The sequence below is a fragment of the Lissotriton vulgaris genome, chromosome 8, assembly GCF_964263255.1.
Source record: "Lissotriton vulgaris chromosome 8, aLisVul1.2, whole genome shotgun sequence".
In the NCBI taxonomy this organism is placed as follows: domain Eukaryota; kingdom Metazoa; phylum Chordata; class Amphibia; order Caudata; family Salamandridae; genus Lissotriton; species Lissotriton vulgaris.
The window spans coordinates 64,631,044-64,775,222 of NC_141696.1; positions in this window are offsets into that span (position 1 = coordinate 64,631,044).

Genomic DNA, 144,179 nt, shown 5'->3' on the forward strand with positions numbered 1-144,179 from the left:
GCCAGGTGGCGGTTTGGGAGCGGGGCAGGGCAGAGGAAGGGGGTTCATCAAAGGCCGGGGAGGTGTTGGCCGGGGGGGGGGTCGCTTCCGAGGTCGGGTCGCGCTGGGGAGGGGTATAAGGTAAATGCACAGGAGTGCGGGGGCGGTCAGAGAGTGCGGGGGGTGTTTCGCAGTGCCAGGGGGACGCGCTGGTGATCGGCGGGGGGCAGAGGGGCCATGGTGCCTTCAAAATGGCTGCCGCTTGCTAGAGCGTACGGGCCTGAGTGGAGACAAGGTGGCGCCGAATATGTTGACATCGCAAACCAGTTTTTAACAGAACAAGACATTACAGTGGCATATCTGCTCATGCAGATATGCGCTCACATGTGCTATATTGCACCCTGCCTTAGGGATCCAAGTTCTGCTGTAGGGGATTTGCATATAGCCCTCGCAGTGTCTCTGGCATGGTGCACAGGGTGCCATGCCATGTTTTCAAACATGGTTTGCACCATGTCAAACAGCCTGCAATGGCAGTCTGTGAGCAATTTGTGTGTGGTGTGTTGTTGTTATGTACAAGCCCATTTAAGAGCACCTGAATAGCTCATGTCAGGAAAGCTCCTGGTCTCCATGTAAAAATGTTCTACCAGAGTAAGTTGGAGACTGAGAGCATACTGGCAGGCTTTATGTTGGTGGTGTTACAGGAAATAATAAAGAAGAAGTTGGAAAACCGTGACCACGTCTTTTTTCAACATGGTCCCTTAGGTTGGCATAAGATATGCTGCAGCCCATAGGGACCCTGTTTAGTACACAGGCCATAGGTACCAAGAAATAATAAAGAAGACGTTGGAAAACCCTGACCCCGTCTTTTTTCAATGGGGTCCCTTAGGTGGGCATAAGATATGCTACAGCCCATGGGGACCCTGTTTAGAACGCAAGCAATAGGTACCAGGTGTTCCATTTATTAGGGATTTACAGGGTACTAAAGTCTATGTCAATTGGGCAACATTTAGACATCACCTTGTTTTAAGGAAAAAGCACTGGCACTGAGGTTTGGTTAGAAGGCATCAATGCACTGTTGTAGTCGAAAACCAGCATCCAGTACTTCTAAAAGGGGGCACAAATTGGGGGGACAACTGCAACAAAAACCCATCATCCTTTAAGTGTCACATTACTTTTGGTTTACAAAATAAAAGGCACATTATGTGGGACAAAGTGTATGCATTTAAGGGGTAAGGGGTTGATGTGGAATGATTGGTAAATATGGCTCCGCCGCAGTGTTTATAATGCTTGTAATGTCTACAGCATTTTGAAGTTGAATATGTCAAACACAGCAAATGCAAGTCACTTTGTACCAGTCTGTGCCTGGGGCAGTTTTGACCACTGACAGTATCTTCAGTGCATACAATGGCTGAAATGAGCATAGTGGATAAAATGACTACATAACAGTGTCCATCGTGGCTCCAGAGTTTAGAGTGCAGTACTAGGCTTGTATGATCAGTGTAGTGTAAACATAGGTGCAATGATTTAACCTGTATCTGGTATTTAAAATCATGTAGCATTCATCATTATTAGCACTGAATACGGTGTGTAGATTGGACAAATGCCTTGATAATATTTTCAAAACAAAGTATGACCAATAATACAGAAGAGCATGCAAGGATTATAGACACACACATACACACAACCACACACACTCACACACAGGAGCTTATTTACAAGACCTTGCACTGCAGGTACATCACTTTTTCCCATTTTAGATGTGATGCACCAGCAGCGCAAGGGGCTTGTAAATAGGCACTATACAGCTTTGGTTTTGTACCACCAAAACTAACAAGGCCCTGCAGTCATGGGGGATTCTATGTACTCTTTTTCTTTATTTTTAATTGAAATCAGACATAATGGATTAGCGTTCATTAGAAATGCCAAATTATACAATAGGTAAGTTGAGGACAAATAAAAAAAAAAAAACACAAATACAAGAAAATCAAATAAGCAAGAAAAGCAAAAGAAAGCATATCTTTCTGATCCTATCATTGCATTGTACTTCCCTACAAGCATGATACAATCTATTCCTTTACACAACCCCTTGTCTATTTCGTTCCTCCATCCAGACAATAAGTGGCTTCCAGACCTTCAAACCTTTTTTCCTAGTTTTTAAACCTTTACATTTATACAAAGCAATTTTTGCAAATATTTTGCAGGGCCGTAGCCCAATAGTATAGGTGCATATTAGGAGCATTCCATCCACCCTGATCAATCGATTGACTCAGATATTTATAGGCACGTCGAGTTTTCTGATAGCTCCAGATAAAATAATGAACTTCCTTATTTTTTTAGCCATTAGTTCTTGGGGGATGGCCCGCATTAAATATAGAATTTTTGCAAAGATCTTCATTTTAATTACATTTATTCTGCCAAATATTATAAGGTGCAGATGCTCTAAACGTTTCAGTTCGCTATTGAATGAGGCCATCACTGGATCTATATTTATTGTCCAAATGTCGCCCATTTTTGCTGTCAGTTTAACTCCTAGGTATACTGCAGACTCCTTTACTCGAGGGTCATCCAATATACAGTTGGGGGAGCAAATAATTTGTGTCTTTGAACTATTTAGTAAATATCCTGATCTCTTCCTGAATTTTTCTGCCAATCTCTCTACTTCTGCGATTGCTTCTTGTGGGGCTGGTGTTAGCAGGGCAATATCATCGGCGCATGCCAATATTTTTGTCTCATAGCTATGAGAGTGTGGACTTGGGGAACGTGCGGACCGGAATAACAGGCGGGGAGGCCGAATATAGTGTGCTATGTCTCTGGTTTTATTCAACAAACTGATGGATGTACAAAGTCACTGTGCAGTTAGGGATGATGGATTGGTGAGATGGCCCGGTTCGATGAGGGGGATCCTGGATCAGGTGTTGCTTCCCGCTTTCTCCTTTCGTCTCCTCGGAATGGCGCTGGGGCTCCACGGAGGCTTGAAGAAAGGGAGAGAAGCGTAAGGGCTTTAGTCCGTGTAACACAGTCGGAATGCTGCCACCTACACCCGGACGTGCGGGGGTATGAAAGAGGACGGTGAGGGAGGGACGGTAACGGGTTTTGGAAAAGGCAAGAAGGAGACGGGAAGGAAAAGAGGTGCCAGGTGCTGGGCGGTGATTGGGCTCTATACAGCGTGCGTGAGACAGGGGTTATTAATATATATACAGTGACTCGGTGCTCGTGAATCCTACGATATTTACAGGGGTCTATATACAATGCTATATACAGGGGCAATGGGTAAGGGTGACGTGTACTCACGTGCCCCGCCGCAACTCTCGTCCGAGTTGCGGCCGCTCTCCAGCTTCCTCCTGAGGACGCCACCAGTCCTCCGTCCAGACGTCCTCGTCCTCCTCTTCGCTTTGCTCTAGCCGTGCTGCGCCGCTCTCTGTCGGGGTTCGTCGCTCTCCGCTGCCTCCTGCCACGAGTCGGTTGCTCCGAACGCCTTTCCTCTCTCCTCGGGGCTTTTTCTATCTTCCGGCTGGTTGACAGCCCGTCCACTTCCGGGGTCAGGGCCGGGTACTTCCGGGTTGAAAGAGGTCGTCCTGCTCCCACTTCCGGGACCGCTGGTGAGGGTTTCCGGTTCTCCGCGTTCAGGGTTCGGCACCTGCAGAGGATGAGAAAGAGAGGGTGTCCTGGGTGACCGGGACGTTAACTGGCCGAGCGAGGGTGACAGGAGTCTCCCGCTCGGACACCTCCGTAAAGAGGTAGGCACGGCTTCCGTTCCACATCCCCTTTCCCTAGCTGTCTTTCTTGTAGGGGGGTTGGGAGGTGGATGTCGGGACAGATAGTCAGCATTGCCCTGTTGTAGTCCTTTCCGGTGTAAGGTTCTAAACCTAAAGGGCTGTAGGGAGAGAAACCACCGGAGGACTCTGTCATTGTGGCCCCGGTTGCGGGCCATCCATTCTAGAGGGGCATGATCGGTGTATAGTATGAATTCACGTCCCTCGAGGTAGTACCTAAGACTTTCTACTGCCCACTTAATGGCTAGGGCCTCTTTCTCTACCACAGCATAATTAACTTCTCGGGAAAAGAGTTTTCTGCTGAGGTATAGGATTGGCCGTTCGACCCCTGTCGGGTCCTTTTGGGAGAGCACCGCCCCCAAGCCTTGATCCGAGGCATCGGTCTGCAATATGAAGGGTTGTGTATAGTCCGGACTGACTAACACTGGCTCCGAAACCAGGGACTGTTTCAGTTGCTCAAAGGAGTGTACTACCGCGGTTGAGGGTTGTCTGAGCGCTTCTTCTGTTTTTGTGGTTTTCCTTAACAAATCGGTTAAAGGTGCTGCGGTTTGTGAGAAATTCGGGATAAACCTTCGATAGTACCCCAGTAATCCAAGGAAGGCACGAAGTTCCTTCCGGGTTTGAGGAAAGGGTATGGTCTGAATGGCCTTGATTTTATTGTTCTGAGGGCGTATGAGTCCTTCCCCCAATAGGTATCCGAGATATTTCACACTCTGGGCTGCAAGGGTGGTCTTGGAGGGGTTGATGGTAAAACCCTTGTTCCCTAAAGAGGCCACTACGGCACGTAAATGATCTAAGTGCTGTTCCCAACTGTCGCTATAAATGACAATATCGTCCAGGTATGCCCCGGCGTATCTCATGTGTGGCTGTAGTACCAGGTTCATGGCTCGTTGAAAGGTGGCCGGGGCACCGTGAAGCCCAAAGGGCATCACCTTGAACTGAAATAATCCCTCAGGGGTGGAAAAGGCCGTTTTGGGTTTATCTGTTTCTTTAAGTGGGATCTGCCAGTAACCTTTGCAGAGGTCAAGGGTGCTTATGTACCTGGCTTTGCCTATGCGTTCCACCATTTCATCTACGCGTGGTAGGGGGTAGGTATCGAAGGCTGATATTTTATTTACTTCTCTGAAGTCTATACAAAATCTGGTGGATCCGTCTGGCTTGGGTACTAGGACAATCGGGGAGTTCCAGCTGCTGCAGGACGGTTCTATGATGCCCATTTTCAGCATTAGATTTGTCTCCTCGTTAATGATGGCTCTACGGGCTTCGGGGATGCGGTAAGGCCTTTGTCTCACGGTTTTTCCCGGTTCCGTATTGATGGCATGTTCAACCACGGTGGAGTGACCGGGAAGGGAGGAGAATACGGTTTGGACCGAGGATAAGGCTCGCCTGAGATCCTGTTTGTTGGCCTCTGGGAGGTCAGGGTCAATGCATCCTTCAAAGGGGGGGGCTATGGCGTTGGACATGACAGGACGGGCTCCCTCCCACTTCTTCAAGAGGTTCACGTGATTGATCTGCGTGATCCCTCGGGTGGGTTCTGTCTCCACTTCATATGTTACAGGAGTCACGGCTCTTAGTATAGGGAAGGGACCCTGCCACTGCCCTAGCAACTTGTGGTCGGAAGAAGGCAATAACAACAATACCAGATCACCAGGATTGAATTTCCGGGCTTTAGTTCCCTTGTCGTATTGACGTTTTTGGGTGTCTTGAGCGGCTACCAGATTCTGTCTCACAATGACCCTTATCTGTTCCAAGTGGGTCTTTAGATTATCCACGTATTCGGGTAGGGGTCGGGTTCTGTCTGGTTCGGCCTCCCAGGCTTCTTTAGCCATATCCAGGAGTGTCCGTGGGGCTCGCCCATACAACAACTCGTAGGGCGAATATCCCGTGCTGCTTTGAGGTTTACATCGGATGGCGAACAGCGCCAGGGGAAGCATCTCCTCCCATTTCTTGCTTTCGAGGCCTAAAAGTTTTTTAAGGGTCGTCTTGAGCGTCGCATTGTATCGCTCTACCAACCCATCTGTTTGGGGGTGGTAGGCAGCTGTTCGTATTTGTTTGATGCCGAGGTGGGAGCAAACCTGGCGCATAAGGGAGGAAACAAAGGGTGTCCCCTGGTCCGTTAAAATCTCACGGGGAAAACCTACTCTCGAGAATATGGATATGAGAGCCTTGGCTATTGTTTGAGTGGTGGGTTGTCTTAAGGGTACAGCCTCAGGGAAGCGGGTGGCATAGTCCACCAGTACCAGAGCATATCTACATCCCGATCTTGAGGGAAGCAAGGGCCCTATAATATCCATGCCCACTCTGGTGAAAGGGACATCTATGATAGGAAGGGGTTGGAGAGGAACCCGGGGAGGACGGTATCGACTGTTCCGTTGACAGACAGGGCATTCTCGACAATACCGTTTGATTTCTCCGTGTACCCCTGGCCAATAAAACTTGTCCAAGATCGTGTGTCCGGTTTTTTCATCACTGAAATGGCCTCCCAGTAAGTGGCTGTGGGCTAGAAATAGTACTTTCTCCCGAAACAACCCGGGGATAACCAGCTGGGTAGGTTGTTGGGGTCCTCCCTTTCTGTACAGAAGTCCGTTCCTCCGGAAAAAGTAAGGACCTACATGTAGGGGATCCTCCGCATCCAGAGCCCGGGCCCAAGCCTCCTGCAACACCGGGTCTTCCTGTTGGGTGGCGCGGAACTCTCTGTTGGTTTCCCAGGGATGGATCTCGACTTGGGCAGGACAGGCCACAGCAAAGCCCTTTCTTTCATTCCTTTTCTGTCTTTTGGTCTTGGATGGTTTGATCGCTGGATGTTCCGGAGGGGGTTCACGGGAAAACGGGGCATCGGCCCACCACTTCTTCAGTGACTCGGTGGTATCTTGTAGGAGATGGGGTAGTCCACTATAGTCGCTCCCCAATATTGCTTGTTCGGGAAGAGTGGGTATGAGGCCCACCGTGAGCAGACTACCCATGTCCGTGGGATGTTGGACACGTACCTGGGTGGTCGGATAGTGTTTGGTGTCGCCATGGACACATTTGATAGCGACTGTACCGGTGACTGGACCGACAGGGTGAGGTAGTTCTTGGGGTCTTATGACGCTTTGCCTGCATCCAGTGTCAGCCAGTGCCATCATTCGGTGTCCTTCAATCCGCACCGGGCATCGAAACGGAGGAGGAGTGTTCTCAGCGGTGAGGCACACATAGTTTCTTGCCATCCCTATCTCCATTGGCTCCTCCTTTTGGGGACAGACGCGGGCAATATGTCCGTACCCACCACAATGGTAACATTGGGGTCCAGGTGGGTGGGGACGCGGCATGACAGGATAAGGTAAGAGGGGAGCAGGCTCGGGTTTCTTGACCACTGGAGGAGGTCTTGGGAGTCGAGCATGGTTCCCTGGAAGCATACGGGGATGATGTTCCTCCTTAGGTCGTTGGGATTCCTGGGCTCTGCTATATGCGCTGGCTATTTCTACCGCACTGGCGAGCGTTAAACGCGCATGTTGGCGTACCCACTTCTGGGTGGCAGGGTGTAGGGAAGCCAGATACTGCTCGAGATATATTTTGGCCAGAATGTCTTCCTTGGTGGCGGTAGCAGGTTTTAACCAGCGATTGGCCAGATCTTGAATCCGGAAGGCCAGAGCCCTAGGGGTTTCTTGGGGTCCTTCTTTTGCCTGTCGTAGCCGAACCCTGTAGGCCTCGTCATCAATCCCCAGTCGTTCCAGGATGCAGGTTTTGATGTCGGCATAAGGTGTTTGTCCCTGAATGTTGGCCTGCTGGTAGGCTGCCTGCAGTTCACCCGTCAAGAGTGGTCCTAAGTAGTGGCCCCACCGATCTTCGGGCCAGGCAGCCGCCTGGGCTAGGCGCTCGAAGTTCGTGAAGAAATATTCAGGATCCTCTCCAGGTACGTATTTCTGTAACACGACTGAGGGTAGGGAAGCGGCTGGTCTTTGTTGCCCCATAACGGTGGTGAGCTTCTCGAGAGCTTGGTCCTGCGCGGTACCCTGGCCCTTCAGCACATCATGCAGCTGACCGCGGTCGTCTTCCGCCGTCTTGAGGAACCGCTCCATCATCTTTCCCAGTTGCTCCTGGCATTCCGCCAGTTGTTTGACTGCGGCCTCCATGCCTCCGGGAGATCCCACTTCTGACACCAAGTGTGGACTTGGGGAACGTGCGGACCGGAATAACAGGCGGGGAGGCCGAATATAGTGTGCTATGTCTCTGGTTTTATTCAACAAACTGATGGATGTACAAAGTCACTGTGCAGTTAGGGATGATGGATTGGTGAGATGGCCCGGTTCGATGAGGGGGATCCTGGATCAGGTGTTGCTTCCCGCTTTCTCCTTTCGTCTCCTCGGAATGGCGCTGGGGCTCCACGGAGGCTTGAAGAAAGGGAGAGAAGCGTAAGGGCTTTAGTCCGTGTAACACAGTCGGAATGCTGCCACCTACACCCGGACGTGCGGGGGTATGAAAGAGGACGGTGAGGGAGGGACGGTAACGGGTTTTGGAAAAGGCAAGAAGGAGACGGGAAGGAAAAGAGGTGCCAGGTGCTGGGCGGTGATTGGGCTCTATACAGCGTGCGTGAGACAGGGGTTATTAATATATATACAGTGACTCGGTGCTCGTGAATCCTACGATATTTACAGGGGTCTATATACAATGCTATATACAGGGGCAATGGGTAAGGGTGACGTGTACTCACGTGCCCCGCCGCAACTCTCGTCCGAGTTGCGGCCGCTCTCCAGCTTCCTCCTGAGGACGCCACCAGTCCTCCGTCCAGACGTCCTCGTCCTCCTCTTCGCTTTGCTCTAGCCGTGCTGCGCCGCTCTCTGTCGGGGTTCGTCGCTCTCCGCTGCCTCCTGCCACGAGTCGGTTGCTCCGAACGCCTTTCCTCTCTCCTCGGGGCTTTTTCTATCTTCCGGCTGGTTGACAGCCCGTCCACTTCCGGGGTCAGGGCCGGGTACTTCCGGGTTGAAAGAGGTCGTCCTGCTCCCACTTCCGGGACCGCTGGTGAGGGTTTCCGGTTCTCCGCGTTCAGGGTTCGGCACCTGCAGAGGATGAGAAAGAGAGGGTGTCCTGGGTGACCGGGACGTTAACTGGCCGAGCGAGGGTGACAGGAGTCTCCCGCTCGGACACCTCCGTAAAGAGGTAGGCACGGCTTCCGTTCCACAGAGAGATTACTGGTTTAATTATAGGGTTCTTTAAAATCAGGGAGATAAAAGGATCTAAATAAAATGCAAAAAGAATTGGGGAGCACAGGCAACCCTGGTGAGTGCCTCATTCTATTTTCAGGTTTTTAGATGTATAACCCATTATCTGAATTTTGGCATACGGTTTATAATACATGGCCTGCATTGCTCGTATGAATCCAGGCCCAAAGCTTCTCTCAATCAGTTTATCCCATAGATAGCTCCAGGCCACCCGATCAAAGGCCTACTCGGCATCTAGGAGGACCACAGCCACCGCTCTTTTGTCTACCTCAGAAATATCTAATAATAATATTGCCCACTGCGTGTGGTCTGTGGTCCCCCGGCCTGGAACAAAGCCGTGCTGCCATGGTGAAATAATTGCAGTAATATTTTTCTGTAATCGGGTGGCCATGATTTTCAAGTATATTTTTGCATCTATATTCATGAGTGATATTGGGTGATATGACGAGGGGAGGTCTGAGGGTTTGTCTTTCTTTAAGAAGACCACAACATCTGTATCCTGCCATGAGCTTGGGGGTATTCCACCATACTGTACATCCAAAAACAGGTCTTGGATAAGAGGCACTATTTGTGCTGATAACATTTTATACAGCGCAATTGGGATTTTATCTGGCCCAGCTGCTTTGCCAGATGCAAGAGAAAATAGTGCCAACTGTACTTCCTCTAGTGTAATTTCCTACTCTAGTTCCTGCATTGTTTCACTACTTATTTTGGGAAGGGATATGCCACAATTATTGATATCTTCTAGATTATCCTGCTCCCCTTGATCCCCTATCGAGAGCTCTGTTTGATAAAGTTTGCTATAGAAATCTTCAAAAATGTTGACAATCTTCTCCGAATCTGTCAATACCCCATTCGAGTCTTTCATTTGTTATATATTTTTTATGACGCTTTTTTGTCTTGATCTCAGCGCTAACAATTTCCCAGTTGTCTCTCCATATTTCTATACCTCCTTGCGATATATCTGAAACTTTTGGGCCACTTTTTCATGAAAATATTGATTGATTTCAGCTTTAGCCAATGCTATCTTAGATAGATGTTGTGATAATATACCTTCCGCTGCTCTATTATTTATTATTTGTACGTGTTCTGATTCCAATTTACCTAAGGTATTAATTAATTGGTCCGTCTGTTTTTTCTGTTCCTTACGGCTATGGGCACCAAACCCTATTATTTCTCCCCCTAGTGCAGCCTTATATGAATCCCATATTAGTGCACGGGAAGCACTAAATCTATTACGGTCAAAGAAAGATTGTGTCCACTGCTGATATATACACAGAATTTGTCATCTAATAATAATTTTCTATCGAATGTCCATGAAGTTTGTCTGCTCAGACCCCGAGCTTCCCTAATTTCCAAGATTAGTGGATTATGGTCTGAGTATAACTGTGAGAGTTTTACTATATCCAGGTTATCTACCCATTGTACAGGTACCAGAAAATCATCTAGACAAACACATTTGTTGTGGGGGGGTGAGTAATATGTATAGCCTGGATCGTTTCGTTGTTTTTCTACCCATATATCCGCATCCCCGTGTGTACTTTTAAATGCAGAGAGTGCTTTGAATACATTGGGTTTCCTCCCTGTGTAGGTATTGCTAATGCTATTCCCATCCATATGTATGTTAAAGTCGCCACATATAATCAGAGACCATGACCAGTGTGCTAGTTCCACCTCTAGCTCCTCCCAAATCCTAGGATCGTCTAGATTTGAGCCGTATATATTGACTATAAAAAATCCCAGGGACACCTCCATTATGGCCCAATGCCCCCATTTATCTGCTTTTGTTCGATAAACTGCTCCTCGCTGATGTTTAATGTATGTGGCCACACTGTGATTGCATACCTGGAGGTCTGGTTTTTACGGCCCGGCGATACGGGAGTCTTGAAGTTGCCCTTTTCGACTTTGTAGCAGCAGCGTTGCAGCTTGTCCGATTGAGCGGCATGCGTGCTCGGACATCGCTCACGCCCCCACGCTGGGCTGCAGCCTCCAGCTGAGGCTGGTTGTGAGCCTCGCAGATTGGAGACGCCGGCGTTGGCTGCGTGGAGGGTGTGCAGAGTCATGCTCCCCATTTAACTCTCCTCCTGCTACTGGATAGGGTTAACCTGGTGCTAGTTGAAGATTGGTCTGTTTTACCAGACCTGGGGTTAGTCAGTACCATATCAAGAATCAGGACATTGTGGTTACTGTCATATCAAGGGACGACCATGAAATCAATCACCCTCTGCCAGGATTTAGTATCCACCAGGATATAATCTAGAATAGATGAACTTCCTGGTCTGTTGTAGGTTTGGTTCTCCGGGGAGTCAGATTTTGTACGCCCATCACAGGCCCTGAGTGAGTCGTTCAATGTAGGGGTGTACATTTGGAGTGCCAGTGCAGTCCAGGCCCTGGTTACCGGGAAGTTCAGGTATGGCCCAATATTGGTCCTCCTCACTGATTTCGCCCCCAATTCGATACTTCAGGGGTTCAAACTGGCAGTTGCAGTCGCCAGCAAGAATCACCAGGGTATTATCAGGAATAGTGTGTAAGAAGGTAGTTAATGTTCCACAGTTGTCAATGCCCGACCATGGGTAACCGGGCGGGAGTAGACAATAATTACGGCGATTCTGATCTTAGCGGGAAAGCTCAGAATGACACATAGTTTGTCTTGAGATGAGGTCTCGACTACCCTAGCCATGCAACCCAGATGCACAGCAATCCAAGTACAAAGTCCCCCTGCGGGGCTTAACCTTCCTCCACTTGTGGCTGCGAGACAAAAGGTCGCATAGCCCAATCTGTGGGTATCCTTCCTTGCCCACATTTCCTGGGACATGTACATGTCATTATTTTGGATAAATGCTCCCCACTCCGGATTATCTAGTTTTGAGGTGAGGCCTGCAATGTTCCAGGATAACACACAAAGCTTGGATGTGTCTTTTGATAAATGGTTTCAATTACTAGGTTCTTCTATAGTGAAACACTCGGCTCTGGGGATATACTATCAATAGTCACATGTTGCTGGCCTATGGGTATATTAGAAGACCCTTCCACTCCCTCTCTTTGGGTACCACCCACTTCAACAACCCTCTTAGTGGCCTGGTATGCATCCTGTCTCGGAGTGACAAGACTCTTGCATGCCTTCCTCCACTCATGGAGGTCCCGCTGATAATCCCACTGAGGGTTTGATTCCAAGATCAGTGAAAATGTTAATTTTAGTCAATCAACTGCTTCTAGTGATGCAAATCTATTTGTAAGTGGGAGATTGAAAAACAATGGGCTTGGTTGATCCTGCCCCAGAATGGTACTGGTGCCTGAGCCCTGCCCCACAGATTGATCATGAAATATTATTATTTGGGGCTGGTCTCGGGGGTAAAAATACCCCAAAGGGAGTGGACGGATACCCCCTTCCTGCCTATGCTGGTTTCGTATTAGAAGGGACCTTACAACCTGAGGGTTTCTGAAGTTGATCACAATGATATCACCAGGGATATCTTTTGGCCTCTGGCCCACCCATCCCACCCCCCGTACAAATAGAATTTCGCCAACATCCTTATACAAGAATCGAAGTTGTTTTGTCAGCCAAAAGACACATTTATATTTAAGGTCATAATATGATTCCCTTTGGCCCCATTAATTTCTGGTACTCCAGTTAGGATCATAACGTACGAGGTTGAGTCTGGGGGGAGATTAATACATGGGAGGGTTGATCTTCCCTCTTCTGCTTCTGTTCGTGTGTCGTGCACCTCTTTAGCTATATGCTTTGCCCCCGAATGCTGCGCATTAACTTCAACCAGAGGCATTTCTGGGCAGTGTCCTTGTTTCTTGCCGCTCTCCCCTCCCCGACTACAATCCCGGCTTTGTGGGCTAAATTTGTCTCTAAGCTTACTGGGAATATTTACATGCTTAGTTTTGTCCTCCTTAGTACTCTGAATTTGAGGTGGCAAACTCTGGTTTCTTACAAGGGCATGGTCTACTCTCTGGTGGGCTTGGCGGGTTTGGGTCACGTGCTGCTGGGGGCGATCTTCCTCACTAAGATTGGCATCTACCTTATCAAAATAGGTTTGCTAACAAGGATGTAAGTTTATCTATCGGGGAGTTTAAGATGTTCAGCTCCTCCTTAATGATGTTTCTTATTTGCAACAGTAGGTCCGGTACAAAATATTACACCCAGAATGGTTTATCTATGCCTTCATTCGCATGTACACCCAACCCTCCCATCCCCAAATCACCATTCACTGCAATGTCCGTCGATCCCTTCTTCTGGTTCCTCCCAGACTTCGTAACAGTTTTTGCATTCCCTCTCTTTCCTGGACCAGAGGGGGTGTCCTCGATAAAGAAGTCCGAGGTAGGCGTTTCATGTACCAAGACGCATGTCCTGAACTGGGACCTAGAGAAGTCGGGGTCTGCAGTTAATGGGGCAGATTGTAAATCAGGGCTAGATGGGAGAGTGGGTAGCTCCGGTGTTATCGATAGCCGTCTTTCGGTCCGTTTGATTTCAGTTGAAACTGACCCTATAGCCCTCTGGAGCATTTATCAATGGAAGTGGGCTGATGGCTGATGGCTGGTTGGGGATTGAATTGTTAGTGTTTGTTTTTCCCTACACAGGTGCGTCTCCCCATTTTGATTGGTTCGCAACAACACGTTTTTCTTAGTCAATTATCATAAGTTGTAATGGAAAGACTGGGGCGGCTAGAATGCGCCACACAGCACAAGGTTCCTACTGAAGATGAAAGAGGGGAGGCAATTGCAGAAGACCTGACTTGAGGCAAAATTTAAAACACTCAATGGAATGTTACTGGTGCAAAAAACCCAACTTGCATTCAGGGTTCCAATGTGGTTACGTTGGCTTAAGATGATTTTCTATGTGTGATTGAGGGGGGCTGGCCCAGTCCAGCCTCTTCCGGGCTCTGACGGGCCCGTCCTTGGGCCGGGCTTCAACTGGGCCTGTCTGCGCGCGTCCTGCACCGCGGGAATGCTGGCTCGAAGATGAAGGCGCCGGGAGGGTGACGTCACCTCCCGCACTGTGCACAGTGTAGAGGCAGCTGGGGGACTGAGCCCCACCCCAGTGATCCTGCGTGCTTCCCTGTAATGCCAGTTCTGGTGCTGGTGTCTGCTCAAGGTTGTCCCCAGAGAGGTAAGAACAGCTTGGGGGCTCACATGCCCTGTCCACAGTCCTGCGCCACAGGAGTGCTGGTGCAAAGATGAAGGTGCCAGGAGGGTGACGCCACCTCCCGCACTGTGCCGAGTGAGGAGGCAGCTGGGGGACTGAGCCCCACCCCAGTGATCCTGCGTGCCTCCCTGGAATGCCGGTTCCAGTGTTGGTGTCTGCTCAAGGATGTCCCCAGAGCTGTAGGAGCAGCTTGGGGGCTCACACGCCCTGCCCACAGTCTTTTTTGGTTAGGCTTAGTAATAGTTTTTAACCTGATTATTGGGGGACAATACATTCGACAAAACTCTGAAGCCCAAAAGATGAATATAATTTTGAAACCACGTCATACATCTCATCGAGAACAAAGATACTTGTCATCAGTGAACATTACAGCAGTTCTTATACCTGAAGGTATAATTTGGGACAAGGTTGATTTCAATATATTTGGCCCAACAGACATTTTTAAAATTCCACATTTATTTAAAATATCATTGAGTGATATCATTACCTCAAGTACATTTTCAGATGATTGGGATTTTGAAACTGTAAATACCATGTTGTCTGATTTTGAAAAATCTGCTGCATTTTCTAATAGTGAAACATTGGAGAGCTCAGCAGATTATGAATCAATGTATTGTTATCAACATTATGGTCATAATGTTCTCCATAAATCTGCTAATCCTAGAAATGTGTTCGTATACCACCAGTGGGAGTATTGTCCAACACCGCCAAAAGGTAGTTCAAAAACATTTTCACAAAAATGTCCATATTTTTCAGGGTTTAATATGTCAGACCCAGCCTCATATTATCATAAGGTTGCACCAATATCAGCACAGAAGAATATGTTAACAAACACCAAACAGATTTATGCTGCACTATAGACTTGAAACCAGTCTGGGGTACTATAGAATGGCAAGGACAGGGAACAGATGCATTATTTAGAGCATGTCTTATCCCTTAACAAATCACGTTTTGGTACGAGATAGTGCAACAGACGTCTTACCTTGAACTAGCTAAGAATAAAGGCATGAACACACCTTGGCTACCAACACCATCACACACCCAGGGTAACGAAACATCACAAACAGGGATTACATTAGGTGACATCATACATTCATTCATTACAACAGAACAGATCCTGAGTGGAAGAAATGGTTGATTTAGCCCAAAGACACCAATAGTTGTCAGGAAAGATTTATGGGTAAAACAGAAGTGTTCACAATCAATAGGCCAGATCCAAGTCATGTACTGAGACAACACCCAGGTGTACTGACGTCATATAGTGTTGGGAAGTACTGCCTTGATTGACTAGAAACCTCAACACTCACATAAGTGAAAAAGTACTTATCTTTACTCACAATGAAACATGGATCGTAGGCATTTTTTACTAGGTCCTAGGAAACCACGTCAGAAACGTTTCATATATGCTGGCATTTATACTGCCTACAATGAAATTTGGAAAATATCCCAATAAAAGGCCGCAGGGAGAATATGGGAAATATACCGTCTTAACTTAGAGAAATGTCTAGGAGTGGTAGACAATGGGTTAACAACTTTGATCTCCAGGATATATTCCCTGGGCAACATTGTATCTTCTGTGATAGACATACTGGAATCAGATTTGGATATATTACAACATTGGCAATCTCAGTTACATTTTATTATGTTGTTAAGCTGGATGCTACAATCTTTGCGTGCAGGCTATGTGCCTTGAGGTTTTATCAACAGTACGTCTCTGTTTTCAGAATACAATCTAACAGATAAACGGATAGAAATGGCAAAAAGGGGAGCAAAATATACATTGCTGCATATTGAAAAACTGGATAGATTACCATTTATGGTGGCAGAATCCCCTTCCACAGAATGGCTAATCCATAGCCACATAAGTCTACCGGTCACTACTTTTCAGTTTCAATATTACCTTGAACAAAAGCAGGCAGGCAGATATGAAAAAAATGGGTAAAGAATGTATTAAGGAACCCTGGGAATTTTCATACAGATTTCGATACCGGAGTAGGGATCGAGAAGTGTTTCTAAGCAGTACAAACTGTGAGAATGCTTAAAGTGGTTTGCTCATATGTCAGGATATTGAGCTGCACAGGGCTTGTAATGATTCGGTAGCAACTTGTCCAGTCATTTGAGGGGTTCCCCATCTGCAGCGATAACTCAAGCATTCAGTCTACTTTTGAATGGGAGTTACTTGATGATGAACAGTCAAGTCTACTGCGGAATACTCCCGGGCATTGCAGATATGTTAACTGTGATCTCCAGGGTTACTTGTTGTATGCAGTATTGTTTCCACCAACACATACAGTCAAGGAGACACCGTTATAGCCTTCACTGAATGTTTCTTTCATATGGTTTGATACTCTAGGCAGTATGAAAGCAATGCTTTTACAGAAGTTTGGCCCGTTAACCTCGGCTCAAGAGTCTTTTGAACGCAAGATCGCACAGTCTTCAGCTGAGATGCAGGAGCTCATCCATACAAATTGCCCTTTACATTTCGTAGAAATGGTAAATTGTATCTTCAACATGTCTGATATGACTCTATTTAAGACCATAGGCTCTGGACTTTTAGGTGCCTTTCAGATGGTACTTGGAGTTATACCGAACCTCATACACTCCGTATTTGGAAGCATCTTTGGAGGACTTCCGCTGATCCTGTTTCTGATAGCAGGTATCCTGATTCTCTTCTATCTGCAACACAATGGACGTACCAGTCACCAAGGAGATGGAAAAAGCCCTCCTGGATCGGAAATACTATGACAAAATGGTACAACATCTAGGCACGCCTCGCCTAAGAGAACTAAGTGCATCTTGGTTCCTGTCATTTCAACCAGTCTGGATGGACTGCATCTTACCTGTCGTCCAATGCCTGCTTTGCAGAGAAGAATGCGTCTTAGACCTTTGTTTGACACTCCCATCATCTGCGAAACAGGACGTAAATGCTCTACTGGACCTGATAATGGCCCATGTTCTGCAGTGTCCACAGCACATTCCAATATTGTTGGCGGCATCCCTTGAGCCACCACAGGGTGTAACTACGCCTGTTGGTATGAACATCGGCTCTTCCACTGGCACACGGGCTTTGGACGGCACACAGGCTGCCCCAGCACTGGCTGCGGACAGCATAGAAGATCATCTGTGCTCAATTGACGTACTATGCGAGGTGTTACAGGGGCCGTCTACTGCGGAAGCAAGCAACAAAAATGTTGCATCTACCAGCCAGGATATATAAACATTTGACTCATTTTGACTCATCGTGTGCTGGGAAAAAATTCACACTTTTTAAACAAGCTTATTTTGGAACTTCTAAACAAAATTATCATTCATATTCCTTTTAATTATTGGGAATAAATGGCTTTCTAATGCTTATCGTGGTTCAGACTATAACTACGGACACTTTTAGAGCAATAGTTTGTAAAATCTTTCAAATTACATTTTTTAAGCTTTTTAGAACATTTTAAGAAGAACAAATATTTTATGAACTTTGAGCATACCTTTATCTAGTTATGCTAGTAGTACGCTATAGGTTACATATGTCGTCCAATCGAAATAGAAGTGGATGTTATATTCCAGTTAGAACACAGGTTTTCCCTAATTCGAAACTCATACATTATGCATCAGGCTTCTTGGAAGCAAAGCAGGACTGACATCAGGATGAACGTCTCCTGTATAATATCCATGTATAGAGGTCAGGGCCGCCGTCATCCTTTAGGCCGAATCCTAAAATCCTGAATCCGGTATTTGTGAAGCGCAAACTACTCACCCCTTCGGGTCACAAGATGCTGGGGCCCTCGTGGAAATTAAGTGAGCTATTGCCCTGAATCACATGGTGCTGAGCTAAGCTGCCACTGGAGCTGGGGATTATACTGTGAGCCATCTGCCCTGAAGTCAGCTTCCTTGGCCGCTGCACCACACCTCTCCCACACAGTAACCCAGCAAGGTAGGACCCCCGGGGGGACCTGTGACTTCCTGGCTGACACACTTACCGGAGATGCTGAGTTTCCTAAATGCAGACACTACAGTTAGCAGTGGTCTAACATCTCTTGCGGAGTGTTCAACTCGAGACCAGGATGGGGTCTCATATTCTCTAATTCTCAGGTAATGGGGTGGACTAGATCCTAGAGGGACTATTGGCATAGCACCTACACAGATGCTAGGTACATTTAGGTACATCTAGTTAGGGAGGCATCATAGGAGTACACACGTTTTATCATGTGTTTTATATACTTGTTAGTATTCATGATTATTGCAAGATGGTAGAGCTTTACCATCCCTTTACTTTCATAGTATTGCTAATCAAATATCTTTGCTACTAACTTATGGTTGTTGCAGCTCATCTATTCTACACTAGACTAGGATAACAACTGTTCAATAATTCTTATTGAAATGCCCAGCCTGTTTATTCTGTGTATTTCTGAGACAAACTAAGTGAGCACGAGTTACTGAGATAAAATTAGTATATTGTATCCGTGATGATGAGGGATCAGGGTTGTCATGTTCTGAGGTTGCCGGAAACTATTCTTTCCCCAATAAGAGGAGATTCTAGTGGCACAGTGAGCTAGCTAATGCAAACATGCTAACATTACCAGTGGGGGTGCCTGGAAACAGTCTGCCACCAAACCCACAGTTTATGTTATCCGAAACGTGCCGATCCTGTATAGATAATATTGAAACTACACGATAGGGGCACCTTTCTGTGCTGAGTGGGTAGGCAGCCTGCGATGATGCGTCATCCGGGCGTTCCGAAATGGTGTCATTGGTGTGAGCCATGCTGGACCGCAGTATTGGCCTGAGCCAGCGGGCAGTGTGTGCCTCCCGTACGTGGCGTCGCCTCACAGTTCACGGAGTTAGTAGCACCTATTGGCCTGAGCGGGTGTGCACCCTGCGATGATGCCCTGTGCACTGATGTGTTCTCTGCCATTGCAAAATCAAGACCCAGAATCATGTGTGGGACCTGGTTCCCTGCGGTGTGTGGCTGTATTATGTGGATGGTGTGATGGTCGCAGCCCAAAGGTTTGGAGATCCAACCGGCACGTGGTGGGCCCTCTTGGAAACAAACCGGTGCCAGAAGATGAGCAGTGAGGCCTGGTCAGGCTGGGGTGAGCAGTCTCCGCTGGGCAGATCGAGGGGCTGGGGTGCAGCAGCCTCTGCGCGCAGGGGCGGGCAAGCAGTGATGGCATTTGCTACTGTATGGACTCTGCCATTCATGTCTCTGACAGCTGTTTCAGATGAGTGACCTGGGGTACTGCTGTGTGTGCCAGCACGTGGTTGGAGACACACCTGTGGCTGCAGGTGAGTAGTGGGGCCTGGGTCCGCAGTGTAGGCACTCTCTTTCTATCTCCATCTCTCTTTCTCTCTTTCTCTCTCCCTCTCTCTCCCTCTCTCCCTCTCTCTTTCTCTCTCCCTCTCTCTTTTTCTCTCCTTCTCTCCCTCTCTTTCTCTCTCCCTCTCTCTTTCTCTCTCCCTCTCTTTTCTCTCTCCCTCTCTCTCTCTCTCTCTCTCCGTCGCTCTCCTTCTCTGTCCTTTGATGGGCACATGACACACTTTCTGATCTGTCTTTCTGTCTTGCAGGCTGTGACTTACGGAATGCCCGGAGAAGACACTCAGTGCCCCTTCATGATTGTTTTTATTTGTTTCATCTGTTATAAAGGTTTTGTTTTGGTTATATGATGTGGATGTGAGTTAAAATTTTTGTGGCTACACCTATCTGTTAGGTGTTGTGATTGTGCGACTTCAGGCGATTAGTTTCGGTCATGGTTTCTTGGGGTAGATGTGCATTCTCCTTGTCAGGAGAGAGGGGGAGTGGTGGGGTCCAGTGTTGGGGTATGTGTTGTTGCCCTCTTGGTGCTCCTCGCTGCATGTTCAGTTGCTCAGGGCGTCTGTTGTTCTTCATGCATGGCTATGGGCTGTGCTCCCTTCCGACTTTTCACCAGGTCGGAACAGGTGTTAATTTCCTGCTGCTAACGCGCCTTGTCACCTGTTTTCTGTTCTTATCACAGATCAGGCAGGTTGTTGAGAATGTTGTGGTGTGGTACTGTCACAGATTTTTGCTCGGGAACGCCTACTCTGCATCTCATTAGCAATGGTTGCCGGGGTCATCCATGGTGATGTTTTTTTGAAGATGCTATCACTGGAAAACTGGTGGTATCAGCAGTATGCACTGGCTTGTGAATGGATTCATCCTGACTTTGGCTGTGCTAAAGTGCCGTTAACTCAGTGATAGCTCCTTGAGAATATACCCCATTATCTTTCTCTCAGTTAGTACTCCTACCAATCCGCATTCCTTTCCGTTTCACTGTCCCTCAGGTCCCTCTCATGCACCATGCCTTTCATATAATATAGTTTAGCATTATATGCCGGCGTGAGTATTGGAAAATCTGAAAATCACCCTCTCCCCCCTAAACCTACTAACCAAGCTACACCCCTGCCACCAAGCAATGTGTTGAATTTATTAAGGTAGAAGAGTACCAACAGTTCACTGTCTGATGGAGAGGTTCTGTTAGACCTGGCATCTTTTGGCGTGTTTCCCCTGACTTTTTGCTTTCTGACCTTCCGTTTTTGAATCAGTTGTTGCTGGTGTAATGGTTCTGTGCACTTTCCTCACTGCCATCCAGTGGTAAAGTGCAAGTGCTCCTGTATAAATGTTTCATGATTGGTGTTTCCATGATTGGCCAACTTAATCTATGTGTCAGTCCCTAGTAAAGTGCACTGTGAGTGCCAGGGCCGATAGATCAAATGCTGTTGGTTGGCTGCAGCAAAGGATTGTGCCACCCACGTAAACAGCATGTAAAGTGTAACTCAGCCCTGCCAACGCAGAGCCTGTGCGCAGCCTGGGGCTGCCATGTCGACTTGGCGAGTGCACCCACTTGCAAGTCCCTAAACCTTTGCTACATGTGGGTCACCCCTCTGGTAGGCCCAAGGTACACCAATGGGCAGGGTGCATTGTATGTGAAAGGCAGGACATGCCCTGGTGTGTGTGGCATGTCCTGGTAGTAAATTACAGCCTACTTCGAATTTCACTATTGCAAGGCTACCTGTTCTCCATAGGCCAGAATGGGCATTACAGCCTATGATCCTAAGTTACCCAGGGAACACGGTAGGGATTCGAGTTGTGTATGATAAAATACATCTTTTAGTGAACTTGGTTTTAACATTCTGTGTTTGAAAATACCGCTTTTAGAAAGTGGGTATTTTCTGACCTAACCATTCAGCCTGCCTCTGCTAGCTTGTGTATTAGCTGTCTGGTTTGTGAGTGACCTGGGCTGGGGGAAAAGGGGTGAGTCAGCAGGGCTGAATAGGCACATCTACACATAGAGTGGTGGGAGGAGTAGTACCTGGGTCTGAATATGGCTGGGCTCGCCTTCCAAAATGCTGGCTCCACCTCCCGTGGTGCATCTGAGCACCACGATTGCCCACACTGACAAAGGAAGAAGGTGCACCCTGGTAGAATGCACCTCCAAACTGGTTTGAACTAGGTCCAGGCCCCTCTGCATTCACAGGCCAAAGGAATTGCTGGTATAAATATTGGGGCCCCGACCCCAAGATTTTGGAACTCACTGGAATCCAGGAACCTGCCAAGACGAAGAGCTGGAAGAGCTGCCAGGAGGAGTACTGCCCCTTTGCAGTGTTGTTGCTTTGTTTGGTTGGCCTGCAGCTGCTGCTTCTCCTTGGGAAGTAAAAGGACTGGACTGAATTTTCTCTACTTATGCTGAGTATCTTCAAGGGCCTAAAACCGAGCTGGCCTCCTGTTAAGAAGTCTCAGGGACTGCAAAGACTTCACCAACCTCTGGGTACTGCTCCTGGAACTGCTGTTTCAGTTGCCACAGAGAAGAGGGAACCGTGACCGACTCTGTCATCTGACTCTGTTGCTGGCCTTGTGTCCTGAAGGCACCGCACGCAGAACCGTCTCACCCTGCACCGCCCGCCTTGGCCACACCGACACCGTCTGCACGATCGCCAGCGAGCCGCTGCCTGCACGCATCTAGAGGCACCACAACCACCATCGCCTCCCTTCACTTTGCTGGCCTGGTCTCACCGACACAGTCACCGCTGGCTTGACGCCCGTGACCGCCTTGAATCGCAAAGCTGTCTGGCTCGCCCAGCACCGATTCCCGACAACTGGCTCTGCCTCTGCATTGCAACTTGCCAGCAACGCACTGAGCACCGTCTCGCCCTGCACCACCCGCCTTGGTCTCACTGACGCCGTCTGGGACGATCATCACAAAACCGCTGCTCGCACCGCATCGAGGTACACCGCACCGTGCACCGCTTCCACTTTGCACCGTAACTGCGACGGACGCCACAACCAGCTCTGTCCCCTGCACCACAACCTGCCAGTACCGCATCGAGCACCATCTCGCCCTGCACCGCAAGCCTTGGTCTCACCGATGCCGTCTGGACTATCGTCACCGAGCTGCTGCTGGCACCGCATCCTGGGAAACCGCACCGCGCACCGCTTCCACTTTGTATCCCAACCGAGACGGATGCCAAGACGGCCTCGCATCTCCGTGTGAGCTGCACTTAGAAAGCTACTGTTAACAAGTCTGTCCTACTGTTGCTGGCCCGTACCGATGTGGTCTACTGGAATTGCGAGACTTTGTTGTTTCCAGCATCGCGGTAGGTTCGGACCAAGCTACCGACTCCTACGAACTGTTTTCAACGTATTTTTGCCATTTAAAGACATCTGTGTGAAGCAACTATTTTCAAAGTACCCTATTGTGGATATTTATCGTATTTGGTCTTGTTTAAGTATATAAAAGTATTGGATATTTTTCGAAACTGGTGTGGTGTCCTTTTGTAATGCTTACATTGTATTTTTGTTGGTTTTGTGCAAATGCTTTACACAATGCCTCTAAGATAAGCCTGACTGCTCGTGCCAAGCTACCAAGGGGGTGAGCAGGGGTTATTTTAGGAGTGTAACTCTCTCATACTGACTAGAGTGGCAGTTTCTGCCTGGCTTTGGTGCAGACCTTAGCCAACCAGAAATCCCATTTCGAACAGGTTCATTTTCTTTTCTTAGAAAGAGTTAGAAGGTGGCTGATGTAGTAAGTTCGGAGATGTGCAGTGTTCGACCACACTCCAACTTTATTTTTTCAAAAGGTCCCATGTCTTTGGAATATGGAGCACCAAAGAAAGCAATACTTTTTGACAACTGTTTTTGATTTGTTTATCAGGCCAACGAATAACTGGGAAGGCCAATGATGGATTGTTAGTGAGTTAAACCTGATTGTGTGGAAAACGACACCAGCAAAACAATCTTTCAAAACACATGACTGAGTAGATGAATAGAGAGGAATTTATTTATGAGTATGGGCGTGGGTTATCAGAATGTTGATTTACATGGAGATACTTTTATTTTATGTAGAACCAATTAAAATCACTTGGAAATTTGTGAAATACATAGATACTTTACACTCGAATAAATACAAATAAATGTAAAGATGTTGTTGTGATAAGCTGCATGCCTCTCTTTTTCGACCCAGGCACTTTGGAGATGACTTGGCACCAGAGCAGCCAGGCCTGTGCGTGAGATGGTCTCTACATGGATTTTGTCACCAATCAGCCACTTCATTAGTGTCAAATCTTTGCATAGCTTGGGGAAAATGTAATTACCCTGGCTACATCAGGCAACTGTTGTGGTAAAAGATGGATTTGAAAAAGCAATAAATAGGCTGGAACACTGAAATTCTCAACTGCATTAACCGTAAACGTCTGCAAGGAGAGATCCGTGCTTCTAATCTGCAAGCATTTACTGTAAGTACGAAAATACGAGGAGTTCACTTCTCTTTACCCCAAAGTAACAATCCTTTCCTTAACTCACGGAGTGAAGTTAATTCCCTTCAACGGGAAAGTACTGGAAAATGAATTGCTATATGGGATACACGTGTCGAGGGATTTAAAAGGTTAAAAAGCTTTCACATTAATTTAATCTATACATTGCATAGAAATTGGCACGGGAAACTATTTCAGTACCAATACAAATCTTAATTCTTTACTGGGAATTTTGCGGAATGTTTAATATATTTGATGCAAAGAGCAAAGTTCTTTCAGCGTGTCGAGGATGTTGGAGATGATAATGTATCCATACACTCTGCTCGGAGCAGACTCAGGCTTGGCAGTTCACTGACTGCAGCGTTTAAACTGTTTATCATAGTGGCAAAATGTCATAGATGCTATCTGACGCTGCAGGACATGAAGCACCTGTGTAAGCACCTTTGTAAGCACCTGTGTGAGCGTGCACGGTTTTTCGTGGAGGTTTCACCTGAGTTAGCTAGTAGGGGGGTAAGCACGATGCACATAGCAAAGGCTTCTTTACAGCTGCAGCTCATATAGTCGGAAGAATATGCTGCAGGCAGCGGTGCAGCCTTCATGTGCATGGTGTGATGCTGTTTGCAGCTAAGCAACGTTTACAGGGTGCATGTGATGCAGTCTGCAGCTGCAAATCTTTTACAAGAAGTAGTTGATGTCATCTGCAGCTAGGCTGCCTTTATAAGACGTAGTTGATGCTGTATTCAGCTACGCACTGTTTACAAGAAGTAGTTGATGTTGTCTGCAGCAATGCATTGTTTGCAAGAAGTAGTTGTTGCTATCTGAAGCTAGGCTGCCTTTACCAGAAGTAGTTGATGCTGTCTGCAGCTACGCACTGTTTACAAGAAGTAGTTGATGCTATCGGCAGCTAGGCTGCTTTACAAGGTGTAGGTGATGCTGTCTGCAGCTAAACACTGTTTACATTAAGTAGTCGATGTCATCTGCAGCTAGGCTGCCTTTATAAGAAGTAGTTGATGCTGTATGCAGCTACGCACTGTTTACAAGAGGTAGTTGATGTTGTCTGCAGCAAAGCGTTGTTTGCAAGAAGTAGTTGTTGCTATCTGAAGCTAGGCTGCCTTTACCAGAAGTAGTTGATGCTGTCTGCAGCTAGGCTGCCTTACAAGAAGTAGTTGATGCTGTCTGCAGCTACACAATGTTTACAAGAAGTAGTTGATGCTATCTGCAGCTAGGCTGCCTTACAAGAAGTAGTTGATGCTGTCTGCAGCTACACAATGTTTACAAGAAGTAGTTGATGCTATCTGCAGCTAGGCTGCCTTACAAGAAGTAGTTGATGCTGTCTGCAGCTACACAATGTTTACAAGAAGTAGTTGATGCTATCTGCAGCTAGGCTGCCTTTACAAGGTGTAAGTGATGCTGTCTACAGCTACGCTGCCTTTACAAGGTGTAAGTGATGCTGTCTACAGCTATGCTGCCTTAACTTTAGAAGGTGTAGGTGATGCTGTCTGCAGCTACGCTGCCTTTACAAGGTGTAGGTGATGCTGTCTGTAGCTATGCACTGAATATGTAGTTGATGCTGTCTGCAGCTACGCACTGTTTGCAAGAAGAAGTTGGATGCTGTCTACAGCTGAGCACAGTTTTAAATAAGTAGTTGATGCTGTCTACAGCGACACACTGTTTTCAAGAAGTAGTTGATGCTGTCTGCAGCTATGCACTACTTGCCTTGCAAGAAGCACTTGATGTCTACAACTATGAATCGTTTACAAGAAGTAGTGTATGCTGTCTGTTGCTACGCACTGTTTACAAGAAGTATACAATCTTTGACAGTGAAACCCTATGAGGACTAGCACCTAACCTACTATCACCAAAATGATATAAGGATGGGAAATATCCCAGAAGTGTGTGCACACACTGTAAGCTCCCACTGCCGGGGTGCAGTCCAAACAACTGGACTTTATACTGTCACCACCTTACAAACAATATCATACAAATATAGAAAACTGTGTCTAGAGTTATTCTTTACATTATCCTTTTTTATTTAGTAGTAATTTAATTAGGCATAAGAAAAATGTGTTCAAGTCGATCAGCCAACGCGTTTCGTTCAAAGAAAAAGGACTTCTTCAGGGCTGTAGAATAAAAAATATATACATATATGTATCAGTGCAAAAAACATTTAAACTTCATAATCTGTACAAAACATACAAACACACAAATATAAATATACTATGACAGGACCAACTTTGTGTAAATACATACTTTTAAAAGACAGATGTGACATAAATACCTATTCCACATAAAATCTACAACAGGAAAAGCATAATATCTAATAATCATAATAACCCACCAGGACAATACTACAGGTGAGAAACATACAAACAATAAATATCCCAGGGCATATCCAAACACAAGGTATGGGACACTATGTTGCTCAGTTTCCCTGAGTCTAAATTGCATACATAGTTTATAGGAGAGGGTCCCCAATCTACCTTGAAGAAATGTATGAGAAAAAATACATGAGAAACAATCTATAAATAGGCAAGAATTCAATTGTAAGTCTACAAAAAAGAAAATTGAAGTCATCCATCAGGAATTAAAAAATGTTAACTTCATTGACGGGTTAAGATGAGAGCAAATAGCTGGTTGAGATAAGAACAAATAATCAGATGATAATAAAAAAAGAATAATGGTAAATCTTACATGAAAATCCTCATACTAAAGGAAACATGTGGGTAAGGGCCGCAGACCATGTACCACGAAAGCACAGGTTAATATATTTAATATTTCTATTATGACGGTAACAAGTAAGATAGACAGCTGCAAGAGGGGGAAAAGAATTTCCAACTGAGCTATACAGGAAGAAGATAATAAGTACCCACCATTGGTGAGGCGCTCCTTGATATGTGATGAGTTCCAGGTTTGCTCCTGCTTATGCTGGACTCTTTATGGGTTGGTACGAGCGGGAGCATGCCTGGGGATGCCGGGCTGTCAACTGGACAGAACATATTATATTCTGGGGCAGGTACATCAATGAAGTTATCATGCTTTGGGATGGACCTGTCACCAAACCTTTGGAATATCATGTATTTTTGGATGATAACCCCTACAACATGTCTTACCATGAAGAACATATTATTAAGCTGAACAACTGCCAATACTGTTACCCCAGATTCATCTATATTTAAACCGCCATCTTGGAATTCAACACAACAAGGGTCCAAGACTCATAGTTCAGTCTGAATTAATCTGTTTGTTTTATTTGTATTTATCAACACATTGATTTATTTAATTTCACAAAGTTTTCATTTTTAGCATCTAGATCACAAAAACAAAATCTTACATTTTATAAAAGAATCAACTCACATATTCTAAATCATTCCGTACAAACAATCACTCACCCTTGTCAAACATTAACACACACCACTCTTACATTCACAGCACCGAATATTTATTTACAATTCATTTCTGGTTTGTCTTTTTACAATTTTACAAAAACCATAGCTACCAATTAAACAATAGTATTAACTACTTTTCATCAATTTGGAGCTTTATTTATATATTTAGCGTTCTTATGGCTCAAGAAAAAATTGGTCTACGCGTTTCGAACTCCTACTTGCTGTGGAGTTCTCATCAGGACCCAAAGGCTTTTAAAATACAAGCCTGACTTTATTTACCCGACGTGAACAATCAATCAAACCCATACAAAATGCTTTGGTGTCGCTACGTGATGCGGAGCACTAGTTTAATTTGTGATGTTCCCTTTAACACGATCAATAGATGCGGGCGCTCGGGGCAGACCTCTGCGCGTCACTTTCAATGCGAACCGAGTTGAACGGCGTCTCCTTCAATCGCAGGGACCATATTGAATTCTTGGACATTGATTTCTATGTGCAGGAAAAGGTCTATGCAAAGCACCATCTACCGAAAGACCAATGCCTGTAACAGCACTTTACACTCTCGGAGTTCACATCCCAAACATGCGGTCAACAATATCCCTTACGGAGAGATGATACATGTAAGACGGTATTGTTGCTCTAATTAAACATTCACTGAAAATATTCAGAAGACAAAACATTGTTTTCTGGCAAGGAGTCACCCTCTAGGAACCTTAGATAAGGCTGAAAACAGGATTGCCAAGGTGACCAGAGAAACCACTTTGACAGTCAATCCACAGAAAAAAAACTAATCTCACCCTGATTTCCTGTAATACGCAATATAACATCCGAAGTGACATTTTGTATAATGTTTTGAGGAAGCACTGGCATCTCCTCATAGACATACCAAGTTTAAAGGAGATTATACCGCCCACGTTTGCGGCTGCCATGGGGACAGCACACTCATTCTAATATGGCACACTTTCCTTGTTTGCCCCAACACATCGGCGTGGTACAAACAAGTAAAGCATGAGGCATCCATAGCACAGCCCTGGGAGGTAATAGATTCAGGGAAATGTAGTTCTGCGGAAATTTGACCAGATAATCTATCAGGCATCAGCCTTCTCTATATTGGTAGAAGCTTTCCATATGTTGGGAGTGTCACCTGAGCAAGCTCTCACTTGTATGTTTCCTTTCCTTCTCATATCCAGTGGGTGGTCTGTGGATGGCTTTTTATGTTGGGAATATTTTAAAGGAAAAATATCATGACGAGTGACTTAAAGCTCTTAGCATTAATATTGTATTTTTCCTTCTCCCTCCAAAAACAAAGGTACATATTTATGAGAGGCTTGCCTCACGATTTCACCACACAAAGTGGTACTATGCCTCTAAGTCATATTTATCAAGCCACACAAAGCCACTTTGCATGACTTTAAATGGCTTTATAAATCTGGAGCAGGTCAACACAGCACTTATCGCTGGGTTGCCTTACTCTGCGCGAGGGAGCTGTTACATGGTTTTTGACCCATTCCCTGATTTACAAGGACTTTTAAACCTGGAATGTGCCAAAAACATATGCCTCGTCAGGAGAGGCATAAAAAGGAGAAAGAACTTTATTTCTACTCATTATTTCCTCTTTCTATGTGTGCTGCATCCTGCAACACATGTAGAAAGAGGAAAACACCTCTGACAATTGTTTTCATTAAGGAAGTTGTCCCTTCATGCACAAAAACAATCCTGTCTGCTACACAGACTCCTTTGGACCACAGTGCCAGCTTTGGCACTGGGTGGCCAAAATGGCGCCAGAGCAAGGGGAAAAGCCAGGAGTATGCAATGAACCGTAAATATGGCACATTCCTGCCCTTTCCCAGTGTTGCAGGGCAGTACATCAAAGTGACTTGCTGAACTGCCCTGTGCCACTATGCCATTAATATGCAGCTAAATCTCTAGGCATTTATTGAATGATTAGTTTTCTCATAACCAGAATACAAAAACTCGGTTCTACCAGGGGCACGTGTTTGCTTCCCAGCTCCTGTCAAAGCATCATACACACTACAGCCAGTCTCGTCACAAACAAGAAAGAAGACAACCACATGATGCCAATCCTTACTCTTGTCCTGATGAAGCAATATCCAGTAGCACATAAAACCTCTTCATCTTAAAAAAAATGCTTATTTAGTCTCATCTATGAAAGATTCAGCAGCCACAAAATCGTGAGAAGCACTCAGAACTTCCCCTCTCCTCTTTTCTACACTTTATTACCTTTCTGTTGCTCATGTATTAAATGTGGTTCTCTTTCCTTCTCTCTCCTCATTAAATTCATGCACGCTAATGTGGTTTTATGATGCCAATTTTTAATGAGTTAGAAATGGATTCTGTTCTTTTTAGCAAGGCATGTATTACTTTTAATGTGGTGAGGACAGAGAGATTCTTACTTTCTTTTCGAAGTGGGAAGGTATTGGGCCATATGAGTAAGAGACCTTTCCATGTTTGAATCAATTTCTGCAAGGATAGAAGTGAAAAGGGTCTCACATTTTTATCATAATTTTACCCCTCTCCTAAATCTAGAGAGGCACAGTTTTTCACGACTGCTAGAAAGCTGACATTGCCAGGGTCATTCTGTATTATGTGGCATTCAGACAGTGCCTGATGGGCTGGTGTGACAGGGCAGTGACTGACTGCTATTTTGGCTGTTTAAGGACGTTTTATGGTCTGCAGGGCCAATGTTAACTGTTTAAGCACAAAACCATGCGTTCTTCCATACCTTGCTGTTAGAAATTAGGTTTCTGGTTGGCAGATGTATGCGCCCTGTCCAAACAGGAACCACAATCCTAGGCAGGGTAAGCCAGATACACACCCTAATTAACTTGGCCTTACCTTCTGGTAGCTTGGCACAGAGCAGTCAGACTTAACTTAAGAGGCAATGTGTAAAGCATTTGTAAAACACTTTGTACAGTAAAACAGTCAAAACACCATGCAAAAAAAATCCACACCAGGGAGGACAAATAGAGCTTAATTTATTGAAAAAGACCAAGACAAATAAAATAATCAATAATTAGAGCCAGAGTTATGAATTTATAAAGAATATCTTGAAATATAGTCCTTAGAAACATACAACACCAACCAGAGCTATATGCTCACTCTAGATTTGGTCAATTTTGAAAAGTCAACCTGAGCACAATGGAGTGCAGTTCAGATACAGGAGTCACGCAAGGCCCACTGCCAACAGTCCCTTTACGGAGGAAATGTAGAGGAGCAAGATGCAAGGTGCTATTGGTGGCGATGCATCGGCATCGATCTGTAGAATTGTAGGCGATGTGTTCGGCCTATTCACGGAGTTGGGGGAATGCGTCATTGTGGAACCCTTGGTGATTAAAGCAAAGCATAGTTGTTGAGCTGCACTGCCTGCAATGAGATGTCCTTGGAGCAGTAGTGCATCTGCATCAAGGGGAATGCACTTGTTCTGACAGTACAAAGTCGATACAGCATGATTTTTAGTGGGCAGCACATGAAAAACCTACTTTCACAGGCCCAGGACTGGATTGGCACAACTTGGCACAGTAGGACGCACAGATGACAGAGTCCAGGTGCTTCTTAGAGAGATGAATGCAGTTTTTGATGTCCCTGAGACTGCACAACAGAAGGTAAACAGACAAACATTTGGGGCCTGAATCACAGAATAAACTTAATACTAAACCCTAAACTTACTACTATTTGGTATTCACAGAATGCACTTACTACTTTCGGGATTCACAGAGAGAACTTACTACTTTCGGGATTCACAGAATAAACTTACTACTTTCGGTATTCACAGAATAGATTTAAGACTACTAACTTTACGTCCGCACTCGGGCCGGAAATTCCGGCCCGGAGTCGGAGTTTCCGTCCCGGAGGTGGAGCTTGCGGCCCAGAGGTGGAGATTTCAGCCATGGCTAAATCTCCACCTCCGAGCCGGAAGCTCCGCCTCCAAGCCGCAAGCTCCACCTCCGGGGCGGAATCTCCGCCTCTGGGCTGCAAGCTCCACCCCCAAGCCGAAAGCTCCGCCTCCGTGCCGGAACTCCGCCTCATTCTGTGAATACCGAAAGTAGTAAGTTCACTCTGTGAATCCCGAAAGTAGTAAGTGCATTTTGTGAATACCAAATAGTAGTAAGTTTAGGATTTAGTCTTAAGTTCATTCTGTGAAGTGGGCCCTTGGAGTCACTCTGGGTTCAAGTCGTGTTGATCCATTTCTTCTCACTCAAGCTGAGAAGGCAGCAGACCGGTCAATCTGTATGTATATGTGTTCCTGTTTGATTACCAACTTTCGAAATTTCTGTGCTTAGTCAAGTGAACAGCAGCCCAGAGCTGCTGTTCCGGAGGAATTCTCATGTAACGATCAAAAAGGCAGTAAATAGCCCCAGACCATACAAAGAGGATTATAGCTCTAGTCAAGAACAGAATTAAAATAATTTTTGAAATTTTGAGCCAGAAACCCTACAAACACACTGTAGCAGCCAATAGTCACTAATACTTAGATACTTTCTTAAAGGATAAAACCACAAACTTTGAGCAACACGTATTTCTGGACTGGGACAGAAAATAGGTCCAACCTTCAAAATAAAAATGTCTCCCAATAGTGAATCAAATAGCTAAAAAAGAGGCCCGTTTTTGCAGATTGGAGCATTTTTTTATTGTATAAAGACACACTGTATAAGTGTTTTGCAGGTGTTGGAAGATGTCCCTCTCTGAATATTCATTCCAAGGAGTTTGCCTTTTTCCTCCCTTTTTTCTGACTAGGGGGCCGATCCACAGAACTAACTTAAGGCAAAATCCTGAACTTACTACTTTTGGTATTCACAGAAGGCATTTAGTAGTAGTAAAGTTAAGATTTTGGATTTTCGCCCCCCACGCAGATGACACCCTCAGCACCGCCGAACACCTGCACTTCCGGATCCACACCGACTACAACACCACCCTGAGAGGAACACTCATCTACAGACCCCCGGACCCTGAGCTCAGTTCAGCGACTCCATCGCTGACCTCGCCAGCACCCACGCACTCGCCTCCACGGACTACATCCTCCTTAGGGACCTGAACTTCCAACTCGAGAACAACGACGAGGCCAACTCCGCCACGCTGACTGGCAACGTCGCCAACCTCGGCCTCAGACAACTCATCACCACACCCACCCACGCCACCGGCCACACGCTGGACCCCATCTTCTCCACAAGCACCCACGCCGCCTTCAACCACACCACCGAACTCCACTAAACCGACCACCGCTGCATCCATTTCACTTTTTAGAAACCAACCACGCACCACCGCACCGAACAGCTGCCTCACCGCTGCTGGAGCAGTCACCGAAGATCAGCTGATCACCACCCTCGCCCAGAACCCACCCACCGACCTCACCAACCCAGACGCCACAGCCCACAACCTCAGACAGTGACTTAACAACTGCGCCAACACCCTCGCCCCACTCAAGAAACCTTCCAACAGCCAGGCAAGCAAGAGAGCCACTGGTTCACCGACAAGCTCCGGACCTCCAAACACGCATACCGGAAACTGGAGAGGAAATGGCTCCACAAACGCACACCGGACATCCACAGAGCCCACAAAGACGCCACCCGCAGACATCACCACCTCATCAGATCAGCCAATAGATTCTCCTTCAAAGACCGCCTGGATAACAACGCACATGATAGCAAAGAGCTCTTCAGCATCTTAAAGGAACTTTCCAACCCCAGCGTCCATGCCAACGACATCCCGCCCTCACAAGAACTGTGCGACTCACTGGCCATCTACTTCCACCGCAAGATCGCTGACGTTCACAACAGCTTCAACACCACGACCGTCCCGACTATGCCAGACTCCACCTCCCCTGCAAACACCACCAGCCCCAACTGCCTGACCTCCTGGTCCTATGTCAACGACGATGAGACATGCAAGGTCATGAACTCCACCTCGAAGACAACAACATCTTGGACCCATCCCAGTCCAGATTCAGACGAAACCACAGCACCGAGACAGCCCTCATCACCGCCATGAAGGACATCTGGCACCAACTAGACAACGGTGAAACATCAGGCCTCATCCTTCTGGACCTGTCAATCGCCTTCGACACGGTCTGCCATCGCACTCTAAAGACACGCCTCCAAGAAGCCGGAATCTAAGAGAAGGCCCTTGACTGGACCACATCCTTCTTCTCCGGCAGAATCAGAGCGTCCGCCTCCCACCCTTCTGATCCAAAGCCACCAACATCATCTGCAGCGTCCCCCAGGGCTCATCCCTCAGCCCGACGCTGTTCAATGTCTACATGGCCCCCCTGCACAAGTGGCCCACCATCACGACCTCAACATCATCTCCTAAGCTTACGACACCCAGCTCATCCTCTCCCTCACCAAGGACACACACAACGGCAAAACAAACCTCCACAAGGGAATGAAGGCCGTCACCGACTGGATGAGGAGCAGCCGTCTGAAACTGAACTCGGACAAGATGGAGGTCCTCATCCTCAGACCCACCGCCTCAGCCTAGGACGACTCCTGGTGGCCGACCACACTGGGAACAGCACCGACACCCACCAACCATGCACTTAACCTAGGATTCATCCTCGACTCTTTCCTCTCCATGTCTAAGCAGGTCAACGCTGTCTCCTCCTCCTGCTACAACACCCTCCGCAGGATCTACAAGTGGATCCCGACCGAAACAAGAAGAACGGTGACACAGGCCTTCGTCAGCAGCAGACTGGACTACGGCAACGCACTCTACGCAGGAATCCCAGCCAAACATCTACGACGACTACAACGCATCCAAAACGCCTCTGCCCGATTGATCGTCAACGTCCCCCGCCGCAGCTGCATTACTCCCTACCTGAGAGACCTACACTGGCTCCCCGTCGACAAGAGGATCACCTTCAAGCTCCTCACCCACGCACACAAAGCACTCCACAACGCCGGACCAGCCTACCTGAACAGCAGACTCAGCTTCTACACCCCCACCCGCCAGCTCCGCCACCCTTGCCCTCGCCGCTGTCCACCGCATCCAACGAACGACCTTAAGACAGACTAAAGACAGACTAAAGACAAACTTAAGACAGACTTAAGACAGCCTTAAGTTAGGATTTTGTCTTAAGTCTGTCTTAAGTTTGTCTTAAGCCAAACTTAAGACAACATCCTAACTTTACTACTACTTAATGCCTTCTGAGAATATCAAAAGTAGTAAGTTTAGGATTTTGTCTTAATTTATTTGTCTTCATTTGGTTAACCAATGCTAAAGTGCATTTGCTCACTCCCCTAATCATGGTAATATAGGTGTGTCCACAATTTCCATATTTCATTTACTTATAAATCCCTAGTAAAGTACACTATATGTGCAGAGGGCCTGCAAATTAAATGCTACTAGTGAGCCTGCAGCACTAAGTGTGCCACACACTTAAGTAAGCCTCTAAACCTATCTCAGGCCTGCCACAGCAGAGTCTCTACATGCCATGCCGACGTAGCTTTCAACACCACTTGCCAAGTCTTAATTCTCTTTTTATTACACTTCAGTCACCCCTAACATTGGCCCTAGGCAGCCCATTCATTTTACTTTTCCTGGTAGGGAAAAACACTAAAATTCATTTTTCAACATACCCCTCTCATACGTTAACATTGGAGATTCATTAATACATTTAATAGGTGTGATTCCTTATTGAGAAGAAATAGAACAGTCATATTTGTTACTTATACTAAACCCTCTCTAATAGTAAAGTTGGATTTATGATAACTTTAAAAATGCCCTTATTAGGAAGTTAGTAGACTGAAAATAATTGCTGGCCCTCACACGGGTTTATTATCTCAAGATTTGAGAACAAACAAACAAGGAAAAATCTTCTGTTTGTCCGGGTTATTTTCTTTAAACCCTTTGAAATTTTCAATAATTTTTATATATTTTTCATGGGTGAGAAAAACACTGTACAAAACACTTACACATATTTACAAAACTATTATACAACTAACATATATACAAAAATGAGACAGTTGACCTTTAACCGTTGATTCGGTACAGTTGTTGATAAATTCACACTGCAACCGAGAGGCTCAAAGTGCAGCTCTGACGTTATCTGTAAAGAGCTTAGATGTGCTTGACAGGCAAGTCACATCCTGAAAGGTCATTGACATCCTGATGGGTCATCCTGGACAAGATGAGAAGGAGGAGCCGCCACTTGTACCAGAATGGGCTACGCCTGTCCCCACACAATGAGCTGCATACCCACCTGTAGTGTGTCTGGGACCAGGGCAGGTATGGGAGGACATGTGTACACTTCAACCCCCTCTTTGATGTCTGCCCCACTTCAAAGGCATAACTGGGCATAAGGAGTGAGCTTCTGACCCCGCTAAATCAGTACACCTCTCGACCAGTGGATACTCTGCCAGGTAGGACTGCTGTGCTGGTGAAGTACTGATACTCTGCTGGACTGCTGCTCTGAAAGAACTGATTCCAGCTGTGTTGACCTACCTTTTGTCTGTTGCTCTCTCTGCCTCGGTGAGAAGGACTTGAACAAAGAGCGGCTCAAGGGACTTGATTGCTTGCCTCCTGTTCTGCAGTCTTAGGGACATCAAAGACCGCCTACAACTCTACATCCGGCACCTGTTCTCTCCCAGTCTTACAAAGGGGTGCCAATCCACTCCTAGCTCCTTTAAAAGGGTCTCCCTGTGCTATTCTGATAAAAGCTCTCCCAACTTTGCGCCACGGGAACCAATACATTTCCTTCTATGCTGATGCAGCTCCTTCATCACTGAAACTTGACAAAGTCTAGTACGTCTCAACAGAACATTCCCTTCATTGCCAAAGCTCGACAACGATGCATTGCCTCCTAGGCTCTTCACAGTTACTGCTCGATGTTGACGCTTGTTCTCTGAGAAGGTACTCTTTTATTGGGGCCTGTGTGTCTTCGGTATACGACCGGTGCTCCATTGCAGTCGACTTGACTTTTTAAATTTGTCCCGATCTAGCGCAACCTCAAGTAACCTCTAAGTGCTATTAACGTTTAGGCACAAGGTTTCAAAATATTGATGATGAGGAGATGGAAAACCCAGCACAGGTCTTGAGGACCAAGGAGGGTTCACTTTTGCCCCAGCACGTAACATGGATGCTTCTGATGTTCAGGATAGAGCTGGGAGCAGTGTTTTTCACCCGGAGCTGGAGGACAGGAAGGGCAAGAGGAAACTTAAACTTTAATTAGCCAAAATGAGAATAGAGAAAAAAAAGTTGAAGCATGAGTTCAAGCTTTAAGGAGCTGGATATGCAAGCCAAACAGGTGGAGTCTGGCAGCATTGGTGGCAGTATAACTGCAGCGTCCCATGGGGATTCAAGTGTCTTCATTCCAAAGGATTTGGTGCTAACTGGTGGGGTATGATATTGGCAAATCGTTGTCAGAGTATGAGGTGGCTCTAAAGGTGCAGAGGGTTCCTGAGGAGTACTTGGGGTTAGCTTGCAGAGGTACATGCCCACAGTGCAGAGACAGAATATCGAAGTCGAAATATTGAATTGCATGAATATCGAGTCAAGAATACCAAGGTACGTTTTTTTGTTGTTTAAAATATCGATTTAGGTTTAATGTAGAATAATTGAATTTGTAATATCGATTACAAATATAATGTAAATAATATCGACTGTTTGTATTTTTTTGTTTTTGTTTAATGTTTATTTTTTTAATTAATTTTGTAGTAGTTATTTTATAATGGTTAATTCTTTTTTTGTGTTCAAATGTTTGTTTTTATTGTACTTTATTTTTTTTATGAGCAGGATGTTGGGTCTATAGGGGAAAAGGGCGAGGAGTAATTTAACAATATTTGTTTAAAATGTTAACAAATTTTTACCTTTTTGTAAAATTTTAGGAGTTGGATATTGAATTTATGGGGGATGAAGGTTGGGAGTAATTTAAAAATATTCATTTGAATTTTTTTATATTTTCAAATTTTATGTAAAAACTAAGGATTGGGATGTTGGGTTTATAGGGGATGGGGGTGGGGGTAATTTAAGAATGTTAAAAATAAATGTTAATTAAAACAATAATGAAATATATACATATTTCAATTGGTCTGATTCTTTCAATTTTAACATTAATGACATGGAGTCCCTTAACACTGTGATTGATTTAGGGAGTTGCAATTTTGATACAGACGTGCCTGTTACCAATACACAATTACTTTCTGACCTTGATATCACCACTGATGCCTCTGCTAGCACTAGTTTTAAACTGACATCTATTTTTACACCCATATTATCTCATGACAGCATAAATACTTTACATGATTGTGTGAGCAAGAATTTGAATGAACATAGACAAAGACAACAGAAACATAAATATAAGTTTTCCTCTAATCTTACTGTAAAACAAAGATTGACCTTAAAGACACTGATGGCAGACGAGAGTATTGTTGTCCGCCCGGCAGACAAAGGGGGAAATATTGTTATTCTTGATAGAGAACAATTTTTGGAAGAAGCCGATAGACAGTTGTCCGGTAATATGATTTATGAATTAGTGAGTTTTGATCGTTATAGTAAGAGCATCACGGCCATCTGGGAACAACTATGCGACAGGAAAGACAGAGACATTCGTACATGGGAGGAGTACTGTTATCTCAAATGTGATCATCCTGTACTCCCAGTCTTGTATCTCCTCCCTAAAATACACAAACATGCCACTAGACTACCTGGGAGACCAATAGTATTGTCTCATGGTAGTGTTTCTAAGGGTGTATCTAAGTACATTGATTACTTTTTGAGAGACGCAGTAGCCAATTTGGATAGCTACGTGTGAGAAACGAAAGACTTCCTCAATAAAAACGAGGGTCTAGTATGGCACACAGATTACATTCTTATGACGTTAGATGTGCAAAGTCTCTATACCATAATTGACCACAGACAAGGTGTGGAGGCATGCAAATACTATCTTACCAGCCGTCTTATCAGATTTCGAGAACACACACGGATGCTTCTCGAAATGATGGAATACTGTTTGAGCAACAATATATTCTTGTTCAATGGCACACTGTATCGACAAGTGAATGGCTCAGCTATGGGTTCATGTTTCTTCCCTAGTGTTGCCAATTTGTTTAGGGGCAGATGGGAAGAGAATATACGTGCGGACCCTGTGTTAAAACAAGACTTTGCAAAAGTGGTGTTGTGGCTACGCTACATAGACGAACTCTTCATAGTATGGAAGGGGTCTGTCGATGAGGCTAATACATTTATTGAAAAACTGAATGAAAACGAGTACAACATTGTCTTGAGTGGTAATATCAGTAAGACTGACATTGAGTACTTGGATGTTAAAGTGGAAATAAGAGCTAACCAAGTACACACTATATCACATCGCAAATCCACGGCGGGGAACAGCATCTTACATACCCTCAGCAGTCATCCGGACAACCTGAAATAGTCGATACCTTACGGAGAACTGCTGAGGGCGAAACGTAACTGCATTACCGAAGATTCATATAAACTTGAGAGTGAGGTGATTATGGATAGGTTCATGGAAAGGGGCTATCCTAACTGGGTGCTTAAGAAAGCTCTTAATGGAGCTAACAAAATTGAGAGATCACAGACACTGAGTGACACAGGCTCGTTGAGAGAACCTGACGAGGACACCACCAGACTGATACTTACATATAGTTCAGATGCTCAGGCTATCAAAAAAATCATTACTAAAAACTGGGACATACTCAAATCCGATAATGTTATCGGCAAAAGAACATTCCAGACAGACCGAGCATTACGTACCAACGCAGCCATAATATCAGAGACATGCTGGTACACAATGACATTACCTCCTACCCTACCACGACAGTGCAGGGCCTCAAGGGTTTTTTCCCTTGTGGCCATTGCAAGGCCTGTGCCAATAGTAGAAGCTGTAGTGAGGTGAACTACAATGGTATATCTAGGAAAATCACTCAGTTTTTAACATGCAGTTCTACATTTGTGGTATATGCCAATGTTTGTACATGCAACAAGGGGTACATTGGCAGCACCACATGCATGGCCAAAAAACTGATTTTAGGACATACCAGGGCCATCTCCAATTTTGACCCCAAGTACCCAGTAGCACGACACTTTAGAAGTAATAATTTTTCTAATCTGAAAGATCCGTTATATCATCCTCGGACAGATTGTAAAGAATCCCAGGCAATAGAGTCTTGTTACTTCGACAGCAAGAATCCAAGTTGATCATTGATTTCTCCAGCAAAGACCCTGGGGGGTTAAATCAAGATGAAGAACTGTCAGTTCATTTAAAACAAGGATTTGCCCGACTTTGATGTTTTTCTCAATTTTCTCTATTCTTCTTTTTCCTGTATTGATATCATAATTATGTGCCCTTGTTGTTTATGAACCCTGAGATGTATAATATGAATAATGTAGCGTATGAGCTTTTTTTTAAAGCTTTTTTTAGCTCTTTTCTAATTAATTCTGCATTTGTTAGTTTGGTTATATATAACCTTGTGCTTGTGTTTATTTATTTTAGGAATTCTAAGAGGGGCCCAAGTCATCTTCATTCACCCAACACAGCAGTTTACTCTCTTCACTTTTTCCGTTCACGAGCACCAAGGGTTTTGTCGGCATAAGCATACCACGTCTAATACCATGGGTAAACAACACACTGTTGGAACTGCTATGATTTAGTGATGGTTAATGTTGTGTCCCATGTCAACTTAGATCTGTATATTTGTTGTTTATACTATACTGGCACTTGTCAATCAGAAGGATATCTTAGTTGATTTGCCCCTTTGGCATTGTCAGGCACTTGTCTGCTATAATGAATCATTTTGAAAGCTATGAGCCTACCAGCCAGTTTAACACTGCTTGGTCGGGGCACTTGCCTAATATTACGGTACTCCTATTTTTGCTCTGAGAGGCACTGGCCCTTTATAATACAGTACACGTGCAGCTACGAGCCCACCAGTGGGTTGAAATTTGAATTTGGTATCTTTATTCAGTTCACCACGGCACACACGCATTTTGCGTGAGATTTCAGTGGGGGAGTATACCTACTGATACTAGTACCACGTGGGTCGCTACTTGGGGCATCTGTTTCCTCGTGGGTACGAACCGGACAGTTGTTATCGATTATCTTGGTGGAAACAGGTATGTTGTTTCTTGTTTTTTCTGGTTGGCATCTTTATCTTATTACCATAAGTTCGGAGCACCTTTCATGCCAATTTACGTTTGTATCTTTAATTTGTGCAACTGTATCACAGATTTATTTCGTACATTACCAGGTGACAACAACTTTTGAAACTTGAAATATTGTTTTCAAATTATGTGAGGCGGTCACTGTATTGATGTATTCAAATGTACTTACTCTGTATTGGGGCATTTACGATCTTATTTCAAACATGCAGACCACATCTTTGTGTTTACTTCCTGTGGGGGATATATACCACTATGTACATGCCTGTTATTCACGTGAGCAAGCCACTGTGAGTGGCAAAACGCGTTGTGAAGTAAACAACTTTTTTCTACTCCTTACTGGTTGTTGTGTTGTTTCCTGAGAGCGTGATTATTTGCAATAAGGAAAGGATTTCAATATATATATATAGATAGAATTGAAATATTAAAAATTTAGGTTTGTTTTTTAGGGCTTATATTTTGGTGTAAAGTGTGTAGAATATTTCATTAATATTTAAATGCAAGAAATAAAATAAATATATGATTGTAGTATTATTTTTAAATGTTTTACATATCATTTTATGTTTGTTTTTTTAGTTTCAATAAAATTAGAATAATTTTTTATTTGGATCATTTTCATTGTGATTTAATATTTATATTTTTTAATTTTTGTGAGTAGGGTTGTCTCAATTTTTTAAAAATATGTTATTTAACAATTGTATTTTTTAGTAGTTTTTTTATGATTAAAAAAATTGAAGAAAGTAAGAACAATTTCGTTAAAGTTGAATTTTTTATTTAAAAAACGTATTTTTTTTTAGAGTTTCTAAATATTTTATATCTTTCATTTTTACAATATCTAGGGGTCTATTAGGATGGCGGTGGAGGCACCACTGTGGTGCTGGCGGAAAATGCTTTTTCTGCACGCTAGCAGCAGTCCTCACTCCCGCCATATTACTATGGCCAAACATAGCCCATTTTCCATCCGCCGCAGTGCAACGCGAACCACTATCAAAGTGCGCCCGCCACCGCGACGGTTGGAGCCAATGGAGACTCACCGCCGTGCAGAATAATGTTCCGTCCACTGTTCAAATCAGGATGCCCCAAACAGCCAGTCACCCCGCAGCGGAGAAACCGCCCAACCAGAGACGGCGGAAGCACGACAGCGGAGCACGAAACTAGATTCCCTGTCCCCTCCACACGGTCCCGACCACAATGAATCCAGCTCTACACGTCTTCCCGGTGCTGTGCTTGATATATTACCAGCAACTCACGGACCGTCGCGGATGACGCCGCAGGTACGCAAACACACGCAAACACACAATCCCGCACACAACCACAACACACAGCTCATGTGCTGATATAGGGTTACTGTCCACTTCAGACACAATGGTGGGGACAGGAACACATCCACAAGTGTACCCACACATGTCCTACCTGTCACCAAGTCACCCTTCCGCATCCAGGTCACCCATTTACCACAATCATGAATTAATGTCCCGGTCACGTCACTGCAGCGGTGAAGATGTTCGAAAACATGCATACAATGTAGTGGGCAGGGCCAGCGCCAGGCTTGGGCAGTGCACACAGCCCACAGGCCACACCTCCACCCTCTACACTCTAGGTCCCCCCAACATGAAAGGACATGTCATGTGCCCCACCTGTGCTCCCCGTTAAAAATTACCAGCCAGGTAAACCCACACCCTGCACCACTTACCAAACAACTAGGGAGACAGACACAGCAGGTGTGGCTGCAGAGGAACACACAGCACAGAAGCACAGGGCCAGGGCAACCCACACTCCACAACATCACCACACTCATGGCAAGAAAACTGAGTCCAAGCCCAAAATGAACATATACACACCGATAATGAACAATCACTCTACTGGACACACAGACTGCCAAGTCACACAGACATACCCCCTACTGACACACAGCCACATACACAGACCATATGCCAGCAGCAATGGAGTACAACATATAGGAAAGCCAAAGCAAGGTGTACACAAATGGAAGGCCACGGAGCCAACCACCAAGCATGTGTACATCACATGTAAGAGAAGGAACATATAACAACACCCTCAGCCCATCAAACAACACATGGCTGGCACAGTGAGTAAAGTCAAACCACAGTCACCTCAGTGCAACAACTCAGGGAGACAGCAAGTCAACCCATGTATAGGCACAGGGATGAAAGGAAGGGTATGAAGTCAAACAGTGAAAAGCCACACATCTGTTTACCGGAGTTTGTCAGCAGCACAACACACAGGGCCCATTGCAACACTCCATGACTGCAAAACACAAGTATGAACCTTCACACATACCCCCTCACACCTGCAACACACAACACCAGTGTCAAACATGCAGAAGGGTGCCAATAATGTCCAGTCAATAAACTGACAAACAATCACACTCCCTGGGGGGGATCCACAACCATTACACATACACTCAAGGAAGCCAGAACCAATATGTGCACAAAAACAACGGCCAAACACATAACTCAATAAAAACACACACAGAACCACAACAAGACCGGACATGACATGTGCAGCAAAACTGGGGAAAGGCAATGGGAGCACAGACACAACAGGAGTACACAACTTCATCAGTCAGGAACAACGCACACACAACATACCACAACACAGACAAAAAGTGCATCCACACAAAACAATCATGGACACAAACTGGGAGAAATAGGCCTACAATGACACACAGACAGACATACCACACCACCCATCAAGTCATCATGGTGTCATTGTGTACTACATGCCTGCACATGCTCAAATGTGAGAGTAGGAAACACCAAGGACGCACCAAACACAACCACAGGAACTAGAATGGACCTAAGTTCATGTGACAGACACACAAGTAAGGCACAACACACTGGCAAAACACATCTGAATGAAACACACCAACAAAACACACACACTGGCATGCAAATAAAACACCACACACAGACCACCTGTCAACTGCAAGATACACCACTGCACACAGCCACATCAGACACACAATAGATGCACATGCCAAGAAATCACATTGCACACACAGCAGGACATCACGGGATGCACACCAGGCAAGGTCAAGGCAACATACACTGACAACACTGCATGCACACCGAGCAGTGTGCACAACAAACATACCTGTTCCACACAGATATGAGTGACACACCATGAACACCCACAACAACAATCAAAACAGAACACATACAACAACACACCCAGGCAGTCAAGCAGTCCTTCAGCAAACATATATACAGCTAACCCAACACCTACTAATGCAAAAGCCTGGGAACCCAAAGTGGATAAAACAGGATCAGGGGAAACAAGCCATAGGCAACGTTGAAGTGTCATATAGTACATGTGACTCAGTAAACCATACCCAAACAGATAATGTTTTATTTAGCAAGAAAACTGACAAGGCAGACAACTGGAGTAACTTCTTTTTATTCAAATATGACACAGATAGGCTCCAAAATTAGACAAGAGCAAGGCAAGTGGCCAGGACAAAGTGCAGTTGAGGTACATGAGATCCTGCACAGGCAAGTGGCAAACAACAGTGAACAACAAGGCCAGTGGCCAGTTCATGGTGCAGAGAATGTCCATAAGAAGCTGCTCAGGTAAGGGGCAAACAGCAGTGAACAACAAGGCCAGTGGCCAGGGCAAAGTACAGTTGAGGTACATGAGATCCTGCACAGGCAAGTGGCAAACAGCAGTGAACAACGAAGCTGGAGAAGCTGCACAGGTAAGGGGTAAACAGCAGTGAACAACAAGGCCAGTGGCTAGGGCAAATTACAGTTGAGGTACATGAGATCCTGCACAAGCAAGTGGCATACAACGGTGAACAACAAAGCCAGTTGCCAATTCAAGGTGCAGAGTATGTCCATAAGAAGCTGCACAGGTAAGGGGGAAATAGCAGTAAACAACAAGGCCAGTGGCCAGGGCAAAGTGCAGTTGAGGGACATGAGATCCTGCACAGGGAATGTGTGTGACTGTACCATGCCATGGTCAGCAACACAGCCAGGGTGGTAACAATGGGCAGTACAGGCACTGCTGTGGGCGAGACGGGTGTGTGAGGGGGACTTCCACTCAAACTTGGCTGTCAGTCTGACTGGGAGGTGGCTGTGTGTCAGGGACAGTTGGAAGGCGGGGCTGGGGAGAGAGTCCCAGCTGAGGCTGAGGCATCAGTGGCCTCGGAAGCTGAAGGGCTGCTTGGACCAGGTGGTGTAATGGCACCGGGAGGTAGAGTCATGCTGCTGTGAGACACAGTCTGGGTGGCAGATTGATGAGGGGTACCTTTCCACTTCTTTGGGATTTGAAATGGCTTCCCTGTCTGAGGATTAATGGAAAGTGGCGTGGACGCAACAGGCACACTCACCACCAAAGCTGCATCAGGTGCAGATGGTGGTCCTCCCTCTGGGGACATGCTGGATCCAGCGGAATGCTTGGCCTGGCCTTGCATATCCCCTCCAACCACTGTTTACCAGGTGAACAACCTACAGTGTCCTCCTTTCCCTGCTTCACAGGGCTTTAGATGGGAGTAGAAGGTGTGGGTCAATCTGCCTTGGAGCTCTTCTTATGTGTACTCTTATCAGGCATCACCTTCTAAGTGGGCACAGAAACTGTCTGCATGTCTCTGCAAGACGCTTATAGGACAGGAGAGTCCTGGGCTGGGGATGCCTCTGAGGCTGTAATGTAGTTCCTATATTCCCAATAGGCTCTGCGCATTGGAATAACATAAACGATAGTCGTAGGACTGAAGTTGACTTGGTCTCTATTGAGTATGTTAGACTTAATTGTGAATGCCAGCTAGCTCAGAGGTCACTAGAATCTTTCTCGAATAAACAAGAAGGGATTAGTTTCTGACAACCGTATAACATGACAACTTTGTTCCCCAAGAATAAGAAATATATCTTCAGAGTCGTGGAAACAATAGATGTATATTTCACTCAGTCAATAGTGCATGCTTCATTTCACCAGGGTTTTTGCAGAGAAATAAAGAGACGGGCGTTTTCAATAAAAAGGTTATTTATTGAGCAGTCTTCTTTCTCATGCAAGAGAAGTTAATTGCTACGATCGTAATACTTGCTATGAAGGAAAGTGTGTACAGTAAAAGGAGTATTATGAAATAATACCGTAAAAGCATTTATATGGTTTCTAAGCCCTAAGATACTTAAAATTGATAAAATACATAAAATGATAAATAATGACTAAGGGCCAGATGTAGGTCAGTCGGTAACGGCCGAAAATCGGCATTTTCGGCCGTTACCGACCGGTATACATGATTTGGCATGTAGGGGCACAATTTTACAGAATCGGTAACTTTACCGATTCGGTAAAGTTACCGATTCTGTAAAATACCGAATCGGTATTTTTACAGATTCGGTAAATCTCAGATGTAGGTGGGACTCTTCTGAGTCCCAAAGGCCCTACAAAATCGGTATTTTACCAAACAATCCTATTGTGTGGTAAAATACCGATTTCAGGTGTGCATGCACATGTGTGCATGCACACCTAGCCATGTGACAGACAGACATGCCCTTAGGGCATGTCAGTGTGCCACATGGCGCACATGCCTATTTGTGGGGTGCCAGAGGGTGTCAAAGTGACACCCCCTGCACCCTTGCAAAATTCGGTATTTACCGATTCTGTAAATACAGAATCGGTATTTTCCATTGATTCCTATGGGCTTTGAAGCCCATAGGAATCAATGGTAAATACCGATTCTGTATTTACAGAATCGGTAAATACCGAATGTGACAGATTCGGTATTTACACATCTGGAAATACCTACATGTCCACCACATTGATTTACCGATTTTCAATTACCGAATCGGTAAAATTTGGTAATTGAAAATCGGTAAATCAATCTTACCTACATCGGGCCCTTGAAGTACTCAACTGGTGCATCTAAAATTCAACTACCCTGGTGTACCTAACCTAAGTCTAGTAAAAGGGAAGAAGTAAGTGAGGTGTAGCTTGAGTTAAATAGTTTGTGCCAAGAATCTATCCAAGAATTCTCTAAGGGTCTAATCAGCTCCGTACCTTGATTATAGAATGAAGGAGGTCTTTGTATCTCTCTCTCAGGACTCGATCTCTCAGTAAACCGCAAGGGTAGCAGGGAAACACTGGAGCTGAATTTCTCGGCAGGAGAAAAGACAGCTTCTCTCTCAGTGCGTCAGCTGGAGGGTGCTTCCTTGGGCACTCGCTACAGCAGGGCGTTGGGCAAGTAGTTAGTTGATCTGCTCCAAACCACTGTGTGTATATTTCTACCTGGAAGGTACCGAGTTTGACATAAGGGTGGACATAATACTCGAAGTTCTTTACACGCTCCAGGAGTTCTGGAACAAATCAATACTGAAGCAGGGGGAAGTCCCGTACTGCTGAAGGCTGGTTGTCTTCAAGAACTCGTTGTACTCTAGGAGCTTAGTGGAAGTAGCCATGCCGTATTTGGATTGCATTGGCTGTGCCTAAATATGGTGATGATTCTTAAACCTATGTAAGGATATGATAAGTTATACCTATATAAGGGCATGAATCGGGAAAATTACACTAGAGCCCTAGATACGTTTACAACAAGGCATGTGACCCTGAGGCCTGCTTTTTGCCTTTGTAGCCCTTGGTTTTGCCTACAGGCTTTTGTCTTTGCGCTTTGGGGTGGCTTCAGTTTTCTGTGGGGATGGTGTCTGTGCCTTGGACCTCTTGGGCTGCTGCTGCTGTGTGCTGCGTGTACCGAATCTTGCCCTTGAGGTCTGTGGTGTGTGGGTCACTATCTTCAGGAGTGGCCACCGGCAGCGGGTGGGACAAAGGAACTGGAGCTGTACTCTGAGATTGTGCCAGTTTAATGGCTCCCGTAACAGAGGGGGATAAAGACTGGACAAACTGTTGTAGCCCACCCACGTCTGAATGAATGCCATCCATGAAAGCAACCACCTGTACCAATTTTTTGTCGTGGTCTACAATTGCATTGAGGAGAGTTGTCAGGCCCACACACAGCTGGTGCAAAAGGTCCACAGATTCAGCACTGATGACAGCAGGGGGGACAGGGGAAGGTGCAGCGGTGTCAGGGGTGAAGGACACGCTTCCCTTCTTACTGGTGTGAACACAGGCAGCACTAGTGGATGTAGGTAAGAGGGTGGGCACTGTATGCTGTGTGGTGGAAGAGGAGGCAGAATCCCCGTTCCCTGTGCCCGCCAACATAGATGCGTCACTGCTGGGGTCCGATGACGTTGAGGTCTGCGTTCCCTTCCGAGGCGCTGGTCACATCTGTGTCACTATGCTCGTGTGCAGCAATTGTGCCTGATGCCTCACCACTGGTGTTTGTTTCCTGTCCTTCCATGCCCACTGGAGATCCTGCATGAGAGAGATGTAGGGTCACTTCATTGGCATCAACAGAACATTTATATGCAAGCAAAGCATCACTAAAGATGATGAAATCTCCCTGTTGCACACCACCCTGTGCAAAAACATTGTGCAATCTCAATTTTTGACTAGATCTTTTGCCTGCCAACAAGCTAACAGGGCACAAGTCAGCCATGTGATGACCACACAGTACAATATTCTTCCTGTGGCTGCATTCAACCAGACACATAAATAGCTCAGAAGTCCCCTCACCATTCTGAGGTCAGGCAATGCACGCATTGATGAAAGCACACTCAGAGTTTGCACACTGCTATGCCCTTTTATGGGATTTCCCACACTGACTCAATGCAGATGAGACCTGAAGCCCACGACTCTCAATGCAATGTCAATGCCCATTACTCAAAGAACATTAGCAAGTACAGGTAGTGCAAATGCATGACAGCTGCACCCAAAACAGAGGCCATTTACAAGACCCTGCATCACACTACCAACATCACATAGCCCAGCACTGGCACAGGCAGTAAACACATGCAGACACACACAGCCAAAGACACCCTTACAAGACTACACCCACCTAGCTTGCTGCTTATGCTCTTTCAAACGTACATCCAGCTCAGACTGTGTCACGGCCAAGATGCGGGCCATCAGTGGTGTCATGCTCCGCCGCGCCAACCTGCCAGTCCGAGGCAGCAGTCCCAGTGTGATCTCCGCCACGTTCTTGCTCAGCTGGCCGATGTCATTCCACCTTTTGTGACAGTAGGTGCGACGTTGGTTAGAGACACCCAGAGCCCGCACCTTGCATGCAATGGCCCTCCACACAGCCTTACGCTGGTAGGCATGGGAGACAAGAGTGCGAAAAATCAGTGACACAGTGTTATGTACCAATATCTCTCAGTACAGGAGCATGATACTAACTCATTACAAACTCACAGAAATGTCCAACAGAGACAATACAGAATCTCTCATAGTACATGAGCATAGGAGAATCACACCAAAATGCAGGCAGGTATGAGGTTGGACACAGTACCTTCCCATCTCATATACTTGTAGGATGCCAGCACAGATTGCTATGTGTAGGCTGCCCCTATCTACTGTCCATTTTAGAGTTGAGCAAGACATATAGTACATGTCAATATATACTAGGGGGTTGACTCACTGTGTCCAACACTGTGCAGCCAAAACTGCCCAATCCCTGTGAATGGCTCACTGTGTCATGCATGTCACATTGAGGGGTATGATTTTACAAACCCACATCCTCCTCACAAGGGTTGTTGTGTACAATCTACAGGGTTGAGATGGCTCATTGATGGAGAGACCTAATAAATACCCACATGTAACACTCGGTACATTCAGTGACGTGTCCTTGCCAGAATGGGCAATGACTGTGCAGGCCGGGTGGGCTCACACTAAGGTCCCAATTGGGGCATCGGAAATGACACATGAAGGGACAAATTGAGAGTGGTAACAGTGCCTACACATGCCAGTCAGCACACATGCTGGTGGGAATGGAGGATGCTGTGCACTATAGTACAGCAATCTGCTTTGTCATAGGTGAATGCCCACCAATAGTGTCACCCTTGGGTAATGAAGTCATGAGCATAGTGCTGAACTGGAGATGATGTACAATTAGGAGTCAGACACAATTCCATCACTACCCTCTGTACGAAAACCACAGCTAAGGTCACTGATGTTCATGTGAAGGACATCAGGGACCCACAAAGCCATTCACACAAGCAATCACTGCCCTGATTCCTGCATTACCAAATTGCTGCATCACTGTATAGCTGACAAGGCAATACATGTCCCTCCAATCTTGATGTGCTGGCAGGGAGACTAGTGACATTGGCTACACACCCCTTTCCCCTGGACACAGCATGCTAGGCACTGCATGACACAACACAACCCCACACTCTCCGGCACATACTGCAGCAGTTTAACTTAATTTGTGCCCCCCACTGCACTCTAACTCCCACTCTGGAAGACTTACTACAACATTTGGAGCACAATATAGCCTTGGATACTGTGTGAGCACCTCGTCCACCAGGACCTCCAGCTCCTTTCTGGTGAAGGGAATGGCACGGATCTTCTCGGTCCTCGAAATCACTGTGGCCAGGAGACAGCAGCAGCAGCAGCAGTTGGTTGTGAGGGGTGTCAGGCAGCAGGCCCTGGAGACAGTAGCAGTTGGTGGTGAAGGGTGGCAGGCTGCAGGCTCTGGAGACCGCAGCAGCAGCAGTTGGTGGTGAGGGGTGGCAGGCACCAGGCCTTGGAGACAGAAGCAGCAGCAGTTGTTGGTGAGGGGTGGCAGGCACCAAGCCCTGGAGACAGCAGCAGCAGCAGTTGGTGGTGAGGGGTGGCAGGCAGCAGGCCCTGGAGACAGCAGCAGCAGTTGGTGGTGAGGGGCAGAATGGAGCAGGCCCTGGAGACAGGAGCACCAGCAGCAGCAGGTGGTGGTGAGGGGTCTCAGGTAAAGCTGTGGAAATGTAAAGCTCTTTCCCACACATATATAGCCCCCTGGGGTCATTTCAGTCGTTCTAGGCTGCTGCAATTGGTGTTCCAGGTCAGCCTTTTTCAAACGCATCACTTGACCAGCTACGCGGTGGCGGAGCAGCCCTACCGCGATTTTCAAAATTGCATTAGGCTACCATGATTGCGGTTCCCATTGGCTGCAATGGCATGGTCCATGGTAGTGACACAATACAGGGGCCAGGCGGGCGTACTGCGGTGGTGCATCATTCAAATGCATCCAATGACCGGCTTCGTGGTGGTGGAGCGTGACTACCGCGATTTTCCAAATTGCATTAGGCTACTGCGATTGTGGGGCCCATTGACTGTAATTGCTTAGTCCATGGCGGTGACTAAGCATGGGCTGAAATTGGTTCCGCCCGCATAATTTGCAGATTTTTGGCAATTTCGCGAATCGCGCAAAATTGCCAAACAATCCGCAATTCGCAAGTTCGTGATTTTTTTTGCTTGTTCGCGCTTTAAAAATACAATCTCACGCACGCTGCATTGACTTACCTTGATTCTGAGTTTGCCGAGTTGTTTTCCTCCCGCAAACAAGATGGCCGCACCCAAAAACGACTGCATGTGTAAGTTCGCGGTAGCAGCGCTGAAAAAAAAACCAGTGAACACACCAAAATAAAAAAAAATCGCTAGTTCGCAAAAATTCGTACATTTTGCGGACCGCGAATTCGGTTTCGCGTGAATTCACGGACCGCAAATTTGCAAATTTCGCCCATACTTAGCGGTGACACAACGCTGGGGCCAGGTGGTAGCTTCCGCGATTTGGGTGCCATACATTGGTATGGTGACCGGGATTTGGGTGGCAGAGCATGCCAACCACCATTTGGGATTGTGCATATGCCTATCACTAACGCGATCGTGTGTTGGGCATTGTTGGTGACACACTGCTGGGTCCTGGCGGTAGCCTCCGCGATTTGGGTGACAAACATTGATATGGGTGACCAGGATTTGGGTGGCAGAGCATGCCAACCGCAATTTAGGAATGTGCATATGCCTATCACTACCGCGATCATGTGTTGGGCATTGTTGGTGGCACACTGCTGGGACCAGGTGGTAGCTTCCGCGATTTGGATGCCATACATTGATATGGGTGACCGCGATTTGGGTGGGAGAGCTCTTTGACAGCACCTATGGATATATCATTCTGCGTCAATGGCCAATGGGCAGCTATCAACAGTGCACAGTGGTCACATGATTAATGGCACATCATTGTGCACACAATGCCAATGGAATATTTACCCCACTTCTGACTACACATGCCATGTTTGTGTATGTGATTTTGGACATTTGGATCTACTCTCTCACATGTCACTTGTGATATTGATGTGCATGTACGGTGTTGTGATGGACTTTCCACTGTGTACACATGTTAATGTGTGAAAGTGCTGGGGAAATCACAGTGATGAATGTCTTAGTGAACAATGTGCAGATTTGACTGTCTAATTTTCTTGGCTCATGCGTATACTTGTCAATAAATGCACAGTCTTGGGTCATTGTGATGTTGATGTCTGCCATGTTCAACTTACGCCTGAAGGTGTGGCAGGTACAGCAGCTAGTTATGAGATAGTAGTGTTGCTGTTTCACACATATGCTTTATGAAATACTCTTAGGCCTGCTCATGCTAGATGTGGCCATATCCCTTTGTGCATTCTCAAAGTCAGATGTTGTTTCAGAGGTACGTGCTGTGTGAAAGAGGACACGTGTAAGAGTAGTGTAGCTGAATGTGTCTCTACATGTAAGCTGGTCTGTAACTCTAATGTGATGACAGTCATTCTTGGTGTAGTGTTAGTCAATAGGTAAGATGTTGTAGACCTCTCATGATGTATTGCATTGACACGTGTCCACTTTCATCTAAACTAGGAGGAGACCAAATCTGTTTATGTCTTAGGTTATGTTATGTTATGCTGTTTTGTAACGCGCTCAATTACTGCCGGAGTATCCTGGCGCTAAGATGAAGAAACAGATTAAACAGCCAACACTACAAAAAAGAGAAAGCTAGAAGGCCAGCTGAAACAGATGGATTTTCAGCGCTTTTTTAAAAGAGCCAAAATTCAAGGTAGCTCGCAGGGATAGAGGAAGCTCATTCCAGGCCGAAGCGGCCTTCACCGCCACTGATTGCCCTCCCAGCTGGGTACGCCGGAAGCGAGGAACCTGCAGCAGATGTTGAGCGGCAGAGCGCAGGGATCGATTGGGAGAGTAGCGAATAAATCGTTTCATCAAGTAGGCGGGTCCTTGCCCATTGATAGCTTTATGAGCCAGTGTCAAAATTTTAAAAATAATCCTTTGAGGAACTGGCAACCAGTGCAGACTCTGCAGGTGATTCCTTACGCTAACCCGGCTGGAAATATTACCCAGCAGTCTGGTGGTCGTGTTTTGGATCACCTGGAGACGCCTGACCATGTAAGCTGGGGAGCCACTCAGCAGAGCGTTGGCATAGTCGAGACACGAGAGAATTAAAGCTCTCGCTACTGACTCTCTTGCTGAGGCAGGAAGATAAGGGAAAAACTTCTGAAGCGCCTTAAGAGTCCCAAAGCAGCCTCCAGTCAGCTTCTTGATATGCCCCTCAAACCGGAGGTCTTCCCCAAACCAGACCCCCAAGTTCTTAGCGAGGACCTTAACTGAACAGGGCATCGGGAAACCAACCAGCCAAAGTGATTCTCTGAAGTTAGGGGGGAATTGACCGTAGAGCAGAATTTCAGTCTTATCCTCATTGCACTTCAGTTGTGCGGAAGCTAACCAATTAAAAACTGAGGATAGACAGGTCTGAATCCGCTCTGTATCTAAGACAGTGCTGGGCCAGGTAAACAGCAGCTGCGTGTCATCGGCATAGGCCATAATTTTGGCCCCCAGTTGTTCGGCTAGCTCTATCAGGGGGGGTCAAATAAACATTAAAAAGCAGAGGGCACAAAGTGGAGCCCTGAGGGACCCCAGTCGTGAGAGGCTTAGCCAAGGATGAAAAAGGAGGGAGCCAGACCTGCTGGGATCTAGACGAGAGAAAGGAGCTCAGCCAATCCAGGGCAAGGCCGGAGACCCCAATATCAGCAAGCAGAGCGAGAAGGTGTTGGTGAGGCACCGTGTCGAACGCGGCAGAGAGGTCTAATAAAATTAGAGCCGCTCTGCCGCCACAGTCCAGACACTCCCTAACCGCTTCAGAGATCTCCACCAGTGCAGACTCCGTGCTGTGAGCAGCACAGAACCCTGATTGAGCAGGGTGAAGAGCCCCAGATGATTCCACAAACTCGTTAAGCTGCCGAAAAGCCAATTTTTTGCCAATTTTTGCCATAACCGGGAGCAGAGAAATTGGCCGGTAATTGGCCAGCACAGCAGGGTCAGCTCCAGTCTTTTTCAGCAAGGGCAGGAGCTTAGCCTGTTTCCACTCAACAGGCACTATGGCTGATTTAAATGAAAGGCCGACGATATGCATCACTTCCTGCACCACCACTTCGGCTACACATGCCAACACCCTTGCCGGACACGGATCAGATGGAGATCCTGATTTCAAGGATTTAATCACGGCCAGCGTGTCAGTAGCTGTGGGAGGAATGAGCTCCACCATCCTGGAAGATGAGCACCCTAGAGGAGGGGAAAGGTGGGGACTGCCATCTGAGAAGTTTCTGGAGCTAAAACTGGACTGAATAGCAGCAATTTTTTGCTCAAAAAACACGGACAAGCTCTCACACCATGCCCCTGAAGCTGGAACCATCCACTGCTCAGCACAGGGGGAAAGAAAGCTATTAACAATCGCAAAGATCTCGCGACTGCTATTGTTAGCCCTTTCGATCCGGTTGGCAAAATATTCGCCCTTAGCTGTTTTAATGCTGGCATAGTATTTTTTCTGCTCCCCCCGTAAAGCAGCCTTAGCTAGAGGGCAATAGGATTGGCGCCAGGCCCGTTCTAGCTTTTTACAGGCCAGCTTATGAATGCGCAGCTCAGTGGAGAACCAAGGTTTAGAAGGGCTGGAGCGAACTCTACCACTGCTCCCCCCTTTAGATGAAGCAGTCACCCCCGCTACCACCCATTCTCTAAAGTTCAACACCGCTTTGGCCAGATCAGTGCCTAACATGGGCCTACACTCATTCAGGGTGGCACCCAAAGTCTCTATGTTAATTTTCTTGGCACAACCGGTTTTGGCCCCCCTATTGGTAGTTTTCTGAGCTGACCACGCAAATCTGATCAGCTGATGATCCGACCACATCAAAGCTTGAGGGGCTTCCACCTGGAGGGGAAAGTTTGAACAAATGACATCCAAAGTGTGACCCCCGAGTGCGTAGGTAAAGAGACCCATTGGGAAAGATGTGCCAGGTCGAAGAAATCACACAGAGCTTTTTATTCCGGGAGATCCGCTACCTCAGCATAAATATTAAAATCACCCAGCAATAAGAAATGCAGGAATCTCAGAGCTCGAGGTACCATAGACTCAAGCAGTGCTGCCAGGAACGATCCTGCCGGTCCTGGAGGCCGATAGATTAACGTACCCCCCAAAGTGAGATGAGGAGAGAGGACCAGGGAAAAGTTCATCACTTCCCCAACTCCTAATTCCTCCGAGGGCTCAACCTGAAGGGTCCAAGAGTCTTTCAGGATGATTGCCAGGCCCCCCCCCTCTTCCCAGAACTCTATCTCTGCTATATATTTTGTAACCTCGGGGGACGGCTAACTCAACATCCGGAGCACTGGCGTTATTAAGCCAGGTTTCGGTCACAAACAGAATGTCGAGAAAGCCGTCAGCGAGGAGCTCAAATATATCCGCAGCGTGCTTGCTCAGTGAACGAGCATTAACCAAAGCCGCCAAGATTGAGTGGGAAGCCTTCGCAGGAGGAGATTGGTCGATCAATGTTTTAATACAGCAAAAGCCACAGGTCGAGCAGGGGTTAAATATAATAGAGATCCCCCCCCCCACTCCTGCACCAGGGCAGCTCGCGGAACGCAGAGAGCACATCTGCTCGCGAGTATAGGAGATAGCAGTATTATAGACGGGTTGAAGCAGTGGGGCAGCGTGTCCTGCGTCTGCCACGGCCGAGGCACGGACATGCGCAGACGGGCTGACCTTTGGCTTACCTTCGGCGCGGATACGTCGCGCCCGCCACGCGTGACCGCTGCGCGTCAGAAAGGGCATGGTGTTCTTATAGGAGCACGTCCCTCCCCCAGCTAGACCGCTGCCACAGGTTCAGCCGGGGAGAGGACTACTAGCAAGATGGCCACCCGCCCTCCACACAAACGGCACAACAGCCGCGGTGGACCGGGGCAGGGAAGGCTCACCTCACCCCACAGAATATATCAGGTAGGTCGGAACACCCCCCAAAAGATTTAAATCGAGTTTTTAGAGGACCGCAGCAAAAGGTACACAGACTCGAGAGGCGAGTCTAAAATGTGCAGAGAAGTGCAAACATATATAGAAATATAGCAATATAACAATTCAATCGGCAAGTGTTTTAAAATATTAAAAGATTGCAAGGGTATGGCCACAAAGAAAAGCGGGTCAGCATCTACATCGTCCCTTCACAGAAATGGCAGACTTGGAGAATGAGGAGGTCATCCGGAAATTCTGTCTGGATCGACCTACCCTACAAAACCTAGGTGCTGTGTTAGAGCCCCACCTGCAGCCTCGCAGAACATATCCAACTGCTTTCACCCCAACGTCTAAGGTGATGGCGTCCCTGCATTTTTTTGCCACTGGATCATTCCAGCACATGGTGTCCAGCGCAGGTGGTATGTCGCAACCTATGTTCAGCATGGTGCTGCATGATGTCCGAGATATTGATCTACAAGGACAGATATATCCATTTCCCCAGGGGGCATGAATTGGCAGCTGTGAAGAGAGATGCTTATACCCGTGGACACATCCCCCATGTTGTTGGTGCTATTGATTGCACCTATGTTGGACTTGTTCCACCACAGGCACGTGAGAACATCTATAGGAATCGTAAACATTTCCACTCCATAAATGTGCAAGTGGTGTGCCAGGCGGATATGATCATCTCGCATGTGTGTGCCAAATTTCCAGGCTCAGCCCATGACTCATAAATCTGGCGTAACAGCATTGCACCACAGCCGATGGCTAATCTGCTTCCTGAGCTTGCATGGATTGTGGGTGAGTATGCATTGTCAAATAGCGTGCTGTGTGTGGAACATGCTGGCCTCTGCCACAGTAACATTACAAGGTTTCCCTGTGTTTCTCACACCTAGATGACCCTGCATATCCCAACCATCCTTGGTTGCTGAGTCCAATGCGTAATCTCAGGACACCAGCTGAAGTCCGCTACAATGATGCCCATGGGAGGACACGTCGTGTAGTGGAGCGTACTTTGGGTCTCCAGAAGTCCCGATTTTGCTGCCTAGACAAGATTGGAGGTGCACTGATGTACTCACCCAGGAAGGTGTGTGTGTCAGGTTGTAGTGGCATGCTGCATGCTACACAACCTTGCCATTCACAAGGAGATCCCCCTGCACCTGGATGCTAATGAGCAACCAAGGCCCCCGCCCGCAAACCAACCAGTGTCCAGTGACGAGAATAGTGGAGAGGAGGAAGGTGTCGACCTGCATAAACAGCACACCACCCGCTACTACACTTGAAGGTGTGTGATGTCTGAAGGTGTTGCTGTTGTTGTCAAGGTGTATGTGAGCTTTGTGACTTCAGCCTGTTGTTGACTCAGTGGTGGCTGACAATATTTCTGGGACAGGGTTTTTTGGTTAATCTACAGGATGTGTATGTTGGCACTTTTGCTCATTGTGAGGTGTGCATGATGGATTAGTTTTGATGGTAAGTGTTGTGTGATGTATGTGATGCCACCCCCAGACAAGTGAATAATGTTCTGTTGTGTTTTCCTAGGTCCGTTCAGCCTCTCTTTGCCTACATACATTCAATGCTCCTGGTACATTGTAATCATGGTGAAGACTGCACATCCTGGAATAAGAACAGAGCAGAGATAACATGTATGTAAGGAGTATTTATTTACAATGGTGAAATGTGAGGGGGGACATTTACATTGAGGTGATTAGTGAAGCAGTGAGTTGACAGTTATGGTAAATGAGAGAATCAAGAAGTCACCACATTGATGTAGTGACCCAGTTCAACAGACAGATGCCATTCACAATGCAATGTGGGTAAGGACAGTCCAATAAAGTCAATGCAGTATTGAAGAGGGTTGCCATCATGGCTGGCTCCGTGACTGGCATTTGGCAGGTGCTTTGTCATGGGATACTCCCAGGGATTTCTTAGGATGGCCCCTTCGTCGTTTGGCGGGGGCTCTGCTGCGGGGCCTGTGGGGTCTGAGGACTCACCCCTCTCTGTGGCTGCAGGGGAGGATGGTGAACTGTCATCCTGCTGCCCACCAGAGGGAGGTGGAGGTGTTGGTTGTGGTGCATATCTGTCCCTCAGTACCGCCACTAGCTGCCCCAAGAGGTCCACAATTTAGCCCATGCAGGTGCCAATGGACCACATCAGCAGGAGGCGCTCGCGTGAATCTTCCTCAGCCCGGCCCCTTCGTCCCTGGGACAGTTCATAGGCCCTAAGGACTCTTGTGATGTTGTCCAGGTCTTCGGTCCCAGTGTCAGGTTGTCTTTGATGTAAACTTGCCCTCCCACCTGCTCTACTACCACTGACCTGTTGCCTAACCACTGTAGGCACCCGCATCCTCTCCCGACCCTCCTCCGTTGGTGGTCTGGGGTGGTCATCCTCTGGGACAGGGAGAGTGTTACAGGCATCACTGGTGGTGGTGGAGGACTCACAGGCTGTTGCAGCAGGGGTCTGCGGATGAGGTGGTATTGCTGCAGTTGTGGTGGGGGGACGATGGGGTCCTGGGACCTGTTGCGCCCTGGCACACCAGATGGGCCGGCATCGAGCTCCTTGTCCTGTGACTCCCGGGAGTCAACATCCGAGAGTCAATGTTCGGGTGGGGGACTGGCTCAGCAGGTTGTTGGTGTTGTCCTCAGCAGTCAGTTCTTGGTCACCAGTGGGACAGAGGAGAAATGGTCATTGAGGCCCACCCCTCAAGCTTGGTGTTAGATGTATCTTATTCACAGGTCATACACCACACAGTATACTAGTTTGCACATTGTTTGAATGCACTGTACTGTGCATCCTGACATGATGTTGCAGTGCATGCATTACTTGTCAATGGTGTGATGTGTCAAGATATACCATGCACCACGTGCAAACGTTGTGGTTACAAGGAAATGTTGTCATCTAACGACTAGCCCCACAACAAATTAATGTGAAGCATCTTTGTATATTACTCTGCCTGGCAGACGTTACATCTGAGCATGGACTGCCCATTGTTATCTCATGCTTACCTTTGTCATGTCATGTGCAAATCTCCGTTTGTACTTCAGGCCATGCTTTCTTTCTTTTCATATTACCCTTGCTGCTCCGCTCCATGGCACTTATATATGACATTCAGTGCTGTGCATGATTGTGCACAAACTTTCTTCAACATGGGAATTAGTGAGTCACACTCTGATTGCTGTGACAGTTACATTCGCTTGGCTGTATGCACACTGACAGTGGCAATTGAATCTGTGTGAAGTTTTGTGGGATGTGAGGGCTGGTGTTGTCATAAGGCACGATCCTTTTTGAGAGGAATGGCTTGGTGTATGCATTGGCTATTTCCCTGTGCTACTTTCACATTTGGGTGGGATTTGTAACACAACTCTCTGTGTGTGTGGTGATCGGCTCCATCCGGCTCAGGGGGGACAAGAGAGCATGAGATGGCTACCTACCTGCTAGTTTGTAGTGAACAATGCAATGGCTGCCACATGCATCTGGGTGGGAGGGAGTGCTCCATCTTGATGGGTTGGGGAACAATGAGGTATGGTAGGAGTAGCAAAGCAGTCCTCCCACCCCCAAACAGCCCTCCCTGTTGAGATGACTACCTACCTGTTAGTTTGTTTGTAGTGATACAATGGCTGCCACATGCACCTGGGTGGGAGGGAGTGCTCCATCTTGTTGGGCTGGGGAACAAGGGAGCATTGTGGGAGTAGTAGTGCAGGGCTCCCAGCCACAAACAACCCTCCCTGTTGAGATGGCTACCTACCTGTTAGTTTGTTTTAAATGATACTATAGCTGCCACATGCCTCTGGGTGGGAGGGAATGCTCCATCTTGATGAGCTAGGGAACAAGGGTCATGGTGGGAATAGTAGTGCAGGCCTCCCAGCCACAAACAGAACAACCTTGGAAAATGGCTACCTACTTGTTAGTTTGTTTGTAGTGATACAATGGCTGCCACTTGCATCTGGATGGGAGGCAGTGCTCCATCTAGATGGGCTGGGAAACAAGGGGGCATTGTGGGAGTTGTTGTGCAGGCCTCCCAGCCTCAGACAGCCCTCCCAGGGAAAATGGCTACCTACCTATTAGGTGAAGATGAACCATATGATGGCTGACAGATGCCTCTGTGGGTGGGGAGTGCTATATCCTGTTCAGGTGTGTGACAGGGGGCCTGGTGGGAATTGTTGTCCAGGTCTCCCATTCCCACACAACCCTCATAAGATGGCTACCTACCTGTTAGGTGAGGGCGAACCATATAATGGCTGACACATGCTTCTGTGGGTGGGGAGTGCTACATCCTGCTCAGGTGTGTGACAGGGGGCCTGGTGGGAATTGTTGTGCAGGCCTCCCAGCCCAAAACAGCCCCCCCAGGGAAGATTGCTACCTACCTGTTAGGTGAGGGTGAAGCATACAATGGCTGCCAACTGCTTGTGAGTTGGTGTGGAGTGCTCCAGCCTGCTCAGGGATGGGACGGGGGCATGGTGGAAGGTATTGTGCTGGTTGCCTGGACACATATAACTCTGTACATGTTGGCTACTTTTGTGATGATTCAGATGCAGTGAAAGTGACATCTATGGGACATGTGTTGGGTTTTGTGGTGCATTGGGATAAACTTGGTCCTCTGCTATGTGGTTTTGTACATAGCTGTGTAATGGTCTACATTTGTTTCTACCTACCAGCCTTCACTCCCCCGGCTATTCCTTTGAGACTCTCTGGATACAATATGGCAAGCAACTTCTCCTCCCATGCATGTTTTGGGTGCAATGGGAGGGCCACCGCTAGTCCTCTGAGCCAGCTCTCGGTTCTTGCTCCTCTTCTCTTTGACAACCATCTTCAAGTCATGCCACTGTTTAATGATTTCCTTTTTTGATCGCAGGGTGGTCCCTACTGCATTGACCTTATCGACTATCCTTGCCCACATTTGTGCCCTTGTGGCTAATGGTGTCTGTTGGACCAGGATACCAAACATTTGTGGTTTTCCTCTGAATATCTCATCTACTATGACTGTCAACTCACTCTCTCAGAATGTGGGCATTTTATATGTTGCCATGGTGTGTGATGTGCAAAGGGTTTATAGGTGCAGGGGTGTATGTGGTGGGGGTGTTGGTGATTTGCAGGGGGTTAGTGGTGCAGGTGTGAAAGTGGTGGTGCTGCTGTGTGTGGTGTAGGTAGTGATGGAGTGGTGAGTTGCCTCTTCTTTCAGCTGTGGTGTATGTCCCTTCACTTCTGGAGTATTGCAAAGGATTCTGGTCAGGGAAGGGACTGGTTTTATACTCAGCTATGCGGGTGTGTCCAAATGGGGTATTGCTGTCAGGTGTGTGGTGTGAATTGTCCTGGGATTTGTATTTTTCTAGTTCCTATGTGGTTGTGTCATTGGGGTGTGTTGGGTGTTTTTGAGGGCATGGCTACTTTACAGTGTGCACTTTGTGGCCTTTTTGTTAGCTTTCTCTATCGACCGCCATATTTGCCACAGAGCATCTGCAGCGGTGGCTATGCTACAGCTCTTCCACCGACTCTCCTATTGATCACTGTTTGAAACCACGGTGGTCGGAAACAGCGGAACGTACCGCGGTCACATCTGGAATATCCTAATTTTCCATGCGGCTGCTCCGATATCATGGCGGCGGTTAGTTGATTTTCTGCCACAAATACTACCTCCTGCGGACAGATTTTGGCCTTCTCTGCCGGCTACGGGCGTTTTTTCGTTGCCTCGTTTCGACATGGTCTGAGTTTTTGGGCGGTTGTTCATAATTGTACCTCCGGTTTTTCTGCGGTACCAGCAGCGGTTGATTTCAACTACCATGGTGGTTGGGGTGGTTTTCAGACCGCCATCCTTATGTGCCCCATAGTATTTTCTTTTACTTTTTTGTATTTTGGAGGTAGGATTAGTCATTTTGTTTTGGTTTATTATCCACCATTTTGTTTCTAGTTAAGTTTGTTTTTGAGTTTGAATAGTAATTTATTATGGTTTATTATCCAGCACTTTACCTCATTTTATTTGGTTTTGGAGTTCGAATAGTAATTTATTATAGTTTATTATCCAGAACTTTCCCTGAGTTTAGTTGGTTTTGGAGTTGGAATAGTAATTTGTTATGGTTTATTATCCAGCACTTTCCCTTAGTTTAGTTGGTTTTGGAGTTGGATTAGTAATGTATTACGGTTTATTATACAACTCTTTCTGTGAGTTTAATTAGTTTTGGAGTTAGGAATATTACATTTGTATTGTTCATTATGTCATTTTTTAGATAGTTTATATGTACATAAAAAAACTTTCTTCACTCTCCATATGGCACTTCCCTTAACAATCTAATGTTAAAAATTGATATATCAATCCACCAACATGCCCCTGATAATGAGGGTAATCTGGCGCCCACCTTCACAGGGAGAAACACCACCTCTATTATTGATTTTCTGATCATTTCCAACCGGGTAGCTCCCCATTGTTCGGTCCCCCAGATCTTAGATCACGACCTGAGTGACCACAATGCACTTACTATGGTCTTATATTGTGAGCTCCATAGGGATGTATTCTCCGGTAGGGTTGTCGATGACATTACCCCATGTAGACCAAATGGGACTCGCATTAAGTGGAGTGGGGAAAAAGCAGAGAATTTACATCGCAGGGTGGTGAAAGCTGGCCTAAACACGATACTTAGTTGCCTTGATACGGAAGTACCCCCAGAACAATCCGTAAATAACTTTGAGAAGCTGGGTATCATAATTAAGCAAACTCTCACCTCAAAGAAGGCTAAAACCAGACAGGCCACACAGGGTTGGTTCAACCAAGCATGTACAAGGGCACTAAAATCCCTTAAACTTGCCCTCTCAACTACCCCGAGAGACAGGGAAGCGGTTAAATCCCTGAGGGCTAATTACAAAAATGAGCTCAAAATCAGGAAACAAGAACTTAGAGAAATAGCCTGGGAAGATCTGAGCAAAGCTGCAGCCCTCCGGGACAGTAAACTATTTTGGAGTACCATCAACAGCCCTTTCCTGCAAAAAGAGGAATTCCCTGTTCTCACTGCCCAAGTTAATGAAGATGGATGGGTGGCCCACTTCTCAGGGATCTTCGATCCAACTGGAGGGTCTTTTGCAAATTTTAACACCATTAGCACTACCCCAGTTGAATCCCCGAGAATTACGACCTATGAGGTGGATTTGGCAATAAGGAATAGCAAAGGGGGGAAAGCCCCAGGCCCAGACGGGGTACCAATCGACCTATACAAATATGATCCAGCGCTCTGGAGCCCATTATTGACCATAGCCTTTAATGCTGCTATGGATAACAGGACCCCTTCTACCTGGGGCGAATCCATCATTATTCCAATCTATAAAAAGGGGGATAGAGGAGAGGCTAAGAACTACCGCCCTATCTCCCTGCTGGATTCCTCACTAAAAATCTTGAGTAGGGTCCTGTTAGCACGCTTGAAAGATTGGGCCTTAGATAATAACATTCTTGCCCCATCCCAATATGGCTTTAGAAAGGGCCTTGGTACGATTGAACAATGTATTAACTTGAACCTTTTAATAGGGAAGTATACCAAGGCCAAGCCGGGATCTTTATTTTTGTGCTTTGCAGATCTTTCAAGCGCATTTGATTTGGTCGACCATGCCCTGTTATGGACAACTCTGCTGGGTATGGGAGCCCCCCCGATATCATCTATTTCTTAGCCACACTTTATTCTAACTTATCCGCTCAAAAACGTTATGGTCCTGAGGGTGAGTGCACACGGAAGATCAGAGTAAGATCTGGCATTCGACAGGGCTGTGTATTAGCCCCGTTGCTTTTCTCACTCTTCATTAACTCGGTGGAACAAGAATTAAAGCAAATTGATGCTGATGCCCCCCAAGTAGGAGGCACCCCTATACCGGTATTGCTTTATGCAGACAATACAGTTCAGCTCTCCCGGACCCCTATAGGCTTACAAAAATTGATGGATGGGTTCTACGATTTTATATCGAATAGGAAACTCAAAATTAATAACTCTAAAACGTTTGTCATGGTGTGTGGGAAAAAGCTGAAACTTTTTAAACCTTTTTCTTTTAAGGAAAACCATATTGCAACTGTCACTAATTTCTGCTATTTGGGAGTTACATTTAACGACAGAGGATCATGGGCCCCTGAGGAAACAAATGTCAAAGCCAGAATGGGGAAAGCATCCTTAGGCGTCTTCCGCTTTGCCTCCAAAGTAGGAAGCCGCCGTATTGTTGATATGCTGACCATATACAAGCACAGATGTATTTCGATAGCATTGTATGGCTCGGGGGTATGGGGACATTGCAATGCCAAGGCCCTGCAAATTGAAGAAAATAAGTTCATTAAACGGCTGCTTTGTCTCCCCTCCTCGGCATCTACTGTTTTAACCCATTTGGAACTAGATCTGGATTACCTGTCCGACCTCACCGGATTGAGGCCACTGTTGGTATGGAAATCCATTTTTACCAAGACGGAAACAGCATTTACCAAAGATATCATCAAAGACTGCCTACTCTTGGATAATGTTTTAAGTATTCCATGGTTTAAATATGTAGTTTCGACTGTTAAAGACCTGTTTGACATGGACCTAGGAAATGACCCTACCAGTCTGAACACTCTAGACAAACAGGAACTAAAAAATGTCTATCTTAGGGCGAAATCGGATGTGCGAAGTTATGCTACTAGAGAATATTCTACACATATTCTCCACCTGTCCTTGAATGATGATAGCCGGGGTATTCCTATGTACCTTAATGTCATCCACAGACAGTCCCACCAGTTTGTTCTTTCAAGGCTAAGATTAGGTATAGTACATAACTTGGTTGCTTTCCCGATTATGAAATCTCACCCAGTTACCCCATGTCCATGTGACGGTTCTTCCAAACAAAGCACAATGCACTTTTTATTACTCTGTCCCTTGTATAAAGCGCAACGCACCTGTTTCCTCAAGCCTATGTTCCTTAAATACTCCGTGTATACCACTGATAGCGCTTTGAGGCTTCTTTTTTCACTTTCAAGCCCAGATATATGTTTTTATACAGCCACTTTTATTTTGAAATCTATCAGAGCTAGACTTAGCATGGTCTTTCCGTAATTTTATGTGCAGCAATCCCCACAACATGTGACAAGGTTATCTCTGTTTCTGCATTTTGTGTACATTGTATATGTAATGTTTTAAATTGTATACTTTTATGATGTTTTCCAAACATTCGAATAAAGTTATAAAACTGAAACTGAGACGTATGTTTGTTTTTATTGTTAATATTTTTATTTGCCAACACATATATCTTGTTTGTTCACAATTAAATTCCTTTATATTTGGTTTTGTTATAAAACATTTTAAAATATTAAAACATATTAAAAACATGATATAGAAACTTAGATATTATTCCAAATGTATTATAAAGTATAATACATTTTTAACATATGCTTTTCATGTACAATAGTAAAATTAAATATATATTTTTACATACATTTTTTTAACAGTTTTGAAAAATTATAACTTTTCTGAAGTATATTCATGTAATAGAAAATTAAATATATTTTGTTATTTTTTAATTATAAACATTTTCATTTTTATTATTTTATTATTTTTTATGGGAAATAGTAAATATTTTAGTACATTTCATTTTACATTTTTTGGAATTTATTTACATAATTTAGTGTTTGTTCTAAAATTATATAATAAGTATTTTACAAATTTACATTTTGTAATTTTTTATTTAATATATTAAATAGTATTATTAAGAAAATAATATTCAATATATTAAATAATGAACAATTTTTGTAATAAATGTATTTATCTACAATACTTTTTCTAAAACTTTGTTATATTGGTAGCACATTTATAATAGACTTATTGTCATTTTATATTTTGAAGGCGAGTACACGAAACACACATATATTTTGACATATATTAAATATAGTATTATTATTTTTTATAATATAATATTTAAACTTTTTCCAAACATCTTCCATATTCTACATTAATTATGGGCTAAAAATCTGTTCCGCTCGCGGATTTTGTGAATTTTTGGCAATTTCGCGGTCCGCGAATCGCACAAAATTGTCAAAGAATTCGAAATTTGCGAGTTGGCGGATTTCTTTTTTGCTTGGCCGTGCTTCAAAAATACATTCTCCCACGCGGGGCTTTGACTTACCGTGATTCTGAGTTCGCCAAGTTGTTTTTCTCCCTGTTTGCGTGCGCTGAGCCATTTTCGATCTTGCTGCGTGATTGCGCAAGACGTTTTGACTGCGAGTACGTCATGGCGTGATTGGGCGAGACTATTCGACCACGAGTACGTCATGGAGTCCCGCCATCTTGCAATGGGAGATTTTCAGAATGTGAATACGTCATAAAGGCCCTCGATCACGCAGCGCGAGAGTAAACAATTGCGAACACGTAGATGTGCCACGCAGCTGACATCTGGCAGGAGATTTGAACATGTTGCGCTGAAAAAAAAAACCTTTGAACACGCAAAAATGAAAAAATACGCAAATTTGCAGATTTTGCGTAGCGCTAATTAGTTTTCGCGCAATTTTGTGTACCGCAAATTCGCAAATTTCGCCCATACTTACAATATATCCATCCAATTGACCTTAACAACCTCTTGAAGTGACAGCCGAATCTTCATACCCAGATACCTAGCTTCTGGCATAAATCGAACATCACCGGGGCAGAGTCCCTTGGTACAGACAACCTGGGTCTTAGAAATATTCAGTTTGTAGCCCGCGACTGCCCCAAAAGTTCGGGTGAAGTTTTCTATTTCCAACAAAGCTTGCACAGGATCAGGTCTTATCGCCGCTATATCATCTGCATAAGCAAGAACACGGGTTTGGAACTCCCTAACAACCATTGACTGTATATTATTAGTTGTTTCCAACAATTGTATCAACAGGTTAATATAAATCACAAATAATAGAGGCGAACATGGGCACTTTGTCGAGTCCCCCTTGTGATATGTACCAGAGGTGATTCCTGCCCCATTACACAAATTCTAGCCCGTGGTTGTTTATATGTAGTTTGTAATGCTTGCAAAAAATGAAGTCCAAAGCCCATTTTACACATTGTAGCCCAAATAAATGACCATGAGCAATAGAAGGGGGTTCCCCGCGGGTAACTAACTGATATAGGCAGGCCAAAGGGGGGGAAAAAACAACTGTCAATAGAGCAAGAGAATGCACCCTGCCTTTTGGTATGAGGGCCCTAACTAGAGGGTCCCAAACTGATCAAAGAAGGGGTGATTAACCTGGGAGTTGGAACTGCACACTACACACACAGGGTCAGACCAGAAAGACTCAACAGAGCATATTCAAAATATATTATTTTATTTTCTTTAAATATATATTTTTCCTTTTTTAGAATAAAGATATCAAAAGACATATAAAAATGGAGCAGTACTTACAAGCTACATAATGCATGGGAAACATAACAAAAAACATATAGGCTGATAAAGGAACAATAAGAAAAACTAAGGGGTTATGCTACATTCAAACCTGCCCAGCAACGACCATACTTCAGACACATTATCTTATATACATTCTCTCACTCTACCCTATATTCAGTCATACAGCTTTCATTCTACCATTCATTCTTCAATCCTGGCGTATGCAACACATAGATAACCAATATGTTGTAAAGATCGGGATGTTCCTCCAGGCAGATGACTTTTAATACGGGTCCTGATGTAATTAGGACAAAAAAACGTATTCCTGGAAGTGCAAGCCGACGCGCGTTTCGGTGACCGGCCAAGGAGGCCACACCTTCGTCAGGGCTAAAGGTAGTACACTGGGCAAGACACACGTATAAAATCTGTATGTTACTCTGTTGGGACGGGTCATAGGTATCCAAAGGGGTATGCTTTTCTTGGAGGCTACAACCTTTAATTTTCTTTTACTGGAGTCCAAAGCTATATGGTCTTGGAGTTATTCCATCAAAAAAATGCGTAGAAAAGCTCGATAGCCGGGTGTAGGACTTTAAAACATTATTTGATTTCTCCCAAAGTCGGGTACTATTCGGATGGCGTTTTCACACGAATATAAGATCAGAGGCTGGTGGCGTTCGAGGACGGTTGGCAGGTTCAGTATTCCAATATCGGAGAAACCTCTGCGCCCTCTTGTGTTGCGATGTCCGCTATCGGGTGTGACTGGTAACTTGAAATCCTTCCAAGTTAGCGGTCGTCATTTTAGTTAGAGTTCAGACGGCTTCTCTGCTCGGTCTGTTGCTACAGACAACACTGTCGGAGATCCTTGAGTGCGAGGATCGTTTTCCTCTGATGGGGTTCCGTCGACCACGCCTGATTCTCCGGTCTCCTGCACTTGGTCAACAGGCTTGCTACCCACATAGTCCTCAAAATCAGGATCCCACGACTGGCCATCCCCATTTATATTAACATCACCTGATAGTATCAATGGGGTCCCCCACGATGCCAGCTCAACATAAAAAAATTCCAGGGTCTCTGCCTCGTCTAGATTTGAAGCATATACTGTGCAAAGTACAGTCTTAATTCTGACTAATATAACTCTGTGATAGCCCACCTCCCCAGGTTATCTACCTTCTCTCTGCCGACCATACCACGACGGCATAGAATCGCCACCCCGCTATTCATAGTAACCTGTCTGGTAGTTGTTAACAATGTATAACCCAGCTCTGTTAATATACTTCAACCCATGGAACATGTGTTTCTTGTAAGTAGAGGATGTCTGGATTTATCACCCACAAATCAGCTCTAAGTCACTTACGCTTGAGGACATTGATCAGCCCACAAACGTTATAGGTACATGCCCGCATTTCCTTGCAGCCATCGTATAATTCACATCTCTTAGCCATCAAAAAGAAAAAAGTGCCCTGCCATTCCTACAATCCAAACTATGTACTAAATGTTCCCCTTTACCCAGTCTCCACCCCACACCACACTCCCCAAGTGACCCTCACCCCTCCCCCACACCCGCCCCTGGATCCCTTCCCACCACCCAAAATCCTCCCACAAAATAGAGGCCTTAGGGCCAAACGCCCTTGTGATGTTCGGTGAGTGACCCAGTTAAAGCCTGTCCCTACCAGATCCAAATACAGATAACAGAAAAAACAAAAAAGTTTGTTTGAATCACAGTCATCACATGATTACCAGTCATCACATGATTGACCCAAGTTCATTGTTTTTCTTTATTTACTTACTTCCCTTCACTTCTTATTTTTTTCCTTCTTCTTTTTCCCCTTACCTCCTTCCTAAATAAGTACATAAGTTCCAACAAGTTCTGCCAATACAGCCAAAATAATAGACCTCCTTACATAGATTGAAGATAATCCTTAGCTACATTTTCAGAAGTAAAGAAACAGGTCTGACCCTTATTGACAATCTTTAAGGTTGCTGGCTGTAATGAAAAACACTTGAGCACCTTTTGCATGAAAAGGAGCAATCAGTTGTCGTAATTGCCACCTTTTCTCTACTGTGGAATGGCAAAAGTCAGGTCTAACAAAAAATTGAGTGCCCTTCCCTGTCTTCTTCTTATCTGGCCTGGCCAGATCGTACAATGCCTGCCAAGCCAGAAAGTTATTGAGAGAAATAAGTGTAGCCCGTAGCTGCTGTGACACTTGCCCACTCCTTGGAGGCTGTTGCCGAAACGGGAACCTGTGTGTACAGTGAAATTCTTGTGTCCACTTCCAATCCTTCAGCTCAGGGAGGGCTTCCTCGAATAACTCAATCACAAATTTTCGGACATCTTGTCCCTCAAGACCTTCAGGTACTCCAAGTATATGCAAATTGTTCTTGCATAAACGATTTTCCAAATCCGTGAGCTTATCAAGCATATCATCCTTGTTGGCCTTTACGTCTGTTACAGCAGCTTTTTGTACCTCCATCTGGTCTTCTAGAGATGATATACGAGTTTCTGCTTCCGCCATTCTTTCCGTAAACTCGCTGCATGTATTGGCCAGCCGTCTCACTTTATTTTGTAGCTTGCAGTGTGTGTTTTTAAATTTCCAGCTCGAGTTTCAGCCCTGTGCTCAGAGATGGACCTACATATTGTTTCCAGTGAGATTTGGCCTTAAAGTTCTTGTGTCTCTTCCAAATGACCCCCTGCAGCTTCCTGATCTAGCCCTTCAAATATCTGCTCCTCTCCAGAAATAATCAGATCAGGCACCTCCGTTGATACTGACCTGGTACCTGACGCTTGAGTTTTCTTCTTCCGAACAGTGAGAGTTTCTGCAGGAGTACCCCTTAGGGAGGCCTGGTCATCGTGGCTGCTATTTATGCTAACAGAGGGTGAGTCTGGGGCACACTCATCATATGATTGAGGGTCCAAATCCAAATCTTCACCAGCATCTGACGACTCTCAGATAAAGAATAAAACTCGCTTTCCTTGCTGCTAGTAGGTGCATTCCTGTCCTCCCCAATACCATCATTATATTGAATCTGAGTCAGTTCATCCACATTGCTCAGAGGGATCACTGAAATAATATCGACTGACAAAATATCGACTTGCCAAAATATCGTGGACAAAATATCGACAGTCAAAATATCGAGTTTGTATCTACAAACAGGTAAGTACAAAAATATCGAGTACAAAATATCGTTAACAAAAATATAGATGTAAAAAATATCGACTTTATTAAAAACAGTGTTAAATTAAATTAATATTAAATTTTAATTACTAAAATATACTTAAAACGACTTAAATTAAATTATAATAATAAAATAATAAATGAAAATAATAAAAATAATTTTTTAAAATCTTATTTGTTAACCCTGAACCCTAAAAATACCCCTTTACCCAAAAACCCAAAACTGACCCTGAACCCTAAAAATACCCCTTTACCCATGACCTGAAAACTGACCCTGAACCCTAAAAATACCCCTTTACCCATGGCCTGAAAACTGACCCTGAACCCTAAAAATACCCCTTTACCCATGACCTGAAAACTGACCCTGAACCCTAAAAATACCCCTTTACCCATGAACTGAAAACTGACCCTGAACCCTAAAAATACCCCTTTACCCATGGCCTGAAAACTGACCCTGAACCCTAAAAATACCCCTTTACCCATGACCTGGAAACTGACCCTGAACCCTAAAAATACCCCTTTACCCATGGCCTGAAAACTGACCCTGAACCCTAAAAATACCCCTTTACCCATGACCTGAAAACTGACCCTGAACCCTAAAAATACCCCTTTACCCATGGCCTGAAAACTGACCCTGAACCCTAAAAATACCCCTTTACCCATGACCTGAAAACTGACCCTGAACCCTAAAAATACCCCTTTACCCATGAACTGAAAACTGACCCTGAACCCTAAAAATACCCCTTTACCCATGAACTGAAAACTGACCCTGAACCCTAAAAATGCTCCTTTACCCAAAATGTATCAATATTATTTAATTACCAATTAATTATTAATTAACAATAACAATAAAGTAAATATATTAGAACATTAGGTGTAATTATTTTAATAATTAATATTATTTTATCAAAATTAATTACTTAAAAATAACACAAAATTATATATATAAAAAATGTACTCTAATTAATGTAATTAACTAATTACAATTAATTAATTAACAATTATTTACTAATACAAAATATATTCAAAATTATATTAATTAATTAACTAATTAATATTAATTAATTATCAATTAATTATTAATTAAAAATATTAACAAACATATATTAATTAATTAATTATTATTAAATTACTTCCCACCCTATTCCCCTATAAACCCACAACCCGCTACAGAATTACATTACGCAATTATTATCAAAACAAAATTCATGTAATAAAATATTTAATAACATTAATACACACTATTCACACATATTATTACATAAAAATAGACTATAAAATATTATATATTATTAAAAAATCGATATTTTTGCTATCTATATTTTATACAGTCGATATTACTTCACTTACCTGAAAAACAATATTTTTGTAGTCGATATTATGTCCAGTCGATATTTTGTCCAGTCTATATTTAAAACTCAATATTATGTCCAGTCGATATTTTGGAGTCGATATTTTGTCTCTATACCTGCTCAGAGGGGCCAGCCCCACTGACAGAAGGTTCTTGCAATGATACCACCAGATGCAAATCTTCCAAGCGCCCTCCACCTCACTCCTTCAATGCCAGGGAGAGCCCCATGGACAGGAAGGCCAAACGGTGACACCAAAACCAATGCCATATCAAGCTCTGTGGATAGAAGTTTTTTTATTACTTGATGCTCTCTTATCTGGCATTGAACGCTTCCTCATTCAACTTTCAGTCTAATTTTCTACTCAGTTCCTTCCTTTTATGTATTCCCATCACCCTTGCGCAGAAGCAAGCGGGGGCTTTAACTACATCTTTTCTTTAGGTAACACCAATTGCCAAAATTGCAGATTGCAATAGTAACTTAAGACTTATACTATACTCTACAATATACTGCACTCAAGATTTAAGGACATAAAAAGCTTTATGGCAAATGAGCAGTGAATTAAATACATGTTCTAATTCTACAAAAATTGATTATGATTTCAGAATCTAAGCATTTGTGTCTTCTCTTTCTTTTTCGCAGTTGCAAAAGGATGCGGGAGACAAGACGTTTACTGACCATCAACTCCACTGCTGGGCAAGTCACAGAGTTCATCCTCCTTGGTTTTCCAGGGTTTGAGTCCTGGCAGCTCTGGCTCTCCATCCCTTTGGCTCTTCTCCTTCTTCTTGCTGTGGTGGCCAATGTCACTCTGATAATAACAATATACAGGGAACAGAATCTGCATGAGCCAATGTGCTACTTTCTCTGCTACCTGTCCGTCGTAGACCTACCAATAAGCATGGTTGCCACCCCCAAACTTCTGGCCATCCTGTTGTTTGACTCTACCGCTATTAGCCTGTCTGGTTGCTTTACACAAATGTTCTTTATTCACATATTGCTCATGTCAGAATCAGGTATACTTGTTGCCATGGCTTTTGACCGGTACATTGCCATCTGTAGCCCTCTAAGGTACACATCATTTCTCAACAACAGACTTGTGATTAAACTCATGCTTGCAACGACTGGAAGGGCTCTATGTTGTGCTCTGCCTGTGCCCTTCCTTGCAGCCCGATTGAACTATTGTTCTGCTCAAATAATTAGGTTTCCATACTGCAACAATCTGGCAGTCACAAGACTTGCATGTGATGACATAACCATTAGCAGCACATACCAAGTTTCTGTGCCGAATTTTGTTCTGGTTGGAGATGTGACAATAATCTTCCTATCCTACTGCCTGATCATATATGCAGTACTAAAGCTTAACACAGAGGGAGCCTTAAAAAAGGCCTTCAGCACCTGCAGCTCCCATTTAATAATTATTTTAATTTCATATTCTTCCATAATAGTAATAATTATCCCTCGCATAACAGATAATAAATATGCAATTTACTCTGTGGTGCTGCTCAATGTTCTCTTGCTCATTGTCCCACCAGCTTTGAATCCTGTTGTATATGGGGTAAGAAACAAAGAGATCAACCAGGGCATCAGGAAGCAATTCAGCCGTGTATGTGGTTCCTAGACTTTGTAAATCTAACTATCTGGATGCCAGATAATGAACAACCCCTTATAAATGAGATAGCTTTACATATTCCAATAGCACTGCTGCAAGATACACATTCCCAGAGCAGTACTCTGATTTCTAGTGAATTGCACATACCCAAGCACACATGTGTGTAATATCCAGTTGCTGAACAGTTCAGTTGAAATAAAATGTGATCTTCCATCAGTGCTCTTCAGAGTCTTTACAATATCTACCTTATTCCAATTTACAGACATTTTGAATCCAAGCTACTTGACTCCTATTTACGTTGAAATTTACCAATAAACAAACTCTAATGTTGTAAAGAACAAATGGTACAATCCAATAGATGTCCAGGATATTCAGATGAATAAACATGTGGCCAATGTATGCATAATTATAATCATCAAATATTGTTGGTATGTTTTTGGTCATTCTGTGAATCCCAGTGTATTTCACTACTCAGGGGCTTGATAAGCACAGTCCTACAATACACTTTGATCGGCTCTTTATTACCTGCAAGATGAACTTCAAGCCCTTGCATCTTCACTATGGTTCCTCCGGCCAATGTCTGCAATGGCACATTTCAATCAAAGTTGAACGTTATTTTTCAATACTATATGATAATATCTTCAGTTTAAGGCTAGCAATTCGGAGAAGGTAGCTGGTATCTGGCAAGGGCATGGAGAAAATGAAGAAGTGACCAGGTAGTTATTAATTGGTGGATGTTTATTAACTGTGATCATCTAACTGCACCTTACTTCATAACGACATTACCAACATTTAAGAGCTTTACGACACATAAGCTGCTTTGCTAGTCACTGGAATGGTAGGAAAACTGACAATTCTGTTCCATGACCTAGGCCCAAACTTTCAGGACTCAGCTTCTGTTTGTCTAATATGGAAATAAACAACATTATACTTTTAATTATTATTTAGCTTTAGGGACTTATTACCAAGCCTTAATACACATTTGTTCATGTGACGTGTTACAGGAAAAAATAGATATTATTAATGGGACGTTTTGACTTGTGGATTTGGGATGCTTGACCCCAATGGACGATTGCAGCTTCAGGGGCCTGCATCCGCCAACTTTCAGTCTACTAGGAGGTAAACCTGCAGCCAATCACCAGCTGAGGTTGCAGGGCCTCCCCCTCTGAGGACCACTGATGAGCAACTCTGCATACCCGCAGCACTGGGATAGGCACAGGCTGCTCCTGGGCAAATCCCGGGCCAATGGCAGGCCCATCCGCACACGTCCATGGCCATATGAGCTTTGGCTTGCCCCACTCTTTGACACTGTACCTTTGGGGTGAATACTGTCCATTCTTCTCATACAGTCTCTAAGTAAAGTGCCTGCTTGTCTGGCCCAAATGCTCTTCTAGTTGTGTTATTGTGTGGCAATTTGTCATTTATCTTCCACACCGAAGTACCATGGGTAAAAGGAAAGCTCCAGGAGGCCCTGCTACTTTGTTCCCACCCCATAAAACACTCAGCATAGATATAATACTGCAGAGGGCCATGAGGATTATTTCTACCTAAAAGGCATTGACTGCTGAGAGCAAGACCTTCACCAACGTTTGAAGGTGTGCCACCTCTTCTGTCGGCCCCTCCTGCCCTGTCACTACATCTGATTCCCATGGATTGGTTGATAATCAAGTATTTTCACCAAGTGGTTCACACACCCTTTATCCTACAAGTGCATGACCCAAAGACTGCATGTGGAATTCTAGAGCTGACAAGCAGACTATGCGGCTGGCTTCAAACCAAACTATACCAACACTCGCCCCGCCAGCTCCCCTGTAGTAGCTGCTGTTATTGAGCGTTCTGGTTCTCGTTCAAAGGGGATTGTGCGCAAACTACTTTGAGCAGTGGAACTTATGGAGGATTGTATTGGTAAAATTAAAGCCATTGGGTTAATGGAATTTCCTCCTTTTCAAGCATGTTTGGCAGCTATGGAGCAGGGCCTTGTGACCATCATGGTATTACAGAGCCTTTTACACCGAGCTTCTAGTACAGTTTCCAATGGTGCCTAGGAACAGTCTTCCAATCAGATTATAAAGGGAATTGATCACACACATAGTGAAACTTTGTATACTCAGCACTCAATTGCCCCTAATAATTACACCTATCAGTTAAGAGCTACTCACCCCATCAGTATCAGCAAGGTCGGTTGTTTTTAGTGATCACACTAGTAGACCGGATGCATTTAGAGTTGCCATCTTGAATCGCTTTGATGTCTCAGTGGGGCTCTTCAGCAATACTTTGTTTTATAGCACCAAAGCTAGGGGGTACAACCAAGCAGCTGGGCATGGATGGCCCTGGAGTACTGCAGATGCTGCATGGAAGCTGCACAAGATCCATATGGCCCTAGGGTGCAGCAATTAGGGAGCTCTCATGGTTGCATCACAGTTTTTTAGAGGCAATGGAGAACATGGGAAGGAGAACATGCAGTTCACTAAAGAATCACAAACACCTGTAGGCTTTAGGAGAAGACTTCCAGTTAGCCCAAAGTGAGTTAAGCCAGATAAATTGCAGACCACAATGGTCTACTGCCTTGATATTCTTGTTTGTTTGGTAAATCTTTATTTGGCTCGAACAGCCTTGAACAAATACAATAATAATACAGATATCAATAAAAACAGGCAAACAAAAATACTGTAAAAATGTAGATATCAATAAAAATATTTAATGGATCAATTATGACAGCATACAATCACAGCATGCATTAAACAGGCATACAGTAATAAAAAATACGCATCATTAAAAAGCAATCAGTGGGTCAATTACAGCGGCATCAACTAATATAATAAAATGACTGGCCACACACTTGAAAGCGTCACAAAGAGTGCTATTGAACATATCTCTTCCTGATAACAGGTGTAGAACAGTAACAAAGTCATATAAGAAAAGAGTCGATAAAAAGAGGAGCCCACATTAGTATTAACACACACTTTACATATGAGTATATGATTAAACTATACAATACCAACAGAAAGGAAGTCATGGAGGTGTAGTCACTTCTTGTATAGGAGGAGAGAGAGAGAGATAAAGAACAATGTGCACTTATATCTATAAACATCGTAACAGGTGCCCATAATTTGTTGAAAAACCACTGTTAATAACAAATCTATTATCCGTACATTAGAATCACAATGTTCCCAAACTGTTGAAAAGCTACCTAAGAAAATATGTACAGCAGAGAAGGGGTGGTTAAAATTAAAAATCAGATTAATTTGGTGTCATACTTTTTTCCAAAAATGATGAATGAAATTACATGTAAAAAGCAGATGATGTAAATTAGCATGAGGTGAAGAACAGGTCCAACACGTGTCTGGGAGTGTATTATGTCTTGCAATGAGGATGAGTGGTGCAAGCAGAAGTCTATTGTATATACAAAAAGATTGTCTGAGTAGTGTTCGCGGCCCTGGGGGACTTCCTACATTTAAGCCAGATTTTATCCAAAAACTCCACAGACCAAGAAAACTCTACATCCTTCTCCCAAGATATCTCTGTCTTAGTTTTATCCCTGGGAGTATTTGAGCTATGTAAAAATGTATATATGACAGAAGCCCTAGAGTTGTTCAGTAAGAGAATCTGCAGCGTATCTACAGGAGCAGATTGAGGGAGAATAGGGTCTTGGGAGTGTATGCACTGTGTACGGCAGTTAAAATGGCTTGTGTTAAAAGGATACATTTGAAACAAAAAGATGGAGGTCAGCTAAAAGAGCAACTAGCACGCTGAAAAGACAAAAGTTCGTTTTGATCATATAATTGATGCACCCAAATCAGGCCTCGTTGTCTCCATGTTTTCAAACAGATGGGTTTATTATTTATCAAAATCGAAGCATTGTGCCAAATTGTAGAATGTAAGATTGAGGCCCAATCACTGGAATTTTTTGAGGAGACATTCGGTAAAATCTTAGAAGTATGTTTCAGTATGGCAGTAGAAATAGACTGTGGTTTATGTGTGAAAGACAAATATTCTTGGAATGAAAATGGGAAAATAAAGGACTGTTCAAGCTTAACCAAAAGAGGGCAATTTTCGGAAGATTCAGAAAGCCATCTTGAAGCTTGATGTAAAAGTAAAGATTTGTGGCAAATCGGAAAGTCAGACAAGTTTGTCCCTCCTTCTGATTTTGAGGGAATTAATTTTGATATAGACATGCACAATTTGTTATTGCTCCATAGGAAGGAGGATAATATGGAGTTAATTTTCTTAAAAAATGTTAAGGGTATAGACAACGGAATATTAGAGATTGTTAAAGAGGACAAACGTTGTACACAGTTATCCATGCAACGTGATATGGTCCCTGAAATGGAAGAAGTAAAATGCATACCCAAATATTTAGTGTATTGGGGACTCCATGCAAAATCTGAGGTTACAAACTCAGCCTTAAAAGTGTATTTTGTGAGAGGTAATATTTCGCATTTGTCCTTGTTTAGTTTATAACCATAGACATATGTGAAAGAATCAACTTCTTTCAAAAAGGCTGGAAGAGAAGATTGAGGCTGTGAAATAAATAAAAGGACATTGTCAGCATATGCACCATTTTGATATTAGTTTCCTTAACCCCTTCGCTGCTCATGCTCGCCATGCAGTACACTGGTCGTGTGCTCATGATGAGCTGAGCTCGTCATGAACAATGGGGAGCCTGGAGTTACAGCACAGGAGGGGAATTCCCTTAGCACTGATGTGGTTAAAAGTAAAGCCATGAATATTAATATTTTGACAAATTCTTTATAGAAATTGCTCTAAAGCAAGATTAAATAAAAAAGGCCTAAGCGGGCATCCCTGTCGGACACCTCTACCAAGATGAAAATATGAAGAAATACCTCCATTAGCACACACAGTCGCACTTGAATTGGAATACAGAATAGAAATGAATGTTTGCAGTAAAGCCAAACCACTTAAGGGTGCGTAAAAGATAGGGCCATTCCACTCTGTTGAATGCGTTTTCTGCATCCAAAGCAATTGCTGCCAGAGAATGAGGAACGTGTGAAGCTTTGGATAAAACATAAAAACATAAGCGGGTGTTATCTGTGATAAGCCGCCCCTTTACAAAGCCAAATTGCTCTCCACCTAGTAAAGCAGGCATCTGGGATTCTAAGCGTGATGCTAAAGCTTTCAAAAAGATTTTATAGTCTATATTGACCAAAGAAAAAAAGGTTGATCATTTTTGCAGTGTTGTCGGTCCTTACCATCTTTAGGTATGAGACTTATAAGGGCATCTGAGAAAGAACCAGAGGATTCACCAGATTGTAAGAAGGCATTTATGAGAGACTGTCATTTGGGAATGAGTAAATGTGCAAAGTGGGTAAAGAATTCTACAGCAAAGCGTAATGAGTTCTTTCTGTGTAAGGTCAGATTCTAAAAGTGACAGGTCAGGACTAGTGTCAGGGCTGTAATGGATGTCAGACAACAGTAGTTACAAAAGGCTTAGTGAAGCTGAACTGTGTACAGGACTAATGTGTCACTCAGGACAGTTTTCCAATTAGTTATGGGTTCTTTTCTTCCACTGGTTTGCTGTCATGGTTGCTCATGTGCAGTGTATATGTTTGGGCAGCACAGTCCGCTGGTCATGTTGTTTGCTCTTGGGTGTCCCTGAGTTGTGCATCTGTGGGTGATGGGTAAGCTGTATGTGGGTTTGCTGAGGTCCTGCTACCCTTCCTAAGTGTGATGTTCTCTATGTGCTGTGATGATTTGTGTTGTGGGAGTACATGGTGTGGCACTCAGATGTGAGTGCTACTAATTTGGGTGGTGTGAACACACTGCTTGATCTGCATACAGGTTTGTCATTGTGTTTTGCCTTGTACTTGCTAGTTGTGTATCCCCCTGATGTCCAGCCGAGTTTGCAATGTTGTGTATTGGTGTGTGCATCTGTTATATTTTTGTTGTGGAGTTATGCAGTGTTTGGCCTGTATTGGCTCTTTCTACTGACAGCTTGTTCTATTTGCATAACATTGTGTGTGAGAAGTTGTTGCTGTGTGATACATTCAGATGTGTGTTGAAGGTATGTCGTGCATTACTTGTGTGTCTGTTGCATGCAGCAAAGTGCATTCTTGTTACTGGGCTTGTTTTGAGTGCACATTGGTGGTTTGTTCTCCTATTTTCAACCTGTCACTTGACAGGATTGTACATGTGTATGCTTGTGGTTCATTATGAACAACAAAACAAAATGCCAATACTGCTCAGTAATTTCTCTTGTTTGGCATAATAATGAAAGAAAATAATCCTGCAAAGACCACTATTTCAGTCCTGAATTAATCGTCAAAAATGTATTTTTTAGTTTTTTATTTTACCCAAGCATCATATTTTTAGAAAAATGTTTTTGCGATCAGACAATTATACACAACTTATTTACAAAGGGAGCCCCTATCTTCAATTGCTAAATGTGAATATGTACAGGGAATATGTGAATTAAAGTAGAACGTTATTACAAAACACATAGATTCATTCACCAAAGATTGTAACTACTAACATCCTGTGTGGCATTCATACTCAAAACATACAGCAACCACTCAAAGAATAAAAAAGAGAGAGGAAAATGGAAATGTGTAAGTGTCCCTCACCTATAGCTTCTTTTATTCTTTTAACAGGTGGGATACTCTAGCTTTTGCTATTTTTAGCAAAATGTCTAATGAATACACATAGGCCAACCTAAATTATCCTAAATTATCCAACCACTTCTATTATTTTTATTATTTTATGGTACAAAAACATATTTGGATTGGCCTAAAATAAAAGGGTTGACGCTTTTCGAATCCCCTAAAGTGTGCGGATTATCCTCAGGACCACGTGGAGATGTATCAGTAAAACAAAAGAATGACCATTCTTGCTATCTTAATCTGCTATGCAACCTTCAACTTTTACTCAGACACAAGGGCAGCACTCATGCTTTACCTTTCAATCTTCGAAGTGCGTCTCATGTCTTTATCTGTTGAGATGGTAAAAATATGGGCATTAAAATATGCTCATGTTGTCAAGAAGGATAATGGCCTTAATCTTCTGGATCAAGTATAGTACTCACTTGATGGTGAACATTATATTCGAGGAGGTAATGTGTTCTTATTTATATATATATTATATATATATATATATATATATATATATATATATATATATATATATATATATATATATATATATATATCCACAAAGTACTTTTATCCGTCAGAATAAAACGTCTCCGACACTCTGGATGTTGCTGTGCACGTAGAATTTTAATAAGGCAGGATTTCCTTTTTTCTGCAATTTACAGCAAGACATTTCAAAATAAAATGGATCACAATGAAGAGAACATGGAAATTTCTTTTGAATTTTCCACTACATTTATTGAAATTCTAAATGTCCCGGATATTGACAGCACCAATAATGAAATATTTTCTCAAGGAGGAGATGAAATGAATGATTTTTTTGATCAGTCACTTGTCGGCGAATTTATCGAATGTTTGGAGACCATAGAGTTCCAACAATCATCATTTCAGACTATTCATGAGGAGATTCCTGATGATATGATTGAAGAGGAAATTCCTGATGAGGACATGTTACAAGTTCTTTTAAATTATGAAAATTCTGAACAATAAATAATATTTAGAAATTAAAAATTGTTTGACATAATATTCATTTTTATTTCTAATTTATGATGTAGTAGCGAAGTGATTGTAGTATAATGTGAGACTTATAGTATAGAGTGCAACCTTTTTATATCACATAGTAAGTTTACTCATATATACTTGCCTTCTCCCACTATATTTTCTTCTAGACCCCCCTCAGAAAACCTAGAGGGCCAGGGTGTGTCTACCCTGCCCCCTTATAATCATTTACCCCTTTTTTTTCACCTCTTGTGTCTCGATTCTACGGAGACACAAGATGGCGGACTCTCCGGACTGTTTGGAATGTTGACAGACACCCGAGAGCCAATCAGCTTTCCGCTCGCTCACTTCTGTGTCGCGCTGGGTGCGCTCCCTGGTACGCGTACCTGTAAAAGCTCGAAGCGCGCATATAGATATATATGTGTTTTTGAAGTTAATTTTCGTAAAAACCACTGAAGCAATTTTCACAAATATAGAAATAGCACTTCTGCGTACCAGTCCCTACAATTCTGCCAAGTTTGGTGTAATTCCGTTCAGCCGTTCAGGCTGTAGCCGTGTCTAATCGTCCTATTGAAATTAACATGGGGAAAACACGTTTTGGGACAACACTTTTTTCTCGGCCCCCGCATAACGAATCCGCCCAAAACTTTCAGGGAAGGAGCGGGGCGGAGCTGGCCTAAATTTTGGAAAAATATACGCAAATTCCTCAACCAGCGCTAAAGTTATTCTCAATAGAATGTTGCGGATTTCCTATGGTAGCTAGGTCCTAACTATAACTACCTACTGGCGGCCAGTAGGATATGGATATATATATATATATATATATATATATATATATATATATATATATATATATATATATATATATATATATATACACTGAAAAAAACACTATAACATACAAGTTATAGTTAGGGATTAGCATTTAAAAAACCTATGAAATTCACTGAAAAAAACAAAGGTTTCACACCAGTTATAGTTGGCTGGAAATTTTACTGACATAAAACCATTGAAATTCCCACATTATAGGTAGTTGGACTCACTATAACTTGCGCGCCTGCAATGCACTGCTGATGACGTCACATATTACATCACTCATGATATGGTCAGTGACATCACTCATGACATCACTGATGACACCATCCTTGTGACAGAGTGAGAGACCTCCTTTCAGTGTAATGTAATCATTGAAACACATATTCAAAAATAGAAACTAACATTTTCAAGAAAATGCAGATAACCATACCAGTTACAACAACCAATTCAGTATTTCTACCATCTAGATACACATCCACTCATTCACCAACAGTTCTATATAGTCACTCATACATATACTCACTCATCATATGTAGTGATACACCTATACATCCTTTGAACACTCTACACTGGCTTCCCATACACAAGCGCATACTGTTTAAAGTGCTCGTCATTACTCACAGAGCCTTTTACCATCAGGGCCCACTTTATTTGCGTAAATACTTTAAACATTATCAACCTCTCCGAGCACTTAGGTCCTCCAACGCAAATCTGCTGCATGTTCCTAGGTTCAAAATGGCAACAAGAGGAGGCAAATCCATGGCGGTCATTGGAGCGAAAGCCTGGAATAAGGCACCTCCCTGTCTACGTCAAGCCACTACTGAACCCAAGTTCAGAAAGCTGCTAAAGACTTGGATTTACTCATTGGCCAACCCTGAATGTATGAGGCTTTTAGGATATGCTACGTAGCCAGGTGTATCTCCCATCCACCTTATAACACCTCTTCTGCCTTTTTCAGAAATCTAAGCGCCAAGATACTCCCTGGAGTGGTAGCGCGCTATATAAGTATTCTTTCACTTTCACATCCTGTTACACACCGACAGTCATCCAAAAGTTACTCACACACATAATCATACATGCAAATAAACTATTGAACATCCATTTATTTGCATTTACAGCTATACACACAGTGCCACCTTACTTCTAAGGAAACTTACACATACTTACTCTCTTAAACAATCACTTATATAAAACACATACTTATTTAAACAGGAACTCTTACAATCTCTCACTCTCACATATACTCACTTATATACATCAATACTCACATATACTACATTAAAACATATGTAGTTACTGATAAAGACACTAGTGAGACAGTCATTCACTCACTAACACACACACATACACACACATCCACCCATACAGTCCTGCACATATGCTGTCTTCAAAATACATAGAAACAGTGAGTCAGTCATTGATGCACCTATGTGTTAAGTAACACCCCCACCAAACCATGCGGACACTCATACTGATACTAAAAAAGCATCTAATAACCCATATACACACACATGTTGCTACTCACCAACCCATGCAGCCACTTATACACAAAGTGAAACACTGATACAAACATTAAAATATTTAAACAATACTCGCTAACAATAAGCCAGTTAACCAATCAATTTTAAAAAAAAAAAACATGCATTAAGATACTTATTTAAACATTTATTCTTCCATTGTCCTTTTTCATACACATATATAAAACATATTTATTTTTCAGAAAGACACACATTCACTGGAGGTGTCATCAGTGATGTCATGAGTGATGTCACTGACCATGTCATGAGTGATGTAATATGTGACGTCATCAGCAGTGCATTGCAGGCGCGCAAGTTATAGTGAGTCCAACTAACTATAACGTGGGAATTTCAATGGTTTTATGTCAGTAAAATTTTCAGCCATTTATAACTGGTGTGAAACCTATGGTTTTTTCAGTGAATTTAATAGGTTTTTTAAATGCTAATTCCTAACTATAACGGATGTGAAACCTATGGTTTTTTCAGTGAATTTCATAGGTTTTTTAAATGCTAATTCCTGACTATAACTGGTATGAAACCTATGGTTTTTTCAGTGAATTTCATAGGTTTTTTAAATGCTAATTCCTAACTATATATAAGGCCCCAAACCTATGTTTTTTTCTTTGAATTTCAAAATTTTGTTAATAGCAAATGTCTATAGCTATGAAATATAATATCTTTTTTTTCCATGGAGCGCTCCCGGGGCACGCCCCGATGAGCGCCCCGGAAAGCGTAGTCTTTTAAAGCGCCCCAGGGCCACTCCGGTGAGCGTCCCGTAAGCGCTATTGTCGAGAACAAAAACATCTTTGTGACGTATCGCGTAGCCGTGTCCACGTGATACGCACGGCGTAAGCGCACCCGGAAACACTCGAGCGAATCCGATCGCACAACGTAAACATCCGATGCGCCTACGCGCAGCGACCCGGGGCGCGCTGCGTAAGCGCGTCGTTCATGTGACCTGAAAATAACACTTTTAATTGGTGCAGAACAGTTTTGGTTTCATAATGATGAAATCCCTGGTCTTGTGACCTGAAAATAACACTTCTCATTGGTTCAGGTCTTTTATTTTTCCAAATGATGAAAGACCCCACCTTTTTTCCTTATTCTGACTTTGTCCTTTGACTTAGGAAGACCTGTTTTGCAATCTTTGAGGTATATTTTGTACTTTGAAATGGCTACAGTAGCAGCAGCAGCTGGAGCATCTGCACCACCACCACCACCACAACTACCAAGAGGACCACCACAAGATTACATTGGTGGTCAACAAGAGGAGAAGGAGGAGGAGGAGGAGGGGAGGAGAAGATGGCTGCAAGAACACAATACCCCATACCAGCCAAGACCACACATTGTATGGGAGTTATTTTCAATCCCAGAGGGCAAGAAAAAAGTCAATGCGGCCAAGGTGACTAGCCTAATCTGTGGCATGGAACTTTCAAGGGGGAACCAGAACAAAAAATACTCTTTTGGAAACAACACCATGATTAGCCACATGCAGCGCAGGCATCCGATCAACTATTCTGCTGCAGAGATGAGGGAACTGGCCAGTAACCCTCCCCAATCTTCAAGCACCAGCTCCAAAAGAAAGCAACCCACTCCATCGGGACCAGACGCAAGAGAGACGATCCCATGCATTCAGCCACGGTTTGGGGATTTCCGAATAACATGTATTCATTGTGGTAAGATCATCTCCTATGGTGAACTGAGCATAAAGCTCATCGACCTTGCTGGGGACAACCACAAATGCCCCAAAAAACCCTAATTTTTTCTTTCTTTTTTTTTTTTGCTCCAGTTGAGCCATTTTCAATTGCCTGTTTTTTCGTTTCTCCCCATAAAAATTAAAAAATATATAAAATAGTTCATAAAAGCCAAAAAAAGTACAAAATGTTCCAAAAACACAAAAAAATATAAAACAACAAAAAAATGAAAAAAACTGTTCTTTTTAGAACTACCTCCAATTTATAAAAAAAGGCTACATTTTAAAAAAACTCTGTCATTCTTCTTTCCCCATGGGCCGCGCCCCGGTCCGCTCCCCGGTGCACGTACCGGGCGCTCCCCCCGCGCAAATAAAAAAAATAATAATAATTTATTTTGCACTGCGGGGCCCTTTTATAGCCCCCACATCAAACCTAGGGGGTCAGGGGTTCTATCCTGCCCCCTTATGGTCATTTCCCCCTTTTTTTTCCACCTCTTGTGTCTCTATCCTACCGAGACACAAGATGGCGGCCGGTCCGGACTGTTTCAAAGGTTTACAGACTCCCGAGAGCCAATCAGCTTTCCGTGCGCACCTCGCGTGTCGCGCCCGCTGTGCTCCCCGGTGCGCGTACCAGGGCGCAGCCATAGATATATATATATTTTTTGAACCTAAATTACTCAAAATCCACTGGAGCACCTATCTTTAGACATAGCAAAGGCACATCGGGCTACCAGTCCCTACAATTTTGCCAAGTTTGGTGAAAATCCATTCAGCCGTTCGGGCTAAAAGTGATTTCGACCACCCTATGGAAATTAACATGGAGAAAACACGTTTTGGGACCCCCCTTTTATCTCGGCCCCCGCTTAACGAATCCCCCCCAAAGTTTCAAGGAAGGACCGGAGCTCCGCGAGGCAAATTTGAGGACATTTTCAGGCAGATTCGTCAACCAGTGCCAAAGTTATTCACAATAGAATTTTGGGATTTTGCATTGAAAAAAATCCTAACTATAACTACCTACTGGCGATCGCCAGGGCGACCGCCAGTAGGTAATATAGGTAATATATATATATGTGTATATATATATATATATATATATATATATATATATATATATATATATATATATATATATATATATATATATATATATATCAAGGTTCACAGTTACCCAAAGGTGCGGGGCGCACTCTCCCAACAGCGCGTTCAAGTTTTAGGCAAGAAACAGGATCATCCAGCGTCAGCAGCGCCTGACGCGTTTCGGGCTACGCCCTTCCTCTGAGGCTTGCTGCTTACTCAATAACTGCCAGCACAAGGACTCCAGGTATACTCCCACATTTATTCAAATGTTATACACTCAGGTGAGTATGATTACCTCAAAGCTTTCTGGGACTGGTAGTCCTTAACATCAACACCCCAGTGGGCTGCCAGCAGAAATTGAGTCAAATATGATTTCCAATCACAAGTGCTTCTGTTCAGTTCTCACCCATATTTGACTCAATTTCTGCTGGCAGCCCACTGGGGTGTTGATGTTAAGGACTACCAGTCCCAGAAAGCTTTGAGGTAATCATACTCACCTGAGTGTATAACATTTGAATAAATGTGGGAGTATACCTGGAGTCCTTGTGCTGGCAGTTATTGAGTAAGCAGCAAGCCTCAGAGGAAGGGCGTAGCCCGAAACGCGTCAGGCGCTGCTGACGCTGGATGCTCCTGTTTCTTGCCTAAAACTTGAACGCGCTGTTGGGAGAGTGCGCCCCGCACCTTTGGGTAACTGTGAACCTTGATATATATATATATATATATATATATATATATATATATATATATTTACTGAAAAGAGCATAGGTTTCACACCAGTTATAGTTAGCTGGAAATTTTACTGACATAAAACCATTTAAATTCCACGTTATAGTTAGTTGGACTCACTATAACTTGCGCGTGTAATGCACTGCTGATGACGTCACATATTACATCACTCATGACATGGTCAGTGACAACACTGATTGTGTGCCTTTCTGAAAAATAAATATGTTTTATATATGTATATGTAAAGGTCAATGGAAGAATACATGTTTAAATAAGTGTCTTAATGGATGTAAAAAAAAAAAAATGATTGGTTAACTGGCTTATTAAGTGTATTTTAGTGAATACATATATTAACGAATATTGTTTAAATATTTAAATATTTGTATCAGTGTTTCACTTTGTGTATAAGTGGCTGCATGGGTTGGTGAGTAGCTACATGTGTGTGTATATGGGTTATTAGATGTTTTTTTAGTATCAGTATGAGTGTCTGTATGGTTTGGTGGGGGTATTCCTTAGCACATAGATGCATCAATGACTGACTCACTGTTTGTATGTGTTTGGAAGACAGCTTATGTGCAGGACTGTATGGATGGATGAGTGTGTATATGTGTGTGTTAGTGAGTAAATGACTGTCTCACTAGTGTCTTTATCAATAACTACATATGTTTTAATCTAGTATATGTGAGTATTGATGTATATAAGTGAGTATATGTGAGACTGAGAGGTTGTAAGAATTCCTGTTTAAATAAGTATGTGTTTCGATAAGTGATTGTTTAAGAGAGCAAGTATGTGTAAGTTTCCTTAGAAGTAAGGTGGTAGTGTGTGTATAGCTGTATATGCAAAGAAGTGGATGTTCAATAGTTTATTTGCATGTGTGAGTATGTGTGTGAGCAACTTTTGGAGGACTATCGATGTGTTACAGGATGTATAGGTGTATCACTACATATGATGAGTGAGTATATGTATGAGTGACTACATAGAACTCTTGGTGAATTAGTGGATGTGGATATAAATGGTGGAATTACTGAATTGGTTGTTGTAACTGGTATGGGTATCTCCTTTTTTTGAAAATTTTAGTTTCTATTTTTGAATATGTGTTTCAAGGGTTACAGTGAAAGGAGGTCTGTCACAAGGATGGTGTCATCAGTGATGTCATGAGTGATATCACTGACCATGTCATGAGTGATGTAATATGTGACGTCATCAGCAGTGCATTAGAAGCGCAAGTTATAGTGAGTCCAACTAACTATAACGTGGGAATTTCAATGGTTTTATGTCAGTAAAATTTTCAGCTAACTATAGCTGGTGTGAAACCTATGGTTTTTTCAGTGAATTTAATAGGTTTTTTAAATGCTAATTCCTAACTGTAACGGATGTGAAACCTATGGTTTTTTCAGTGAATTTCATAGGTTTTTTGAATGCTAATTCCTAACTATAACTGGTATGAAACCTATGGTTTTTTCAGTGAATTTCATAGGTTTTTTAAATGCTAATTCCTAACTATATATAAGGCCCCAAACCTATGTTTTTTTCTTTGAATTTCAAAATTTAGTTAATAGCAAATGTCTATAGCTATGAAATATAATATTTTTTTTTGCCCTGGAGCGCTCCCGGGGCACGCCCTGGTGAGCGCCCCGGAAAGCGTAGTCTTTTGAAGCGCCCCAGGGCCACTCCGGTGAGCGTCCCGTAAGCGCTATTGTCGAGAACGAAAACATCTTCGTGACGTATCGCGTAGCCGCGTCCACGTGATACGCACGGCGTAAGCGCACCCGGAAACACTCGAGCGAATACGATCGTGCAACGTAAACATCCGATGCGCCTACGTGCAGCGACCCGGGGCGCGCTGCGTAAGCGCGTCGGTTCTTGTGAGCTGAAAATAACACTTTTAATTGATGCAGAACAGTTTTGGTTTCATAATGATGAAATCCCTGGTCTTGTGACCTGAAAATAACACTTCTCATTGGTTCAGGCCTTTTATTTTTCCAAATGATGAAAGACCCCACCTTTTTTCCTTATTCTGACTTTGTCCTTTGACTTAGGAAGACCTGTTTTGCAATCTTTGAGGTATATTTTGTACTTTGAAATGGCTACAGTAGCAGCAGCAGCTGGAGCATCTGCACCACCACCACCACCACAACTACCAAGAGGACCACCACAAGATTACATTGGTGGTCAACAAGAGGAGGAGGAGGAGGAGGACGAGGAGGAGGAGGGGAGGAGAAGATGGCTGCAAGAACACAATACCCCATACCAGCCAAGACCACACATTGTATGGGAGTTATTTTCAATCCCAGAGTGCAAGAAAAAAGTCAATGCGGCCAAGGTGACTAGCCTAATCTGTGGCATGGAACTTTCAAGGGGGAACCAGAACAAAAAATACTCTTTTGGAAACAACACCATGATTAGCCACATGCAGCGTAGGCATCCGATCAACTATTCTGCTGCAGAGATGAGGGAACGGGCCAGTAACCCTCCCCAATCTTCAAGCACCAGCTCCAAAAGAAAGCAACCCACTCCACCAGGACCAGACGCAAGAGAGATGATCCCTTGCATTCAGCCACGGTTTGGGGATTTCCGAATACCATGTATTCATTGTGGTAAGATCATCTCCTATGGTGAACTGAGCATAAAGCTCATCGACCTTGCTGGGGACAACCACAAATGCCCCCAAAAAACCCAAATTTTTTCTTTCTTTTTTTTTTTGCTCCAGTTGAGCCATTTTCAATTCCCTGTTTTTTCGTTTCTCCCCATAAAAATAAAAAAATATATAAAATAGATCATAAAAGCCAAAAAAAGTACAAAATGTTCCAAAAACACTAAAAAAATATAAAACAACAAAAAGAAGAAAAAAAACAGTTCTTTTTAGAACTACCTCCAATTTGTAAAAAAAGGATACATTTTTAAAAAACTCTGTCATTCTTCTTTCCCCATGGGCCGCTCCCCGGTGCGCGTACCGGGCGCTCCCCCCGCGCAAATAAAAAAATAAAAAAATTTATTTTGCACTGCGGGGCCCTTTTATAGCCCCCACATCAAACCTAGTGGGTCAGGGGGGGGTCTACCCTGCCCCCTTATGGTCATTTCCCCCTTTTTTATCACCTCTTGTGTCTCTATCCTACCGAGACACAAGATGGCGGCCGGTCCGGACTGTTTCGAATGTTTACAGACACCAGAGAGCCAACCAGCTTTCCGTGCGCACCTCGCGTGTCGCGCCCGCTGTGCGCGTACCGGGGCGCAGCCATAGATATATATATATTTTTTTGAACCTAAATTACTCAAAATCCACTGGAGCACATATCTTTAGACATAGCAAAGGCACATCGGGCTACCAGTCCCTACAATTTTGCCAAGTTTGGTGGAAATCCATTCAGCCGTTCGGGCTAAAAGTGAGTTTGACCGCCCTATGGAACTTAACATGGAGAAAACATGTTTTGGGACCCCCCTTTTATCTCGGCCCCTCCTTAACGAATCCCCCTCAAACTTTTAAGGAAGGACCGGAGCTCTGTGAGGCAAATTTGAGGACATTTTCAGGCAGATTCGTCAACCGGCGCCAAAGTTATTCCAAATAGAATTTTGAGATTTTGCATTGAAAAAAATCCTAACTATAACTACCTACTGGCGACCGCCAGTAGGTAATATATATATATATATATATATATATATATATATATATATATATATATATATATATATATATATTTTCTTGGAGCCGCACACAAGAAACTTCTGTTTTGCCGTTTTTAATGAAGGATTCCAACAGCATATGGCACTGTCCTGACGCATTTCGTTCACCCGTGGAACTTTTTCAAAGGTACGCCTTACACCATCGACATGCCGTTTCTGCTCCCAGGTCCATTGTTTGTTAATTGAATCCATTTCCTCTGATGGAGTTTTATGAGGAAATCACTTCCTTGGATGACGAATTGCCTTATGGGACCTGTGGTGCAGAACGATGTCGTATTTTCTTCCCTCCAGTGGGCGGTGTGATTAATATGCTGTTTAAAGTTTATAATGATCCTTGGCTAAAGTTCTCCCGTGTCAGTCCACTTTCATAACTGACACTGGTCCAAAACCGAGGCACAGTCCTGGGGAGCACCGCATTCTCCTGATTCGTTTTACCGATTCCAAACAAGGGGGTTCATGTCGGAGAGTGATGGCGCTCTTGTGGCGGTGCTAAGCTCGTCAGCAGAACGAAGCCTATAATACATATTTATTGTCTCCCCATTTGGAAAGAAATTTGGAGCCGCACACAAGAAACTTCTGTTTTGCCGTTTTTAATGAAGGATTCCAACAGCATATGGCACTGTCCTGCCGCGTTTCATTCACCCGTGGAACTTTTTCAAAGGTACGCCTTACACCATCGACATGCCGTTTCTGCTCCCAGGTCCATTGTTTGTTAATTGAATCCATCTCCTCTGATGGAGTTTTATGAGGAAATCACTTCCTTGGATGACGAATTGCCTTATGGGACCTGTGGTGCAGAACGATGTCGTATTTTCTTCCCTCTAGTGGGCGGTGTGATTAATATGCTGTTTAAAGTTTATAGTGATCCTTGGCTAAAGTTCTCCTGTGTTAGTCCACTTTCATAACTGACACTGGTCCAAAACCGAGGCACAGTCCTCGGGAGCACCGCATTCTCCTGATTCGTTTTACCGATTCCAAACAAGGGGGTTCATGTCGGAGAGTGATGGCGCTTTTGTGGTGGTGCTAAGCTCGTCGGCAAAATCAAGCCAATAATACATATTTACTTGTCTCCCCATTTGGAAAGAAATTTGGAGCCGCACACAAGAAACTTCTGTTTTGCCGTTTTTAATGAAGGATTCCAACAGCATATGGCACTGTCCTGACGCGTTTCGTTCACCAGTGGAACTTTTTCAAAGGTACGCCTTACACCATAGACATGCCGTTTCTGCTCCCAGGTCCATTGTTTGTCAGTTGAATCCATCTTCTCTGATGGAGTTTTATGAGGAAATCACTTCCTTGGATGACGATTTGCCTTATGGGACCTGTGGTGCAGAACGATGTTGTATTTTCTTCCCTCCAGTGGGCGGTGTGATTAATATGTTGTTTAAAGTTCATAATGATCCTTGGCTAAAGTTCTCCAGTCGCCAGTAGGTAGTTATAGTTAGGATTATTTTCAATGCAAAATATCAACATTCTATTGTGAATAACTTTGGGGCCGGTTGAGGAATCTGCCTGAAAATTTCCTCAAATTTGCCTCCCGGTGCCCTGGTCCTTCCGTGAAAGTTTGGGGGGGATTTGTCAAGCGGGGGCCGAGATAAAAGGGGGTCCAAAACGTGTTTTCCCCATGTTAATTTCCATAGAGCGGTCGACCTCACTTTTAGCCCGAACGGCTGAATGGATTTCCACTAAACTTGGCAAAATTGTAGGGACTGGTAGCCCGATGGGCCTTTGCTATGTCTCAAGATATGTGCTCCAGTGAGTTTTGAGTAATTTAGGTTAAAAAATATATATATATCTATGGCCGCGCCCCAGTACGCGCACCAGGGCGCTAACCAGCGCGCTACGCAAGTTCGCTTGCGGAAACCTGATTGTCTCTTGGGTGTCTGTAAACATTCCAAATAGTCCGGAGCAGCCGCCATCTTGTGTCTCGGTAGGATCGAGACACAAGAGGTGGCAAGAACAAAGGGGGAAATGACCATAAGGTGGCAGAGTGGACCCCTCCTGACCCCCTAGGTTTGATGTGGGGGCTATAAAATGGCCCGTGGGGCAAAAAAAATATATATTTTTTTTGATTTGCGCGGGGGGAGCGCCCGGTACGCGCACCGCAGAGCGTACTGGGAAGCGTTCCATGGGAAAAAAGAATGATAGAGTTTTTTTTAAAATGTTGCCTTTTTTATAATTTGGAGGTAGTTCTAAAAAGAACTGTTTTTTTCTACTTTTTGTTGTTTAATATCTTTTTTAATGTTTTGGGAACATGTTTTACTTTTTTTGGCTTTTATGAACTATTTTATATTTTAAAACAGGGAATTGAAAATGGCTCAACTGGAGCAAAAAAAATCAGGAAAAAAATAGGGTTTTTTGGAGCAATTGTGGTTGTCACCAGCAATGAGGATGAGCTTTATGCTCTGTTCACCATAGGAGATGGTCTTACCCCAATAAATACAGGTAATTCTGAATTACCCAAACCCTGGTTGTATGCAAGGGATCGTCTCCCTTGTCTCTGGTCCCGATGGAGTGGGTTGCTTTCTTTTGGAGGTGGTGGTTGTAGATTGGGGAGGGTTACTGGCCAGTTCTCTCACCTCTGCAGCAGAATAGTTGTTCAGATGCTTGCGCTGCATGTGCCTAATCATGGTATTATTACCGAAATAATATATTTTGTTAGGGTTCCCCCTTGAAAGTTCAATGCCACGGATTAGGCAAGTCACCTTGGGCGCGTTGACTTTTTTCTTGCCATCTGGGATTGAAAAAAACTCCCATACAATGTGCTGCCTTGGCTTGTATGGGGTATTGTCTTCTGGCAGCCACCCTCTCCCTTCCTCCTCCTCCTCTTCTTGACCACCAATGTAATGTTGTGGTGGTCCTCTTGGTGGTGGTGGTGGTGGTGCAGATGCTCCAGCTGCTGCTGCTACTGTAGCCATTTTAAAGTACACATTTTTTCTCAAAGATGTTCAAACAGGTCTTCCTCAGTCAAAGGACAAAGTCAGAATATGGAAAAAAGGTGGGGTCTTTCATCATTTGGAAAAGAAACTGTCCTGAACCAATGAAAAGTGTTATTTTCAGGTCACATGACCTGGGCTATCATCATTTAGAAACCAAAACTGTTCTGCACCAATGAAAAGTGTTATTTTTAGGTCACATGACCCAACGCGCTTACGCGACGCACCACCGTTAGGTTTAAAACCTCCACATGTTGTAGAATGTTCTAGAAAGTGTGTTGATAGAAAACGTTGCATTTCTGACTTCTATGTGTTCTTGAACATTAAAAAAACTGCTTACATGGAAAATTAGAGAGACAGTAAAAGAGAGATGTTTTGAAACCTAAAAGAATCAAGGAACTATTTTAATTTTGTTGTTTATATGTATTCAGGTGCGGAGGAGCAAAATTATAGAAAGAAGAGCACCAGGAAGAGGAAGAAGCAGGGAGTGGGGGGATGGGGGACATGGGCACAATGGCATACATGTACAGTGAAGTACATCACAAGTATAGACAAACAATGGACAAAATGAAACACATCAACAAGGAGCATAAGTCACACAACCCGGCAACATCACATCACTGAACAAGCATAGAAGTGAAAACTAGGCTGCATTCATATAGGATGTGTACAAAGGCCGGTCGTGGGTGTTGTGGGATGCGTGCAACTGTGGTCATCATGGATGAGATGTCCAGCACGTGGCACATGGGTGGGTTCATTGTGTGTTACGTGGCCAAATAGCTGCTCCTCGTTCCCTCGAGCCCCCATACTTTTGTATGGTACGCTGAAGTATCCTGTGCACTCGTACGGCACAGCATTGTAATGTGTATTTCGGCATGTCATGCGGCATTCAAACTACACCATGAGAGTTCTGTTTTGGTGGTGGTGCTTGCCACTTTACAACATTGTCTGCTGCAGCCCTCGAGGCAGGCTACATCATACACACTTACTGCACTTCCTGCACATGGACATGTGGGTGACACCCTGTTTCCGTTGCCGGATAGGCACAACCCTGCGCAGACTTGTGTGTAGGCCGGACCAGCACACGTGTTTTGTGCTTGCAGGAGAATGCGTGCGTAGCTACATGTCCAGGGTTACTGCTAATGCTGTGGTGACATGGTAACATCTGCTGAAGACAGCACACTGTGATGTTGCAGGGCATTTGCATATCATGCTAACACAATGACTACATGGACACACTTGCTTAGATGCCGGTTTGGGGGTGTTGATGGTCCTGGGGTTGTTGCGACGAGTCTTGTGGCCCTCTGGGTATCCCTGCATCATGCTCATTGACTCTATGGCACCTGTGGGTGTTCTGGTGTGTCTCTTCGCTGTGTTTCCTTTCATGCTGGAGGTAGTCGTCTTGCTTAACACTAGTGGACAGCAGGTCTAAAATTCCTGGTTGTAACGTGGGCTATCGACGGAATTAATTTTGCATTGTAATTGTGAAAGTTGTGATGTCATTTGTTCGTGTTCAGTACAATATACAGACTGGATAGTGTATCCCGTCAGGACCTAGCATCTGATGCAATATTCCTAATCAATATGAATAAAATGAGATTTCTTCATTGATTTTGTGTGTACACTGTAAGTGCAAGGACTACCTCAGTGCAATTCAATACAGGATTTTAGTATTTCAGAATAAATCGCAAAGGTGTAACTCATGCCTTTCTGCACTGGAACGGCTACTCTGCATTTCATTATAAGCACTTTAATGCAACTAAAGTTGAGATAAATCTAATACAGTATTTAGAAGTTGGTGCAAACTGGCGAGATTAATAGTATTCCCATGAAATGTGCTCTTATGGCCGGGATGCCTGTCACCCCCTCCCAACACAATCCCCAAGGATGGGAAGACGGACGCAGTTCTGAACTTTTGGAAGGCGGGAGGGAGTTACCCTCCCGGCCGTATTTATTAAAATATGAAACAAATTAAAAACATTAAAATAAAAGTTTCATATCATGTACAATTTTCATTTATTACATTTTGATGAAGACATGTTCTTTGGCTAACCTTAACAAATCTCTAGTACAAAGGTTTTCCTAGCCGAGTCTATCATCCTGCAAATGCATACTTTCTAAATTAAAATTGTACATCCTAGCATTACAGGCCAACGGCAAGGTCGCAACCGGTGTCAGATCCCTACTACCATAACCTCCCCCTCACGGTGTCAGGGGGGACGCGCAGAGGACTGTACCTTCTGTGCCAACTCCAATTTCCCTTGTCTGTTGGGGGCCCCATTTTAACTCGACGCCATCTTTGAGGTCGTCCGAGGACCCATGTGGGGTGTCTGTAAGAAGGTAGCGTAGACCCCCCTCTCACCCCACACTGTCAATCACATCCGCCGTCGCGGATATCCTGGCCCCGGGAAATTCGTAGGAGGGGCATCTAGCCGCCTCCTCCCCTGGAAGGGGCCAATGGCCGTCTTCCCTTAGGCGACCCATACTTAGTGGGTGCCCCCTCCCCATGGGAGGGGCCAATGGCCGCCTCCCCCCCGGGCGCTCCCATCCATAGTGGGTGGCGCCTCCCCTCTAGGGACCTTGAAATTACTGCTCACCGATCATGACCTTACCGCCCGACCAAAAAATAAATACGACAATTGTTTACCTACTAAGGAAGGAAATTATACTGTACATTGCAATATCTGACTATACTGCTAGACATTCATCATAACATTAGATTAGACCGTTATCATCCGCTAAACCAAGGAAGAAATGTTATAAAATTAAAAAAGATGTTTATTCAAGCAAAAAAAAACACTTTATTGCAGTATAAATGTTGCCATATGGGGCTGGTGGGTGGGTCAAAATTGCTCCTTGTTCCGTCGAGGGCTCACGTGCAATGAGTGGGTGCAGCCTCCAAGCACGGGAACAAGAGGATGCTCCTTCGGGTTCCTGCTCTCTTTATTCCTCTTCGGGAGGGCGTGTACCCTCCTCCGGTACGCCCACTGGGCGTGGCCAACGGTGTAGGTGTCTAGGACAACCCCTCTTGGGCGGGGAAAAGGCGCGCCCCGGCTACGCCGCTTCGGGCATACCAGCCGTGGCTCGCCCCCCACCCAAAATGGCTTCCCGGGGGGATCCGGGCCCCCAACCAAACGTTCGGGGGGACCGAGTGGTCGCCCCTTTCCATATGGCCGGGATGCCTGTCACCCCCTCCCAACACAATCCCCAAGGATGGGAAGACGGACGCAGTTCTGAACTTTTGGAAGGTGGGAGGGAGTTACCCTCCCGGCCGTATTTATTAAAATATGAAACAAATTAAAAACATTAAAATAAAAGTTTCATATCATGTACAACTTTCATTTATTACATTTTGATGAAGACATGTTCTTTGGCTAACCTTAACAAATCTCTAGTACAAAGGTTTTCCTAGCCAAGTCTATCATCCTGCAAATGCATACTTTCTAAATTAAAATTGTACATCCTAGCATTACGGGCCAACGGCAAGGTCGCAACCGGTGTCAGATCCCTACTACCATAACCTCCCCCTCACGGTGTGAGGGCGGATGCGCAGAGGACTGTACCTTCTCTGCCAACTCCAATTTCCCTTGTCTGTCGGGGGCCCCATTTTAACTCGACGCCATCTTTGAGGTCGTCCGAGGACCCATGTGGGGTGTCTGTAAGAAGGTAGCGTAGACCCCCCTCTCACCCCACACTGTCAATCACATCCGCCGTCGCGGATATCCTGGTCCCGGGAAATTCGTAGGAGGGGCATCTAGCCGCCTCCTCCCCAATGGCCGTCTTCCCTTAGGCGACCCATACTTAGTGGGTGCCGCCTCCCCGTGGGAGGGGCCAATAGCCGCCTCCCCCCCGGGCGCTCCCATCCATAGTGGGTGGCGCCCCCCCTCTAGGGACCTTGAAATTACTGCTCACCGATCATGAACTTACCGCCACAGGCCGGATAGTTGACCGGCTATCCGGCCCCCCCACAAAACTCCTACTAAAGGTCATGCTTTTACAAACCCCTTAACCATGCTAGGAAGTCTCCTATGAGTAAGACATTCCCCTCCCGGGACAAATGGACCCCATCATCAAGATACATGCGGTCCCCCCGAATACATCCATGTGGAATACAGTGCAACTGCGCCGAGCGAAACAACCTACCAAGCTTGTTATTGACCTTTTTTACCGAATGGTTCAGTGCTGACACCGAAAGGCCCCCCTGCCACACCTTCCTGGGAATCATGTGGGACCATGCTATCGTGCACCCTGGGATCTTTCTCGCCAGCCAGCTAACAGTGGATAAAACTCGCTCGAGTAGTACTCGCCGACCGAGTGTCACCAAGTCATTGCCTCCCAGATGTACTATGATTACAGATGGCGGTGACCTCTGCCGCCCTAACAGGTCCTCAATAAAACATTGAAACTGGTCAATACAGAGCCCGACCCTTCCGTGGAAGGTCACTCTGTACCCGTATTCCCCAGCTGCGTGAGTCACGTCACCTGCTTTGAATAAGTCCCCGGCCCGCCTCATGTATGAGTGGCCCACGACCCACACCACTCTCTCCTCAGCCGGTGATCTCTGACCGCTGGTCCCCAGGTGCCGGGTCAACTGCACAGTCCGCCCCGCATGGCATGCTCGCGAAACTGTAAACCAAACATGACATTGACTTCACAACATGTGCAACCGCACATACCTTTTATAACAATTCGAGGACCATCGTCCCAGTTGTTTCACCGTCTCAATACTCTGACCCCTGGCTGTAGCCTCTGTAGCAGCCCCTATCCTAAAGGAATGGGTCCCGAAATTGCCCGGGTCCAAGCCCGCCGCTGCGATTGCCATTGTCAGCACCCTCTGAAACTGAAACCTCGTCAGTGGGGTGGCGTCGATGTGTCTCAGCAGGCTACCCCCCCATGTATCCACCCTTCGCGCCAAATATTCCTCAACGCACTTCACCGGGCACATGGGGGACCCTCGTATGCGCTGGACAATGATACTGTCCCCCATAGCACTCTGGTCAGTCTTGGACCTGGCTATTGTGACCACCATTGAATCACCCTTGATCAGAATGTGATCCCGACACAGACCTCCTTCCACATCTTTCTTACTTCTTGCCACCAGCTCGCTCACCCGCATAGCCCCATGGAACGCCAATGCGAAAGCGGCCCGGAACAGCACTGCCTCGAACTGGGAGGTACATGTCGTGGGGAGTATCGACATCAGCAGGGACAACCTGTCTAACCCAATCGGGCGCCTCTCGTCTACTCTACGACCCTCAAGGCGTTGCCAACCACGGAGGGCCCTCTTTACCAAAAAGGACGATGTCAGGTCCTTGATGCCATGCGCCTGCGCCATGAATGACATGGCGGCCCGGTGTCTATTGGCCGTTGCCGCTGATCGGCCTCCTCTGTGCAGTGCAACCAGGAACTTCAAGACACACTCTTCCTGACCCCAATTGTCCCCCCCTGCCGGACCCAAAAATGCACAATAGGAACAAAACGCTTCTTCGTATGCCTTCCTTGTCCTGGGGGCTAAGCTTGCTGCCACGAGGTCTTGTAATCCGGGGCACCGAGTAGCCATAGTGCTTCGGGAAATGGTGCCACCGCTAGGTCCGCAGAAGGTAGATAACCCCTGAAAGCCTGCATGTGTGAACAAGAGAGTGCATCAGCCGCCTGGTTCAGTACACCTGGCACATGCTTCGCCCTGAAATGTACGTTCAGCCTCATGCAAAGTAGTACAATTTCCTTCAGTAATCTTAATATCCACTTGCAGCGCGCTGCCTGATTGTTTATACATTCAACCACAGTCATGTTATCGGACCAAAACACCACAGAGCGATCTCTGAACTCATCCGGCCATGCCTTCAGAGCCACAAAAATGGGGAACAACTCGAGAAACCCAATGTTACCTGTGAGACCGCTGGTGTGCCACCACGTCGGCCATGTCTGCGCCGACCATCGATTACCAAAGATGGCGCCAAATCCCACGCTCCCCGCAGAGTCGGTTCACAGACACAGCTCGTCCGAAGACGCTGGCGGCTTGTTCCACACCACTCGACCGTTGAAGTCCGCCAGAAACGCCAACGATATGCGCATGTCCTGGCGAACCTCTGCCGACAGTCTCGTGCGGTGGTGCCCCTCCTTGAGACCAACCATGGCTTGTGCAATGGAGCGGGAAAAGGGGCGGGCCATTGGTATTACTCTTAAGGCAAAGTTAAGCTGACCCACTGCTTGTTGTAACTGATGGAGAGTAACTTTCTCTTTACCAATGCACAGTTCCAGGGAAGCCCTGAATTTCGCTATTTTTCCCACTGGCAAACGGAAACATCCCTCCACAGAATCGAGTTCAATTCCCAGAAACTCGAGTGAAGTAGATGGTCCAACCGTCTTACCTGGTGACAATGGCACCCCGAATCCCTTCATGAGGTTGCAAAATTCATGTAAAGCCTGCGCACATGCTGTGTCGCCGGCTGCCCCCAAGAACAAAAAATCATCGAGGTAATGCATAACATGGCTATGGTTAGTGGCTTTCGTGAACGCCCATTGCAGAAAACAGCTACATTTCTCAAAATAAGCACAAGAGATGGAGCAACCCATTGGCATACATCTATCCATGTAGTAATGGCCCTGGAACACAAAGCCTAACAGACGCTGATCCCTTGGGTGTACCGGGAGCAACCGAAACGCTGACTCTATATCTGACTTCGCCATCAGCGCTCCGGGCCCCAGGCGATTCAACATGGCGACGGCATCATCGAAGGATGCGTACCGCACCGAACAAACTCCCGGGTCAATCGCCTCGTTCACCGAAAGACCCCTCGGAGCTGACAAGTTATGGATCAGCCTAAATTCCCCCGGGTCCTTCTTGGGAACCACCCCCAAAGGGGAACAGATGAAATTAGTTACTGGCGGGTGCCTATATGGGCCAGCAACCCGGCCAAGGGCAAACTCTTTTGCAATTTTTCTCTCAACCACCGCTGAATTATGCTGAACCGAAAGTTGGTTTCTACAAAGTGGTTCCCCACGAAAATCCCCAGCCGGGATGTGGAACCCATATAAGAAGCCGTTCCTCAACACCCCAGCGGAGGCATGATCAGGGTATTCGTTTAGCCAGGGGATCATTGCCATGATATCAACGGGGGTAGGTAGTGGTACACAATGTACCCCCTCAGACCTGTTTGGCCCCCCCTCTACACCCCGTATCACTATTCCTGGCTCTGCACGAACTCTCGGGGTGTGCAGAATTACCGCACCCTGCGCACGCATGTCTGAACTTACATGTCCCTTGTGGCCTTGTGCACTTGCCTCTGTTAAAATTCCAACAGACCCCTTTCTTACCCCCATTCCCACCATTCCTTGGTTGGTGATCGCCAGCGGGGCCCGCCTGAAAGGGAGCCGCAGGCTGTTGGCGGGAAGGCCCCGACCCATTCCCGCCGAGCGAAGACGACTTCGTCGCGCCCGGTAGGAGCTGCTTCTGCCAAGAGATCGAGTCGAGACAATCCCACGTCAGAGATGAATCGTACTCTTTGGCCTTACGAAACCCATCCACTCATTGCCCTCATACGTTTCATAAAAATCCATAATTCGCGCCTGATAGCAGGCCAATTCGGGCAAAACCTCGGGCCTACGTTCGCCAATAATTGCAGTAAACATCGCAAAGGCCTTGGCCCAGTTTGAGATTGTCTCATCAACCCTGAAACCCGCCATTTTGGCTCGCCATACACTCGGATGCCACAATTCCTTCTGCGTCCTAACATACTCCATCTCGCGATGGTCAGTCAGAAGAGAAAACATATTCACATACTTATCAGCCCATATCAATTCTTTCGTGGCCAACGGTATATGTTGGACCACCTTCTCCTGTCTTGAGGGCAAAGACCCCTCCCTTGCCATTGGCAATGCTTGCTTACCCTGCTCTGTTGCTGCTCCCGCAGTTTTCTCGACGCCAGCTGCCGGTCCTTCCGAAGTCACCTGTGGGGGGACAAGAGGGAGATTCGCCTTTGCGGCATCTCGCGACTGCCGCAACTGCTGTATTATTAACATGGCCTCCTCGGCCGTGTTTCCTGGTGCCATAGCACCCCCTGGTTTTCTGCCAAGCCATGCGGCCAACTGGGCGGCTAATTCCGGAGGCATATCCTCCTCGCTGGCGGGCGTAACAACAACCGGAATCGGTTGACCCGCATCCGGTATAGGTACTGGGGCCTCAACTGGAATGACCGGGCTTGCCGGGGGTAACTCGGGAACCGGGACCTCCCCCCCTGCCGTCCTATTCCTGACCCTTTTACCCCTACCTGCGGGGACAACTCCCGGTAATGCCGGGCCTATGACTTTCTTCGGTTTACCCGTATTGTTTAACGCTGCCATCTGCTTCTTCATGCTCGCCATATCTTTTATCTGCATGCGAAGCATCTGGTCAGTCCCGGACTTCTTTCCCGCCTTTTTGCCAGGCATTGTAATCGGATATTCGATCCCCGCAGCTCGACACGGTCCTGAATCCGTTGGCTCGAAGAAGCTGAAAGAGAAACACAAAAATTACAAGTTCTCAAAATTGCTCCTTGTTCCGTCGAGGGCTCACGTGCAACGAGTGGGTGCAGCCTCCAAGCACCGGAATAAGAGGATGCTCCTTCGGGTTCCTGCTCTCTTTATTCCTCTTCGAGAGGGCGTGTACCCTCCTCCGGTACGCCCACTGGGCGTGGTCAACGGTGTAGGCGTCTAGGACAACCCCTCTTGGGCGGGGAAAAGGCGCGCCCCGGCTACGCCGCTTCGGGCATACCAGCCGTGGCTCGCCCCCCGCCCAAAATGGCTTCCCGGGCGGATCCGGGCCCCCAACCATACGTTCGGGGGGACCGAGTTGTTCCCCCTTTCCAAAACTATAACACCATGGTGGATACCAGCAAAAAAGAGTAATAAGAACAAGAAAGAGTCATACAGCAGTTAAGAAAAAAAGTTATATAGGCCATAAACTATTCTCAAATTGTATTTTCTTAATTAATATATATATAAAAAATAAAGCAATACATAAAATGTAGCACATATAATAGAAAACAACAAGGTGGAAGATTCCTGTGGGGACCATGGATGTCGAGGACAGAGCTCAGAAAATAAAGCACAAAATAAGGACGTGTGTAATGTGCATATGAAAGGACAGACAGAGGGAAACAGAGTAGGAAAAACAAGCTGGAGAGAAAAAGAGAGGAAGGAAAGAAAGGGAGTGAGAAAGGGAGAAGGGAGGGAGAGATAGAAGGAAAGGAATGAAGAGACTGAGAGAGAGAGAAAAGAGGAAAGTGAGAGAGAGAGAGAGAGAGAGAGAGAGAGAGAGAGAGAGAGAGAGAGAGAGAGAGAGAGAGAGACTGTCGATTAGCAAATAATTACTTGGTGCTATCGGAGTGTGCAGCAGTGGGCGGACTGCACATGCCTGTCAAAACCTCGCGGATCTCGGATGTGTTGCAAAGTCCTGAGTCCTGAATGGCGGACACCACATCACATTGTGCGCGAATCTTACAGATGTCATTGAGACTTCAATGGTGGAGACTACATCAGCTTCTTCCTGTATCTGACAGATGTCGCTGAGTTGTGTATGGTGGAGACCACTTGAACATCTGCGCGGCCTGGCATCTATCACATATGTCGCTGAGTCATGAGTCGCACCTTAGGGTTTGGTGCCGCTAAGCTTGTGGAACTCAAGTTCCTGGCACGTGTTGGTAGGCTCCGGATGGCCAAATGTGATTAGGGTGGCAGTAACTCTATGCATATGAAGTCCGCGCCAAGGGAATGATAGGCTGCTGACGGCCAAATAGTTGAGGGTGTGACTAACGATATGTGCAAGTTTTTGTGGAGTCTTTATTGTTGAGACCTGTGGACCGTCCGCCAAGCAGTTAGCACCGGCAATAAAGGATGTGACGTTGCAGATCTATTTTTTTGTGTGGTGACACGGCTTGTGCTGCAAGTGCCAGATGAGTGTGGTGTGTGTGTAAACTTGCCCTCAGGGAGTGGCCGTGAGATGTTGAGTACTAGAGCACTGACCTGCACACCAGCAACGAGTATGCCTGCAACGGTAGCTATGTAGGGCCAACATAGGAACGTAATCGGAGTAGTGTGGCGTGAACGGGTCATAGTACTGCTTCTAAGAGTCGAGCGGACAGGCTGCAGCTGTCACTGTGCAAGCCTGGGTACGAACTGTTCATAGCTCACCCTACATAAGTATTGAAAAAACATTTTGTGATTCAGTCCGTCAGCTGGTATCTGTCCGAGGCATTTCTGAAAACATATCGGAGTTCTTTCTGTGAGTGATACCCCTTTGAGGCTCCCTCTTCCCATATTAGCAGGTATTGTACCTTCTTCCAACCTTACCAACATACCTGCAACAACCTTCTTGGGCCCAAAAGTATCCCTGTGCGATTGGATAAAGAAGAGTCTTACTCATGTATTGATGTACATAAAAAAAATGTATTTAAAGAAAAAAAACAACAAGTAAGATTGAAGGGAGTTTGGTTCAGACCTTGACTGGGGGTGAATGTTTTGCCCTTGTGCAACATTCCGTCCATCATCTTGTGTGTTTTGCTAGTGCAGTTTCAGTGGCACCACTTGTCGGCAGACTTCAATCTGTGAATATTCCTCAATAATCGAAGGGAGTGAGGTGCTGTGGTCGCAGACACGAAGTTGAGGTCACTGCTGTTCAGGACTCAGGACACAGTTAGACATTTGGGATTTGTTTGTGTTGAAAAGGTTAGTGGTACCAGAAGCATTGAGAGTGTAGGAGCCTGTAATGGTGTTTGATGTGGACGGGTCGCACTGGTAGCAATGTGTCTTGCCTAATGGACTGCATTATGTGGAATCGGGACTGAATCTGATTTGTGAGGACTGCTGACCACAGTGTAGGTCAGAGGTAGCATTAAGAAAGGCCTACAGCCTTGTGCATTCGTTAGAGGGGTTACCGGCCTGCGTAGTGCAGGTTCAGTGGCACCACTTGTCGGCAGCCTTCAATCTGTAAATACTACTTACTAATCAAAGGGAGTAAGGTGCTGTGGTCGCTGCCACGAAGTTGGGGTGGCTGCCATTCAGGATTCAGTTACACATGTGGGATCAGCTGGTATTACAGAGGGTTAGTGGGACTAAGTATCGCCAGCCTTGCATATGGAAATTTGGGTATGAGCGAGAGGAGTCTGGTGCTGTGCTCGCTGCAAAGAAATTGTGGTTGCTGTCATCCAGGACTCAGGACACAGTTACATATGTGGGATCGGCTTGTGTTGAATTGATTTAGTGGCACCAAGGGTAGCCGGTCTTGAATATGGCAATATGTCTCAGTAATCGAAGGGAGTCTGGTGCTGTAGTTGACTTACAGACTTGTGGTCACTGCTATTTAGTACTCAGGACACAGTTGGACATGTACGCTTGTGTTGAAGATTGTTAGTGGCTCTATGTGTTGACGGTCTTCCACAGTGTAGGATAGAGGTAGCGGTGAGGAAGGGCCCAAGGCCACTTGCATTCGTTGGTGGCCCCTCCGGCCTGCGTAGTACAGGTTCAGTGGCACCACGTTTCACTGGCTTTCTATATGCAAATATATTTCACTGATTAAAGTAAGTTTGGTGGTGTGGTCGGTGCCACAAAGTGTGGGTCGCTGCCATTTAGGATTCAGGAACCAGTTACACATGTGGAATCGGTTTGTGTTAAATATGGTTAGTTGGCACCACGTGTTGCCGCTCTTCTACAGTATACACCGGAGGCAGCGGTCAGAAAAGGCTCACAGGCAGGTGACATTGACTTGAGCTGCACAGGTTGGGAGCATTTGGTCTTCTTAACCCATTATAGTCTCTTACACAATTTATTTTGCTACTAATATAGAATTGTGAACTGTGTAGCCCCAGTGTAGGGTGCAGGCAGTGGTCAGGATAGGCACGCAGCCACGTGGCATTGAGTTGAGCTGCACAGTTAGTGGCACCTGGAGTACTCGGCTTGTGCAATGATACGTGGTCTCGGTGATCCACAGTGGGAGCAATGTCTTGACTTGATAAGGCCACATGGTGATGATTTAGGGTGCAATGAGTTAGTAGCACCTGAAGCACACAACATATGCACATCCTGCGATGAGTCATGGTCTTGGTGGGCTGCAGTGGGAGCAAAGTGTCTTTCAAACTGGACTGCATCATCTGCAATTGCCACTGCTTCTGAATTGTAAGCTGTGCTGTACGGAGTGTAGACGAAGGCAGTAGTTAGCATAGACATCAAGGAATGCTTTTTGTCACTTCTTCTTGATAAAATCTGAGGATATAGAGTACAGTTCTCTGTGCAATCAATAAATCAAGGCTGAATCAAAGTTGTGAACCCTGCTCTCCACAGTGTAGGTCGAAGGCAGTAGTTATAGACATCAAGCAATTCTTTTAGTTACTTCTTCTTGACAAAATCCGAGGACATAGAGTACAGTTCTCTGTGCAATTAATAAATCAAGGCTGAATTCAAGTTGTGAACCCTGCTGTCTGCAGTGCAGATCAAAGGCAGTAGTTAGCATAGACATCGAGGAATGTTTTTTGTCACTTCTTCTTGACAAAATCCGAGGACATAGAGTACAATTTTCCCTGCAATTAATAAATACAAGGCTGAATTCAATGATATCCGCAGTGTAGATCCAAAGCTGAATTCAAGTTATGAACCCTGCTGTCTGCAGTGCAGAAAAAAGGCAGCAGTTAGCATAGACATCAAGGAATACTTTTTGTCACTTCTTCTTGACAAAATCTGAGGACATAGAGTACAATTCTCTCTGCAATTAATAAATCAAGGCTGAATTCAAGTTGTGAACCCTGCTGTCCTCTATTTAGATCGGAGGCAGTAGTTAGCATAGACATCGAGGAATGATTTTTGTGACTTCTTCTTGACAAAATCCGAGGACACAGAGTGCAGTTCTCTGTGTAATTATTAAATGAAGGCTGAATTTAAGTTGTGGACCTTGCTGTCCGCAGTGTAGATCAAACGCAGTAGTCGGTACAGACATAAGTCTGCTGTGTTGTGGTGTTGGGTTCGCAGGGGGCTTGTTTGGAGGAGTCCAGCGGTAATGACGGCAGCCACCTGCCAGGGTGAGGGCCGCTGCTCTGGCAGACTTGTTGGTCATCGCACAAGTGAACCACGCCCAGTCCGTAGCCTATTTATTCATACTCCTATGCTGGTGTTGTGTACGCTGGACCAGCTCACTCCGCTTCCCCTTCAAGGGGGGGATAACACAGAAACATGACTGAGATATTCCCCACTGTCTGAGGTAATATGGCTGCATCCACTGTGCAGTACACTACACGTATCAATACTATATCTCCACATGGAGACGTTTGTCTCCATAACTGTATAGTTGAGGAAATGGAGGTGTGATTGATTCTTTGCATGACTGACTAGGTGTGTGAGTAACTCCATGGATGAGTGACAGTCTGTGAGTGTCTGTTTACACTGAGTGTATCTAAGGTTATATTAGAGTCTGAAGAGGTTCATCGTATTATCACATGAATGATGTCATCAGTGATGTGATCAGTAATGTCAAATGAGATGTCATCAGTGATGTCATCAGTGATGCCATTTGAGATGTCATCAGTGATGTCATCAGTGATGTCATTTGAGATGTCATCAGTGATGTCATCAGTGATGTCACTGACCATGTCATGAATGATGTAATATGTGACATGATCAGCAGTGGATTGCGGGTGCGCGATATATAGTTAGTGCAACTAACTATATGTGCGAATTTCAATGGTTTTGTGTGAGTAAAATAAGGTTTTGTAAATGCTAATTCCTAACTATATATGGTCTATAACCTATGTTTTTTTCAGTGAATTTTCAAGGTTTTGTAAATGCTAATTCCTAACTATATATGGTCTATAACCTATGGTTTTTTCAGTGAATTTTAATGGTTTTATAAAGGCAAATATCAAAAGCTGTAAAATGTATTCTTCTTTTAAAGGAAAAATATATTTTATATGTATTTAATATAATTTTTTTATGTATATCAATTTTTTGAGGGAACAAATTTATCAACTATCATGCTGAAGAAGAGTGTGGGGAAAAAAAACCAAAGAGGAGGACTAAGAGGAAAGAACAATCAGTTCAAAAATACAATTGCTTTAAAGCATGAAGTGCTTTTCCACACATTTACATTTAAATAACCCATATTAGAACATACAAAATATCTACAGAGGAGACGGTGTACATTGAATTTTAGACTCTTCATTGGAACATCCTGAGTTTTTGCCAGAGGAGCCCAGGAGATATAACAGGAAAGAAAATTACATCTGGCAATTTTTTAAATTTCCAGCTGACCAAAAAAAAGTCAATGCCAGATACGTCTTTTGCCGTATTTGCGGCGATCGTCTTTCAAGGGGCACTGACAAAAAGTACAGCTATGGGAATTATACAATGCACAGGCACATGAGTCGGTGGCACCCTAACAATTACAGTAATGCCCAGCTTCGCGACCAACAACAAAATCCCCCAGAAATGGCAAGAAGATCTGTTGTTCAGGAGGTATCGGGACCGGAGGCGAGGGAGGTGATCCCGAACATCCAAATCAACATGGGGGAAGTGAAGCAAGTCTGTGTGTGGTGCAACCAGACACTTTGCTACCGCGAAAGTAGCATTACCCTTATAATGAGAGCCATTAACAATCATGTGTGCCCAAAACGCCCCAAAAAATAAATTCTTCTTTTTTTTGTTGCTCCTGTTGAGCCCTCTTCGATGAATCATTTTTGTTTCCCCCCTCCCCCCAAAAATAAAAAAAAATACAAAATGTTCAGAAAAAAACAAAAAAATAAAAAAAATGTTCAGAAAACTAATAAAAAAAATTTAAAACAACAAAAACAAAAAAAAAAAGTTCTTTTCAGAACTACCTCCCCATTATTAAAAAAAATTGGTAGAATTCTTTGAACTCTGCCAAGCTCTATTTCTATTAGTTCGCTCCCAGTTCGCACTCCGGTACGCGAACTTTGAGCGAACCAAAAAAAATCAAAATAAAAAAAAAAAATTAAAAATAAAGAAAACAAAAAAAAACAACAAAAACAACAAACAATTAACATACAGTCTTTGAAAAGTGTATCATTCTATTATCCTTATAGTACGCTGCCTAGAACGCTTTCCGGTTCGCGTACTAGGCGCTCATCGCGAAAAAAAAAATAAAATAAAAAATTGGACCCTGCTGGGCCCTTTTAAAACCTCCACATAAAACCTAGGGGGTCAGGGAGGATCTACTATGCCCCCTTATGGAAATTTCCCCCTTTGTTTTGGCCTCCTCTTGTCTCTCGATCGTACCGAGAGACAAGATGGCGGCCGCTCCGGACTGTTTAGAATGTTGACAGACACCGAAGAGCCAATCAGCTTTCCGTGCGCAAAGTTCCGTTACGCGAAAAGTACGCGAACCGGATCGCTGCCCGGAGCGCTGTTACAGATATATATCTTGATTTAAACGTTAATTTCTCAAAATCCACTGAAGCACATATATTGAGACCTAGCAGAGGCACATCGGGCTAACTGTCCCTACAATTTTGCCAAGTTTCGTGCAAATCCATTCAGCCGTTCGGGCTAAAAGTGAGTCCAACCGCCCTATGGAAATTAACATGGGAAAAACGCGTTTTGGGACCCCCCTTTTTTCTCAGCCGCCCCTTGACGAACCCCCCCCAAATTTCCAGGAGCTGCTCAGAAACAAAATGTGCCATTTTCCTGAAAATTTCAGCCGATTCCGTCCACAAACGCCAAAGTTATTAGACATAGAATTTTCAGAAATCCCATAGGGAAAAAATCCTAACTATATATACCTACTGGCGACCGCCAGTAGGTAATATATATATATATATATATATTTGAGATGTCATCAGTGATGTCATCAGTGATGTCACTGACCATGTCATGAATGATGTAATGTGTGACATCATCAGCAGTGGATTGCGGGTGCGCGATATATAGTTAGTGCAACTAACTATATATGGAATTTCAATGGTTTTATGCGAGTAAAATAAGGTTTTGAAAAGGCTAATCCCTAACTATATATGGTGTATAACCTATGGTTTTTTCAGTGAATATATATATATATATATACAAACATAAATTATTGGATGTTGATGAACGCAGCTTTTTTTTCAAAGAGAATCCAACAATATATTTCCAGCCGAAAGTGCACAAAACCATCGTCAACCCTGCAGGTAGACCAATTGTGTCATCATGCGACTCCGCTTATGAAAACATCTCATCTCACATAGACCATTATCTTGCACCTATGGTCAGTAATTTATATTCATATATCCAAGACACAGGTGACTTTCCCAGAGTTCTCTCCAAAATATCCTGGAATTCATCTTACTTATTGATCACAATGGAAGTGGTTTCACTTTACACGTCTATTGAACACTCAGTGGGCCTGAATGCATGCGCCTATTTTTTAAAACAAAGAAACATAAATGAACTGGAACATTCCGCCTTGTTGTTGACTATGATCCAGATGTGTCCGAATAACAATATTTTCTTATTCAATCACAAATATACCATCAATTAAGTAGCTGTGCCATGGGCATGTTATTCTCACCCAACTAGGCCAATTTGACTATGGGTTGGTGGGAGAAAAAGATAGCTTGGGGCCCCAACCATGGCACAGCCCTGGATAAAATAATACTCTGGACCTGATACATAGAATATTTGACCCTAATTTGGAATGGGAACAAGGATGAGGTAATGAAGTATTTTGAATCACTCAATCAAAATGAAATTGGACTCTCCTTCACATGCAATATCAGTCGCTGCAAAACAGACTTTCTTGACATCTCAGTCTATACAGATCAAGGTCAAATACAAACGACACTACATAGGAAAAAAAAACGCCACGAATAGCATCTTGCACCCAGAAAGTTTCCATCCACAGTCACTGGTAAGGAGCATCCCCTATGGGGAATTCATGATTATGAAAAGAAATTGCTCAATAAAAGAAGATGCAGCAAAAGAATTAAAAAACAGTGCTAACAGACTAAGGAAAAGAGGATACCAAGAAAGGAAACTAAACAAAAGCATGAAGAAAATCGACAACCTAACACAAACTGAAATTTAGATTAAAAAACAAAAACAATCAAAAGACAACAACAGCGAGCCTGAACAATCGGCTCCCAGACTGATATTATCATTTAGCTAAGAGTTCCACAAAATATGTCAAAGTGTGCAAAAATACTGGCCTTTGCTACCCCCCTCCCGCCCGTGGTTCCTGCCGTTCGCGCCCCCACGTGGCCCCGCCCCCTCTTTACCCATTGGCCCTCCCTGCTGCCCCTCCCTCGCCCCCTCTTATGGAGGCCGCACAGCGGACGCGCTCAGCGGGCACGCCGCTGGCGCACCGAAGGCGCTCCTAAGGCAAGCCCGTCTGCGCCCGTCCGCGCCTGGACCGCACCCAGTGCCAGGACCCCTGGCACTCAACGATGCCAGCCCACCCGACTGAGTTACGATGCCGCCACCCTCCATGCACTCAACACAGACCGGACCCCTGCCTGCCACCGCGCCACCCCGAAACGCACTCACGGACCCTTCGCCTGCCAAGCCTGCAAATTCACCTGCATCAGGACCTACGACACACCCACCAGGCCAGACACCAGCGACAACCACCTCAAGTGCATCCTGCTCAATACCCGCTCCGTCCACATGCACGCCATCGAACTCTGGAACCTCCTCGACACTACAACTCTGGACGTTGCCTTCCTCACAGAAACCTGGATGAATGTCTCCTCAGCCCCCGACATAGCCATAGCCATCCCTGATGGCTACAAGATCATCAGTAGGGACCGCGTCAACTAGACAGGAGGAGGCATTGCCATTGTGCACAGAAACACCATCCGCATCACGACCAACTCCGATGATACCCTCACCGCCGCCGAGCACCTTCACTTCCAGATACACACTGACCCCAAGACCACCCTCAGAGGCACCCTCATCTACAGACCCCCGGGACCATGCACACAATTCAGCGAAGCCATCGCCGACTTCATCAGCCCGCACGCCCTCACCTTCCCAGACTACATCCTCCTAGGAGACTTCAATTTTCACCTAGAAAAAAACAATGACAACAGCACCACCACCCTGCTGGACAACCTTTCCAACCTCAGACTCAAGCAACTGGTGAACACCCCCACCCACTACGCCGGCCACACACTCGACCCAGTCTTCTCCTCCAGCAACCACATCTCCTTCAGCCACTCCACCGGACTATACTGGACAGATCACAGCTGCGTCCACTTCAACTTCAGGAAAACAACAACCCACCACCACCCGGAAGAGGTCCTCGAAGATGCTGGAACAAGATCACCACTGACCAGCTCATTGACTCACTGAGCCAGAATCCTCCCACCAACACTACGGACTCCAACGAATCAGCCCGCAACCTCACACAGTGGCTCACCAACTGCGTCAATGCCCTTGCACCACTGAAAAATCCTCCCAGCAGACCCGACAGCAAGAAAGCCTCATGGTTCACCATCGACCTCAAAATCTCCAAGCAATCCTGCCATACCCTCGAGAAAGCCTGGCGCAATGAACAATCGGCAGAAAACATGACAGCCCTCAAGACCGCCATCCGCAAACACCACCAACTGATCCGCACCACCAAAAGGACTGCATTCAGAGAACGACTGGACAACAACGCCCACAACAGCAAGGAACTCTTCAGCATCATCAAAGAGCTCTCCAACCCCAGCGCCAACAACAATGACTTCACGCCCTCGCAAGACCTCTGCGACTCACTCACCTCATTCTTTCATCGCAAGATCGTCGACATACACAACAGCTTCGGCGCCCAGACCACGCACCCAACCACCGAACAAACACCCCCCCACCACCACTGTTAGACCTGGCAACTTGGCGTGAGATTCCCTTCCACTTTTTGCTGATGTGCCTCAGATGTTTTGCTGGTGTTCGATGCTCAGGGCACTGCGCCACGGCCGATCCATGCCGAAGTGCAAGTGCTCCCAATATAGGGTGTATGTGTAATTGATTTCAACGATTGGATTATTTGGTTTACTGTCAGTCTCCAGTAAAGTGCACAAGGAGTGCCGGGGCTTGTAGATACAAATGCTGCTAGTGGGCCTGCAGCGCTGGTTGCGCCACCCACAGAAGCGGCCTCGTAAGATATGTTTCGGGTCCGCCATTGCTGACCCTGCATACAGTCCCGTACTGTCATGCTGACTGCGCAAGTGCCCACACTTGCCATTCCCGGAACCTTCCCTCACCTACATATCGGTCTCCCCTATGGTAGGCCTACGGGCAGGGTGCATTGTAAGCGTAAGGTAGGACAAGCCTAGAGAGTGGCATGTCCTTGTAGTGAATTACCGCCCTTTCTCGTTCTTCACTATTGAAGGACTACCTGTTCTCTTAGGCCAGATGAGCTGTCGGAGCTATTACACGCTATAGTCCCGGCAGGCTCAGGGAACACGGTAGCAGGTCGAGTTTAGTATGCCTGAACTCAGAATAATAAAATACTTCCTTTACTAAGGTTTATTTTAATATCCTGTGTTTGCAAATTCTACTTTTAGAAAGTTAGCCTTTGCTCGCCTAACTGTTCAGCCCGCCTCTGCCAGGATGTGTATTTGCTGTCTGGGTTTGTGTGAGTGACAGGGCTGGGAGATTCCAGGGGATAGTCGTGTGCTCCAGGTGGTGAATGGGGTGCTTACACCAGGATGGGTGGGCGGAGTAGTCCTTGACTCTGAATACGGTTGTGCTCCACCACCACAATGATGTCTCTGCCCTGCACCATGAAAGAAAACGGCAGCGTCCTATCAACAAAGTACTTCAGAACTGGGTTGAATCAGGCTCAGGCCCCCTGACCTGTAAAGACAAAAGAAACGCAGTATAAATTTAGGAGCTCCGCTCCTTACAGATCAGATCCAGTTTTGACCACGACGAACCTCTGCCTGACTAGAAGGACCAAGAGAAGCTGAAGGACGGAAACCAGTCTGTATCCTGTTAGACTGGCCTGCAGTGGTGCCTTGCTGAGAACGGAGAGGAAAGGACCAGATAGGACTTTGTAGACTTGTGCCTGAAACGATCTCCAAGGGCTTGATCGAGAGCTTGCCCCCTGAACGGAACCCCAGGACCATTTGGTTCTATCTGCTTGTGCCCGTGTGCTGTTGGGCCTCAGTTCCTATTCCCTCGCCAGAGTTGTGACTCGGGTGCCTTCGCCCCCTCCCAGGTCGTGACAGCTCGGAGCCTGGTCGCCCCGCCGTAGAGAGCCCTGCTCATCCCTGAGTCGCTCTCCGCTTCAGTGCCGGGCCGCCTGCTCTCCTGTCACCTCGCCGCTAACAGAGCGCGCTGTGTGCTTCTCATCTTCTCCAGCCGGAATCTGCATGGAGAGCATTTCATAGCCTCGGACGGTCCGTACGACGTAGCGTACCCGACTGTCTCACTTTTGCGCTCCTGCATACCAAGGCTCATGCCGCACCTCAAGAAAGGCCTCCCCGTACTGTGGTACTGGAAGCCTGGTGCTGCACCCGTCTGCTGAGAACTCGACGCCCCTCACAGAATCATGAGTACGACCCGGCGTGCTAAGAAGTAGCCCATCCCGCAGGCCTGAACGGTGCCTCGCCCCGTGAGCTGCATCAATCCCGGATCGCCGCAACCCTCCACAGTCTAGCTCCCCCGCCTCGCTCCTCGAGGGGGACCGAGCCGGAGAGATCCTCTGGAGAACCGTCGGCCTTGTCCAGGGTCCGCCCTCACCAGTAGCCACGCCTGAAACGCCTCAGACTTCACCCAGCAAGGTGCACTTGAACTCCGTCCCGAGTTCATATCGGATCCAGGGTCCGCAACATTCTTATTTCCCTGTCATCGTACCTTGTTGAAACAACGAACATTGAAAGACTAAACTTGCCTATTGTAATCTGGTGACCTCAACTCACTAAACGTTATTTGGTCTTGTGATAATCCTGCTTGAATCTATCTTTTATATAAAGTATACGTATTTTTGATACTATCATACGACTGGTGTCCATTTGTGGTGGGTCAGTGGGTTTACTGTGTGTGATCATGAATGCTTAACTTACTATCGCCCTGAGGATTAGCCTTGTCTGCTCGCACCACACTACCTAGAGGGTAAGCAGGGGTTATTCTAAGGAGTAGTTCCCTTGCCCTGACGTGGAGCTGAGGGTCCTTGCTTGTCACAAGTGCATACCTGTGCCAACCAGAGACCTCCGGTTCCAACAACCACCCTCCGCACCTGGACCCCCGTCAGCACCGAAGACACCACCCGCGTGATGAACACCATCCACTCTGGCTCCCCGCCTGACCCCTGTCCACACCACATCTTTAACAAAGCTGACTCCATCATCGCACCCCAGGAGCTGGAAACATGCGGAGCTCAGCGCCCTCCTCAAGAAAACCACTGTTGACCCCACGGACCTCAAAAACTTCCGCCCCATCTCGCTCCTCCCTTTCCCCGCCAAATTCATCGAGAATTTGCCTCATCACCGACCCCGCCACTGCCAGAGCCAGCCTCCATGAAGGAATGAAAGACGTTGGGGATTGGATGAAGCTCGTCCATCTGAAACTGAACTCAGACAAGACGGAAGTCCTCATCCTCGGATCATCGCCCTCCGCCTGGGACGACTCCTGGTGGCTCCCCGCACTCGGCACCGCCCACAAACCACGCTCGCAACCTGGGCTTCATCCTGGACTTCTCCCTCACGATGACCAAGCAAGTCAAAGCCATCTCATCATCCTGTTTCAACACCCTGCGCATGCTCCAAAAGATCTTCTGGTGGATCCCCACCGAAACCAGAAAGACGGTCACCCAGGCCCTTGTCACCAACCGACTGGACTACGGGAACGCCCTCTACGCTGGAACCACAGCCAAAATACAGAAAAGATTTCAGCGCATACAGAACGCATCTGCATGATTCATCCTGGACATCCCCCATCACGGCCACATCTCTGCCCACCTGGGAGACAAGCACTGGCTCCCCGTCAGCAAGAGGATCAAGTTCAGGCTCCTCACCCATGCACACAAGGATCTCCATGACATGGGCCCCAAATACCTCAACAACGACTTCACGTTCCACACACCCACCCGCCAGCTCCGATCTGCCAGCCTCGCCCTCGCCACCGTCCCTCGGATTCGGAGAACCACCACCGGAGGAAGATCCTTCTCCTACCTGGCGGCCAAGACATGGAACACCCTCCCCTCCCACCTGCGGCTGACCCGGTACCATCTCTCCTTCAGGAAGAAACTCAAGACCTGCCTCTTTGAGCAGTAGCAGCACCCCCCCCCTCCCAGCGCCTTGAGACCCTAGCGGGTGAATAGCGTGCTTTATAAATGCAATGATTGATTGGTTGATTGATTGATTGATTGATTGATTGATTGATTGACAAAAAGATCAAGATCTGGCTAAATTCATTGGCACTAGACCACAAATCACCTTCAGAAAGGCATCCTCTATTAAAGAATTGGCTGGAAAAACAACATAATGGTTTCAAAAAATTTAACATCTGTAAAGCCTGCAAGATTGGTGTAAATAAAAAGAATATATAAGATCCGGAGGGGAGATTGATCCAAATTGAACAAAAAATCACTTACTCAACTAAATATATGGTCTATGCCAAACAATGCAATTGTGGAATGTTATACATAGGCAGCACCATCTGCATGTTGAAGAAGCGTATTTTGGAATACATTAGGGCAGTAAAGACCTCACATAGGCAACGGCAAAAAATCTATTGGCCTGCCAAGGTGGAGATTGGCGCAACATGAGCTTCTTTGCTATAGATACAGTTGAACAACATGAAAAGATGGGAGATCAAAAGAGGAAACTGCGACAGCTGGAGTCAAAGTATGTAATCAGACTACGGACCAAAAGCCCAAGAAGCATACACTTTCATGAGGAACTTTATGTTCACTTAGAATAAAACAATATGTAATAAGACAAACAACATCAATAAGTTGTGGCAACCCCTGAACAATGCTAAAATAAGTAAATGCTCAATGCCATCTGGAGCATAAAACAGGGGAAAAATGGTACAATTTGGTGTTGCTTTATCTATTTAACTATTCATTTCATTCGGTGTATGGGTACTAAACGCTTCATTGCCTAATTGACCGTTCTTGCAATAATTCCCAGAAACCTTACAAACTATATTTACCGTCATGTACTATACAAAAATGTTGTGAAATACACATACAATAGGCACTTTTACAATCACAAACGCCGTTATACCATAAAAACATGAATGTTAACATTTGCACAAGTTACCTAACATTGGCAATGAAATTCATGGTGACATTTTCCGTTCTTTTAAATTTTGAATGGAATTATATAGGCAATTCGGAGGTCAAACTGGCAAAATTGATGTCTCAGCTGTGAAATGAAAGTATCAATGTGTAATAATATTTGAATTAGAATGATGTCCGTCACAAGGTGATCTGTTTGTAATATTGAAAACTACATGTCCCAGAATTCATGGAATTGACGTATTGACAGGAAATTAAATAATAACAGTTGCAAAAAGTAGTGCCACCTACCGTGAGAAAGGCCGTCAGGCTGAAACGCGTCGGTGCGTTAGACTGGGCTCTGTGTAATAAAAATTAAAGACAAAGTTCCAGAGAGTTTAAAAATTGACCCTGGCTATTGGTTTGGCCCAACACCTGCACCCGCTGTTGAGCGATCCAGACAGGAAACCACATTGATGATGTATATATATATTTTAACATTCATGTTTTTATGGTATAACGGCGTTTGTGATTGTAAAAGTGCCTATTGTATGTGTATTTCACAACATTTTTGTATAGTACATGACGGTAAATATAGTTTGTAAGGTTTCTGGGAATTATTGCAAGAACGGTCAATTAGGCAATCAAGGGTTTAGTACCCATACACCGAATAAAATGAATAGTTAAATAGATAAAGCAACACCAAATCATTGATGTTAAATGAGATGTCATCAGTGATGTCATCAGTGATGTCATTTGAGATGTCATCAGTGATGTCATCAGTGATGTCACTGACCATGTCATGAATGATGTAATATGTGACATCATCAGCATTGGATTGCGGATGCGCGAAATATATAGTTAGTGCAACTAACTATATATGGAATTTCATTGTTTTTATATCAATAAAATGTCCAGCTAACTATATATGGTCTCTAACCTATGGTTTTTTTCAGTGAATTTTCAAGGTTTTGTAAATGCAAATTCCTAACTATATATGGTCTATAACCTATGGTTTTTTCAGTGAATTTCATTGGTTTTTTAAAAGCTAATATCTATAGCTGTAAAATATATTGTTTGTTACGTGACGTATCACGTACCCACGTGAGATGCCTCATGACGCGTTGCATAACCGTGACGTATCGGCTCTGCAGCGCAAACAAAACCCGTAACGTAAGCGCGCCGGACCACGCTTACAGATATATATATTTTTTTAACCTTAATTAGACAAAATCCACACGTGCACATATCTTGAGGCCTTGCAAAGGCACATCAAACAAACAGTCCCTACAATTTTGCCAAGTTTGGTGGAAATCTATTCCCTTAAATTTTATTTTACTGTTTCTCTTGGTTTTCCCCTTGTTACGCTTACCGGAACGCTACTCGGTACGCGAACCAGACGCTCCAAAAACACAAGATGGCGGACCCCCGTTACGCTGCCGGTTAGGTGCCCGGTTCGCGTACCGGGAAGCGCCCCTACCACGAAAAATCGCAATTTTTTTTTTTTTGCCCCGCAGAGCACTTTAATAGCCCCCTCATCAATCCTAGGGGGTCAGAGGGGTCTACCTTGCCCCCTTTCCTTCATTTCCCCATTTGTTTTGGCCTCCTCTTGTCTCTCGATCCTACCGAGAGACAAGATGGCGGCCGCTCCTGACTGTTTAGAATGTTGACAGACACCGGAGAGCCAATCAGCTTCGCTTTGCAAAGTTCCGTTACGCGTCAAGTACGCGAACCGGAGCGCTGCCCGGAGCGCTGTTACAGATATATATCTTTTTTTGAACGTTACTTTCTCAAAATCCACTGGAGCACATATATTGAGACCTAGCAAAGGCACATCGGGCTAACAGTCCCTACAATTTTGCCAAGTTTCGTGCAAATCCATTCAGCCGTTCGAGCTAAAAGTGAGGCCGACCGCCCTATGGAAATTAACATGGGAAAAACGCGTTTTGGGACCCCCTTTTTTCTCGGCCCCCCCTTGACGAACCCCCCCCAAATTTTCAGGGGCTGCTCAGAAACAAAATGTTCCATTTTACTGAAAATTTCAGCCAATTCCGTACACAAACGCCAAAGTTATTAGACATAGAATTTTCAAAAATCCCATAGAGAAAAAATCCTAACTATATATACCTACTGGCTATCGCCAGTAGGTAATGGTTATAGTTAGGACCTATTATCCATAGGAAAGTCGCAACATTCTATTTCCAATAACTTTAGCGCTGATTGACGAATCTTCTGGAAACGTGGGGAGCTCAGGTCCGCTCCTACCTTGAAAGTTTCACGGTGATTCGGCAGGCGGGGGCTGAGAAAAAAAGGGGGGCCCAAAACATGTTTTCCCCATGTATTTATCATTAGGAAACTTTAGACACGACTACAGCTTGAACTGCTGAACAGAATTACACCAAATCTGGCAAAAAGGTAGAGCTTGGTTCAGAAAGCGCCCTTTTTGTAAATGGTGTAAATCTTTTCAGTAGTTTTTTAGATATTAAAGGAAAAATATATATATATATATCTGTGCGGATCCTAACCACATATCTCATCATGAGATCTGATTGGCTGTCAGTACTTCATCCAGCGTTGGTAGCCATCTTGGGACCAATATACAAGACAGCACCTTTTAAAAAAGCATTGCAGTTAATAGTTCTAAGGCTTTAGTTACATTATAAATCATTTGTTGATGGTACCATACTCATTTCAGGAATTGTGGTGTGTTCTAAGGTGATTTTACCATGTGAAAAAGCCTTCTGCTGGGATATCATGAATCATGTTTGAGAGAAAACTATTTTCTTATGCTTTTCCCACAGAGGTTTGGAAGGTGATCTATAAGCAAAACTGAGAGCATATTTTCTGTAAATTCACATTATCTTTCTCAGTCATGTGATAATGAAGTCTGACATTCTCAGTAAAACATGTACATCCAACAAGGGCAGAGACTGTCAGTTGATTCCGTTGTGTTCTACTGCAGCTTCCCAGAGTGTGCTAAATAACAACTAGAGTGCTAACAGCCTTACTTATGACAAAAGTATAGCACACCTGAAGCCATCTTAATTGGAATAAAGTGGTAACTCTTAAAACATTTAATTTAAAAAGGAACAACATGAGGGTGTTCATTTTGCCATAGAAAGTATGATTAGTGCTGCAGAAAGAAAAATTAGGGCACATTTTGAGTAACTTCACAAATCCTCTTCTATTTCACAAAAAAAATTCTGACATGCAGCCTGAAAAATGCACTTACAATACCAGCAGCAGACTTCCCTGGTGAGCAGCAGCTTTACTACAGTGATCTAATGACCTGATAGAGTGCTAACATTCTGAATGTATGGTAAATGTATGACACATCTGAATGCCTTCTTGATGGAATCAAAGTAAAAAACTGAAAGTATTTCCCACTGAGGAGAATGTAGTAAATGAGGAAATTAGTAAACTTCATAACAAATACGACTCACAAGATGGCCACCAGAGACAAAAGAGCCCAAATGTAGCACAAATATCACCCAGATATAGCCCAAGTATAGCCCAATGACTGAATATCCTACAGAGTTCTAAAGAACAACTAGAGCGCTAACAGTCTCACTTATGACAAAACTATGGAACACCCGAAGCCATCTTGATTGGAATAAAGTAGTAACACTTAAAACATTTAATTTGCAAAGAAACACAATGAGGGGGTTAATTGTGCCATAGAAATTATGATTAGTGCTGTAGAAAGAAAAATTAGGGCACATTTTGAGTCACTTCTCAAATCCTCTTCTATTTCATAAAACAATTCTGACATGCAGACTGAAACATGCACTTTTAATACCAGCAGCAGACTTCTGTGGTGAGCAGTAGCTTTACCACAGTGATCTAATGAACAACTAGAGTGCTAACACTCAGAATTGATGGCAAATGTGTGACATATCTGATTACCTTCTTGATGTAATCTAAGTAAAAAACTGAAAGCATTTCCTACTGAGGAGAGTGCAGTAAATGAGGAAATTAGGAAACTTCATAACAAATAAATCTCCCAAGATGGCCACCAGAGACATAAGAGCCGAAATGTAGCACAAATATCCCCCAGCTATAGCCCACATGTAGCCCAATGACAGTGTGCAAAACACTTTTTATCTTTTGTGTTTTTGCAGTTTTATATAGTGCAGACTTGTCAGGTATTGGAGTGCTTTACATGAGCATTGTTTACCTCACACAAAAACAAATACATTGATAGGCAAGATGGCGCCCACTCGAGTGGACGCTTAGGCTGACCGCTCCCGGCTCAACCCACAAGCCATATCGATTGGAGGAAGGAGAGGACTCGAGAGAGAAAGAATCGGCGGCGATTTCGTGCTGAAATGCTAAAGAAGCTGCTGAAATAAGTATACGAGCTTACCGATAAGTTTGCCATGGCAGTAGCGGCTTGAAGGTGCATCAAGCTCTTGCGGGTTGTGGCAGTTTCCTTTCGCGGATTGCAGGAGAATCGCTGCCGGTAGAGTGATTCAACAAGGGCGTGTACGGAGTGGTTTACAGGTGCGGAGAGGAGGTTGGCTCTAACTGCTCTAACTGCTCCCTCTGCTCACCCTGGGAAAAGAACCATGAGACCTTCGCTGTTGAGAGCCCAGGAGTCATGCCTTCAAAAGGTGCAAGCGGGAAGACATGAGCAACGGAGGAGCAAGTCGAAAATGGAGGGGCAGAGGTGGGCAAAAGCATGGCTACTCCGCAAAAAAATATTTTACATGTAAAAATTGCTCAGGACAATTTGAAAGCAAAAACAGGAGGAGCGGAAGAAAATAAAATGATACCTGCAATTTTGGCTGCTGCAAAGGATAAGTCTAAGGGGGCTAAAATTCAGTCCATCCCTGAGAAGGAACAAGAAACGTTAATGTTGGTAAATGCGGAAACGGATGTGTCAGTGTTAAATGTTGAAAGCCCACAAAGTAACAATGTTGCAAAGGGACGGGTAAGTCCTACTCCTGTAAGGGGAGTAGGTGTAAACTCTCCCCCATCTACAATTAATGATGTACATAATCAAAGTAAACCTCAGAGCTGTAACAATGGAAATTCCGGGGATGATGATAATGACAATGACTCCAACCCCCAGATATCAGCAGGGGGGGGGTCAAGGCACACAGCAGGACACGGAATCTGGAGATTTGTATTCTATGTCAGAGCAGTCGCTATCTTTACCCTGCGAGGACTTAGCTTTACAATATGCTCAGCATATGAATATGAGGGGTGGCAGCCCTCATAGTAGTATTTGTCTGGACGATTCAGTGGATATACCCGAAGGCAGCCCTTCTACAGTTCATAAACATTTAGAAAAGAAGGCAGATAATGAGGGCCAACACAGCAACCAGCATCAATCTCAGGATGGGTCCCCAGAGCTTTTGGATGGTGAAATATTTTTATCAATGATATATGAATCAATAATGTCCATGCGCAATAAAACTAGAGAAAGAGAGCCAGAGGGTTCAGACTCTTTGTCAAAAATTACAGAATTCGGTCCGCAGGCTGGCCAAATCGCAGGCCGATTTGTCATCCAGAGTCAATGAGGCAGAGTCTCGCATATCAAATTTAAAAGACGAATTTGCGCAGCAGAAGGTAGTCACAAAATCACTGCGGGCGATAAAGGAGGATACGCAATGGAAGCTTGCGGATTTGGAAGATAGAGCATGCAGAAATAATTTGCGAGTTTTACAAGTACTAGAAGGAAAAGAGGGCCATGATGCTCGCAAATTTATAGTAGACCTATTCCAGAATTAAGTAAATGGGACTGGGACAGGGAGATTGAGAGAGTGCATCGGTTTCCCTTTAATATTCGAGCACAAACGGGACAATCTGCAGGACATTCTGATGGACAAAGCATCGCTAGACCCAGGGCACTGTTAATCTTTTTTAATAGCTTTTTGGTCCGCAAGGAGGTTTTTAAACTTGCCCGCCCGGATAAGCGGAGAATTGGTCCTGGTTTAGAATTTTTTATAAGACCTGATTTTTGTAGAATCACTATGGAAAACCGCTGGCAGCTTTGCCATCTAATTACACCGTTTCAGTATAAAGGGGTGCAAACCTTTTTAATGAACCCCGCAAAGTTAGAGATAATTTTTCAGGATCGCTCAGAATTTATCACTACAGCGGGACTAGCTAAAGAATTTTTGAATAGCATTTAGAAATGCAGTGGTTACTTGATTGAAAGTTGAGCCTGGATTACAGGCTCTATGTATCGCTGATTTCTAACTTACAGTTTTCCTTGTTGTTTCCTTTATTTCCTAAGCCTGGAGATAAGGTATCATGGAAGATGATTATTATTTGCTTCATTGATTTTTCTTTCTCCTTCTCTGGTATGAGGGGAAGTTTTTGCTGGCAAGTGGTCAAGGGCAGGGAATTTTGCAGCCGGCATCTGCAGGACCATAAATCCTAAAGCCTGGTTAAAGGGAAGGGTGTGGTGGGAGGGGCGTTTGGGGTGCTGGTGTGGAGGGAGGGTGGAGTGGTCATGGTGGTGGGGTAAAAACGGGGAAAAAAATTCACAGTTTCAGCAAAAAAGAGATAACAAAAACAGAACTGGATTATTAAGTGGGGAAAATTTATTGTCAAGAATTCACCAATTCATTGGGAAATTTGGTATGATGTTGGATGGTGTCTAGAGATATTCCAATATGCTCTTTAAATGTATATGGTTTGAATAACATTAATAAAAGAAGGGGGGTTGCTGCTGAATTACGTCATATTCACCCAGACCTTGTCTGTATTCAAGAGATGCATTTACCGTGGAGTAAACATCATTTGTAATTTGATCTGGGATTCTCTGTTGTTGTCTCCTCGCAACAATCAGTAATGACTCGGGGTGTTGCCATTTTGGCCAAACCTAATGTCTACACCGTTCGGCGAAAATTAGCAGACAAATTAGGTCGCTGGACTATAGTTGAATTTGGCGGGCGACTCAGGAACCTTACTTTATGTAATATCTATGGGTCTAATTTAGACGAAGCAGCAATTTTGGAAGAATTGCATATAAAGCTTGCAACATGGCCTTCCCCACTAATTATTTGTGGGGATATAATATTAATTTAACTAGTCAAGATGCTGTGGGAGGGCCAAAAAGCTATAGAGGGCGAAAACCACATGTGTTTAAGGCTTTGTCTAATATACTAAAGGACCACGGCCTGACAGATGCATGGAGTACATTATTTCCTGTACACCCAGGAGATACATTTTATGCCTTTCCCCATAAAAAATGGGTGCGATTAGGTTATTTTTTTTAGGCACCGCTTTTTTGGCTGGGGCTAGAATGCAGATTTACCCTAAAATTTAATTGGACCATTCCCCTATTGTATTAACACTGTCTGGTTGAGGGTGAGTCTGGTAGACCTAAAACAAATTCCTTTGACCAGAAGCTATGTGTCAAAGACAACTTCATAGATCAGGTGGCTAAAGGAATTTTTTGACAATAATAGGGACTCAGCCAGCATCAACATAGTGTAGGATACGTTTAAGGTTTGGTTTAGGGGGGAAGTTTTGAGTTTTGGGTTATTTCATCAAAAAAACTTAGAAGAGAGCGAGAGAGTTTTAAATTTGATCTGAAAAGGGCAGAGAACTGATTCATGGTATTGCATATCAGGGTAACATTTCAGATTTAGAGGATGAGGTTGACAGAAAAAGGGCCAAAATAATGGGGGCTTGGGACAAAGAGTCTGCAAGAAAATACTTGACCCATAGAAAATTATGTCATGAATATGGGGAGTCAGTTGGGAGATGTCTCGCTCTTAAACTGCGTATGAATGAAGCTAGTCGTAACATTGCAGTATTAAAGGATAACACAGGGATATTAAGGTCGGATCCAAAAAGAGATTTTAATTATCTTCCAACAATTTTACACTGATCTTTACACTAGTTAACAAGGCGGGGCAGCTGGAGTAACACCAATCTCGCTTGGGGAGCTCCTCAAATTAGACTCAGAAGCAGCAGATATGTTTGATGCCCCCATAACGATGGAAGAATTAGCAATTGCAATTAAGACGTTGGCAGTGGGGAAAACAGTGGGCCCTGACCAGCTACCTGGAGAGATATATAAACTTTTTTTTGATCATTTGAAGGAAATGATGTTGGTCACGTTTAGGGCTGCTCAAACTGGGTTGGCTCCAAAGTCTTGGCATGAAGCCACAATTATCATTTTTAGCAAAGATGTAGAGTTACCCGGCTCATACCGCCCTATATCACTTTTAAATTGTGATGGTACAATATACTGAAAACTGTAGCTAATCGTCTCTCCAAAGTAATTGCCTCCCTGATATCTCATGATCAGCATGGATTTATAACTGGGCGGGGCACCGTGTCACACATTAACCCCTTCAACACTGATGACGAGCTGGGCTCGTCATGGCGTAGCCTCCTCGCATGCTGATGACGAGCCCAGCTCGTCACGTAACATGCGTAAATCTCAGCGTGCAAGCGGAATTCCTCTAGCGCGCATGGAGTTAATAAAGAAATTACCTTGTTCAAAATTGCAAATGTAGAGAAGCGAAATTTAGGGCTGATTTTGCTAGACGCAGAAAAAGCGTTTGACCGTGTAGAATGGCAGTATTTATGGAGATTAATGGAAAGTGTGGGTTTTCGGAAAAGTTTCATGACCGCATTGCAAGTCCTAAATGCTTCACGGGTAGCTAGAATAGCAGTAATTGGGTCAACTTCAGAAATAGTGTGGATTACTAGAGGTACTAGAAAGGGATGTCATTGTTCCCCTTTACTTTTTGCTTTATATATTAATCCCTTTATAGAAATGCTCACTAGAAGTCAGTTAATTAAGCCTTTTTTTATATGTGGCATCCCCTATAGAGTATTTGCATATGCGGATGATATTGCGGTCACATCTGAGGACCAGGCTACCACACTTTTGGAGATTGAATGGTTAGCTCGGAAATTTGGCCATATCTCGGGCTATAAGTTGAAAGTTACTAAAGCGCAACTTGTATGTACTGATACTGTGGTATTACATGTAGGCATGGGCGAATTTTGCGAATTCGCGATTCACGAATTTGCGGATCTTGCGAATTCGCATATCTGCAAATTCACGAATTTGCGGATTTGCGAATTTTTAAAGTGGGGGGGGTCTTCCATGCGAGTTCACATGCGTCTTGTGTGTATAAAAGGTCTGAGACCGATCAGAGCAGTAGATGAAGAGACAGACCCTCCTGGTCACAGGAACAGCAAAGCGATTGCGCTCGTGAAAGTCAAGGATGCAAAGGCCTCTATCCAGCATCACAGCTGATTTTCGTCGGTAGATTTGGGAAGAAAGCACACCTGTCCAGCCTCGACAACGCTCACGATTGTTTTTAGGCTGAAGAATGCGTCACTGAATTTGATCTTCAACTAGTTCCAGCGACCATGTGTGTGTTACTATGCAATCGCCCCGAAGGGCGCAGGGGTCCCTTGAGTGATCTGTCAACCTATAAATTATCCTGTAACTATTTTAGGATGGCGCCGGCAAGCTGCCAGCGCCATCCTAAAATAGTTACTAAATTAGCTTCAACAGGAAGCTCTAATAGATAAAATAAAGCAGGTGCTAAGCTAACTTAGTAACTATTTTAGGAAGGCGCTGGCAGCTTGCCGGCGCCATCGTAAAATAGTTAAACAGGCCAGGCTTCAACTTTTGCCCCCGGATCCGCCACTCGCTGATTTGCGAATTCTCAGTAAATTCGCGGGAGTTCGTGGATCGCAAATTTACCGAAAATTCGCAAAATCCGCGAGCGGAACGGATTTTGCACTCACCCCTAATTACATGATCCAAGAGTCGTTGCTGAAGCTACATATTTGGGTGTAAGGATCAGGGCCTCAATGACTGCATTAGTAGACGCAAACTGGGGATCATTATGCAGTAACATTGCAGATTCTCTGGAGAGATGGCGCAGATTACATTATATTCTGATTGGTCGAGCGAACATCCTAAAAATTAATATTCTTTCACGGGTATTATACTTATTCAGATCTATACCTCTAGAAATATCACCAACTCAATTGCAGAAGCTACAGGCACTTTGCTCTAAATTCTTATGGGCCCCTGGGAAACCTCATCGAGCCATGAGATTTATGTCACTTCCAACTGCAAGGGGCGGATTAGCAGTACCTGATTTCGTCTTGCATAATTATGTTAGTTTTTTACAGAAAATGGGTGTATTATGGAGAGGATGTGGGCAGTACAGCAACAACCAGTTCTATTTTCCATTTAGTATTAGGAACAGAAGCAAATCGTAGTTTATTCTGGGAAATTGAAGGGAGTTACTATAAAAGGACTAGGTTTAAGGTTATGGATACAGCCATAAAAACATGGAGAAAAGTACGTAAATTAATTGATTTAGAGGCCCTTTCTTATTATACTCCCATGAATGCGAAAAAATTGCTCCCAACAATATTTTGTGATAGGGTGGCCGCCAATTGGCGAGATAAGGGTGTACTCCAGATAGGAGATTTATATGACGAGGGGGGACAGTATGCAGACCTGGCTAAGTTATATAATTTACCGCAGTCACAGTTTTTCAAGTTTCTTCAAATACGGGATTTTTTGTTACATAGAAAACTGAAATTGATCTCAAATCATCTGATTGAGGCTAATAAATCTCAGAGCAAAATAGGTGTGTTGTACAAAATATTTATCTTATTTAAAAAGGATGATTTGGAGAAAAATAACTTGCAATGGTCATCGACACTGGGAGAAATTGAACCTGATGTATCAATAGAAGATGCACTTGCAAGATCAAAGGAAGTTTTTCTATCTGCAAACTTTAAAGTACAATTTTTTAAAACTTTATTTAGATGATACCACACCCCAGCTTGTTTGCATAAGTGGGGTGACTTTTTTTATGGTAAATGTTTTTGTTGCGGGGGTGACAACGCTGATATAGTGCATATATTTTTTAGTTGTGTTAAATTGAATAAGTTCCTACAAGATATTGACATTTTTGTATCTATTATTCTTGGGTCTACGCTTAATATTACTCCGGCCTTAATGCTCTTAGGGATGGGGGACTAGTCACAAGAGGGAGTGTTTTTATAAGCATCGATTTCTATTGTTTGTTGCAATGACTATGGCTCGTTTATGTATTGCTGGGGACTGCTAATGCCCCGAGCCACCAAGGTTCGAGGTCTGGAGGGCTAAAATTGATCGATTAGCAAATCTAGAATTAAGTTTAAATTCAATTAAGGGGGCAAGGAAACGTAAATTAGGAATTAATATATGGGAGCTTTTCGCTGCTCATATAAATGCATGATGTATGGTTTCCTATTTTGGGTATTGCTCTGACTTTCTATATAATTTTTATTACCTTTTTTATTATTATGGATGTAATTTTGACTTGTGTTTATTTATCTGTTATTGCTGAACTGTGGAAATAAAAAAAAAATATGAAAAAAAAAATACATTTTGGTTTAGACATGGGGAGAATAAGTGATTTGACCAGAATCCCAGAATGTTGAGCTGAAGCAGAAACTACAACCTGGTTCCGCAGTTGCAAAGTCTGCAGCTCTGGAAGTAACTCCACATCCTCTCCCCTAAGTGCAACATTTAATCAAGTGGTCAACCGGATAAAAAAACATAAAGATAGAAAATTATTTAAAATTGCTTTGTCACTATTTGAAAACTCTGAAAAATATGTCCTCATTTTAGTTTTTTAGAGCAAATAAGACCCTCTCATACATGTCATTTCTAAAGGAAATGCTCTTCGAATTACAGTTTTGATTACATCAAAATTATGTCAGGCGTTCCACACTTTTGTAATACATATAGAATGTTATCAATCTAGTTGTTCATTAGGATACTGTTGAGAGGCAGAGGCCAGGGGCACGGACTCTGAAAATTGAAGGCAGGTAGGAGGGTGCAGAGGCAACTATTTGACCACACTGGGCAGGCAGGAAGGGCAGTGGCAGCACAACAGACTATGGACGGCAGTGGAAAGGGGGCAGGGGCACCAAACCAATAATACTGGCTGGCAAAAGAGGCTGTGGCAATATATTAGACCATTGTGGGCAGAAGGAAGAGGCAGTGGTAGTACAACCATACTTCCAACAGATCGGATTTAGCAAAGAAAAGGCCCAATGTTTTTAAGTCCAAATGGGCTTCATTTGATCTGTCTCCTGTCTACAATCTCTTCTTTTTCAATGTAAATCAAAGGGGAAAATCAATGCCCCAGTTTTTTTTCAAAATCTCCCTCTTACCAAGTTCAAAATGTTAACAAGAATGGTACGTTGGATTATGGAATACAGGAGGAATTGGGGAAGGGACATGGACTCGGATAACAGAGTATATGAGGGACATGGAGTGGTGCACCAAACTGACCCTACAGGGCAGCCATCAGGGTTTGCAGCAGCACTATACACCACACAGGGCATACGGGATGGCAGTGCAGCACAACAATCCATAGAGAGCAATAGGGAGGGGACAGGACCATGCACACGGACAACAGAGAACAGAGGGGAAAGAGACAATGGTAGCTAGCTGACCATCACGGACAGACAGGAGAGAAAGCCGCAGCATAACGGACCATAAAGGGCAGGAGGAGTGGATCAGGGGAATTACAATGGAACAGACAAGCCAGGAGGGAGTATGCACATGGAAACAGAGTGCAGGGGGCAAGGGGGAAGGAGCAGCAAGATGACCATGGTGGTCAGGCAGGATGGGCACTAGAAGCAAGACACAGCATGGAGAGCAACAGTGAGACTATAATGGCATACACACAGACTATGGAGGGAAGGTGGGAGGGGTCAGGAGCAGCTAGCTGACCATACAGGGAAGGTGGGAGGGGCCGTGGCAGCACAGAGGACCATGCATGGCAAGCGGGAGGGTTTATTCGCAGTACAATGGCTATGATGGGTATGAAGGTGGGTGCAGGGGCATGCACAAAGGACCATGAACGATAGAATGGAGGGTAAGGACCTGGGCACAGACAAGAGAGTTCAGGGAATGGGGCCTTACAACAGACCACATGGGGCAGGCTGGAGGAGCAGTTTCAGCACAACAGACCAGGGAGGGCAGAAGGGTGTGGCAGTAAAATTAACCATGGAGGACAGGAGGATGGGGATAGGGGCATGGAATGTGGACAGGCAGGTTGGAGGTGGCATGAACAGGTTGCAGTCATCTGACAATGCTGGGCAGATGGGAGGGGACTGGCAGCTCAACAGAACACTCAGAGTAGATAGGAGTGGCAGGTCCATAGAACATGGTGGGCAAAAAGGATGAAGCAGGGGCATGCACACAGACATCGGAGGGCAGGGGGCGAGGAGAATAGGGGCAGCAAGATAAGCACAGAGGCTAAGCAGGAGGTCAACAATGGGGCATAGAATTAGGCAATCGAGGGCAGGAGGAGTGGACTGGTACATCATGCTAAATGGAGGACAGTGACAGTACATCAGACCATGCATGGCAGGAGGGAGGAGGCAAGTCCATATATTCAGACAACAGAGGATAGGGAGTCGGTGGATGGGGCAGCAAACTAACTGGTCAGAGAAGGTGAGAAGGCCAGTGGCAGAACAAAGGCCACACAGGGCTGTAATAAGGGAGCAGGGATATGGACCTGGACAATGGATGGCAAAGGGTAGGGTAGGTAGGAGCAGAAAGCTTGGGTGAAGGAAAGCACAATGCCAGGCCCTGCTTCCAACCCCCCACCATCCATTGTGATATGCATCTTACTTAACGTTAAAAAAAAAAAAGAAACATTTTCAGAAAAACACAAAGATTACTGGAACGGTATACTTAGACTCAGATTTCACTCATACACAACAAGTTAAATTCAGCAGTTATAGTTACCTGAGCTAACTATAACGTACGTCCCTGCAAAGTACTGCTAATGACCTCAGACATTACATCATTCATAACATGGTCAGTTACATCACTCATGTCATCACTCATGACATCTCAAATGAGCTGTGATTTGAATGGAACTATAATTGCTAGAACTTTATTTAGGAATAGTGTGTGTATATTAACACCCCTTTTTTTCTTTTCTTTCATGTAAGAACCATTATAATATGCAACGTGCCCAGATTATTATGGCAGGAAGCCTTTCACTTAAAAGTAATGTGTAGGCCATTGTTTATGTTGATGTTTGCAATCCTAAGTATGTTTATTATGAATAAGTTGACGAACATACAGGGATGGCTGTCACAGGGCAAGATATGCAGAAATGACATTGTGCAAAAACAACAGTTGATGGACAGAATGCAGAACAATGTCATACATTCGCCCCAGTACAAAGATCTGGGCCTAAATCCATTGTTTTTTTGCTCACCATGCCATTCCAGTTTGAACCCAGCCATATGCAAATCACTCTTGACCCTGTACCCCATGGGAACAGTCCAGCCCGAACTGCTAAGCCAGGTCCTCTCTGGACTGGAAACAAGCATCCTAGGATCAGTTTCCGGCCTTCAGCCCTCATCAGCCAGGATAGCTTGATTCCAGTGGCATGGAAAGCACGAGACTCACGTCTGAGCATACCAGTCTCACTCAGGGTGACAAATGGAAAAATAACAGTTGATGGACAGAATGCAGAACAATGTCAAACATTCACTCCAGTTCAGATATCTGGGCCTTAATCCATCGTTTTCTTGCTCACCATGCCATTCCAGTTTGAACCCAGCCATATGCAAATCATTCTTGACCCAGTGCCCCATGGGAACAGTCTGGCCCGAACAGCCAAGCCAGGTCCTCCCTGGACTGGAAACAAGCACCCTAGGACCGGTTTCAGGCTTTCAGCCCTCATCAGCCAGGATAGCTTGATTCCAGTGGCATGGAGAGCACAGGACTCACATCTGAGTATACCTGTCCTACTCGAGGTGACAAATGCAAAAACAACAGTTGATGGACAGAACGCAGAACAATGTCATACATTCACCCAAGTACAGAGATCTGGGCCTAAATCCATTGTGACCACACCAATATGGCAGCCAGCTTTTTGAATTAAAGTAATATGTAGGTAGTCCTTTGTTAATGTTGGCAACTGGAGGCATTTGTACATTTAAATAAGGATGCTACAATGACGTCTTGTATTGTTATCAAGGTTTGGACGAGCCGAAAATCCTTTGCAGATTAAATACTTTGAAACTACAACCTGAGTGCTGATTCCTTTCTTGTAAGAGTGAGAGGAGATTAAATACTTATATATAATATTCACAAAAAAAAACACAAGTTTCAGGGACATTATAGTTAGAAATTAGCATTAAAAAAACCTCAGAAATTCGCTGAAAACACCACAGGTTTCATGGACGTCATAGTTAGTTGGACATTTCACTCGTAAAAAACAAGAGAAATTTGGCCGTTATAGTTAGTTGTGCTAACTATAGCTCACTCCCCCGCAATGCAGTGCTGATGACGTCACATATTACATCACTCATGACATAGTCAGTGACATCACTGATGACATTACTGATTTCATCTCAAATGACATCACTGATGACATCATCCACGTGATCGTCTGATGGACCTCCTCACACCCTAAAATACAGACTACCATTCTCGAAATTATAGACACACCAATACTAGTGCAGGTACAATATTCCGCGCACTATGCATGCAGACTTCTAATCAGCTATATAGCATTGATACAGTCGTTTAAATAGTCAGTTAGTACCTATGCAATCTAGGAATCATTCTGTCTGTCCCATGCACTTGTCCATTCACTCATCCAGCACTATGTACGTATCCTATCACTCTGCCAATACCTAAGCACTTATAAATTTAGCATGTACTGTCTTTGCAGCACTGAAATTACTCTAGTTATTAGTCATATACTCTTGGAATGGCCTAGCCGCTAACCTAAGTACAGGTACAAAGTTTTGTACACTATGCATGCAGATCGCTAAAAAGCTACATACTATTAATACGCTCTTCTAAATACCCAGTTAATACATATGCAGTGTTGGAATCCTTCTGTCTATGCCATGTATTTCTCCAATCACCCATAAAGCACTATCTATGTATCCTATCACTCCGCCAATACCTAAGCACTTATACATTCAACATGTACTTTCTTTGCAGCACTGAAATTATTCTAGTTGCTACTCATGTACCTAAGGAATGGCCTAGCAAGAAAAACTAGTACAGCTACAATATTCTGTGCACTATGCATGCAGACCTCTAATCAGCCACATAGCATTGATACAGTCTTTTAAATACTCAGTTCGTACCTATACAGTCTGGAATCCTTCTGTCTGTCCCATGCAGTTCTCCATTCATCCATCCAGCACTATCTACGTATCCTATCACTTCACCAATACCTAAGCACTTATAAATTTAGCATGCACTCTCTTTACAGCACTGAAATTACTCCAGTTATTAGTCATATACTTAAAGAATGGCCTAGTCACTAATACATGTGCAAGTACAATATTTTGTACACCATGCATGCAGACCTTTAACCAGCTACATACTATTGATACGCTCTTCTAAATATCCAGTTAGTACCTATGTAGTGTAAACATTTTCCTGTCTGTCACATGCATTTCTCCAATCACCCATCCAGCACTAGTTACTTATCCTATTACTCCACCAATATATAATAACTGAAAACAATGTTTAGCATTTTTTAATAAGTACTACTGTCATGGTAAGATGAAGTTATCCAAACGCTATCAATGCACAACTAAATTCAGCTGTGCACTATATATATAAACCTCTAACCAGCTACTTAGTAAAGTCCTACCCATGCAACCTAGGAATCCTCCTGTCTGTCCCATGCACTTCTCCAATCACCCATCCAGCACTATCTACATATCCTATCACTCTGCAATACCTAAGCACTTATAAATTCAACATGTACTCTCTTTGCAGCACTGACATTATTCTAGTTGTTAGTCATATACTTAATGAATGGCCTAACCACTAACACAAGTGCAGGAACAATATTTTGTACACTTTGCATGCAGACCTCTAACCAGATACATACTATTGTTACGCTCTTCTAAATACCCAGTTTGTACCTTTGCAGTCTAGGAATCCTTCTGTCTGTCCCATGCTCTTCTCAATTTACCCATCCAGCACCATCTAAGTATCCTATCACTCCACCAATACCTAAGCACTTATAAATTCAGCACACACTTTCTTTACAACACTGAAATTACTCCAGTTGTTAGTTGTATACTTAAGGAATGGCGTAGTCACTATCACAAGTGAAAGTACAATATTTTGTACACTATGCATGCACACCTCTAACCAGCTACAATTTATTGATACACTCTTCTAAATACCCAGTTAGCACCTATGCATTGTAGGAATCCTCCTGTCTGTCCCATGCATTTCTCCAATCACCCATCCAGCACTATCTACATATCCTATTACTCCACTAATACCTAAGCACTTATAAACTCACTATACCTTCTGTTTGTAATACTGTAATTACTCTAGTTACTAGTGATGAACCTATGGAATGGCCTAGCTACTAACATAAGTACAGCTATAATATTTTGTGCACTATCCATCAAACCTCTAACTAGCTACATACTATTGATACACTCTTCTAAATACCCAGTTAGTACTCATGCAGAGTAGGAATCATCCAGTCTGTTGCATGCACTTCTTTAATAACTTATCTATCACCATCTACTTATCCTATTACTCCACCAATACGTAAGCACTTATGAATCAGGTGTTCACTCTGTTTGCAGCACTGTCATCATTCGGTTACTAGTGGTATTCCTATAAAAAGATCTGGGCACCAACACAAGTACACATAAAATATTCTGTGCATAATCCCTAAAAATCTCTATGCAGATGCATACTATTGGTCCACTCGATAAATACTGAAGTGGTAGCCATGCAGCGTAGGATACCTCCTGTCAGTCTCATGCAATTTTTCAATCACCCGTCCAGCACTATGTTCTTATTGTAAGAGTCTGCCAATACCTAAGCACTTATGTGGCAGATTGACAAGCACCATGCGCCACCTGTACGTAACTTTTTGTAACCTAGTGATGGCGCCAGGCACTCATTCATATTTACAAGCAGAGGAAAAGCCACTCTGCATGGTTTTTCTTCTCCTTGTAAAAATGACCCCATCATACACAGAACTTTGCGTCGAAGAGGCGGTCCATAGGCGTTGCTGTGGGTGTTCCCACGCAACACCCATAGAACAAAACACATCTCAAGATTTATGAGGAATCGTAAATCTGGAGATATGTGTGAATACTGCGCCATCCTAGAGTTGGTGTAGCAAGGCGCAACAAGGAGAATTGTTTTCATTTCTTCGCATTTTTTCCTCTTTCAATGCATGCTGCATTCCACAGCATATATTGTAAGAGGAACATGCGTTTACTGATTGTTTTTGTGCAGGAAGGTGTCCCATCCTGCACAAAAACTATCGCCGCACAACACAGACATCCTTACACCATGGTGCAAGGGTGCCTGTGTCACCGCATGGCTGTAGTTTGTGCAGCAGTGCAGAGGGAAGCACAGAGTTGCAACATATTAATGTACATATGTCACATCCCTGTGCTTCGGAAGTGCCACAGTGCAGTGCATCTAAAGAGCTTGCAGTGTCAGGCTGCAGAACTTCCTCATAAATCCTCACCTATAAATTCACCATACACTACTAATGCATTCTTTCAGCCAATCATGCTGTATACATATAATAAACCAAACTTTCACACATTACCTTGCAATTATAGTTCTTTCTTTAACCAGATAAGGTAATTCTGATAAGAACTTTTTTTCATCTTTTTAAGTTGAAGTGAACAAATAAAACAGGAAACGTTTGGAATTACTTACCATATATATTGTTCACCAAAGGGAGACAACTCTGCACACCCAGGGGTAGTTTGCTGTTCTTTTGTCCAAACAAAAGATTCCCACAATGGGTTTCAACCTTGTGTCTTTTTTATTTGGTTGTTATCTGTTTGTTGTGCTAATTGCCATCATTTTTCTTCACACAGGCATTGTGAGAGGTGTTGTTTTTTTTTTTCAAAACCATTTTTATTAGGAGTTCAATCAAGGTTCAGCACAGCCCTCCACAATCAGGAGGAGACTGTCAACGGCAGATATGAAAAGATATAGCATTGATATAGCATTGAACCCAATACATAGAGCAAATTTTTGAAACTACACCTGCCCACCAATCCCAACACCCAACCCCGTCTACTACCCACCCCTTATCCCACCCTAACCCGGTGCACGTGATCACAGTTCAGCCATAGGAGATGGTATACAAGGGTGGAGCCGGCCAACAGTCTAGGGCGTGGGGTCAACATCCAGCTGCAGTGCATCATCCATGTCCATGGGAGGGCCGAGGGTCAAGCCTCTGTAGTCCGCCCACCGTTTCCATATTTTGAAATGTTTGCGGGGACATCCCCGGGCTTCAAAAACAGGCTGCTCCAAACCCATGAGGAAGTCCAGGCCCGCCTTCCAGGCACTGAGGGGGGGGGGGGGGCGCGCTCGCTCTTCCAGGCCTGCGCCAGGTCCCTCTTCGCCACCACCAGCCCCAGTAACAGGAGATGGCGCTTGTATATGTTGCCCCCAATGTTTTCCAGAACATGAAGAAGGCCCAGCCTAGGGGTACGGGGCAGGTCCCATCCCAACACCTCAGACAGACAGTCCCAGACCCCGGCCCAGAATCGAGTCAGCCTCACACAGGACCACACAGTGTGAAAGAGGGTGCCCCTTTCAGAACCACATCTCAGGCACTCCGGAGTCGCAATAAGGCCCGCCCGCCACAAACGGTCTCTTGTAAAATAAGCACGGTGGAGGTACTTGAACTGGATGAAGCGGAGGCGGACCGCAATAGCAGCACCACGGGGGGATTCAAGGGCCTCGCGCCAGTCGTCCTCATCCAGGGGGCCAACATCAGCCTCCCACAAGGCCTTCAGCGTCGAGAGCGAAGGGGAGCAGTGTGTAACCAAGGATCGGTAAATCTGGGAGACCTTCTTGTCACCCAAGTCCCCCATAAACAGTTTTGCCTCTACGGGACTAAAGTCCGGGAGCTGTTCCAGTCCCACCAGGCTAGGAGTAAGAGCGTGTCAAAATTGGAGGTAACGAAAGAACTGAGACCTGGGCATGTTGAATTCAGAGCTGAGATCCTGAAAGGATTTAAGAGTGGTGCCAGAGAGGACATGTCCAAGGGACGAGATCCCAATCGCGTCCCAGCCGTCGAATCCCTGCAGAGACGCAAGCGCCGGCAGCAGGCCATTATGCCACAACGGAGTCTCAGCCGTCAGTTTACCCCACCAGCCCATACGGTGCAGGGCCCTCCGCCAGACCGCGAAAACCACCTGGGTGACCCGCGGGAGCAGTCGCCTCCGCCTGGCCGAATACAGCAACGTGTGGAGGGAGGCGCCGCCCATTAGAGAGTGCTCTAGAGCATAGGCCGGGTCACAGCGGTCCCCATACCACCACTCATTGAGCACCAGAAGATGGGAGGCTTGATAGTAGGACAATATATCGGCGGTTGCCAAGCCGCCGCAGTAAGTCGAGAGGAAGCACGTACGTAGCGCCACCCTGGAGGCACCCCCAGCCCACAGAAACCTGCCCAACACGGAGTCAACACTGCGGAACCACTGCGGGTCAATCGGGTAGGGATGATTCTGTAGTTGGTAGAGGAGACGGGGCAAGGCCACCATCTTAAAGATGGCTGAACGACCGTAGATGTTCAGAGGCATACGCGTCCATGTCTTGATGTCCAACTGGACCCGGTCCCAAACCGGCTGGATGTTCCGGCTCCACGCCTCCGTGGGCGAGGCCGAGAGGAAGACTCCCAGGTACTTCACACCCCCCGCTGCGATCTGGAGGGACGCAGCCCAAGGATACTCAACCGCGTTGCCTCCCAGCACCCATAGGGTCGACTTGCGCGGGTTAAGGAAGAGCCCCGACGCCCGACCAAAGCCCTGCATCAACTCTAGGACTCGAGGGCCCGTGCGCCGCAGGTCAGTCATGAAGAACAGCACATCGTCCGCATATAAAGCAATGCGGTCCGCGTGATCCGCACTCCACACAAAGCTACGGTAGATGGCATCGTGGCGTACCCTGGCGGCCAACGGTTCCATGGCCAGCGCGAAAAGGTAAGGGGAGAGCGGACACCCCTGACGCGTGCCCCTGGTCACTGGGAAACGAGCCGAAGCCGCCCCGAGACACGTACCGAGGCCGTGACCTCAGTATAGAGCAGGCGGACATAAGAGATGAAGACCGGACCGAGATTCAGCAGCGGTAAAAGAGTAAAGAGGAACGTCCAGCTGACTGAATCAAAGGCACTATGGATGTCGGCCAGCAATAGAGCCGCCTGATCCTCCGAAGATCCGATCGCATCTATCGCAGCCTGTGCCCGCCGTATATTGTGCCGCGTCGCCCAGCGTGGCATGAAGCCTGCCTGATCCGGGTGAACAAGGGCAGAGATATGGGGAAGCAAGCGGTTCGCGAGCGCCTTGGCAAGGAGCTTGGCCTCGAAGTTAATAAGGGATATAGGGCGATAAGATTCATGGCGGTCCGGCGGCCTTCCCGGCTTCTGGAACACCACGATTTCGGCATGGCGCCAGTCCGGTGGGAGACGGCCCTGCTCCCGCGCCTGCTCCAGGGCACTCAGGTAATGCGGCCCGAGCTGCAGATGGAATTTTTTATAGAATTCGCTGGGAAAGCCGCTCGGTCCCGGCGCCTTGCCCACATTTAGTTGACCCAACGCGTCACCGAGCTCCTTAGCCGTCAGGGGAAGATCCAGGGCATCCCGCACCTCGTCAGACACAGCGGAAGGGGGAACCGACGTGAGATAGTCTGCAATATCAATAGGGGAGAGAGTCTCCCGGGAGGCATATTGACGCCTATAGTAATGCGTAAAGCTCGTGGCGAGAGTGGCCGGGTCTGTAATCGCCACACCCGCGGCACCGACCAGACCCGGAAGCGTAAGGGGCTGCAAAGTTTGTTGACAGAGCCTATGGAGCATTGAGCAGGACTTGTCGCCCCACTGGTAGACCCGGCTACGGGTGGCCAACCACGCCTGATGAGCCTCGTCCAATAAGACCGAGGAGTAAGATTGCTGCACCTGCAGGAGCAGTCGCAGGGCGACATCATCTGCTGCCTCTCTGTGGCGAGCCTCAAGGTCTTCCACCCGCCCCGCAGCAGCAACAATGCCCTCCAGCCGAGTCCGGCGAGCAGATGCACACCATGCGATATCAATACCCCGCAGAGTGGGCTTCATGGCCTCCCAGACGGTCACAGCGTCCACCCCCCCGGCAAGATTGTCCTGCCAGTATTGGGCGATTGCGCCACGAAGATGCCGGGAGTAGTCAGGGCGCTGCAGATGTCACGTGGACATCTGCCACCTGAAAGGTTGGCGCGCTTTATGCAGATCTATCTGAACTGCCACAGGGGAATGGTCGGAGAGCCTGCGAGGCCGAATCGCCGCCCCCTTCACTCTAGCAAGGAAAGCTCTCGGAACAAACACATAGTCCAGGCGCGAAAGGGAGCCATGGACCGCTGAGACGTACGTGTACTCGCGTCGCTCCGCATGCAAGTGCCTCCACACATCCGCCCATCCCAGACCATCCATCAGGGCCCCAAGCCGCGTGGGGGAGGACCCCGGCGCCGCCCCAGGCCTCCGCTGTCGGTCCATAGCCACATCCACCACATCGTTCCAGTCACCACCAATCACAGCCAGGGAGCCGGGGAGTTCAGTCCATAGGGCAAACAACCGCTCAGCCAAGGTCCATTGCAGGGGGGGGAGTATACACACAGCCAAACACCACAGGCTCTGCACCAATCTTCCCCTGAATAAACACAAAACGCCCCTGGGGGTCGAGCCACTGACGCTCATGAGTGTATGCCAGCCGCCTATGAATAAGAATGGCCACCCCCCTGGAGCCCCTAGCAAACCCAGCATGGAACACCAGGTGGAGGCCAAAGCGCTGCAGACTCAGGGCCTTCGTACCCAGCATGTGCGTTTCTTGAAGAAGGAGCACATCCGCCAGGTCCCTCTTGGCCCAACGAAGCACCGCCCCCCGTTTAATCTTGTCCAAGAGACCCCGGACATTCCAGCTAAGAACATGCATGGAAGCGCCAGAAGGCGCTAAACGGGGAACATCAACCATCATTACGACACAACCAGCCCCACAATCCCCGGCTCCCGGCCCAGGCCCCAGACCCCTCAATAGCATAGGTCAGAAAGATCACGTGCACCCCAGAAAACAGTACCCCAATACCCACTACCCCTAGAAAGCAAACCCCCCCAAAAAGCCATCTAACAGCCCAAGACCCCCCACCCCCACCCCAATACCTCAAGAAATAATGAAGTATCTGTCGCGGCATACGGTACTCCAGGCCCAGAACAGGGTGCCGAAAGTCGGACATGCCAATGGATCCCAGACAACCCCCCATCACTAACCAGGCACACTCCCAAAAACACCCCCCAAACCCAACAGGAGGAGGCAGCCCTCAGAATCTGCCCAACCCCCCCCTCCCCCCAAAGGTTAAGCACAATCAATAACATTGTACAATATAGTGCATTTGTGCACACGAGTCTCATACAGAAACCAAGGAGCTAGGTAATACTGCACCAGACGAAGTCCAAATCTTCGAGTAGCAGGTAGTCGCCGCCGCCGGCAGCTACAATAGAAATGCATAGAGCCAAAAGTCGGTGGGCAGTAGTCAAGGCCCCTTGCCAGAGTGATCCGTCTCCGGCTGTGTGTCCCCCAGGAGGGGGTCTCGAGACAAGGACCTCCGCCTCGAGCGAGACTTGCGATGCCTCTTCCCTTTGGCCTGGTGGTCGGTCCGCTCCTGAGAAGAGCTGCGTGAGGAGCCGGAGTGGAGCCCCGGTTGGACGTGTGGCCGGAGTCGGACAGCCTCGTCTGTCCAAGCAAAGACAGCCTCCGGGGTGTCGAAAAAGTGGGTCTTTGAGTTGTAGATGACGCGGAGGCGGGCCGGGTACAGCAATGAGTATTGAATTTTCGGGCCCCGGAGCTTGGCCTTGGCCGCCAGAAAGGAATGTTGCTGCTGCTGGACCAGTTTGGTATAGTCCGGGAAAATCATAATTTTGCAGTTATCAAACAGCAGGGTATCCTTGAGTCGTGCCTCCCGGAGGATGACGTCCCTGTCATGGCAATTTAGGATCCGAGCGATGATCGGGCGAGGCCGCTCCCCAGCCGGCGGCTTCTGTGTCAAGGCGCGGTAGGCACGCTCTACCACAAAACAACTCGACAGGGCATCCGGGGGTAGCCAGCTCTCCAGCCACCGGGTTAGGAAAGCATCCATAGGCCCCTTCTCACAGTCCTCCGGAAAGCCGACGAAACGCAGATTATTTCGCCGAGCCCGTCCTTCGGCATCCTCCACACGGAGCGCCAGGCCCGCTGCGTCTGCTCCAGATCGGCAACCCTCCTCTTCAGTGCACCGACGTCGCCCTCCACCGTCGTAACCCTGGTCTCTGCCTCCATAATGCGAGCGACCGCGTTGCGAAGGTCCTGGCGCAACAGCATCACATCGGCGCCCACCGCGCCGATCTTCGCATCCAACATATCACGGGATTGCGTGATGGCCGTCAGCAGCTCTGCATTGTCCGGGCCTGCCGCCTGACCCCCTCCGGTAGCCCCAGCACCACCCCCGGGGCCGGTGAACCTGTCGATGGGCCCCTTCGTAGCAGCAGTAGGACCGCCTTTGCCTCTCGTCATGGCCGCCGGCGGGGTAGTCTGGTGATAGGCACTCGCCACGGGTCACCCCGTGGGAGCAGGCAGCAGACGGGGCACGGGGCGTCCGCGGCGCACCAGCCCCTCGGGTCCAGCTCGCCCCCAGTCCGACAAGATATAGGCCAGTTCCGGGGGGGGGCACTCCACCAAGGCACAGGTATCACAAGGCAGGGGCCCAGGGCGGAATCGCCGGAATGGCGCCACCAGACCGTCCGCCCCAGGCGGTGCAGCCGACCCACGAGGCCGCGAGGGCAGGCTGATCAGGATACACCTCCGGACCACACAGCCAGTTCGTCGGGACCACTCTCCACTGGGTATGGCCCGCGGGCCCCCTGTCCCGCAGCCCCAGCGATTCTGCTCCGGCGGTGCGGGCTGAAGTGGATGACGCCCAGCCGGCTCAGGGCCTCCCGGCGGGCAGGAGAAAAAAGCGAGGCCCCGGCTCACCACGCGGCAGGTAGGCCCAGCATGCACGGTCCCCAAAGGCCACGCCAGCGGAGGTCTGGGGCACCAACAACCACGCCACTGTATTCCGCCGGGCTCCAGCAAACTCCTGCACTAGTAAAAGCGAGGGAAGAGGGTGTAGGGCAAGGATAAATTAGAGGATAAGGATCGGGCCGGCAGGAGCTCTACAGAGCCGCGTCTGCCATCTTCGCCCTCGAAGCCACGCCCGAGAGGTGTTGTTTTTAATTCATTCTGATTCTGCTCAGTGCTTCAATTTATCCTGTCCCTTCACAATGCATCATTATTCACTTTATATAATTTTAGCACAAAAATGCCTACCAACCTCCGGGCCCTTTCTTCTAACGAGCAATACCAGGGCCACATCGGTGCTTCACAGGCAATGGATTCTCCCTCTCCATATTGCTTGGAGAGTCTCTACCACAGTGAGGAAGTCACGCTAGATGGTGTTGGAGGTCCCAAACTCAAGGATTCTAAAGTCATCCAGGGTTTAGTACTCGCACTCTATCTCCTCGCCAACTTCCTTCGATGTTGTGCCCAGCACCGGACACTGTTGTTGATTTTAATTGTTCTACAAAGCGGTCTCCATTCGACATGCTCAAACTGCTGGTGCAGCGTTGGGGGGGGTGGGGGGAGGAAAGTCACTAACCCTCCCCAATATTGTTTACCAAACGGAGACAACGCTGCACTCCTGGGAGTAGTTTGTAGTTCCTTTGTCAAAAAAACAGATTCCATGACGCGTTTCGACCTTGTGTCTTTTTCAAGTGAGTGACAACTGTTTGTTTGCTAATTGTCATCATTTATATTTACACAGGCATTGTGGGAGTTGTAGTTGTTCATTCATTTTTAATTCTGCTTAGTGCTTCAATGTATCATGTCTGGTCACATACTAATTCTTACTCTCCGTATTGCTTGGAGAGTCTCTACCAGAGCGATGAAGTCACGCTAGGCGCTACTGGACGTCCCGACCTCAAGCCTGCTAGGTCATTCCAGGGTGTAGTACTCGCGCTGGAGATACGCATCACCTCGCCAACTTCTTTCAATGTTGTGATCTCTCTCATCTCTATTTTCAAAGCCCTAAAAAATGCTGACTATTTAAGAAAATATTGTCTTTCTCTCAGTTAGTACTACTACCAATCCGCATTCCTCTGCCTTTTCACTCTCCCTTAGGTCGCTCTCAAGCACTCTGCTTGTCATATCTGTTATTTTAGCATGTATGCCAGCGTGATTGTTGGGAAATCTGAAGCTCACACCCCTCCCCCCCTAATCTTACTAACCAAGCTGCACCCCTGCCAGCAAGTATTGTATTGAAGTTATCAAGGTGTGAGAATATCAAAAGCTTACAATCTGATGGTTCATTTTTCTTAGAAGGAGTTCGAAGGTGGCTGATGTAGTAAGTTCGGAGATGTGCAGTGTTCGACCACACTCCAACTTTCATTTTCCCAATGGTTTCATGTCTTTGGAATATGGAGCACCAAAGGCAGTAACACCTTTTGACAACTTTAAAAAAAAAATCAGAAAAGGCCAATGCCGGATTGTCAATGAATTAAACCTACTTGTGTGGAAAACGACACCAGCAAAAGTGTCTTTCAAAACACATGACTGAGTAGAGATTAATGTATTTAAGAGTATGGGCGTGGGTGATTGGAACGTTGATTTATATAGATATACTTAAATATTATTTTATATAGAACATATTAAAATCACTTGTGAATTTGTGAAATACATCAATACTTTACACTCGAATAAATACAAATAAACATAAAGATGTTGTTGTGATAAGCTGCACGCCTCTCTTTTTAGAACCATGCGCTTTTGAGATGGATTTGGCACCAGAGAAGCCAGGCCTGTGCGTGAGATGGTCTCTACATGGATTTTGTCACCAATCAGCCACTTCATTAGAGATGATGCTGTCTGCATCTACGCTGCCTTTACAAAGTGCAGGTGATGCTGTCTGTAGCTGCGTACAAAATATGTAGTTTTTTTTTAAAACATGTTTTATTTTTAGTACAAACTGGGGGTGGGAAATTTCAAGAATGTATGTAGTAAAATGACATATGGCTATTTTTGGTGATTTTGTTTCTCTTTTTAAAAAAAAATATTTTTATTGACATTTTTATCAGCAAGCAGAAAGAACACAACGGAATAGACAGGGAATCATAATACATCATCCTTTTTGATATCAACATACGCAAATCTTGTACATTTGAAAAAGCAAAAGAAAGAAAAATAAGAAAGAAAAAAGAAAAATAATGACTTCCGGACAATACAGCAAGATAAATTCATATCCAATTGGCGATAGGTGCCCACAATTTCAAGCCCAGCATTTTCTTTCTCTTGCCCTTAGATTTATACACCGCTGACTCAAGATGGTATATGGACAATAATCTAGATTGCCAATTAATAAACGTTGGTGGTTCAACATCCTGCCACTGAGTCGTTATACAGAGTCAGAAAATAGACATTCAAATGAAAATAAAGCCTGCCTCAGCCTCCCTCCCAGGTCTGGCCAAGCTTTCTTGGGAGCCTAAGATCACCAAATCCACAGATAATTGCAAGTGAATATCTAAGCTATTATTACAAAAATATTCTACATCCCTAATAAAGTGACAAAGTTTAGGACAAAAAAAAAACATATGAGGTGCATCCGCTGCATATAACCCACAGCGGTTGCATTTATTACCCCAGGTAGAATTCCACTTTGCTAATTTTTCGGGAGTATAATATAAATTTAAAAAAGTACATAAAATGTTGACTCTTTAAGGGGCCATTTAATAAAACATTGACAGATAACTCAAGTATTCTCTCCAGATTTATTGAGGGTTACCCAAGTTTATTTTGCCACTTAGTCTCCCAAACCGAAAGATCATCCTCAGTCTATAAACAACTGATATGAAGGCCCAATTTTACACCTTTGTTTGATT